The sequence below is a fragment of the Phyllobates terribilis genome, unplaced genomic scaffold, assembly GCF_046119375.1.
Source record: "Phyllobates terribilis strain yellow unplaced genomic scaffold, ASM4611937v1 Scaffold_7__3_contigs__length_470593459, whole genome shotgun sequence".
NCBI lineage: Eukaryota > Metazoa > Chordata > Amphibia > Anura > Dendrobatidae > Phyllobates > Phyllobates terribilis.
In genome coordinates, this window is record NW_027362767.1 from 407,117,058 (window position 1) to 407,250,115 (window position 133,058).

The 133,058-nt window shown below is 45.7% G+C and overlaps 4 protein-coding genes and 1 long non-coding RNA gene across 9 annotated transcripts; 2 read left to right on the plus strand and 3 right to left on the minus strand.

The window, feature by feature from the left end:
• Positions 1-7,609: 7,609 nt before the first annotated feature.
• GMFG (glia maturation factor gamma) lies at positions 7,610-23,884 on the minus strand. Of its 4 annotated transcripts, none has more exons than XM_073641700.1 (8): positions 23,570-23,884; positions 14,374-14,466; positions 14,232-14,281; positions 13,904-13,953; positions 12,324-12,406; positions 10,186-10,353; positions 9,460-9,533; positions 7,610-7,753 (listed from the first exon to the last, which is right to left on the minus strand). In XM_073641700.1, exons 1-8 carry the CDS (start codon positions 23,640-23,642, stop codon positions 7,682-7,684), a joined length of 663 nt encoding a protein of 220 aa, XP_073497801.1. In that variant the 5' UTR covers positions 23,643-23,884; the 3' UTR covers positions 7,610-7,681. The 4 variants fall into 4 exon arrangements, with proteins under 4 accessions (XP_073497801.1, XP_073497803.1, XP_073497802.1 ...); XM_073641702.1 differs by lacking the exon at positions 23,570-23,884 and adding an exon at positions 23,024-23,562; XM_073641701.1 differs by lacking the exon at positions 23,570-23,884 and adding an exon at positions 23,024-23,562 and having other exon boundaries at positions 14,374-14,470.
• A 123-nt stretch (positions 23,885-24,007) lies between these two features.
• On the plus strand, positions 24,008-63,137 carry SAMD4B (sterile alpha motif domain containing 4B). Of its 2 annotated transcripts, none has more exons than XM_073641698.1 (13): positions 24,008-24,139; positions 44,780-45,107; positions 46,230-46,685; positions 46,766-47,005; positions 47,100-47,209; positions 47,674-47,760; positions 50,897-51,194; positions 51,271-51,356; positions 51,441-51,565; positions 57,961-58,159; positions 58,241-58,364; positions 60,282-60,365; positions 62,123-63,137. In XM_073641698.1, exons 2-13 carry the CDS (start codon positions 44,912-44,914, stop codon positions 62,149-62,151), a joined length of 2,034 nt encoding a protein of 677 aa, XP_073497799.1. In that variant the 5' UTR covers positions 24,008-24,139; positions 44,780-44,911; the 3' UTR covers positions 62,152-63,137. The 2 variants fall into 2 exon arrangements, with proteins under 2 accessions (XP_073497799.1, XP_073497800.1); XM_073641699.1 differs by having other exon boundaries at positions 51,441-51,541.
• Positions 63,138-65,846: 2,709 nt separating this feature from the next.
• Positions 65,847-71,244, minus strand: LOC141155069 (uncharacterized). Its single transcript, XR_012247510.1, has 2 exons — positions 71,030-71,244; positions 65,847-67,336 (listed from the first exon to the last, which is right to left on the minus strand). It is a non-coding gene; the product is annotated as an uncharacterized lncRNA (long non-coding RNA).
• A 9,206-nt stretch (positions 71,245-80,450) lies between these two features.
• PAF1 (PAF1 homolog, Paf1/RNA polymerase II complex component) lies at positions 80,451-86,610 on the minus strand. The gene is made up of 14 exons (XM_073641704.1): positions 86,479-86,610; positions 86,239-86,268; positions 85,018-85,110; positions 84,626-84,747; positions 84,483-84,549; positions 83,845-83,946; positions 83,405-83,510; positions 83,252-83,320; positions 83,056-83,159; positions 82,857-82,973; positions 82,622-82,750; positions 81,907-82,012; positions 81,663-81,747; positions 80,451-80,931 (listed from the first exon to the last, which is right to left on the minus strand). Exons 1-14 carry the CDS (start codon positions 86,523-86,525, stop codon positions 80,528-80,530), a joined length of 1,581 nt encoding a protein of 526 aa, XP_073497805.1. The 5' UTR covers positions 86,526-86,610; the 3' UTR covers positions 80,451-80,527.
• Positions 86,611-86,659: 49 nt separating this feature from the next.
• Positions 86,660-96,039, plus strand: MED29 (mediator complex subunit 29). The gene is made up of 4 exons (XM_073641705.1): positions 86,660-87,019; positions 88,663-88,721; positions 90,998-91,082; positions 95,341-96,039. Exons 1-4 carry the CDS (start codon positions 86,675-86,677, stop codon positions 95,569-95,571), a joined length of 720 nt encoding a protein of 239 aa, XP_073497806.1. The 5' UTR covers positions 86,660-86,674; the 3' UTR covers positions 95,572-96,039.
• The last annotated feature ends 37,019 nt before the right edge of the window (positions 96,040-133,058 follow it).

Below are 133,058 nucleotides of genomic sequence, written 5' to 3' on the forward strand. Positions count from 1 at the left end.
GTGGGGGGTTGAGGATGGTAAAGGTCTTGGGGTGTAACTTTAGTGAGTGCAGGGGTTGCACCTGGAGTTTAAGGGACCTAAAAGGTTCCTTTGACCCCTATGAGAAGACGAAAATTATCGAAGACCCATGATGGTTGGAGATTTTGCATTGGAACCCCCGAGCTTTTAAGTAGCCCACTGGACAGTTCCAGTTGCCAGATTTTCCAATAACCAGAGAAAATTCTTCATGGGCTGCAATCAGGTGTTTTGTTTCCCCTGCATTTTTAGAGAAATATGGGCAAGGATGACACTGAGAGGTGAAGATGTGAATCCATGAGCGCGGCTTTCTGCAGCAGTCGCCCAGCCCTGTATAATGGTGATCCAGCCCTGTACGGCAGCCGAAACATCTGACGCCCACTTGTTCTTCACAGATATTATGGAGATTTTTCTTTTCTTGGAGCGTCTTTGCTTTTCTTCAGATCTCTGTGTGTTTTACTGATTGCACGCAATTAGGCAACAAGAACACCAAACAAATTTTAATAAAAGTCCTCGCAGTCCTCGCCGCGCTCGACGGCTTCTTGCTTTTATTTCCATTGGGACTCGCACATAATTGTAGCACACATTTCACCGGATGCGGAGAGCTCATTTCTGGAATCTTTCCCTTCCGTCCCGTTAATAGCGGAGAATACCTATGGGATTATAGACGGAGCGGCGACGGTTTATTCCTGACAGAGGAGGAAGATATTTTCACCTTCCTCCAACAGAAATCACTAATTGTATCTGACGAGATATTCTGGATTATTGGTTGCTCATGTGGAAGTATATAAGACAAGGTCTGCCAGTGTCGTGGCCTCGGATTTCCTGGTTTCTGTTCGGATTATTGCACTTTCTGGATTATGGGATTACAAGAATTCGCTGTACCCTTATTTCTTTTTCATGTCACTTCCCCTATAGGCTATGTGCCCACGATGCAGAAATGCTGCATATTTTTTCCGCTTCTCCCTGGCTGGAAAAACGCATGCGGATTTTACATGCGTTTTTCCCACCAGGTAGAAGCGTTTGTCAAGCGTCTTTGCATGCATTTCTGCATGCGGGTTATCAAGCGCTTTTCCAAGCGATTTTAGCGTCACTTGGAAAAGTGCTAGACAACTTGGTCACCTTTTTAGATTAATATTTTTACATTTCTTTTAGCTGTGGTAATTATGCACACAGCATATATACAGTACAGACCAAAAGTTTGGACACATCTTCTCATTTAAAGATTTTTCTGTATTTTCATGACTATGAAAATTGTACATTCACACTGAAGGCATCAAAACTATGAATTAACACATGTGGAATTATATACTTAACAAAAAAAGTGTGAAACAACTGAAAATATGTCTTATATTCTAGGTTCTTCAAAGTAGCCACCTTTTGCTTTGATGACTGCTTTGCACAGAAATCCCACTTATTAAACCTGACAGGGCACACCTGTGAAGTGAAAACCATTTCCGGTGACTACCTCTAGAAGCTCATCAAGAGAATGCCAAGAGTGTGCAAAGCAGTCATCAAAGCAAAAGGTGGCTACTTTGAAGAACCTAGAATATAAGACATATTTCCAGTTGTTTCACACTTTTTTGTTAAGTATATAATTCCACATGTGTTAATTCATAGTTTTGATGCCTTCAGTGTGAATGTACAATTTTCATAGTCATGAAAATACAGAAAAATCTTTAAATGAGATGGTGTGTCCAAACTTTTGGTCTGTACTGTATATATATATATACGCTGCTGAAAAAAATAAAGGGAACACTTAAACAACAGAATATAACTCCAAGTAAATCAAACTTCTGTGAAATCAAACTGTCCACTTAGGAAGCAACACTGATTGACAATCAATTTCACATGCTGTTGTGCAAATGGAATAGACAATAGATGGAAATTATTGGCAATTATCAAGACACCCTCAATAAAGGAGTGGTTCTGCAGGTGGGGACCACAGACCACATCTCACTACCAATGCTTTCTGTTTTGGTCACTTTTGAATGTTGGTTGTGCTTTCACACTCGTGGTAGCATGAGACGGACTCTACAACCCACAGAAGTTGCTCAGGTAGTGCAGCTCATCCAGGATGGCACATCAATGCGAGCTGTGGCAAGAAAGTTTGCTGTGTCTGTCCGTGTAGTGTCCAGAGGCTGGAGGCGCTACCCGGAGACAGGCCAGTACACCAGGAGACGTGTAGGGGGCCATAGGAGGGCAACAACCCTGCAGCAGGACCGCTACCTCCACCTTTGTTCAAGGAGGAACAGGAGGAGCACTGCCAGAGCCCTGCAAAATGACCTCCAGCAGGCCACAAATGTGCATGTGTCTGCACAAACGGTTAGAAACCGACTCCATGAAGGTGGTATGAGGGCCCGACGTCCACAGATGGGGGTTGTGCTCACAGCCCAACACCGTGCAGGACGCTTGGCATTTGCCACAGAACACCAGGATTGGCAAAGTCACCACTGGGGCCCTGTGCTCTTCACAGATGAAAGCCGGTTCACACTGAGCACATGTGACAGACGTGACAGAGTCTGGAGACGCTGTGGAGAGCGATCTGCTGCCTGCAACATCCTTCAGCATGACCGGTTTGGCAGTGGGTCAGTAATGGTGTGGGGTGGCATTTCTTTGGAGGGCCACACAGTCCTCCATGTGCTCGCCAGAGGTAGCCTGACTGCCATTAGGTACCGAGATGAGATCCTCAGACCCCTTGTGAGACCATATGCTGGTGCGGTTGGCCCTGGGTTCCTCCTAATGCAGGACAATGCCAGACCTCATGTGGCTGGAGTGTGTCAGCAGTTCTTACAAGATGAAGGCATTGAAGCTATGGACTGGCCCGCCCGTTCCCCAGACCTGAATCCGATTGATCACATCTGGGACATCATGTCTCGCTCCATCCACCAACGTCACGTTGCACCACAGACTGTCCAGGAGTTGGCGGATGCTTTAGTCCAGGTCTGGGAGGAGATCCCACAGGAGACCATCCGCAACCTCATCAGGAGCATGCCCAGGCGTTGTAGGGAGGTCATACAGGCACGTGGAGGACACACACAATACTGAGCCTCATTTTGACTTGTTTTAAGGACATTACATCAAAGTTGGATCAGCCTGTAGTGTATTTTTCCACATTAATTTTGGGGGTGACTCCAAATCCAGGCCTCCATTGGTTCATAAATTTGATTTCCATTGATGATTTTTGTGTGATTTTGTTGTCAGCACATTCAACTTTGTACCGAACAAAGTATTCAATGAGAATATTTCATTCATTCAGATCTAGGATGTGTTATTTGAGTGTTCCCTTTATTTTTTTGAGCAGTGTATATATATATATATATATATATATATATATAGATAGACTGATAGTTGTGCTCAAAAGTTTACATACCCCGGCAGAATTTTTCCTTTCTTGGCCTTGTTTCAGAGAATATGAATGATAACAAAAAATAATTTTTCTCCACTCATGGTTATTGGTTGGGTGAAGCCATGTATTGTCAAACTACTGTGTTTTCTTTTTTTAAATCTTAATGACAACCAAAAACATCCAAATGACCCTGATCAAAAGTTCACATATCCTGGTGATTTTGGCCTGATAACATGCACAGAATTTGACACAAATGGGTTTGAATGGCTACTAAAGGTAACATCCTCACCTGTGACCTGTTTGCTTGTAATCAGTGTGTGTGCATAAAAGCTGAGTGAGTTTCTGGGATCCAGACAGACTCTTGCATCTTTCATCCAGCCACTGTTGTTTGTGGATTGTGAGTCATGGGGAAAGCAAAAGAATTGTCAACGGATCTACGGGAAAAGGTTGTTGAACTGTATAACACAGGAAAGGGATGCAAAAAGATATCCAAGGAATTGATAATGCCAGTCAGCAGCATTCAAACTATGATTAACAAATGGAAAATCAGGGGCTCTGTAAAAACCAAACCACAGTCAGGTAGACCAACAAAAATTTCGGCCACAGCAGCCAGGAAAATTGTTCGGGATGCAAATAAAAACCCACAAATAACATCAGCTGAAATTCAGGACTCTCTGAAAACTAGCGGTGTGGCAGTTTCAAGATGCACAATAAGGAGGCACTTGAAGAAAAATGGGCTGCATGGTTGAGTCTCCAGAAGAAAGCCATTACTGCGCAAATGCCACAAAGTATCTCGCCTACAATATGTCAAACAGCACAGAGACAAGCCTCAAAGCTTCTGGAACAAGGTAATTTGGAGTGATGAGACCAAAATTGAGCTTTTTGGCCACAACCATAAACGTTACATTTAGAGAGAGGTCAACAAGGCCTATGATGAAAGGAACACCATTCCTACAGTAAAGCACGGAGGTGGATCGCTGATATTTTGGGGATATGTGAGCTACAAAGGCACAGGAAACTTGGTAAAAGTTGAAGGAAAGATGAATGCAGGACGTTATCAGCAAATACTGGAGGCAAATTTGCACTCATCAGCCCAGAATCTGCGCACTGGATGTACTTGGATGTTCCAACATGACAACAATCCAAAACACAAGGCCAAGTCGACCTGTCATTGGCTACAGCAGAACAAAGTGAAGGTTCTGGAGTGGCCATCTCAGTCTCCTGACCTCAATATCACTGACCTCTCTGGGGAGATCTCAAGCGTGCAGTTCATGCTAGACAGCCCAGGAATTTACAGGAACTGGAGGCTTTTTTCCATGAAGAATGAGCAGCTTTACCATCTGAGAAAATAAAGAACCTCATCCACAGCTACCACAAAACACTTCAAGCTGTCATTGATGTTAGAGGGGTCAATACACGGTATTAAGAACTGGGGTATGTGAACTTTTGATCAGGGTCATTTGGATGTTTTAGGTTGTCATTAAGAGTTAAAAAAAAGAAAACACAGTAGTTTGACAATAAATGGCTTCACCCAACCAATAACCATGAGGGGAGAAAAAGTTTTTTTTGTCATCACTCATATTCTCTGAAACAAGGCCAAGAAAGGAAAAATTCTGCAGGGGTATGTAAACTTTTGAGCACAACTGTATATACTCTATGTATACACATATATATATATGTATGTACATATATATATATATACACACACATACTGTATATGTATATATAAATATATAGTTTTTTTTATTTAGAATTTATATTTATATTTCACTTTGTTTTCACTTCATTTTTTACTTTTATAAAAAGGGGTGGTAGGATTTCAAATTTTATATTTGTTCGTTTTGTTTTTATACACGTTTTTTACCTATTTAATAGTCCCCCCTTAGGAGACTTGAACCTATGATCGCTCGATCGCCAATTCAGTACACTGCAATACTGTGAAAATAACAATCGCCTATGAGGCCCTGTCTCAGGCTTTATAAGAATTCTAACATGGCAGACTCGGGGGTCTCCAGAGCCGGCTCCATATAGTGATAGTGTCAGCAAGGGGTTAAATTTTATTTGACTTTTAGTTATATCCTATATCAAGGGGGTATTTTTTTTAATCATTTTTTGGAGTAAGAAGAAAGTTCAAACTCATCAGGGGGAAACTTGTTATCCTGCGTACGCCAAAAAAAGTGGCGATTTTGGTTTTGTAAATGTGACGCATTCTAATGCAGAGTGCCAGGTTTACTATATTGTGTGCCCCTTGTAACTGCATGGTACGCCAGCTCAAAGAGGGACAACATTTATTAAGGGGGAGAGATAAGAGAGAAGAGGGAAAAGAGGAGAGGAAAGAGAGAAGAGAAGAGGGAGAAGAGGAGATGAAAGAGAGAAGAGAGGAGAGAGAAGAGGAGAGGAAAGAGAAGAGGAGAGGAGAGGAAAAGAGAGAAGAGGAGAGGAAAGAGAGAAGAGGAGAGGAAAGAGAGAAGAGAAGAGGAAGAAGAGGAGAGGAAAGAGAGGAGAGGGAGGAGAGGAAAGAGGGAAGAGAAGAGGGAGAAGAGGAGAAGAAAGAGAGGAGGGAGAAGAGGAGAGGAAAGAGGAGAGGAAAGAGAAGAGGAAAGAGAGAAGAGGAGAGGAAAGAGAGAAGAGGAGAGGAAAGAGAGAAGAGGAGAGGAAAGAGAGAAGAGGAGAGGAAAGAGAGAAGAGGAAGAAGAGGAGAGGAAAGAGAGAAGAGGGAGAAGAGGAGAGGAAAGAGAGAAGAAAAGAGGGAGAAGAGGGGAGGAAAGAGAGAAGAGAAGAGGAAGAGGAGAGGAAAGAGAGAAGAGGGAGAAGAGGAGAGGAAAGAGAGAAGAAAAGAGGGAGAAGAGGGGAGGAAAGAGAGAAGAAAATAGGGAGAAGAGGAGAGGAAAGAGAAGAAAAAAGGGAGAAGAGGGGAAAAAAGAGAGAAGAGAAGAGTGGAGGAAAGAGAGAAGAGGGAGAAGAGGAGAGGAGAGGAAAGAGAGAAGAGGAGAGGAAGAAGAGGAGAGGAAAGTGAGAAGAGGGAGAAGAGGAGAGGAAAGAGAGAAGAGGAGAAGAAAGAGAGAAGAGAGGAGGGAGAAGAGGAGAAGAAAGAGAAGAGGAGAGGAAAGAGAAGAGGAGAGGAAAGAGAGAAGAGGAGAGGAAAGAGAGAAGAGGAGAGGAAAGAGAGAAGAGGAGAAGAAAGAGAGGAGGAGAGGAAAGAGAGAAGAGAAGAGGAAGAAGAGGAGAGGAAAGAGAGAAGAGGAGAGGAAAGAGAGAAGAAAAGAGGGAGAAGAGGGGAGGAAAGAGAAAAGAAAAGAGGGAGAAGAGGAGAGGAAAGAGAAGAAAAGAGGGAGAAGAGGGGAAGAAAGAGAGAAGAGTGGAGGAAAGAGAGAAGAGGAGAGGAAAGAGAGAAGAGGGGAAGAAAGAGAGAAGAGAAGAGTGGAGGAAAGAGAGAAGAGGGAGAAGAGGAGAGGAAAGAGAGAAGAGGGGAAGAAAGAGAGAAGAGAAAAGGGAGAAGAGTGGAGGAAATAGAGAAGAGAAGAGGGAGTAGAGGAGGGGAAAGAGAGAAGAGAGGAAAGAGAAGCGGAGAGGAAAGAGAGAAGAAGGAGGAGGAGAGGAAAAAGAAGAGGGAGAAGAGGAGAGGAAAGAGAGAAGAGAAGAGGGAGAAGAGGAGAGGAAAGAGAAAAGAGGGAGGAGAGGAGACAAAAAGGGAAGAGAAGAGGGAGAAGACAAGAGGAAAGAGAGAAGAGAGGAAAGAGAGGGATGAGAGGTAGTAAAGAGAGAGTAGAGAAGGGAGGAAAGAGAGGGAAGAGAGAAAAATAAGAGGAAGAGAGAAAAGAAAGGGAGAGGAGAGATAGAGAGAAGAAAGATAGATTTGGTTTTAATAATACTTTAAAACTATTGTGTGAGGTAGCATGTGATAGTATGTGAACCCCTGCAGATGTCCCCACCCTGCAGCACACGAGGATGGTGGCTTTGACCCCCTGTGTCTCCACATAATAACATAATTCCAGATTGATTTATGGAGACTAGTACGCGCTAGACCTCTAGAATAGGAGGCAGTTGAGCCCGGAGACATCGGGCCGCCCATTGGATAAGAAGCCTGGCATCGGCCCAGCGCAGCCTCAGCACCGCGGACCCGGCCTCAGGGCTGGAGACAATCCAATATCTCCCTGTGTGATGAGCGGATTGATCTCTGGTGTCTAGAAGGTCTCCTGCTCCTTCTTTCCTCCTTACCGCAGAGAACAGGTCAATACTCGGCCATAGCAGAGAGCTTGTGTTTATTAGTCAAAACCATTTGTGATCCGACACTAGAAACGTCAATTCGGGTCAATCTCAGCGGAAAAAACTCAGACGTTCCTTCAGCCATTCTTCTGTGAGGTCACTGGTGGTCCTGATCTCAAACACCTGCACAAGGTCACAAGGAAAGACGTTCAGGGTTATCATTTATGGGACCTAAAGGGCATTTACAACAAAAAGTAATGATTCATTGCCATGTTTCATCTCACAATCTGCATTAACCCCTTCATGACATGGTGATTCATGTTTTCTCCTCCCCTTCTTCCAAGAGTCATAACTTTTTATTTTAAGAGTTGTACTTTTGTGTGACACCATTCACTCTACCACATAATGTACTGGAAAACGAGGACAAAACTCCACGTGGGGAGAAATTTAGGAAAAAAAAAAGTGCAAATCCACAATTGTTTTTTGGGTTTTCTATTTACCATGTTGACAATATAGTAACAGGGGATATTTTACACTCGTACTTTCAGAAAACCCATATGTACATTAACACGAATAGACTGACTCTGACTCTGTCTGAGCATCTAATGAGCATGTGTAAAGGTCATTGTATAGGAGGAGGAGGAGGTGAGCTGTGACATCACCTATTGTGAATGGTGGATACTGTGTTATCTACTGTATATAGAGGTGTTATCAGTCATTGTACACGAGGAGGCGGAGGTGAGCTGTGACATCACCTATTGTGAATGGTGGATCCTGTGCTATCTACGCCATATAGAGGTGTTATCAGTCATTGTACAGGAGGAGGAGGAGGTGAGCTGTGACATCACCTATTGTGAATGGTGGATCCTGTGTTATCTACTGTATATAGAGGTGTTATCAGTCATTGTACAGGAGGAGGAGGTGAGCTGTGACTTCACCTATTGTGAATGGTGGATCCTGTGTTATCTGCTGTATATAGAGGTGTTATCAGTCATTGTACAGGAGGAGGAGGAGGTGAGCTGTGACATCACCTATTGTGAATGGTGGATCCTGTGTTATCTACTGTATATAGAGGTGTTATCAGTCATTGCACAGGAGGGGGAGGAGGTGAGCTGTGACATCACCTATTGTTAATGGTGGATCCTGTGTTATCTACTGTATATAGAGGTGTCATCAGTCATTGTACAGGAGGGGGAGGAGGTGAGCTGTGACATCACCTATAGTGAATGGTGGATCCTGTGTTATCTACTGTATATAGAGGTGTTATCAGTCATTGTACAGGAGGAGGAGGTGAGCTGTGACATCACCTATTGTTAATGGTGGATCCTGTGTTATCTACTGTATATAGAGGTGTCATCAGTCATTGTACAGGAGGGGGAGGAGGTGAGCTGTGACATCACCTATTGTGAATCTGTAAAGAACAGGAAGCATGAGTATAAAATAGCCCTAGTGGCCACTGCGAAAACTGCAAGATTTGCAATTTTTTTTCATACAGATTATGATATGAAAAAAAAAATACAAAAATTCTAAAAAAAATATAGAATTAACAAAAAATACATTTGGCCGTGCCCTTCAGGTATTTTCTGACAAAATAATTTCAGATGTCAGTCCATGTAATATAATGCACAGTGAAAGAAAATGAGCCTTATTGTAACTATTCTTGATATATCCCACACTGTGGCCTTTGGTGGTCTTGAGTTAGCAGTGTTACTTGCAGGACTGAGGTCCTAGGTGTGAACACAACCATGGTAGCAACTCTATGTTTTCCGCTCCACGTTTAAGGGTTTCTCCCTTGTACCCAGTGTCCTCACTCCCACGTGTCGATAAATAGTCACCCCCTAGAGGGCGCTCTCACATCTCGGATCAGCCCTTTCCTCCTGCCCACGTACCTTGGTGAGCTCAGCAATCTGCACCAGTCTGTTCTTGCTTCCGGCATACATCATTTGCTGCTCCGGTTTACACCCTGTAAGTAATACACGTCTTGTTAAAGGGACATGTAAAGCAATGGGGCATAGACATAGGTATCATATACACTATAAAACGTCATGAGAGATGTTCCTCTGGATGAATATCTGTTGATATACCACTTATCATGCTGAAGTGGTTAAACTGTACCTGTCCTATCACATAAAACCTGTAGAAAAGCATAGACATGCTGCCCTCATTCTCCAAAAGAAGGTAAAAGTGTTTTTGTTGCACATACCAGACTAATATGTTCTGTGACAATTCTCATGTCTTGTAACCTGCTATAGTCTCGTCTTCGTTAACATTCTACTAGCACTATAGGTGCCGGAACTTTGCTTCCCTTCATCCACTGTGCTTGCCATTGTCCAATGGATTGCCGCCATGAAATGAGAACCCATCTCTCTGTTCTGCTTAAGCAGGAGCAGAGTGTCAAAGACCCTCCTCCCACTTCCTGTAAAGAGACAAAGACCTGCCCCCACTTCCTGTGGAGAGACAAAGACCTGCCCCTTACTTCCTGTGGAGTGACAAAAGACTTGCCCTCACATCCTATAGAAACAATGGCCCACCTCCACCTCCTGTAGAGACAATGACATGCCCCCACTTTCTGTATAGAGAAAGAACCACCCCACTTCTTGTAGAAAGGCAATTACCTGCCACCACTTCCTGTAGAGAGGCAATGACCCGCCACCACTTCCTGTAGAGAGGCAATGACCCGCCACCACTTCCTGTAGAGAGACAATGACCCGCCACCACTTCCTGTAGAGAGACAATGACCCGCCACCACTTCCTGTAGAGAGACAATGACCCGCCACCACTTCCTGTAGAGAGACAATGACCTGCCACCACTTCCTGTAGAAAGACAATTACCCACCCCCCACTTCTTTGCTCTACTTGAGCAGGAGCAGAGTCAAAGACTTGCCTCCCACTTCCTGTAGAGAGACAATGACCCGCTAGAGAGACAATAACCAGCCCCAACTTCCTTTAGAGTGACAATGACCCGCCCCGACTTCCTGTAGAAAAACAATGATCCGCCCCCACTTCCAGTAGAGAGACAATGACCCACCCAACTTACTGTAGAGAGAAAGACCCGCCACCACTTCCAATAGAGAGACAATGACCAGCCCCACTTCCTATTGAGAGAAAGACCCGCCACACTTCCTGTAGAGAGACAATGACCCTCCCTCACTCCCTGTAGAGAGACAATGACCCGCTCTCACTCCCTGTAGAGAGACAATGACCCTCCCTCACTCCCTGTAGAGAGACAATGACCCTCCCTCACTCCCTGTAGAGAGACAATGACCCGCTCTCACTTCCTGTAGAGAGACAATGACCCGCTCTCACTTCCTGTAGAGAAACAATGATCCACCCTCAGGCCCTGTAGAGAGACAATGACCCACCCTCACAGCCTGTAGAAAGACAATGACCCGCCCCACTTCCTGTAGAGAGAAAGACCCGCCCTGACTTCCTGTAGAAACAATGACCCGCCCCACTTCCTGTAGAGAGACAATGATCCGCCACCACTTCCTGTAGAGAAATAATGACCCACCCTTACGCCCTGTAGAGACAAAGACCCGCCCTCACGCCCTGTAGAGCCAATGACCCGCCCTCACTTCCTGTAGACAGACAATGACCCGCCCTCACTTCCTCTAGACAGACAATGACCCGCCCTCACTTCCTGTAGACAGACAATGACACGCCCTCACTTCCTGTAGACAGACAATGACACGCCCTCACTTCCTGTAGACAGACAATGACACGCCCTCACTTCCTGTAGACAGACAATGACCCGCCCCACTTCCTGTAGACAGACAATGACCCGCCTTCACTTCCTGTAGAGATAATGACCCGCCCTCACTTCATGTAGACAGACAATGACCCGCCCTCACTTCCTGTAGACAGACAATGACCCGCCCCCTCACTTCCTCTAGACAGACAATGACACGTCCTAATTTCCTGTAGACAGACAATGACCTGCCCTCACTTCCTGTAGACAAAGCTCCTCCCCTATTCTCACTAGAGACAAAATCCCTCCCCCACGTCCAGTAACTCCTCCTGATGTCTCTGCTGTTACACTGTGACTATAGGCCCTCAGCACATTACACGGGTTAAACATCATTTTTAAATAAAGAGATTTGCAGATAGACACACAGATAACGCTGAACATTCCCAGACCCTGCAGAGTCTCCGCAGCCACAGACACTGGCGCTGAGTTATTGCCGGCAAGCGCAGGATCAATCGTAAACGCTTCCATAAATTTGTCACACTTCCCACTTTAGAGAAAATCTAATGGCAGCTCCGGCAATATTTCTGCTCAGAGAATGTGCTTCAAGAATTTATACCCAATGGAGCCCATTTACTTAAGACCGGCATTTCATATGCCTTAAAGGGGTAGCGCGGATTCGTTCACCTCCGCATCTGGGTATAACTGGTAGGACGCCCGCGCAATCAGCAGGTATGTCAGCAGAGGGCAACAAGGTGCACAGGAAAAAAGCTTCTCCATTCCTGTGCGCCACACTGAGGCATGATGGGAGTCAAAAATAAAAACGTAAAAATAAAAAAAAAATCTGTTACAACAATCTAAAAAGTTTTCTCTGAAAGAAAACTCTCTGGCGGCCACTACAGGTGAAAGGTGGTACTGCATGGTGCTCACTGAAACGACCACGTGGTCATGTAATACTGTGGCCTCCACTACATGGTCGGCTCCCACCCACACCTGACTGCAAATTTAAAAAATAGGTGTCCACTTTTGTATTTCCTCCATTATATCAATATTTTAATGTTCACTTACCTACTGGGCTGGAGAATATCATACACAGCGGGTAAGAGATCCGCCCGTCATCGTGCGCGTACCTATAGCTGTACACCAGGAACGTGGCCGAAGGTCAAGGAAATCACATGCATTGTACAGAATAATTAGATAGAATTAATGGTGTATTCCCATCTCCAAGATCCTATCCCAATATGTAGTAGGTATAATAATAATAATATCAGCAAATACCTCCAATTAGAAATGTAGTACAGTTCTTCTGATTCTCTATGTCACCTTACCTCATGTACAGAGCATTGCAGTAGCTTAGGTATCCATGGTTACAAACACTCATATAGTGATAGTTAGCTGTTAGTGGTCGTATAGTGATAGTTGGCTGTATTGTTCAACATCTTTATCAATGATTTAGATGAAGGAATTGAGGGTAAACTGATTAAATTTGCTGATGACACAAAGCTAGGAGGGATAGCTAATACTAGAGAAGAGAGAGAGAGGATTCAAAAAGACCTAAATAAACTGGAGCAATGGGCAGCAACCAACAGAATGGTTTTTAACAGGGAAAAATGAAAAGTACTACATCTGGGCAATAAAAATGAAAAAAGCATATACAGAATGGGAGGAATAGAGCTAAGCAACAGTACATGTGAAAAAGACTTAGGTATACTAATAGATCATAGACTGAACATGAGTCAACAGTGTGATGCAGCAGCAAAAAAGGCAAATACAATTCTGGGATGTATTAACAGAAGCATACAGTCTAGATCACGTGAAGTCATTATCGGTCTTTACTCCTCTTTGGTCAGACCTCATCTGGAATACTGTGTACAGTTTTGGGCACCACATTTTAAAAAAGACATAGACAAACTGGAGCAAGTTCAGAGAAGAGCGACCAGAATGGTGACTGGTCTGCAAACCATGTCCTATGAGGAACGGTTGCAGGATTTGGGAATGTTTAGCTTGCAAAAAAGAAGACTGAGAGGAGACTTGATAGCTGTCTACAAATATGTCAAGGGCTGTCACATTGTAGAAGGATCATCTTTATTCTCATTTGCACAGGGAAAGACTAGAAGCAATGGGATGAAACTAAATGGGAGGAGACACAGATTAGATATTAGAAAAAACTTTTTGACAGTTAGGGTGATTAATGAGTGGAACAGGCTGCCACGAGAGGTGGTGAGTTCCCCTTCAATGGACGTCTTCAAACAGAGGCTGGACAGACATCTATCTGAGATGATCTAGTGAATCCTGCTTTGAGCAGGGGGTTGGACCAGATGACCCAGGAGGTCCCTTCCAACTCTACCATTCTATGATTCTATGATTCTATGTAACCATGGATACAAAAGCTACGGCAATGCCCTGCACATGGGGCAAGCAATATAGCGAATCAGGAGAACTATACTACATTTCTAATTGGAGGTATTTGCTAATATTATTATTATTACACCTACTACATATTGGGATAGGATCTTGGAGATGGGAATATCCCTTTAAATAGATAATAGACAGGTAGATAGATAGACTGTACAGAATTAGAGGAGAATGGACAGTAACTATCTATATTAAATTTTTTCCTTTGTAATGAAGATGATTTGTCCGGATATCGAGGCTGACGCTCCGGGAGCTCGTTCTGTAGATCATCGGGGGAAATGTCCTGAAACAGATAATTCTGAGTTTAGTAACTGGAATCAGCCTGAGGGTCGGGGCTGTACCTGGCTGCTCCTCCAGACCCTGCACAGACATGCACACTCCTCATCTGACCCCCATACACACAGAGGCTCTATATAGAGAGAGGGCATTAAGCCACTGCCATTCACCTCTGGCGGCAACTTTTTACCCAGGACACAGGCCACCAGGGCATGCTGGGAGTTGTAGCTGAGCCACATTTCGGAGACCTGTACTCCAGGTAAACACATTTTTGGGATGACTCACCTCGAATTCCTCCTCCAGGACCACCAGCTGCTTCTCTTTGTCGATCTTCACTAAGAAAGAGACAAGAATGATGAGCTCTGGTCTTCCGGTAACATACCACCCCGAGGAACGTCCCGCACGATCCTCACAGCCGATCACTCACTCAGGATGGCGGCATTATTGGTCTCCTTCCTGAAGCGGAACTTCCTCAGCTTCTCTCTGAGATCAGGGTCCACGTCACACACCACCAGCGAGTCTGACTGACGACAGAAGTTTTTATTTACTTTTTTCACGTCCCATTTGGACGTTCCTCAAAGCTATGTTCACACTTGTTTGATTTTACAAAGACTTCATTCAGGATTCCACACCGAAATCAGCATGAAATTCACATTTTTCTCTATAAAACTCCTTCACCGACATCAGAATGACAATCATGTGGATCATCGGCAGCGCAAACTACAGATCCGAGGCAGAAATGCGGGGGTCTCCATCTTCCATGTTGCTCAGTCACCCAGTCATACCCCAACCTTTTCTTTTTCTTTTATCAAGGTTCATAATGTACTTAAAGGTGACCTTTCACCACATCAAAAAATGACCAGGTTTTGCTCTTATTCTATTCCTGCTTCTCCCCTGAGTAATCCAGTTTTATTAAAATCCGCCATACGGTCCCAGAGTTATGAACCTTTATATTTAGTGCTCATTTTTATGATTTTTACCAGGGGGGCGTGTCTCACAGCGTAATTATGCAAATAATACTAAAGACACGCCCCAGAGGAGCCTGTGAGCCACGCCCCTTGGTGAAGACCATAAAAATTAGCACTAAATATAAAGGCCCATATCTCTGGAACCGTATGGCGGATTTTAATAAAACAAAAAACTAAATAATCAGGGGAGCAAAGAGGATAAAATAAGAGAAAAAACTGATCACTTTTGAGCTGGTGTACAGTGTCCATTTTAGGACATGATCAGATATCAAAATCAAACATCAGAATGATGTCAGTTTGAGGCTAAATACCCTGTCTGAGAACTGATTCTGACGAGTGATTTTCACGAGTGATTTTGACGAGTGATTCTGACGAGTGACTCTGACGAGTGACTTTTACAGCTGTAATAATAATAAAAAAAAAAAAAAAGTAACTGTTCGCTGATGGGAGTTGAACCCAAAATTCTGTGTGTCAAAACCAGTGCACTAACCACTGAGCTATAAACTCAGTTGTAAAGATCTAGGAGTTCTATTTGGTTATATGATTTTCATTGCAAACTTGTCTAAAACTTATTGGGACTTATGCACAGACTGCAAGCAAGCCAAATTCAAATGATGTGTGATTTTGACGTGTGAGTCTGATGTGTGACTTTCTTCAAACATCAGAATCACAATGACTTTTAGTCACTCTGAGTATTTTCATGGTTGATCTCATAACACAAGAAAAGCAGCCCATTAGTATCACTTGACTGGATAGCGTAATGGTAAGGCATCAGCCTCTGAAACTACAATGTTAAGAGTTCAAATCCTGGTAGAAATAAGAATTATTATTATTTTTTAATCTTTTTTTAATTATTCCTATTTAGCACACAAACTACAGGGGTGTTTTACTTTTAATATCTGACACTCTGATTGTCATCCTGATGTGTTAAGAGTTTCAGACATGCTGTCTATTTGCATGGTAAATTACACAGCCAAAGTAAATTGGTAAGTTTACTACATATCTATTTCCAAGTGACTTTATATTTGCATAATTTCTTAAAGGGGTCTAATGATAAAATGTCTTTATTGTAAATTTGTATTTCCATCCACCCAAGTACTGGCTGCAAACTCCCAATTTACTTTGGCTGTGTAATTTACCATGCAAATAGACAGCGTGTCTGAAACTCTTAACACATCAGGATGACAATCAGAGTGTCAGATATTAAAAGTAAAACACCCCTGTAGTTTGTGTGCTTAATAGCCATAATAAAAAAAAAAATCTTATTCCTATCCTGATTTGAACTCTAATACTGCAGTTTCAGAGGCTGATGTTTTACCATTGTGCTATCCAGGCAAGAGATACTAACTGACAGCTTTTCTTGTGTTATGAGATCAACCATGAAAATACTCAGGGTAACTAAAAGTCACTGTGATTCTGATGTTTGAAGAAAGTCACACATCAGAATCAAACATCATTTGAATTTGGCTTGCTTGCAGTCTGTGCATAAGTCCCAATGAGTAATGGACAAGTTTATACTGAAAATCATATAACCAAATAGAACTCCTAGCTTTAACTGAGTTGCTCAGTTAGTTAGTGCACTGTCTTTGGGACACAGAATTTTGGGTTTAAGTCCCATCAGCGAACAGTTACTTTTATTTTATTTTTTTTATTATTATTACAGTTGTAAAAGTCACCTGTCAAAGTCACTTGTCAGAATCACTCGTCAGAATCACTCATCAGAATCAGTTCTCAGACAGGGTATTTAGCCTCAAACTGACATCATTCTGATGTTTGATTTTGATATCTGATCATGTCCTAAAATGGACACTGAACTGGTGACAGCAGCCATTTATGGTAGCACAGTGCCATACATTCTGTAGTGGCCATTACTGGGAACTACAGCTTAGCTCCCACTCACTTCAATAGGAATTGAGCTGCAGTACCTGAGATCCACCACTACACAGTGAACGGAGCTGTTCACATCCAGAGCAGATTTTAGCTGATCGGTGGGAGCGCGGTCTTGGGAAAAAACCCTGTAATTAAACTGAGCAATCTCGGAATAAGATGTCACCTATGTGAATAGTATAAGCTGTGATGTACCAGACCATGTGGCCCCGCTTAGTGTTAGTCTTCATTTGTGTGAGCCATTGAATGCTCACTGTCTCTTTAATTAACTCCAAATATCTGTAAACCGAGGCTGTGAAACTAGCAACAGAATGGATAAGCCGGAGGGAGGCGAAGTGCGAACACGTTCATCTGAGCTTAACACTTCACCACCAGGATCAGCAGCGACACGAGATGCAACATATATACCTGTGTATATATATTCATGAACTTGCAGTCACATAGATGGACTGAAAGCTTTTAGCAGATCGGACGGCCCCTTTAAGGTTAGGTATCCACTATTCTCACTTTCCTGTAGGTAAGGTTTAATATATAATGATCCTTTAAATTCTTGACCAGTCCCCCCTCTGCTGTCACCGATGTCCCAGAGGCTGCATTTTGCCATCCTGAGCTGAACTCATCATTGTTTTCCATCCATAGGCCCCTGAGATCCCAAATATTCAGCCTCTATGGTACTAGGAATTTGGCTCATATGAAATATCAATATGCATGAAATTATTATTCACTGGTATATATTATAATGTGAGCAGAGAACCTGAGCTGCCAAAAAATAAAACCAACGGGATCATTAGATAGCTGACAGATCTGCCAACAAAGCTCTAATATGGGCATCCACAGCTGAAATTGCAATGCAGGAAGCCAGCTGCTGTTATAGTATACCTCCTCTAGGTGGCAGTATTGCACCATCCTGATAGTCATGGGGTGCACAGACGGAAATGAGTGAGGACGACCCATAACATTTCACGCATTCTCAGGATTATGAGTATGCACATTTTCGAGATGCCACGGTACCTATAATGCACTACTGAGACGCTCGCTAAAACTATATATAATAATGCCAGCGCAGAGCTCAGTGACATGTCCAATACGCAGTATCATCCAGAGCTGTATATCATGCTGCATTACCATATTCCAATCTGTGGTGTTCGATTTTCTCAGGATGCTTTTTAAAGTAAGCCCTAAGACGTCCTCACCATCTTAAGTGCAGTAATTTTGTCTCCATATTCCATACTCCAATGACTGACTGAAATATGAGTGGGCGAAGCGATAGTATACTGTAAATACACGGGTTTATAACTTGAGTAACAAGACCAGGAAACCAGGCTGAAGCCCCATGAGATATCATGTTTGGCACCCATTTGGTTTTAAAATGACATTTAGATGAAACACAAAATGAATCATGTGCCAAGATGTATTGAAATTGACAGAAAGACTGTCAAGGTGGAGGAAGAGCAGCTGAAGACTTTGCCAGCAGGCTACATTGAGTGTTGCAGTTGTCAGCCTACTGTTGTGTGTACAAATGGACTATTTCTGCTGAACTGAAGCCATGAAGTTAATTGCTTCATGTAAGATGGTCTAATTAATCATGGTTGCTAATAGCACTGTTACATGTGTTGTATAGGTCAGTGCTCGTTAAATATCTTATGTTAGTACCAAAGAGATATGGGCACCATACTTATTGCCGGGAACACGTAGGAGTCCAGGAGGCGTCACATACTTCCCTTCAGACTGATCGCTCTTCTTTGAATTTAGTAGAAACCTTAACAAAGGAGTCTACAACACCACCTCAAATCCTCATGAGGTTATCTCTACTCCCATGGTGAATCCCTCAAGTGGAAACAATACATATAAGGGCCACTTTGGGGCAGTTCAAGATTTTCATGTCTTTTGTGGGGATTGCTCGGCAGGTGGTGAGCTCCTTTTAAATAATGATGTAATGGTCATTGGTGGTACGGTCGTTTCCCACACGGGTAGAGGACATACACAAATGAAAGTTCAACAACTTTAACCACAGGGAAGCAACAAATCTGATAGTTATATAGTAGTTCATGAGGTAATTAGCTTGAAGGTTACACAATAGTACATGTCACAAGGTGCTTGATGGTGAAACCGTCTTAGCAGAAGTAGTCACGACAATTGTATATCTTTATATAGCCTGCTTGCAATGTCTTCAGCTGCTCCTCCTCCACGTTGACACAGTCTTTGTATCACTCTCAATGCATATTTTCACACACTCAGTGCTGGTCATAGCCCTGCTCTTGCTCACCTGTTGGCAGCAGTGTCCTGCAGTAACACTTATCTGGCAGCTTAAACTCTTTTGCTTTCTACATTCAGAGTCGTCGACAATCAGTCTCTCTCTCTTTCCAACAGTGGTACTCTCATGCAAATGAACTGGACCCCTTCACTTGGTACAAAATTGCTGACTGCAGCTCAGGCTGGAATGTTGTACATGCTCCTTAGTGACCCTTACTAAACGCTCGGACGAGTACAGCTCACACCCACTTGCTAGCTAGCTAAAGTGAAGGCTTTCTTGTGACTGGCTCCACTGCTGTATATCTATCCGTTAAGGACAGGTGTGAAAGCACTTATGACTGACTAGCACACTGCCTTTTCCATGTTGTCAGTACGATTTTCTTAAAGGGTATGGGTCATAACAATCGCTCCTAATGCGTGACACCTGAGACTTTGCCACCACTACTCAGTGGCATCCAACAAGTGCTCTTTAATCTTTACAATAAATATGTCTACTATCGGCACCTTCTACTGGTGGCTTCATATTACCGGAATAGTATCATTTATCTACACTGTGCTGCATTTACAATGATATATTTAGCTGGAGGCAACAAATGACTTTGCAGCTGATCAGATGGAGAGTGTAGCACAAGTTTTACTCTCTGACTTGTCACCATCAGACTGTCAGTGCAGCAGATTACAAAAGCCTGATGTATGCAATCCACGACCACAGCTCCGATATTGCATCATCTGTGTTCTCTGGGTGCAATATTCCACCTGCAACATATAAATTGCCAACTGAGCAATCTTTTTGTTCTTTTGCTCATAAAGTCTCTTTAGTTAGGATTGGATCATGTCAATGATTGAAGCAGGGATTGGAGAAATAGGTGTAATGGTGGTCCCTGGTCTGTAATTAGAGGTGGGGAAAAACTTGTCTGTAAACTCATTTTCCTGCTTTTTGTGACTCTGTAGCCACCACTAGGGGGAGTCCATTGAATACATGTAAATACAACTCCCATTGAGTTCCAATACTAGCTGTACAGAACTATATGCAGTGCGCTCCCTCTAGTGGTGGCTGTATAAATCCATATACAGTGAGCTCCCTCTAGTGGTGGCTGTATAAATCCATATACAGCGAACTTCCTCTAGTGGTGGCTGCATAAATATGTATGCAGTGAGTGCCCCCTAGTGGTGGGTGTATAAATCCATATGTAGTGAGCTCCCCCTAGTGGTGGCTGCATAAATCCATATGTAGTGAGCTCGCCCTAGTGGTGGCTGTATAAATCCATATGTAGTGAGCTCCCCCTAGTGGTGGTTGTATAAATCCATATGTAGTGAGCTCCCCCTAGTGGGGGTTGCATAAATCCATATGTAGTGAGCTCCCCCTAGAGGGGGCTGTATAAATCCATATGTAGTGAGCTCCCCCTAGCGGTAGCTGTATAAATCCATATGTATTGAGCGTCTCTAGTGGTAGCTGTATAAATCCATATACAGTGAGCTCCCCCTAGTGGTGGCTGTATAAATCCATATACAGTGAGCTCCCCCTAGTGGTGGCTGTATAAATCCATATGTAGTGAGCTCCCCCTAGTGGGGGTTGCATAAATCCATATGTAGTGAGCTCCCCCTAGTGGTGGCTGTATAAATCCATATGTAGTGAGCTCCCCCTAGTGGTGGCTGTATAAATCCATATGTATTGAGCGCCTCTAGTGGTAGCTGTATAAATCCATATACAGTGAGCTCCCCCTAGTGGTGGGTGTATAAATCTGTATGCATGAGCTCCCCCTAGTGGTGGCTGTATAACTCCATATACAGTGAGCGCCCCCTAGTGGTGGCTACAGGTAGACATATTCTAGCTTACTGTGTTCAGACTAAAAAACTGACTCCTTCATGCAGTACAGATGTAATATGAAAATAATCAGCCAAAGTCAAGTGTGCTGATTAACTATTGTTTCCATGGACGGCTCTGACTAAGGTAGGGATCGCTCATCACACCACTCAGTGTTATACATATAAGGTAGGGATCGCTCATCACACCACTCAGTGTTATACATATAAGGTAGGGATCGTTCATCACACCGCTCAGTGTTATACATATAAGGTAGGGATCATTCATCACACCGCTCAGTGTTCTCAGTGTTATACAGATAAGGTAGAGATCGCTCATCACACCGCTCAGTGTTATACATATAAGGTAGGGATCGTTCATCACACCGCTCAGTGTTATACATATAAGGTAGGGATCGCTCATCACACCACTCAGTGTTATACATATAAGGTAGGGATCGCTCATCACACCACTAAGTGTTATACATATAAGGTAGGGATCGTTCATCACACCGCTCAGTGTTATACATATAAGGTAGGGATCATTCATCACACCGCTCAGTGTTCTCAGTGTTATACAGATAAGGTAGAGATCGCTCATCACACCGCTCAGTGTTATACATATAAGGTAGGGATCGTTCATCACACCGCTCAGTGTTATACATATAAGGTAGGGATCGCTCATCACACCGCTCAGTGTTATACATATAAGGTAGGGATCATTCATCACACCGCTCAGTGTTCTCAGTGTTATACATATAAGGTAGAGATTGCTCATCACACCGCTCAGTGTTATACATATAAGGTAGAGATCGTTCATCACACCGCTCAGTGTTATACATATAAGGTAGGGATCGTTCATCACACCGCTCAGTGTTATACATATAAGGTAGGGATCGTTCATCACACCGCTCAGTGTTATACATATAAGGTAGGGATCGCTCATCACACCGCTCAGTGTTATACATATAAGGTAGGGATCGCTCATCACACCGCTCAGTGTTATACATATAAGGTAGGGATCGCTCATCACACCGCTCAGTGTTATACATATAAGGTAGGGATCGCTCATCACACCGCTCAATGTTATACATATAAGGTAGGGATCGCTCATCACACCGCTCAGTGATATACATATAAGGTAGGGATCATTCATCACACCGCTGTGTTATACATATAAGGTAGGGATCACTCATCCCAACGCTCAGTGTTATACATATAAGGTAGGGATCATTCATCCCACCGCTCAGTGTTATACATATAAGGTAGGGATCGATCATCACACCGCTCAGTGTTATACATATAAGGTAGGGATCGCTCATCACACCGCTCAGTCTTATACATATAAGGTAGGGATTGCTCATCACACCGCTCAGTGTTATACATATAAGGTAGGGATCGCTCATCACACCGCTCAGTGTTATACATATAAGGTAGGGATTGCTCATCACACCGCTCAGTGTTATACATATAAGGTAGGGATCGCTCATCACACCGCTCAGTCTTATACATATAAGGTAGGGATTGCTCATCACACCGCTCAGTGTTATACATATAAGGTAGGGATCATTCATCACACCGCTCAGTGTTATACATATAAGGTAGGGATCGCTCATCACACACCGCTCAGTGTTATACATATAAGGTAGGGATCGCTCATCACACCGCTCAGTGTTATACATATAAGGTAGGGATCGCTCATCACACCGCTCAGTGTTATACATATAAGGTAGGGATCGCTCATCACACCGCTCAGTGTTATACATATAAGGTAGGGATCGCTCATCACACCGCTCAGTGTTATATATATAAGGTAGGGATCGCTCATCACACCGCTCAGTGTTATATATATAAGGTAGGGATCGCTCATCAGATTTTGTAAAGCGGCTTATTACCTGCAATGAATTAAGACAAAATCCTTGATCTTACAGAAGATATCAGACAATTGCTCAAATAACAATTCCCCCTTATGGTATTTTTTGGAAGACACTGCCCCCAATCATCAGTATGACTGTTCTGCCATAACTAGGGGGCAGCAGGGAGCAGGGGAGGTCAGTGACCCCGACTCCTATACCACTGATTAGGGAATCACCAGGAAGCAGTTTTCCAGCATATTGTGCAGACCGAGGCTGTTGCCTGCAGACGAGGTGCGGAGCTGCTGCTTACCATCCTGCGCCCGGGGCGTCTCCTCTGTCACCAGGTTCCTGTCTTCTGATTCTGTACCCCTGACCTGGATGACAGCAGGATGTGGGGGGCAGGAGGAGGAGGGTGGGGGGTTGCGCAGCGCTGTCCTCACCACATCCTGTGATCACACTCAGCACCACTTCTGACATTTTGCCGAGGCAGAAAAAAAAATGCAAACTTCACTTTTCACAATTGGCAGATAAATAACTTGTCTGCCTCTGTTCACACCCAAAGCTGAATGCAGAATCCAAGAGCAGAGCATTGTGGGGGCTGTCACCCCACTGACAACAGGGAGGGGATAAATGATGTCTGTTACCAATGGCAACAGTGGAATCTACAGCAGGGAAGTTACACCGGTCAATATGAAAAACGTATGGCAATTTTCCTTTTCACCACTAGATGGCAGCAGAGTGCACTTTTTTTTCAGAATTCTCACTTTCCAGCCTGCTGTGAATAATTTCTTTAAAAAAAATTAAATAAAAATTAAAAAAAATGGTGTCGTAGCTAGAAACTAAAAAGCTGCAGTACCAGACGCGGCCGACAGGAAAGCGTGCAGAGTGCAGGGGAGACTTCGCCCTTGTACAGAGCGGTGAGCCGGCATCGTCCTGGCGCTGAGGGGTTAACTGCAAAACTTTTCCCCACTATTTTTAACCTCTTAGAGGACTTGAACCCGCAGTCATGATATCGCCTGTGATACACAGCAATACCCCGGCTGTGATGGCGGCTCAACAGCGCCCCGCGGTGGCCCCTCCGCCCCCCGCATCCTCCACGCTTGGCCGCCCCAGTCCTCACACTCCGCACAACTCTCCGCAGTCACTTTTAGGCCACGCCCCCTGCATTGTTCTACTTCCGTCACTCAAAAATGCGTCCGACCAATAGAATCGAGGCGTCGATGTGGGAGGCGTGTCTAAAGGGCGGGGCCTCTGATCTTACGCTTCATCATTTTGGTCCGTAAACCAATCAGTGTTCGAGGGCGGGTTCCGTGCTGCAGTGCGTGCGTGGTGACATCAGTGGTCACGCAGAACGTAACGTGCGACGTGCTGGCGGCGGTGGTTGCCTGTGTGGCTCCCCGGGGGAGTGCAGAGGCCTGACCGGGCGGTGAGTGACGGGTGTGGGGTCTGTGGGAGGCTGGTGGTCGGGCGGGAAGACGGAGGACCTGGTTACCCAGCGGAGGGGGCGCGGTGAGGTAGAAGAGGACGGAGTACTAGTCGTTCCCCCAGTCCCCAACTCATCTCCATAGCAACGGGCAGGGGGCAGCAGTGAGGGGGGTGAATGTGGGAACTTGGTGCGGGGCAGTGTGTGCGGGGGGCAGAGGGCTCTGCTGCCTGGTCCTCCCCGCCTGGTGATGGCAGCTGTGCAGGAGCCTGGACGGAGACCTCCCTGTGTACAGAATACACTGTGCAGAATATACAGAGTATACAGGGAGTGTACAGAATACACTGCAGGATATACAGAGTATATAGAGTATACAGGGAGTGTACAGAATACACTGTGCAGGATATACAGAGTATATAGAGTATACAGGGAGTGTACAGAATACACTGTGCAGGATATACATAGTATATAGAGTATACAGGGAGTGTACAGAATACACTGTGCAGAATATACAGAGTATATAGAGTATACAGGGAGTGTACAGAATACACTGCAGGATATACAGAGTATATAGAGTATACAGGGAGTGTACAGAATACACTGTGCAGGATATACAGAGTATATAGAGTATACAGGGAGTGTACAGAATACACTGTGCAGGATATACAGAGTATATAGAGTATACAGGGAGTGTACAGAATACACTGTGTGCAGGATATACAGAGTATATAGAGTATACAGGGAGTGTACAGAATACACTGTGCAGAATATACAGAGTATATAGAGTATACAGGGAGTGTACAGAATACACTGTGTGCAGGATATACAGAGTATATAGAGTATACAGGGAGTGTACAGAATACACTATGTGCAGGATATACAGAGTATATAGAGTATACAGGGAGTGTACAGAATACACTGTGTGCAGGATATACAGAGTATATAGAGTATACAGGGAGTGTACAGAATACACTGTGTGCAGGATATACAGAGTATATAGAGTATACAGGGAGTGTACAGAATACACTGTGTGCAGGATATACAGAGTATATAGAGTATACAGGGAGTGTACAGAATACACTGTGTGCAGGATATACAGAGTATATAGAGTATACAGGGAGTGTACAGAATACACTGTGTGCAGGATATACAGAGTATATAGAGTATACAGGGAGTGTACAGAATACACTGTGTGCAGGATATACAGAGTATATAGAGTATACAGGGAGTGTACAGAATACACTGTGTGCAGGATATACAGAGTATATAGAGTATACAGGGAGTGTACAGAATACACTGTGTGCAGGATATACAGAGTATATAGAGTATACAGGGAGTGTACAGAATACACTGTGTGCAGGATATACAGAGTATATAGAGTATACAGGGAGTGTACAGAATACACTGTGTGCAGGATATACAGAGTATATAGAGTATACAGGGAGTGTACAGGATATACAGAGTATATAGAGTATACAGGGAGTGTACAGAATACACTGTGTGCAGGATATACAGAGTATATAGAGTATACAGGGAGTGTACAGAATACACTGTGTGCAGAGTATATAGAGTATACAGGGAGTGTACAGAATACACTGTGTGCAGAGTATATAGAGTATACAGGGAGTGTACAGAATACACTGTGTGCAGGATATACAGAGTATATAGAGTATACAGGGAGTGTACAGAATACACTGTGTGCAGGATATACAGAGTATATAGAGTATACAGGGAGTGTACAGAATACACTGTGTGCAGGATATACAGAGTATATAGAGTATACAGGGAGTGTACAGAATACACTGTGTGCAGGATATACAGAGTATACAGGGAGTGTACAGAATACACTGTGTGCAGAATATACAGAGTATATAGAGTATACAGGGAGTGTACAGAATACACTGTGCAGAATATACAGAGTATATAGAGTATACAGGGAGTGTACAGAATACACTGTGCAGGATATACAGAGTATATAGAGTATACAGGGAGTGTACAGAATACACTGTGCAGGATATACAGAGTATATAGAGTATACAGGGAGTGTACAGAATACACTGTGCAGGATATACAGAGTATATAGAGTATACAGGGAGTGTACAGAATACACTGTGCAGGATATACAGAGTATATAGAGTATACAGGGAGTGTACAGAATACACTGTGCAGGATATACAGTGTATATAGGGTATACAGGGAGTGTACAGAATACACTGCAGGATATACAGAGTATACAGGGAGTGTACAGAATACACTGCAGGATATACAGAGTATATAGAGTATACAGGGAGTGTACAGAATACACTGCAGGATATACAGAGTATATAGAGTGTACAGAATACACTGTGTGCAGGATATACAGAGTATATAGAGTATACAGGGAGTGTACAGAATACACTGTGCAGGATATACAGAGTATATAGAGTATACAGGGAGTGTACAGAATACACTGTGTGCAGGATATACAGAGTATATAGAGTATACAGGGAGTGTACAGAATACACTGTGTGCAGGATATACAGAGTATATAGAGTATACAGGGAGTGTACAGAATACATTGTGCAGGATATACAGAGTATATAGAGTATACAGGGAGTGTACAGAATACACTGTGCAGGATATACAGAGTATATAGAGTATACAGAATACACTGTGTGCAGGATATACAGAGTATATAGAGTATACAGGGAGTGTACAGAATACACTGTGCAGGATATACAGAGTATATAGAGTATACAGGGAGTGTACAGAATACACTGTGTGCAGGATATACAGAGTATATAGAGTATACAGGGAGTGTACAGAATACACTGTGCAGGATATACAGAGTATATAGAGTATACAGGGAGTGTACAGAATACACTGTGCAGGATATACAGAGTATACAGGGAGTGTACAGAATACACTGTGTGCAGGATATACAGAGTATATAGAGTATACAGGGAGTGTACAGAATACACTGTGCAGGATATACAGAGTATATAGAGTATACAGGGAGTGTACAGAATACACTGTGCAGGATATACAGAGTATATAGAGTATACAGGGAGTGTACAGAATACACTGTGCAGGATATACAGAGTATATAGAGTATACAGGGAGTGTACAGAATACACTGTGTGCAGGATATACAGAGTATATAGAGTATACAGGGAGTGTACAGAATACACTGTGTGCAGGATATACAGAGTATATAGAGTATACAGGGAGTGTACAGAATACACTGTGTGCAGGATATACAGAGTATATAGAGTATACAGGGAGTGTACAGAATACACTGTGTGCAGGATATACAGAGTATATAGAGTATACAGGGAGTGTACAGAATACACTGTGCAGGATATACAGAGTATACAGGGAGTGTACAGAATACAATGTGTGCAGAATATACAGAGTATATAGAGTATACAGGGAGTGTACAGAATACACTGTGCAGGATATACAGAGTATATAGAGTATACAGGGAGTGTACAGAATACACTGTGTGCAGGATATACAGAGTATATAGAGTATACAGGGAGTGTACAGAATACACTGTGTGCAGGATATACAGAGTATATAGAGTATACAGGGAGTGTACAGAATACACTGTGCAGGATATACAGAGTATATAGGGTATACAGGGAGTGTACAGAATACACTGTGCAGGATATACAGAGTATATAGAGTATACAGGGAGTGTACAGAATACACTGTGCAGGATATACAGAGTATATAGGGTATACAGGGAGTGTACAGAATACACTGCAGGATATACAGAGTATACAGGGAGTGTACAGAATACACTGCAGGATATACAGAGTATACAGGGAGTGTACAGAATACACTGTGCAGGATATACAGAGTATATAGAGTATACAGGGAGTGTACAGAATACACTGTGCAGGATATACAGAGTATATAGAGTATACAGGGAGTGTACAGAATACACTGTGCAGGATATACAGAGTATATAGAGTATACAGGGAGTGTACAGAATACACTGTGCAGGATATACAGAGTATATAGGGTATACAGGGAGTGTACAGAATACACTGCAGGATATACAGAGTATATAGAGTATACAGGGAGTGTACAGAATACACTGTGTGCAGGATATACAGAGTATATAGAGTATACAGGGAGTGTACAGAATACACTGTGCAGGATATACAGAGTATATAGAGTGTACAGAATACACTGTGTGCAGGATATACAGAGTATATAGAGTATACAGGGAGTGTACAGAATACACTGTGCAGGATATACAGAGTATATAGAGTATACAGGGAGTGTACAGAATACACTGTGCAGGATATACAGAGTATATAGAGTATACAGGGAGTGTACAGAATACACTGTGTGCAGGATATACAGAGTATATAGAGTATACAGAGAGTGTACAGAATACACTGTGTGCAGGATATACAGAGTATATAGAGTATACAGGGAGTGTACAGAATACACTGTGCAGGATATACAGAGTATATAGAGTATACAGGGAGTGTACAGAATACACTGTGCAGGATATACAGAGTATATAGAGTATACAGGGAGTGTACAGAATACACTGTGCAGGATATACAGAGTATATAGAGTATACAGGGAGTGTACAGAATACACTGTGCAGGATATACAGAGTATATAGGGTATACAGGGAGTGTACAGAATACACTGCAGGATATATAGAGTATACAGGGAGTGTACAGAATACACTGTGTGCAGGATATACAGAGTATATGGAGTATACAGGGAGTGTACAGAATACACTGCAGGATATAGAGAGTGTACAGAATACACTGTGCAGGATATACAGAGTATATAGAGTATACAGGGAGTGTACAGAATGCACTGTGCAGGATATGCAGAGTATATATAGTATACAGGGAGTGTACAGAATACACTGTGCAGGATATGCAGAGTATATAGAGTATACAGGGAGTGTACAGAATACACTGTGCAGGATATGCAGAGTATACAGGGAGTGTACAGAATACACTGTGTGTGCAGGATATACAGAGTATATAGAGTATACAGGGAGTGTACAGAATACACTGTGTGTGCAGGATATACAGAGTATATAGAGTATACAGGGAGTGTACAGAATACACTGCAGGATATACAGAGTATATAGGGTATACAGGGAGTGTACAGAATACACTGTGCAGGATATACAGAGTATATAGAGTATACAGGGAGTGTACAGAATACACTGTGCAGGATATACAGAGTATATAGAGTATACAGGGAGTGTACAGAATACACTGTGCAGGATATACAGAGTATATAGAGTGTACAGAATACACTGTGTGCAGGATATACAGAGTATATAGAGTATACAGGGAGTGTACAGAATACACTGTGCAGGATATACAGAGTATATAGAGTATACAGGGAGTGTACAGAATACACTGTGCAGGATATACAGAGTATATAGAGTATACAGGGAGTGTACAGAATACACTGTGCAGGATATACAGAGTATATAGAGTATACAGGGAGTGTACAGAATACACTGTGCAGGATATACAGAGTATATAGAGTGTACAGAATACACTGTGTGCAGGATATACAGAGTATATAGAGTATACAGGGAGTGTACAGAATACACTGTGCAGGATATACAGAGTGTATAGAGTATACAGGGAGTGTACAGAATACACTGTGCAGGATATACAGAGTATATAGAGTATACAGGGAGTGTACAGAATACACTGTGCAGGATATACAGAGTATATAGAGTATACAGGGAGTGTACAGAATACACTGTGCAGGATATACAGAGTATATAGAGTATACAGGGAGTGTACAGAATACACTGTGCAGGATATACAGAGTATATAGAGTATACAGGGAGTGTACAGAATACACTGTGCAGGATATGCAGAGTATATATAGTATACAGGGAGTGTACAGAATACACTGTGCAGGATATGCAGAGTATATAGAGTATACAGGGAGTGTACAGAATACACTGCAGTATATACAGAGTGTATAGAGTATACAGGGAGTGTGAGCAGTGTATACAGGGAGTGTACAGAATACACTGTGCAGGATATACAGAGTGTACAGAATACACTGTGCAGGATATACAGAGTATACAGGGAGTGTACAGAATACACTGTGTGCAGGATATACAGAGTGTACAGAATACACTGTGCAGGATATACAGAGTGTATAGAGTATACAGGGAGTGTACAGAATACACTGTGTAGGATATATAGAGTATACAGGGAGTGTACAGAATACACTGTGCAGGATATACAGAGTATATAGAGTATACAGGGAGTGTACAGAATACACTGTGCAGGATATACAGAGTATACAGGGAGTGTACAGAATACACTGTGCAGGATATACAGAGTATATAGAGTATACAGGGAGTGTACAGAATACACTGTGCAGGATATACAGAGTATATAGAGTATACAGGGAGTGTACAGAATACACTGTGTAGGATATACAGAGTATATAGAGTATACAGGGAGTGTACAGAATACACTGTGCAGGATATACAGAGTATATAGAGTATACAGGGAGTGTACAGAATACACTGTGCAGGATATACAGAGTATATAGAGTATACAGGGAGTGTACAGAATACACTGTGCAGGATATACAGAGTATATAGAGTATACAGGGAGTGTACAGAATACACTGTGTGCAGGATATACAGAGTATATAGAGTATACAGGGAGTGTACAGAATACACTGTGCAGGATATACAGAGTATATAGAGTATACAGGGAGTGTACAGAATACACTGTGCAGGATATACAGAGTATATAGAGTATACAGGGAGTGTACAGAATACACTGTGCAGGATATACAGAGTATATAGAGTATACAGGGAGTGTACAGAATACACTGTGCAGGATATACAGAGTATATAGGGTATACAGGGAGTGTACAGAATACACTGCAGGATATACAGAGTATATAGAGTATACAGGGAGTGTACAGAATACACTGTGTGCAGGATATATAGAGTATACAGGGAGTGTACAGAATACACTGTGCAGGATATACAGAGTATATAGAGTGTACAGAATACACTGTGTGCAGGATATACAGAGTATATAGAGTATACAGGGAGTGTACAGAATACACTGTGCAGGATATACAGAGTATATAGAGTATACAGGGAGTGTACAGAATACACTGTGCAGGATATACAGAGTATATAGAGTATACAGGGAGTGTACAGAATACACTGTGCAGGATATACAGAGTATATAGAGTATACAGGGAGTGTACAGAATACACTGTGTGCAGGATATACAGAGTATATAGAGTATACAGGGAGTGTACAGAATACACTGTGCAGGATATACAGAGTATATAGAGTATACAGGGAGTGTACAGAATACACTGTGCAGGATATACAGAGTATATAGAGTATACAGAATACACTGTGTGCAGGATATACAGAGTATATAGAGTATACAGGGAGTGTACAGAATACACTGTGCAGGATATACAGAGTGTATAGAGTATACAGGGAGTGTACAGAATACACTGTGCAGGATATACAGAGTATATAGAGTATACAGGGAGTGTACAGAATACACTGTGCAGGATATACAGAGTATATAGAGTATACAGGGAGTGTACAGAATACACTGTGCAGGATATACAGAGTATATAGAGTATACAGGGAGTGTACAGAATACACTGTGCAGGATATACAGAGTATATAGAGTATACAGGGAGTGTACAGAATACACTGTGCAGGATATGCAGAGTATATATAGTATACAGGGAGTGTACAGAATACACTGTGCAGGATATGCAGAGTATATAGAGTATACAGGGAGTGTACAGAATACACTGTGCAGGATATACAGAGTATATAGAGTATACAGGGAGTGTACAGAATACACTGTGCAGGATATACAGAGTATATAGGGTATACAGGGAGTGTACAGAATACACTGCAGGATATACAGAGTATATAGAGTATACAGGGAGTGTACAGAATACACTGTGCAGGATATACAGAGTATATAGAGTATACAGGGAGTGTACAGAATACACTGTGCAGGATATACAGAGTATATAGAGTATACAGGGAGTGTACAGAATACACTGTGTGCAGGATATACAGAGTATATAGAGTATACAGGGAGTGTACAGAATACACTGTGTGCAGGATATACAGAGTATATAGAGTATACAGGGAGTGTACAGAATACACTGTGTGCAGGATATACAGAGTATATAGAGTATACAGGGAGTGTACAGAATACACTGTGTGCAGGATATACAGAGTATATAGAGTATACAGGGAGTGTACAGGATATACAGAGTATATAGAGTATACAGGGAGTGTACAGAATACACTGTGTGCAGGATATACAGAGTATATAGAGTATACAGGGAGTGTACAGAATACACTGTGTGCAGAGTATATAGAGTATACAGGGAGTGTACAGAATACACTGTGTGCAGAGTATATAGAGTATACAGGGAGTGTACAGAATACACTGTGTGCAGGATATACAGAGTATATAGAGTATACAGGGAGTGTACAGAATACACTGTGTGCAGGATATACAGAGTATATAGAGTATACAGGGAGTGTACAGAATACACTGTGTGCAGGATATACAGAGTATATAGAGTATACAGGGAGTGTACAGAATACACTGTGTGCAGGATATACAGAGTATACAGGGAGTGTACAGAATACACTGTGTGCAGAATATACAGAGTATATAGAGTATACAGGGAGTGTACAGAATACACTGTGCAGAATATACAGAGTATATAGAGTATACAGGGAGTGTACAGAATACACTGTGCAGGATATACAGAGTATATAGAGTATACAGGGAGTGTACAGAATACACTGTGTGCAGGATATACAGAGTATATAGAGTATACAGGGAGTGTACAGAATACACTGTGCAGGATATACAGAGTATATAGAGTATACAGGGAGTGTACAGAATACACTGTGCAGGATATACAGAGTATATAGAGTATACAGGGAGTGTACAGAATACACTGTGCAGGATATACAGTGTATATAGGGTATACAGGGAGTGTACAGAATACACTGCAGGATATACAGAGTATACAGGGAGTGTACAGAATACACTGCAGGATATACAGAGTATATAGAGTATACAGGGAGTGTACAGAATACACTGCAGGATATACAGAGTATATAGAGTGTACAGAATACACTGTGTGCAGGATATACAGAGTATATAGAGTATACAGGGAGTGTACAGAATACACTGTGCAGGATATACAGAGTATATAGAGTATACAGGGAGTGTACAGAATACACTGTGTGCAGGATATACAGAGTATATAGAGTATACAGGGAGTGTACAGAATACACTGTGTGCAGGATATACAGAGTATATAGAGTATACAGGGAGTGTACAGAATACATTGTGCAGGATATACAGAGTATATAGAGTATACAGGGAGTGTACAGAATACACTGTGCAGGATATACAGAGTATATAGAGTATACAGAATACACTGTGTGCAGGATATACAGAGTATATAGAGTATACAGGGAGTGTACAGAATACACTGTGCAGGATATACAGAGTATATAGAGTATACAGGGAGTGTACAGAATACACTGTGTGCAGGATATACAGAGTATATAGAGTATACAGGGAGTGTACAGAATACACTGTGCAGGATATACAGAGTATATAGAGTATACAGGGAGTGTACAGAATACACTGTGCAGGATATACAGAGTATACAGGGAGTGTACAGAATACACTGTGTGCAGGATATACAGAGTATATAGAGTATACAGGGAGTGTACAGAATACACTGTGCAGGATATACAGAGTATATAGAGTATACAGGGAGTGTACAGAATACACTGTGCAGGATATACAGAGTATATAGAGTATACAGGGAGTGTACAGAATACACTGTGCAGGATATACAGAGTATATAGAGTATACAGGGAGTGTACAGAATACACTGTGTGCAGGATATACAGAGTATATAGAGTATACAGGGAGTGTACAGAATACACTGTGTGCAGGATATACAGAGTATATAGAGTATACAGGGAGTGTACAGAATACACTGTGTGCAGGATATACAGAGTATATAGAGTATACAGGGAGTGTACAGAATACACTGTGTGCAGGATATACAGAGTATATAGAGTATACAGGGAGTGTACAGAATACACTGTGCAGGATATACAGAGTATACAGGGAGTGTACAGAATACAATGTGTGCAGAATATACAGAGTATATAGAGTATACAGGGAGTGTACAGAATACACTGTGCAGGATATACAGAGTATATAGAGTATACAGGGAGTGTACAGAATACACTGTGTGCAGGATATACAGAGTATATAGAGTATACAGGGAGTGTACAGAATACACTGTGTGCAGGATATACAGAGTATATAGAGTATACAGGGAGTGTACAGAATACACTGTGCAGGATATACAGAGTATATAGGGTATACAGGGAGTGTACAGAATACACTGTGCAGGATATACAGAGTATATAGAGTATACAGGGAGTGTACAGAATACACTGTGCAGGATATACAGAGTATATAGGGTATACAGGGAGTGTACAGAATACACTGCAGGATATACAGAGTATACAGGGAGTGTACAGAATACACTGCAGGATATACAGAGTATACAGGGAGTGTACAGAATACACTGTGCAGGATATACAGAGTATATAGAGTATACAGGGAGTGTACAGAATACACTGTGCAGGATATACAGAGTATATAGAGTATACAGGGAGTGTACAGAATACACTGTGCAGGATATACAGAGTATATAGAGTATACAGGGAGTGTACAGAATACACTGTGCAGGATATACAGAGTATATAGGGTATACAGGGAGTGTACAGAATACACTGCAGGATATACAGAGTATATAGAGTATACAGGGAGTGTACAGAATACACTGTGTGCAGGATATACAGAGTATATAGAGTATACAGGGAGTGTACAGAATACACTGTGCAGGATATACAGAGTATATAGAGTGTACAGAATACACTGTGTGCAGGATATACAGAGTATATAGAGTATACAGGGAGTGTACAGAATACACTGTGCAGGATATACAGAGTATATAGAGTATACAGGGAGTGTACAGAATACACTGTGCAGGATATACAGAGTATATAGAGTATACAGGGAGTGTACAGAATACACTGTGTGCAGGATATACAGAGTATATAGAGTATACAGAGAGTGTACAGAATACACTGTGTGCAGGATATACAGAGTATATAGAGTATACAGGGAGTGTACAGAATACACTGTGCAGGATATACAGAGTATATAGAGTATACAGGGAGTGTACAGAATACACTGTGCAGGATATACAGAGTATATAGAGTATACAGGGAGTGTACAGAATACACTGTGCAGGATATACAGAGTATATAGAGTATACAGGGAGTGTACAGAATACACTGTGCAGGATATACAGAGTATATAGGGTATACAGGGAGTGTACAGAATACACTGCAGGATATATAGAGTATACAGGGAGTGTACAGAATACACTGTGTGCAGGATATACAGAGTATATGGAGTATACAGGGAGTGTACAGAATACACTGCAGGATATAGAGAGTGTACAGAATACACTGTGCAGGATATACAGAGTATATAGAGTATACAGGGAGTGTACAGAATGCACTGTGCAGGATATGCAGAGTATATATAGTATACAGGGAGTGTACAGAATACACTGTGCAGGATATGCAGAGTATATAGAGTATACAGGGAGTGTACAGAATACACTGTGCAGGATATGCAGAGTATACAGGGAGTGTACAGAATACACTGTGTGTGCAGGATATACAGAGTATATAGAGTATACAGGGAGTGTACAGAATACACTGTGTGTGCAGGATATACAGAGTATATAGAGTATACAGGGAGTGTACAGAATACACTGCAGGATATACAGAGTATATAGGGTATACAGGGAGTGTACAGAATACACTGTGCAGGATATACAGAGTATATAGAGTATACAGGGAGTGTACAGAATACACTGTGCAGGATATACAGAGTATATAGAGTGTACAGAATACACTGTGTGCAGGATATACAGAGTATATAGAGTATACAGGGAGTGTACAGAATACACTGTGCAGGATATACAGAGTATATAGAGTATACAGGGAGTGTACAGAATACACTGTGCAGGATATACAGAGTATATAGAGTATACAGGGAGTGTACAGAATACACTGTGCAGGATATACAGAGTATATAGAGTATACAGGGAGTGTACAGAATACACTGTGCAGGATATACAGAGTATATAGAGTGTACAGAATACACTGTGTGCAGGATATACAGAGTATATAGAGTATACAGGGAGTGTACAGAATACACTGTGCAGGATATACAGAGTGTATAGAGTATACAGGGAGTGTACAGAATACACTGTGCAGGATATACAGAGTATATAGAGTATACAGGGAGTGTACAGAATACACTGTGCAGGATATACAGAGTATATAGAGTATACAGGGAGTGTACAGAATACACTGTGCAGGATATACAGAGTATATAGAGTATACAGGGAGTGTACAGAATACACTGTGCAGGATATACAGAGTATATAGAGTATACAGGGAGTGTACAGAATACACTGTGCAGGATATGCAGAGTATATATAGTATACAGGGAGTGTACAGAATACACTGTGCAGGATATGCAGAGTATATAGAGTATACAGGGAGTGTACAGAATACACTGCAGTATATACAGAGTGTATAGAGTATACAGGGAGTGTGAGCAGTGTATACAGGGAGTGTACAGAATACACTGTGCAGGATATACAGAGTGTACAGAATACACTGTGCAGGATATACAGAGTATACAGGGAGTGTACAGAATACACTGTGTGCAGGATATACAGAGTGTACAGAATACACTGTGCAGGATATACAGAGTGTATAGAGTATACAGGGAGTGTACAGAATACACTGTGTAGGATATATAGAGTATACAGGGAGTGTACAGAATACACTGTGCAGGATATACAGAGTATATAGAGTATACAGGGAGTGTACAGAATACACTGTGCAGGATATACAGAGTATACAGGGAGTGTACAGAATACACTGTGCAGGATATACAGAGTATATAGAGTATACAGGGAGTGTACAGAATACACTGTGCAGGATATACAGAGTATATAGAGTATACAGGGAGTGTACAGAATACACTGTGTAGGATATACAGAGTATATAGAGTATACAGGGAGTGTACAGAATACACTGTGCAGGATATACAGAGTATATAGAGTATACAGGGAGTGTACAGAATACACTGTGCAGGATATACAGAGTATATAGAGTATACAGGGAGTGTACAGAATACACTGTGCAGGATATACAGAGTATATAGAGTATACAGGGAGTGTACAGAATACACTGTGTGCAGGATATACAGAGTATATAGAGTATACAGGGAGTGTACAGAATACACTGTGCAGGATATACAGAGTATATAGAGTATACAGGGAGTGTACAGAATACACTGTGCAGGATATACAGAGTATATAGAGTATACAGGGAGTGTACAGAATACACTGTGCAGGATATACAGAGTATATAGAGTATACAGGGAGTGTACAGAATACACTGTGCAGGATATACAGAGTATATAGGGTATACAGGGAGTGTACAGAATACACTGCAGGATATACAGAGTATATAGAGTATACAGGGAGTGTACAGAATACACTGTGTGCAGGATATATAGAGTATACAGGGAGTGTACAGAATACACTGTGCAGGATATACAGAGTATATAGAGTGTACAGAATACACTGTGTGCAGGATATACAGAGTATATAGAGTATACAGGGAGTGTACAGAATACACTGTGCAGGATATACAGAGTATATAGAGTATACAGGGAGTGTACAGAATACACTGTGCAGGATATACAGAGTATATAGAGTATACAGGGAGTGTACAGAATACACTGTGCAGGATATACAGAGTATATAGAGTATACAGGGAGTGTACAGAATACACTGTGTGCAGGATATACAGAGTATATAGAGTATACAGGGAGTGTACAGAATACACTGTGCAGGATATACAGAGTATATAGAGTATACAGGGAGTGTACAGAATACACTGTGCAGGATATACAGAGTATATAGAGTATACAGAATACACTGTGTGCAGGATATACAGAGTATATAGAGTATACAGGGAGTGTACAGAATACACTGTGCAGGATATACAGAGTGTATAGAGTATACAGGGAGTGTACAGAATACACTGTGCAGGATATACAGAGTATATAGAGTATACAGGGAGTGTACAGAATACACTGTGCAGGATATACAGAGTATATAGAGTATACAGGGAGTGTACAGAATACACTGTGCAGGATATACAGAGTATATAGAGTATACAGGGAGTGTACAGAATACACTGTGCAGGATATACAGAGTATATAGAGTATACAGGGAGTGTACAGAATACACTGTGCAGGATATGCAGAGTATATATAGTATACAGGGAGTGTACAGAATACACTGTGCAGGATATGCAGAGTATATAGAGTATACAGGGAGTGTACAGAATACACTGTGCAGGATATACAGAGTATATAGAGTATACAGGGAGTGTACAGAATACACTGTGCAGGATATACAGAGTATATAGGGTATACAGGGAGTGTACAGAATACACTGCAGGATATACAGAGTATATAGAGTATACAGGGAGTGTACAGAATACACTGTGCAGGATATACAGAGTATATAGAGTATACAGGGAGTGTACAGAATACACTGTGCAGGATATACAGAGTATATAGAGTATACAGGGAGTGTACAGAATACACTGTGTGCAGGATATACAGAGTATATAGAGTATACAGGGAGTGTACAGAATACACTGTGTGCAGGATATTTAGAGTATACAGGGAGTGTACAGAATACACTGTGCAGGATATACAGAGTATATATAGTATACAGGGAGTGTACAGAATACACTGTGCAGGATATACAGAGTATACAGGGAGTGTACAGAATACACTGCAGGATATACAGAGTATATAGAGTATACAGGGAGTGTACAGAATACACTGTGCAGGATATACAGAGTATATAGAGTATACAGGGAGTGTACAGAATACACTGTGCAGGATATACAGAGTATATAGAGTATACAGGGAGTGTACAGAATACACTGTGCAGGATATACAGAGTATATAGAGTATACAGGGAGTGTACAGAATACACTGTGTGCAGGATATACAGAGTATATAGAGTATACAGGGAGTGTACAGAATACACTGTGTGCAGGATATACAGAGTATATAGAGTATACAGGGAGTGTACAGAATACACTGTGTGCAGGATATACAGAGTATATAGAGTATACAGGGAGTGTACAGAATACACTGTGTGCAGGATATACAGAGTATATAGAGTATACAGGGAGTGTACAGAATACACTGTGTGCAGGATATACAGAGTATACAGGGAGTGTACAGAATACACTGTGTGCAGAATATACAGAGTATATAGAGTATACAGGGAGTGTACAGAATACACTGTGCAGGATATACAGAGTATATAGAGTATACAGGGAGTGTACAGAATACACTGTGTGCAGGATATACAGAGTATATAGAGTATACAGGGAGTGTACAGAATACACTGTGTGCAGGATATACAGAGTATATAGAGTATACAGGGAGTGTACAGAATACACTGTGTGCAGGATATACAGAGTATATAGGGTATACAGGGAGTGTACAGAATACACTGTGCAGGATATACAGAGTATATAGAGTATACAGGGAGTGTACAGAATACACTGTGCAGGATATACAGAGTATATAGAGTATACAGGGAGTGTACAGAATACACTGTGCAGGATATACAGAGTATATAGGGTATACAGGGAGTGTACAGAATACACTGTGCAGGATATACAGAGTATACAGGGAGTGTACAGAATACACTGCAGGATATACAGAGTATACAGGGAGTGTACAGAATACACTGTGCAGGATATACAGAGTATATAGAGTATACAGGGAGTGTACAGAATACACTGTGCAGGATATACAGAGTATATAGAGTATACAGGGAGTGTACAGAATACACTGTGCAGGATATACAGAGTATATAGGGTATACAGGGAGTGTACAGAATACACTGTGCAGGATATACAGAGTATATAGAGTATACAGGGAGTGTACAGAATACACTGTGTGCAGGATATACAGAGTATATAGAGTATACAGGGAGTGTACAGAATACACTGTGCAGGATATACAGAGTATATAGAGTATACAGGGAGTGTACAGAATACACTGTGCAGGATATACAGAGTATATAGAGTATACAGGGAGTGTACAGAATACACTGTGCAGGATATACAGAGTATATAGAGTATACAGGGAGTGTACAGAATACACTGTGCAGGATATACAGAGTATATAGAGTATACAGGGAGTGTACAGAATACACTGTGCAGGATATACAGAGTATATAGGGTATACAGGGAGTGTACAGAATACACTGCAGGATATACAGAGTATATAGAGTATACAGGGAGTGTACAGAATACACTGTGTGCAGGATATACAGAGTATATGGAGTATACAGGGAGTGTACAGAATACACTGCAGGATATAGAGAGTGTACAGAATACACTGTGCAGGATATACAGAGTATATAGAGTATACAGGGAGTGTACAGAATACACTGTGCAGGATATGCAGAGTATATATAGTATACAGGGAGTGTACAGAATACACTGTGCAGGATATGCAGAGTATATAGAGTATACAGGGAGTGTACAGAATACACTGTGCAGGATATACAGAGTATATAGAGTATACAGGGAGTGTACAGAATACACTGTGCAGGATATACAGAGTATATAGAGTATACAGGGAGTGTACAGAATACACTGTGCAGGATATGCAGAGTATATATAGTATACAGGGAGTGTACAGAATACACTGTGCAGGATATGCAGAGTATATAGAGTATACAGGGAGTGTACAGAATACACTGTGCAGGATATTCAGAGTATACAGGGAGTGTACAGAATACACTGTGTGTGCAGGATATACAGAGTATATAGAGTATACAGGGAGTGTACAGAATACACTGTGTGTGCAGGATATACAGAGTATATAGAGTATACAGGGAGTGTACAGAATACACTGTGTGTGCAGGATATACAGAGTATATAGAGTATACAGGGAGTGTACAGAATACACTGCAGGATATACAGAGTATATAAGGTATACAGGGAGTGTACAGAATACACTGTGCAGGATATACAGAGTATATAGAGTATACAGGGAGTGTACAGAATACACTGTGCAGGATATACAGAGTATATAGAGTATACAGGGAGTGTACAGAATACACTGTGCAGGATATACAGAGTATATAGAGTATACAGGGAGTGTACAGAATACACTGTGCAGGATATACAGAGTGTATAGAGTATACAGGGAGTGTACAGAATACACTGTGCAGGATATACAGAGTATATAGAGTGTACAGAATACACTGTGTGCAGGATATACAGAGTATATAGAGTATACAGGGAGTGTACAGAATACACTGTGCAGGATATACAGAGTATATAGAGTATACAGGGAGTGTACAGAATACACTGTGCAGGATATGCAGAGTATATATAGTATACAGGGAGTGTACAGAATACACTGCAGTATATACAGAGTGTATAGAGTATACAGGGAGTGTGAGCAGTGTATACAGGGAGTGTACAGAATACACTGTGCAGGATATACAGAGTGTACAGAATACACTGTGCAGGATATACAGAGTATACAGGGAGTGTACAGAATACACTGTGTGCAGGATATACAGAGTGTACAGAATACACTGCAGGATATACAGAGTGTATAGAGTATACAGGGAGTGTACAGAATACACTGTGTAGGATATACAGAGTATATAGAGTATACAGGGAGTGTACAGAATACACTGTGCAGGATATACAGAGTATATAGAGTATACAGGGAGTGTACAGAATACACTGTGCAGGATATACAGAGTATACAGGGAGTGTACAGAATACACTGTGCAGGATATACAGAGTATATAGAGTATACAGGGAGTGTACAGAATACACTGTGCAGGATATACAGAGTATATAGAGTATACAGGGAGTGTACAGAATACACTGTGTAGGATATACAGAGTATATAGAGTATACAGGGAGTGTACAGAATACACTGTGCAGGATATACAGAGTATATAGAGTATACAGGGAGTGTACAGAATACACTGTGCAGGATATACAGAGTGTATAGAGTATACAGGGAGTGTACAGAATACACTGTAGGATATACAGAGTATATAGAGTATACAGGGAGTGTACAGAATACACTGTGCAGGATATACATAGTATATAGAGTATACAGGGAGTGTACAGAATACACTGTGCAGGATATACAGAGTATATAGAGTATACAGGGAGTGTACAGAATACACTGTGTGCAGGATATACAGAGTATATAGAGTATACAGGGAGTGTACAGAATACACTGTGCAGGATATACAGAGTGTATAGAGTATACAGGGAGTGTACAGAATACACTGTGTAGGATATATAGAGTATACAGGGAGTGTACAGAATACACTGTGCAGGATATACAGAGTATATAGAGTATACAGGGAGTGTACAGAATACACTGTGCAGGATATACAGAGTATATAGAGTATACAGGGAGTGTACAGAATACACTGCAGGATATACAGAGTATATAGAGTATACAGGGAGTGTACAGAATACACTGTGCAGGATATACAGAGTATATAGAGTATACAGGGAGTGTACAGAATACACTGTGCAGGATATACAGAGTATATAGAGTATACAGGGAGTGTACAGAATACACTGTGCAGGATATACAGAGTATATAGAGTATACAGGGAGTGTACAGAATACACTGTGCAGGATATACAGAGTATACAGGGGATATACACAAGGAGTGTACAGTATATAATAGTATACAGGGAGTGTGAGCAGTATATACAGAGTATACAGGCAGGTTATACAGGGGATATACACAAGGAGTGTACAGCATATAGAGTATACAGGGAATGTACAGAATACACTGTATGCAGTATATACAGAGTATATAGGGTATACATGCAGGGGATATATACAAGGAGTGTACAGTATATATTTAGTATACAGGGTGTGTACTGTATATACAAGGAGTATACAGCAAGTGTGCGGGGGGTGTACGGGGTACACTGGGTAGATGACTGTCTTCTCTGTGTCTGTGCATTTGCCTCGTTCCTTTGTTTCCTCGGTTCTGTCCATTCCAGTGTAAATCTCTTATTTATTGGGGCGGTCAGTAATGTTCTCAGGGGTCTGACGTCTCAGTTGCCTCTGATCTTCTTCCACTTGTCTGTTAATGTTCTTGCTTTGAGTGAGATGAATGTTGAGCTAATTCCACTCCTGAGTATGTTGTTGTCTTTACTGTAACATGCCCCCTGTGTGATGTCACTGCCGTACCGTACCTACGTTCTATGTGCGTGTTTCTACTCAGTCTGTGGACGGCCATAGCGGGCTGTGGAGTCGGTGTCCATTTTGGTGAAGTCTGAATCAGTCAATATAAAATGGACCGACTCCTAAAATATAGAATAAATTGGGTGCAGTAGTTCAATGCAGTTTGTGGGGAATATTTTTTCATAAGAATTTGGGAAAGTTATGAAATGTCCTATAAATGTCTGTCCTATTCCTGATCTAAGGGTCTAGACTTTTATCGGAGATTATTCTGTGCTACAGTAAATTTATCACTTAAACATGAGCTGTGTATGAGGGAGTTGGAGTCAGAGTCATGGAAATTGAGGAGTCAGAGGTTTGGCTTACCGACTCCACAGCCCTGCGGCCATAGACCCGGCCATTCTGCACTGGATGATATTTGTCTGTGGTTACCACATCGGAGCCCTCTCCGGGTCTCTGTTCCTCCTGGGCTGTAATATATATAGTATAGTATATGCATACAGTCTGTGCCCCGCTGCCGGGGCTGTTGTAACTGTTTTGTGGGTGCTCGCTCAGAGATTGGAAGAGCTACATGACTCCAGGATCCTCTGTGCTGGGATCGCCAATCTTTGGTTTTCTAGCCATTGCAAAACTACAACTCCTAGCATGCACGATATCCGAGTTGTGAAGTCCGATGCTGCAGTCTATGGTTCCCTACTTAGCTGAACCCACTAATGTTTGTGATGGGGTCTCGACTCTGATCCCCAACAGCTGAGGTTGGGGTGGGGGAGAAGGGTCGGACAGATGGATTCCCCCTATATTTTATCTCCGAGAGGATAAGCTGTATCCGGAGGTGTATAACATCGGCTTATTGGGAATGCATGCGTTTATATGAGAAGGGAGTTGTTTGTAGCGTATGGTCACATTATGGTGCTGGTCACTTGCATTGCATGCGGTGACCGCAAAGGGGACACAGGACTACACCGCAGACTAGGGTCTAACGTGGGGGTCTGACGGATGGCGTCTGGCCGGATAGGGTATAATTTGTGGATCTGCTTTATTACGAGCCCCATATTCATGAGTGTAAGTACTAAGCAGATAGTGGATGATGGCGTAACCTTTGCCTTCTTTATTTCATGTGTTCCCAGGTTACACATCCCACAGAGACCCCGTTATCCCCCATGTGCTATCCTGTGAGCGGGCCCCCCGTGTACGGAGGACTTTACGCCATGTCATAGGAGCGCCCGCACCCCTCAGTCGTTGACCTTCTCACCTGCACAATGAAGTTCCGAGACCAGGTGAGCACGCTATCCGAGTGGTTCAAGGGCTGGAACGAGTGCGAGCAGACGGTGGCCCTACTGTCCCTCCTGAAGAGGATTACCAGGACCCAGGCCCGCTTCCTACAGCTATGCCTGGAGCACTCGCTATCAGACTGCTCCGAGATGCACATCCTCGAGACGGAGGCCAACAGCGCTGGTGAGTGAAGCGAACCTGCTGACTGGCACCACAAAGAAGATTTATTATATGTATATCTATCTTGTGTGTCTCTGCATATTCTCCGGCCACTGCCCAGGGTTTAGCTTTTGCAGTTTCATAAAATAATTGTTGTAATGCGCCTTTAGGATTTTCTTTTTAATCTGCTTACTGTAAGTAAAACTGAGCCGGGTCGTAATGGAGTGAGGTCGGCCATATACATTAGATGGCGGTCCACATATCATTTTGCAGACTGACAACTCGGCTTGTGATTTATCTAAGGGAGAACAATTCAATTGACAGTCCGATCTACATCTTTCCCGACCGTCAGTTGTCCAGCGCCCCCATACACAATGGGCGGTCAGCCAAGTCCATTGATATCGGTGGGTTCAGCCGACATTAGTCTGATTTTACAGGGGCTTTACATGCACCTCTTTCGTGATTTTGGCACATCGTTCTGCTGGGGTCGGTGCTGACGTACATCTATTGTAATTGACATCATATTTGTGGTATAAGATATGATGAATTTGTCGGACACGTTTGGCCATTCCTGGTCCCTCTCCAGCAAAAAAAAATGTCAAGTTACAAAAAAATGTGCGCAACATTTCATGCAATTTTACTGCAGAATCGCCCCCTAGCTTACAAGCAATAATGTAAGTATTTAGCCATTTATCGGAGCAAGTCTGTGATATAAATCCAGGGATTTAAAGAAACTCTCATAATGTAGTAAAATAAGTAATCCTCCCCTTACTGATCCCCTGCCAATCCCTTTTATGTGCCACCACCGTTCTAAGTTCTGAAACACAGGTGACCGCTGCAGCCGAACACTGAGTGATAGTCGTTTTTCTTTTTATTTCTTTTTTAACGGGGCCTCCCTCTTTAAAATAAAAAAAATAATACGTATTCACATACAGATCCCCTGAGGCTTCTCTGCAGCTCTGCTCGGGTTGTCTGTCAGCCCCCTCACTCCTTTGTCCACTTTAGCCCCATACTGACTGCTGCGATGACTCACCAGTGAATGGCTGCAGCGGTCCTACTGCCAATAGAGGAAGCAAGTGAGGTCAGATGTGAGCCATGATCAGTAATAGTGATGATTATTTGGTCTGATTTTTTCCTCCTCTGCAGCGCTCATCAGTCAGTGGCACCAGGAGTCTAAGGAGAAGGTGATCTCGCTGCTCCTGTCCCACCTGCCTCTGCTGCAGCCCCGCAACTCCGAAGCCAAGTGTGAGTACATGAAGCTGCTGCAGAAGGTGCTGGCGTACACCACCGAGAGCAACCTGTACATCGAGGAGAGCCGGCAGCTCCTGTCCTATGCACTGATCCACCCCGCCACCACGCTGGACGACCGCAACTCGCTGGCACTGTGGCTCAACCACCTGGAAGAGCGAATGTCGACAGGTTACAGCTGGCATGGCACGCACATGCGACAGGGATCTGATGAGTGGCCGGCCCCAGGGGATCCCAGCATGGGAGAGTCTGGGCATAGCTGGCATGAAAAGCCAATGCGAGAAAATGGACTCATGCCCTTCCCTTCTTCCAGTTCAGTGCCCTCTGCCATCCAGAATGTGGGTGGCAGCTCAGGTAGGAGTGAAGCACCGAGGAGCCGCCGTGACTGCAGACTCTTGGGGGTATGGCTGACATGTGCCCTTGTGTTTTTGCAGTGCTCTCCTGCCAAATACACCCAAGTCCCTTAAAGCGCTCCATGTCTCTGATCCCCACCTCCCAGCAATCGTCTAACGAGTGGGGAGGCAGCGAGGAGGCTGCCGGGCGTCCCGTCTTCCTCACCCCCGACCATGCCCCCCTCTCCCCGCAGAGCAGCGTGGCTTCTTCAGGAAGCGAGCAGACAGAGGAGCTGGGCTCTGGACGCAACACATTTCAAGAGGATGGGAGCGGGATGAAAGGTACGGGACGCAAGAAATGGCACCGGGCTTGGGTCTAACCAACCGTATACGATTGATCATGGATGCAATTTTTTTTCCTTTTTGCCGTTTTCAGATGTTCCCTCCTGGCTGAAAAGTTTACGTCTTCATAAATACGCATCCCTGTTCTCTCAGATGAGCTACGAGGAGATGATGATGCTAACGGAGCAGCACCTGGAATCACAGGTAAGCAGACGCACGTCCTTCCTTCATGATCGGCAGGTTACACATCGAGGAAATCGTATTTCTGCGTCAGACCTTCCTGCTCATTTGTATTTCTGGCAGCAAATTCTTCGCAGCAGTGGCTTGTTTTCCTGCAACGCTGAGTTCCTGGGTGCAAATCCAACATCTGCATGGGTGGACTCTGTACTTTCTTTCCTTCATGCATTCCTAAGGGTTAATTGATTTCTTAATTAATTAGATCTAGTGCATTTGTGTCTCTCCAGCAAAAATGCAAAACTTCACTGTGCTCCATCCTGGCAAACGCCGGACGTATGGGCGCAGATCGGCCCGCTGCTCGAATATTCTGAACTACCGAACCAGTCACGGCAGCAGTAATAACGGCCCCGGGGAAATCTTTATGATTTTTTGTGATGTCCAGGATAAGTCTCGGCTCTTAGCACTCATGTTTCTCCTTCTTTTTCTATCAGAATGTTACTAAAGGAGCCCGGCATAAAATCGCTCTGAGCATCCAGAAGTTACGCGAAAGACAGAGCGTCCTCCGCTCGCTAGAGAAGGTAAAGGACATTTTCTACAAGTTATATACATTTATTCAGATTTTTAGGTGGTTTCGTTAACAAATCTTAAGTGTTTTAGCATCTTTTATCACAGATTTTTTTATTTTTTTTTTGGTAAAACATGAGCTGAAGTTTATTCATGGCTGCAACAGAGAGTAAGCAGACATGGCCGATAGTGGAGGCTGCACTAAAAAGCAACCTCACCACTCATTTAACCCCTTATGATGCACAGTTATGTCATATTTCTGCTTCCTGACTTGTGGGCTCGGCTTGTGAGCCCCATTCTTTTCCCGGCAGATGATGGCAGTGATAATCAGTCATCATCTGCCGGAGCTCCGCGGCTGTTAGCCTGTGAAATACCACTGTCAATCTCTGACAGCGGCGGTTACAGTGCACCAGTAGGGGGACGTGTCACATAATCGCATGGGTTACCATGACTAATGATGGGCAAACCCGTCACTGTTCAGGTTCTGCTAATGTAGCCAAACACTGAACAGTTTTTTTAAAAGTTCGGTTACCAGAACAGTTCCCGAACACGGACCCCATTCATTTGGATGGGGGACTAGAATTTACCTATTTTCCCGTGCTGTCATTTGCGTGACAGCGCAGTAGACACAGGCCCTGATCGGCGGTAATTGCATTACTGCAGTCCGAGCGCTGTGACCTCATGCTGACAGGTGTCAACATGCTGGGACAGTGACCCGGCGGTAAAAAGCTTACCGCGGGTCATAGGCGCCGGCTGATGGTACTACTACCACCATCAGCCGGCGCCTCCTGCCATAGGAAACAGCGAGCACAGGCACCGCTGGATGGGAGCTGTAGTCTCCCATCCGCCGACGCCTGTGCTGTGCCGAATGTAAAAAAAAGTTAAAATTAATTAAAAAAATATTTAAATAAAAATAAAACACATTATACTCACCTACACCTTGTCCCGGATGTTCGCCGCCCCTGCAAAAAAAAAAAAAAAAACACCATATACTCGCCTTACACCTAATCCCCGAAGCCCACAATCACCTGTAATAAAGTTAAAATAATAATCCAACTTCATTCTTACCTTTTCTGACACAGTCCAAATAATGAGGTTTCCACGAAGATCCCATGAACAGAGCGGCCACACTGTATGTGACCGCTCTGTTCATTTGCCAGCAATACACTGACTCTTTGTATTCCCGGCAGATGAGGTCTGCGCATGCGCGGTGAGTATTATTCCACACTTGCAATGAGTTTCAGTTGAACTCATTGCATGCGTGGGAAAATACTCACTGCACATGCGTTGACCTGATTTGCCGGCTATACACGGAGTCAGTGTATTGCCGGCAAATGAACAGAGCATTGTGCTCGCTGTTTCCTATGGCAGGAGGCGCCGGCTGATGGTGGTGGTAGTAGTACCATCAGCTGGCGCCTATGACCTGCAATAAGCTATTTACCGCCAGGTCACTGTCACAGCTGTGGCATCATGCTGATACCTGTCAGCATGATGTCACAGCGCTCTGATTGCGGTAATGCAATTACCACCGGTCAGAGCCTGTATTTCCGTGGCCAGTGACAGCGCGGGAAACACCCGAACAGTAACATGGACTTCCAGAGCAAGTCCGTGGTCGAGGTCCGTGACCGAACAGTAGGTGTTCAGTACGGACGCCGAACTTTACTATTCAGGTTCGCCTAACACTAACCATGACGAGCGGGGTCTGCTGAGGCCTCCCCCCTTTCCTCATCATTACGGTACCCCGGCGAAAGCCAACCCTTCGCTGGCGTTTACAGGAGACCGTGATTTTCGCTATGCACAGCAGCAGTGTGGCATCGCTGTATATAGCACAAGCGATTGGATGATCGCAATTAAAGAAATAAGACATGTGAATTTTTTTCATTTATTTTTAATGGGGGGAAATGGGGTGTTTAATTTTTTTGAAACAAAACTTTCACTTTTATTGTACTTGTCCCCTAAATGGATTATCATGTACAGTACAAAGTGAAAAAAAGTTTTTAAAACTTCAAATCGCCGACCGTACCCCCCCCGCCCCCATTAAAAAATAAAGAAATAAAAAATACACACACTTGGTATTGCTACGTCCATAAGTCTGATATATAAAACTGTAAAATATCCCAATCCGTAATGAGAAAAAAAAAAAATCGAAATGCCAGAATTATTTTTCTTGGACTCTGCAACATTGCAAAAAACTGCAATAAGAGGCGTTCAAAACATCTTATGTACCCGAAAATGGTATCAATAAAAACATCCATTAAGTGCACAAAAAAAACCAAGCCCATACATAGCCCCATCCACCAGAAAGTGAAAGCGTTATGGATCTTGGAAAATATTGACACAGACAAAAAAAAAAAAAGGTTTTGTTTTTGTTTTTTTCATACAAATTTCCATTTTTTTTCAACATGTAAAAAAAAAAAAAACCTGATCCTTCGGTATCTGCGTAATCATACTGACCTTGAGAATCAAATCGCCCGGTCATTTTTACAGTATAGTGAACATTAAATAAGAAAAAAGCAATTGTTGAATTTTACTTTTTTTTCACAATTTTGTCACACTTTAGATTTTTTTTTTCCCCTGCTTTCTAGTACCCCACATGATAAAATTAATGGTATCATTCAAAAGTAGAACTCGTCCCACAAAATACAAGCCCTCGTATGGCTTTTTCTACGGAAGAATAAAAAAAGTTATGGCTCTTGGAATAAGGGGAGGAAAAAAAAAACAATCACCTTGTTGGTAAAGGGGACACACACACACACACACACACACACACACACACACACACACACACACACACACACAACCAACCCCCCCCCCCCCAACCATAGATATCATGCATTGGTATATAGGACGGGATTCAAGGAAGTCAACACTTATGTACATAATATGGCGCCACCTGGTGTGCAGAGTGTACAGCTGCGTGCACGTTAATGTCCAGTTGATGGACACACGTGCTCGGTCACTGTGGAGATACCAATAGGAGCGGTTTTCTTCGCTGTTTACTTGAGCAGGGCAGTATAATTTCTTTTGTAGGGAGTAGTAGAAAGGGAATATATTTTTAGCAGCCAGAGGGGGGAGGTAACTGATTCTGTTCAGAGCCCGCTCCCAGCAGCACTGTTCCCCATTGAGTGCACTAAGCTTTGTTTTTTACAGGACATTTTAGAAGGAGGAAACGTCCGCAACGCTCTACAAGAGCTCCAGCAGGTCATTATTACACCTATCAAGTACTACCACCCCAATCAGACAGAATCGGCAAGCAGCGAGCAGGCGTCCCAACATCGGCCAAATCCAGACTCTGCCAGCAAAGGCTCGGACGAGAACGAGCCGCCCGCAGGGCTGACAGCCGACGGCTTCCAGCAGCAGAGTGCCCCGACTGGCGACCTGGAGATCTCTGTGCCGCCTATAGCAGATGGCGACATCCCTGGACAGCTTACACGAGTGCTGGGTAAAGGTGAGTGCTGACGTCGGGACATGGCCCTTCACCCGGACCCGTCCGTCTATGAGCTGACACTTCTCTCTCTGCACAGTCTGCACACAGTTGTTGGTGTCTCGGCCGGATGAGGAGAATATAACCTGTTACCTGCAACTTCTGGAGAAGTGCCTGACACACGAGGCAAGTGCCAGCGACCCGGCGTCTATAATGGGTGATATGTGGCCGACCATCAGCTCCATTTACTGACGTCGCTTCTTCCCACAGGCATTTACCGAGACGCAGAAAAAAAGAATCCTCTCCTGGAAACAGCAGGTCCTGAAGCTGCTCCGGACATTTCCCCGCAAGGCATTGCTGGAAATGCAGGGGTACAGACAACAGAAGGGGTGCAGGTGGGCTGTATATGGGAGCTGTAGGGTGCAGGAGAGGAGCTGGAGTGGTAGAGGATGCTGCGTGCGATGTGCTGCAGAGCGGTAATATATGGGCACATGTTCCTGTATCACAGCTGTAGAGTATTCCTGCCTTGGACTTGTACGCAGTATCCACATCGTATGCTGCAAGTGTCTGATTGGTCCCAAAGGTGGAGACAGGAGGCCCCCCAGTGAGTCAGTCGTGGCTTCCAGGTGGAAGGAGATCGTCTTCTCTCGTGTTTCCCCCTGGATCACTAGATGCCTGCTCTCTCCATAGCTGAGGGTCCCTACATCCGTCAAACATTTTTGGCATGTGCCGTGAATATGCTATAAATGTCCAAAATGGGTATACCTTGTTAAGTCGCAGGGAAGCAGCGTTGGTATGACTTTGTCATACCTTTCACCAGTTCCTTATGCTATGTTCACACGTTGCATTTTTGCAGCTTTTTTTTTTTTTTATGCAAATTTTAAGCTGCGTTTTACAGCACCAGCACAGGCTGAGATTTCAGAAATCTCATGCACACGCCTTGGGTTTTTTCCTGAGTGATTTGGAAAACTGCGTTTTTGCAAACTACAGCATGTCACTTCTTGCAGCGTATTTTCACCCATAGAAAGCAATGGATAAGTGCAAAACCACAGGTATCAAATTTCGCTGCTTTTTTGGTGCAAAAACTTGAAGTGAAATCATGGGGGTTTTCTCTAATCCCCTCCACGACAGCACCAACAGGAGGTTGCCTCCCCATCCTAATTAGGGACAGGAAACAAGAGGTTAAATAGCCCTCCCCTTCCCTCTAACCTCAGTGTTTTTCCTGTCCCTAAGGGATGAAGAGGTTTCTTTCTGGTGGGGCTCTGGCCGGCAATCAGCTTCCCCAAAAATCAGTACCTTTTCAGCCGGGCAGCCGTGGATCGATCGCCCAGTGCCTTCTTTCCATGTCCGCTGCTCCTGCCTCCCGGTGGGAGCGCCCCATCCTCCAGCGCTCTTGCAATGCTGGATGGTGAGAAGATATTGGCTGGGGGACTCCCGTAGCTCCCCAGCCATTTGCGATGTGTCCCCCCCCCCCCCCTCTCCCTGCGCGCAACGCTCTCCTCCGTTGTATAGCCGACCGCATGGAGAGTGCATAGGAAGTGACGCGCGCCGGTCCATTCAATGGGCGCGTCGTCACTTCCGGTTGCGTTCCAGAGTGGAACACCATTTTGGCGGGAAATTTGAGGACAGCGCTGGATCTCGGTTCCTGTATTAAAGGACCCTGATGGAAGACACCATAAGGTAGGACTGAAGTCTGCCCCTAAAGCTGCATCTGCAGAGCCCAGCGCAAACCCTGGCCCAGTGAGTATGCCTGGTAAGGGTAATTCCGTCTCGGTGCAGGATCCGTGCTTATGTCTTCCCCTTATTATTTTAGGGTGACAAGGGTCCTGCACCGAAATCAAAAGAAAAACCCGCAAGTTGCAGATGTGCCATTTGCAAAAAGAAACTCCCACCCACCCACCCACAAAAACGCCCTATGTCAGCCGTGTATGGAGAAGATTGTCTGTGAGGAACAGCCATTACTAATGGATGAAGTCAGGGGAATGGTGCGCCAGGAGATCCAGTCGTCCTTAGCCACCTTCTCACAATCTTTTTCGGGGGGTCCCTCAGTATCAAAAAAGAGGTAGTACGCCCCCAGAAATTTCCTCAGACTCTGAGGCAGAAAATTCAGCCCAGGAGGAATGGTTAGAAGAAGGCGAGGGCACTCCAGACATCAGTACTGATCAGGAGGATCGGAAATTCTTCTTCTCTGTTGACATGGAAGAACTTTTACTTTCCGTCAGAAACGCAATGGGTGTGGAAGAAGAAAAAACGCCACGTACGGTCCAAGACGAGATGTTTGGGGGATTGAGATCAAGGAAGAGAATGGTGTTCCCCATTCATGACAACCTCCAGAATTTTAATTTTGGTTGAATGGGAATTTCCAGAAAGAAGACTGAGCATCCCATCTGACCTAAAGGATCCCTTTCCCTTAGATGAAAACCTCTCTAAATGCTGGACAGAGATTCCTAAAGTCGACATTCAGGTGGCCAGGGTAGTGAAAAAGACTACCCTACCCTTTGAAGACTCCTCTCAGCTTAAGGATCCACTTGATCGTAAGATGGACAGTTTACTGAGAAAGTCTTGGGAGACATCAGCTGCTGCCCTAAGAACAAACGTTGCCTCCACCTGTGTCACAAGAATCCTGTTCCACTGGTTACATCAGTTAGAAGATTATATCCAGAGCGGTACTTCCAGAGAAGATCTTCTGGCCTCTCTACCCCTCTTACAGAAGGCAGCGGGATTCCTGGCGGACGCCTCCACTGAATCTGTCCTGATTGCAGCAAGAACTTCGGTTCTCTCCAATTCCACAAGAAGGGCTCTATGATGGTTAAAGATGTGGAGTGGTGACATCCTTTCTAAATCCAAGTAATGCTCCATACCTTTCAAAGGGGAGTATGTCTTTGGTCCAACGCTGGACAATTTATTGGAAAAAGTGTCCGATAAAAAGAAATCTCTTCCAGAACCAAAAACACCCAAAAAAGATGCCATTTCGTCCCCCTCAAACACATAATCCCTCATACAGAGGAAAGGGTAAATCGGGTCGCTGGAGCTATGCCAAAGGGGGTAGAGGTAAAAACATTTTTCAGTCCCAACGTTCTGACAGGCAATGACGCCAGACAAGTGGGAGGCAGAATCTCAGGATTCTTCAGGCTATGGGGGAAGATAACATCAAACCGCAAGATCCTAGACTGGGCCAGGTCAGGAATAAAAATAAAATTTTCCTCCTTTCCTCCTCAGAGACTGGAAATAACATCTCTCCCGTCAGCAAAACTCCAGAAAGTTCTAACATCAGAGCTTCAGGAAATGCTATATTCAGCAGTAATTACTCCCGTGCCAGAAGCAGAGCAGGGCAAGGGACATTACTCAAGATTATTCCTGGCAAAAAAAAAAAAAACAATCGGTACCCACCGGGTTATTATCAACCTAAAGCTGCTGAATCAATATATTCTTTATCAAAGATTCAAAATGGAGTCTGTAAAATCCACGGTTCCTCTGATCGGAAAAAACTTTGTCATGACTACCATAGACCTAAAAGACGCATATTACCATGTGCCCATCCACCCAGATTACCAGCGTTATCTGAGATTTGCTGTCTCTCTGAATTGGACAGTATGCTAGTTTCAGTTCAGGGTCCTTCCCTTCGGCATCTCCTCAGCTCCCCGGACCTTTACAAAAATCATGGCGGAAGTAGTTGCATTTATCAGGGAAGAAAATATCTGCATCGTCCCTTATCTGGACGATTTCCTCATCACGGCTCCTTCTTCCGTTCTCAGAGACCAACTTCAATCAGTCCTACAGATCCTGGGATCCTTGGGCTGGATCGTAAATTGAGAGAAGTCAGACCTTTACCCCATCAACTCAAAAGGTCTTCTTAGGAATTCTCTTGGATTCTCAAAACCAGAGGTCCTTACTGCCAGCGTCCAGACGGTTAAATGTGAGATCAAGGATCCAGATACTAAAGAGCCAAAAGACTGTATCCATAAGGTTTGCCATGTTGGTCCTGGGGTCGATGACGGCATGTATCCAGGGGGTGCCCTGGGCCCAGGCTCATACAAGAATCTGTCACAACTTTATCCTTTCTCGCTGGGACAAATCTCCAGAGATGCTCAACTCAAAAATATCTCTTCCCCGGCATGTGAAGGTATCTCTCAACTGGAGGCTCAACCCAGGAAATTTGACCTAAGGGATTGCTTGGATTCAGCACCTGATCTCTTATCTAACAACGGACGCCAGCTAAAGAGGTTGGGGAGCAGTCATATCCCAGAAGACCTTCCAGGGCATCTGGCCCAAAGAGATGGATGGCCAATCCTCGAATTTCAAAGAACTAAAAGCAGTAGAGGCCCTGAAGGCAGCAGGTCCTATTCTCCAGGGAACACATGTCTTGATTTATTCAGACAACATGACAACAGTGGCCCATCTTCGTCATCAGGGCAGTACAAGGTTCAAAAGCCTTCGAGAAGTCTCAGCAAGAATTTTTCTCTGGGCAGAGCATCATCTCCTGTCTCTATCAGCCCTTTATCTAAAAGGCGCCGACAATATTCAGGCAAACTTCCTAAGCAGGACGCAAATAAATCCGGGAGAATGGAGCCTCAGTTCAAGGATGTTTCAGCTGATAACCAGGAAATGGGGACTACCAGACTTAGACCTGTTTACAAAACGACAGAATACAAAGGTGAATCGATATTTCTCCATAGACCCCAGGGAGAATCATACAAAGGTAGATGCATTTTCTCACCCATGGAGCTTCAGGTTGGCCTACGCATTCCCACCAATTCCATTACGGCCGAGGACCTTGCAAAAAATCAGAGTGGACAAGGTCAAAACCATTCTGATGGCCCCTCTATGGCCAAAGAGAAGTTGGTTTGGGGCTCTGAACCTTCTAAACCCAGAAGGCCCTCTTATCCTGCCTCCGGATCACAATCTACTCCATCAGGTCCGATATTTCATCAGGCTCACCACAGCTTATGCCTGGCTTCTGAGGCCTTAATCCTGAAAGCAAAAGGGCTCTCGGATGTTGTAATAGACACCCTGCAGGAAACCGGTCACTAATGCCACCTATTTAAAAATACGGAAGACCTTCTCTACGCAGTATGGTTCTACTCCTATTGAGCCCTTTCATCCTGATATTGCCAGAATACTGTTTTTTTACAGGACGGTCTATCTAAAGGTCTAAAACCCAGCACCTAGAAAGTCCAGATTTCTGCTCTAAGTTCATTCTTTGACCAAAACCTGGCTGACCACCGGTGGATAAAGAGGTTTATAACAGCAGCCTCTAGAATATGCCTGAGAAGGCCTATCGTGGTTCCTACCTAGGACCTAAATTATAGTTCTAAAAGGTCTAACTATCCCTCCCTTTGAACCTATGACCCAAACTCAGATGGACAAATTATCTTGGAAGGCTGCTCTATTAGCCATCACAGCGGCAAGAAGAGTTGGCGAGATCCAGGCCCTTTCCATCAGGGAACCTTATCTGAGAATCATGGATGACAGAATCTTTCGTCTATACCCTTCTTTCCTTCCAAAGGTATCATCCCATTTTCACATGTCCCAGGAGATAATTCTCCCATCGTTTTGTCAAAATCCCAGAGACAACAGAGAATCAGAATTCCACTCTCTAGATGTCAGAAGAATCATCCTTTACGATCTACAACAGACGGAGCCTTGGAGGAAGGATCAGAATCTTTTTGTCTAATACTAGGGACCAAACAAAGGGAAGAAAGCCTCCAAGAGTTCTCCAGCTAACTGGATTAAAAAAGCAATCACAGAGGCTTGTAAAAGTCAAGACCTGCCTCCTCCTGTGTCGCTAAAAGCTCATTCCCCCAGAGCCATGTCTGCCTCATGGGCTGAAAGGGCCAGCGCTTCCATCGAGCAGATCTTCAAAGCTGCCACCTGGTCCTCGGTCCATACCTTTACCAAGCATTACAGATTAGATTTGATGTCTGTAAAAGATTTAGCCTTTGGCCGAAAAGTTCTGCAGGCTATAGTCCCTCCCTAACGATTTTCTTTGGTATTGCTTCTGTTGGTGCTGTGGTGGAGGGGATTAGAGAAAATAGAATTAGACTTACCGGTAATTCGGTTTCTAAGACCCTCCACGACAGCACGGGTAATTTGCCCCCCTATAAAAACTCTGTTCATTTAAATTCCTTGGTGTTAATAAATATTTCAAGCATTCATAGTGTGTGGTCCTTGGAAAAACACTGAGGTTAGAGGGAAGGGGAGGGCTATTTAACCTCTTGTTTCCTGTCCCTAATTAGGATGGGGAGACAACCTCCTGTTGGTGCTGTCGTGGAGGGTCTTAGACTTACCGGTAATTCGGTTTCTAATTCTATTTTTTTATGCACTAAACTTTATCAGCATGCACAAGAGACAAATGTATCTGACAAAAACACAGCAAAATCTGCTTTTTTGTAAGTAGCTTCTTTACTGCCAAGAGAGCAGGATTTGCCTGCGGGGAAAAAACGCAGCAAAAAAACAACGTGTGAACATATCCTTAGACTATTTTAGAGTCTCCAATGTGCCGTGTGCTGTTTAAAAGCATTGTGCATTGCTAGACATGTAGAGTAACGCTTGAACACTAGGTGGCAGCACAGATTAGTGGAGGGGAGTAGGCCGCATTGACACCACGTTAACTCTCCCATATTTATATGGCAAAAACCTATACTCTGGGGCCTTATATCAGGATAACCTGCGTCCAGTGTCCCTGTGGCAAACCTCCGCTCACCCCTGCAGGACAGAATAGGACCCCGTGCTGTGCGGCACCACAGTAATCCATATGCATTCTCTAATTGTTCCATTCTTGTCTTTACAGCTGGGCTTTTGCTTCAAACTCCCTCCCCATAGCTGGTTCTGTGGGGCCATCCTTGGCACGAAGAGGGCAGCGCCCGTTTCCGATGCCGCCAAGGGCTGTACCACCTTCCCGCATTGGCGTGATGAGTCCCGGGTCAATTGGCGGTGTCTCTCCACGACATTCGCTTACCAGCCAGACCACTGCGAGCCAGGGACGACAGGTGAGGGGCAGCGATCAGTAGGCATCATGGAGAGTGGGGTCTTTCTGTAAGGCAGTACATGCATCTACTGTGTTCTTGTAGAATCTGTGGTTCGCCAATCCCGGAGGAAGTAACAGTATGCCGTGCCAGAGTCACAGCTCCGTGCAGCGCACGCACTCGCTGCCCGTGCACACGTCTCCTCAGAGCATCCTCAAGTTTCCCCCAGGTAAGTTATTGAAACGGATGAATCCCTTTTCTTAAAAAAAAAAAAAAAAAAATTCCGGGGAAAACAAAATAAAAGTGCCATGCTTCCTTCCTGGCCCGGCGCTGTAACTCTGATGTCGGGCCTCCCGGCACTCACAGCCCCGACTTCGGAGGAATGGAAATACACAGAGGGCCAAAATTAAAAACTTGGACAAAGTCACCAGCCAACCTTGATATTTATTAAAAAAAATGTGTACAATTGAGGAAGTGTTTCCTTATCAAATGTAATGATGAAACTTCTCATAAGGAGACAGACTTTGTTTGTCCCTCAAACAAGGTACATTTTAATTAATAGATATTAGAATAGAAAATGCCGTATAATGGGCCCCACATAGTCCTCCATAGAGAATAATGGGCCCAACATAGTCCTCCATAGAGAATAATGGGCCCACATAGTCCTCCATACAGTATAATGAGCCCCGCATAGTCCTCCATACAGTATAATGAGCCCCGCATAGTCCTCCATACAGTATAATGGGCCCCGCATAGCCCTCCATGCAGTATAATGGGCCCCGCATAGCCCTCCATGCAGTACAATGGGCCCCGCATAGCCCTCCATGCAGTACAATGGGCCCCGCATAGCCCTCCATGCAGTACAATGGGCCCCGCATAGCCCTCCATGCAGTACAATGGGCCCCGCATAGCCCTCCATGCAGTACAATGGGCCCCGCATAGCCCTCCATGCAGTACAATGGGCCCCGCATAGCCCTCCATGCAGTACAATGGGCCCCGCATAGCCCTCCATGCAGTACAATGGGCCCCGCATAGCCCTCCATGCAGTACAATGGGCCCCGCATAGCCCTCCATGCAGTACAATGGGCCCCGCATAGCCCTCCATGCAGTACAATGGGCCCCGCATAGCCCTCCATGCAGTACAATGGGCCCCGCATAGCCCTCCATGCAGTACAATGGGCCCCGCATAGCCCTCCATGCAGTACAATGGGCCCCGCATAGCCCTCCATGCAGTACAATGGGCCCCGCATAGCCCTCCATGCAGTACAATGGGCCCCGCATAGCCCTCCATGCAGTACAATGGGCCCCGCATAGCCCTCCATGCAGTACAATGGGCCCCGCATAGCCCTCCATGCAGTACAATGGGCCCCGCATAGCCCTCCATGCAGTACAATGGGCCCCGCATAGCCCTCCATGCAGTACAATGGGCCCCGCATAGCCCTCCATGCAGTACAATGGGCCCCGCATAGCCCTCCATGCAGTACAATGGGCCCCGCATAGCCCTCCATGCAGTACAATGGGCCCCGCATAGCCCTCCATGCAGTACAATGGGCCCCGCATAGCCCTCCATGCAGTATAATGGGCCCCGCATAGCCCAGACTTTGCGGGCCAAATATAATCGCTCTGAGGGCCAGATGTGGCCCGTGGGCCAGAGTTTGACATGTGTGGTCTAGATCTAGATCATTCACCATTGATAGATTGTAAAGGTGGCCGGTAACCGAGGCAACGAGCCGTAAACTATAGTGTTAAACATCCCTTCTATCTTGAGGATTGTTAGTAAGTAAATTGCCGAGTTTCTTGATCTTACAAGCACTTTGCAATTTTAATAATTAACCATGTTGAGAAAACAAATCCCTTTAAGAAGGTCTGGCCCAGTAGTGGACAACCCTTTTATTGGCCGCCTTTTTACAAAGGTGAAAAGGGCTTTAATATCTGATCAGGTCAGCGGATATACTGGTAATGTGATGAATGTGTGATTGGGACCCCAGTTCTCATAATCCACGAGGGTCTCAGGTGTGAGGGGGTGGGGGTTCCCAGCAAGCGCTACCTGCGGATAGGTGATGATGATCCATGTTGGGATAATAAGTAGAAAATGAATAGACATGAAGCCGTGTATCCTGTAGTGATAACTCTCGTCTGTCCTCAGATTGCCAGGTTCCTGGGGCGGATCTGGAGATTAATCCCCGACTGGAGTCTTTGTGCCTGAGTATGACGGAGCACGCGCTGGAGGGTAAGGCCACCTCCGGGATGTGATATTACTGTGGCGGGTCCATCTACCCCCAGCTTTATATATATATATATATATATATATATATATATATATATATATATATATATATATATATATATATATATATATATATATATATATCAGCTCTTCCATAGTGTAGAGTTTCTCCAACCCCTGACTGTCCAGCCAAACTACAGCGGCGGATGTAGTATTAACCCCTTCAAAACGTGACGTACATGTACATCACATGTTGCAGTCCGCTCCACCCTGCTAGTGCCAGCTGTGTAATACGGCCGGCATCCGCCTCCTAACAGCAGCAACTGCAGCTGGCTCTGATTGCTGCTGTTTAACCCCTTTAATGCTGCTGACATTCTCTGACCGCGGCATTTACGTGGCACATTCCTGATGCTATCCCCCTGGCCAGCCATTATCTTGCTACTCCCGTATAGAAGACCATCCTTTTCACCACTGTGGTATGGCAGTCGATAGAACAAACAATCCTTGAAGGAACTTAAAAAAAATAAAGTATAAAGGAAAATATAAAAGTTTGACTCCCTCCTCACCTTTATTCTAGTTAAAAAAAAATAATAATAATACTACTATTTGGTATTTTCATATCCGTGAAAGTTTGATCCATGAAAATATAAAATTAACCCCAAAAAGTTTTGAAGAAGTTTGATCACTAAAATGAAATAAAAACCTATATAAGTTTGCTATGGCAGTAACTCCACTCATTTGGAGAATCTGGTTACCGGGTAGTAGTATTTTTTTTTTTTCCCCATAATGAACACACAAAAAAAAAAAACTGAATTGTGGGGTCGTATTTCACCCCACTTGGATTTTTTTATATTCTTAATTTTCCACCACTTTTCCATCATTCAAAATTATAACGCATCCCGCAAAAAAAAACCTTGTATGGCTATGTGAGCGGAGAAACAATAAAATTATGGCTCCGGGTAGAAGGCAAGGAAAAAATGTAATGAGAGGATTGAACCGGTTGGAGAGCAGTGGTGGGAATGTGGCAGGGACCCCTGTGATGGTCGAGGAGGAGCACGGGAATGTGGCAGGGACCCTTGTGATGGCCGGGGGGCGGATGGGGGAGCATGGGAATGTGGCAGGGACCCCTGTGATGGTCGAGGGGGAGCACGGGAATGTGGCAGGGACCCTTGTGATGGCCGGAGGGCGGATGGGGGAGCATGGGAATGTGGCAGGGACCCCTGTGATGGTCGAGGGGGAGCACGGGAATGTGGCAGGGACCCTTGTGATGGCCGGGGGGCGGATGGGGGAGCATGGGAATGTGGCAGGGACCCCTGTGATGGTCGAGGGGGAGCACGGGAATGTGGCAGGGACCCCTGTGATGGCCGGAGGGCGGATGGGGGAGCACTGGAATGTGGCAGGAACCCCTGATGGTCGAGGGGGAGCGCGGGAATGTGGCAGGGACCCCTATGATGGCCGGGGGGCGGATGGGGGAGCATGGGAATGTGGCAGGGACCCCTGTGATGGTCGAGGGGGAGCACGGGAATGTGGCAGGGACCCCTGTGATGGCCGGAGGGCGGATGGGGGAGCACGGGAATGTGGCAGGGACCCCTGTGATGGCCGGAGGGCGGATGGGGGAGCACGGGAATGTGGCAGGGACCCCTGTGATGGCCGGGGGGTGCACATGTGTTTCCTTTTGGGGCGTAGTGGGCGCTCTCGGATGTGTCGGCGATGTGTTGAGCTTTCTAACCCGTTTTCTCCCTGCTTTTCTTTTCCGGCAGAGGGCACAGACAAGACATCGACAATCTGACATGACGTCAGTCCGACCCTTCTCCAGGAGGAGCTGCAGATCCTTTACCTTCCCCATGTCCTCGGCCAGGGAAGCGAGCGATCTTTTCCCCCGATCCTGCCCGAGGCCATCACTACATCATCCACCCACTGCGTTCTAATAATCGTTTCAGCTATCATAACTTTTTTTTTAACTTTTTGGTTTAATATCCAAGTCCACGCGGCACGGCAAAGCGTTCATGTTGAGGAAGGAGCTTTTTTTTCTGTCTATACCCGATTACCATGACGTGGGGGGTGGGAGAGGGTGGGGGGCTTAACAAAGAATCTTTTCTGGGGTGCACACTTACACCCGCCATTCACTTGGAAGGGTCACGGTGGCAAGGAAGCCCGAATGTGGTGAGCAGGAAGGAGCATCACTCCGCCAAGACGGGCAAAGGGGTTTGCCGATGAGTTGTGGAGCCAGGAGCTCCAGGGAAGGAGCCTCTGCCGGGCGAGCACACTAAGCTATGGAGCCCGAACGGGCGTTCCCACTACAAGGACTGGCGCCTATCGGAGGCTGCTGTGTGCAATCACAGGAGGGGGGACTGTTACAGATGGGGGTACAGCTGGCAGCACGGTATGGCGTGGTGCTGCCACCTTGTAACCACACAACCTTCTGTTACCTTCTGGGGTCCGCAGCCCGCACCTATATACCCGTAATCCCTCGCAAGCGACCATCTTCATCCGCTCCCCATCGCCTCCCTCCTCTCGTAGCGGTGGACTCGTAAGCTGCCCCCCTGTGCCACACGCGGAGCGTGGAGGTCAAGAGCCGGGCATCGCCCGTGGCCACCTTCTCCAAAGTATTTTCCGAATAGCGCTAACTATTTATTTCTAACATAGAAAAACACGGCTCCTTTTCTGATAGAAACAAAATTGTTATTTTAGATACATTTTATTATGGATAACTTTTGTTATGACTATGGCTGGTAACCATGAGTACAAATTATTAAAAGAAAATCTAAAAAAATATATAGGGCGGCGCCTGCTGCTGCGTCTGTGTCCCGCTCACTACCATTGTGGGTTTTTTTTTTTGGTTTTTCTCTAGTAAAATTATTAAAAAGAAAAAACTTTCAGAAGTCACCACTAGAGGGAGCATTGTGGTTTAACCCCTTCCAGTCAGAGCTATTTTGTTTTTTGTTCCTCCCAAGAGCAAAACCTTTTTTTTTTTTTTAATTCATTTATTTAGTTTGCTGTCAACATGGCCGTAAGATGGGGTTTTGGGTTTTTTTGCTGGACGAGTTTTCCTTTTTTTTAATGAAACCATTCACTTTACCATACAATGTACTGGAAAAATTGGGATACTTTTTTAGAAAAAAATGGGGAAAAAACTGGAGTGCAATGGTAAAAACAAAAATTCAAATCCGCCATTATTTTTTGGGATATTTTTTTTTTATGGCTTTTTTTTTTTTTTTTTTTTTTTTTTGGTGCAATAAAAATGACCTGGCAACTTGATCTCCAGATCAGTATTTTATATCCATACCAAACGTGTGTTTTTTTTTGGAGGTGGGGACAGGGGTTCTTTTTAAATGTGTTTTTTTTTTTTTGTTTTTTTTTCTACATTTTCAGAGACGCAGCTTTTTTTATCTTTTATTTTTCTTCTCGTGGGTCTGTGTGAGCGCTTGTCACCAGCCGGCCGAGCTGTAGTTTTTAGGGTATATATGATGTTTTGATCACTTTGTATTGACTTTTGTCACCGCACCTCCCGCAAAAAAAAAAAAAAAAGTGGAAATTCTGACTTTTTAAACTTTTTTTTTTTTTTTTGCCATATAACTTGTAAGTTTTATATTTTTGTAGATTGGTATTTTACAGACACAGATCTGTTTTTGTATTTTCTTTTGTGACTTGAGAAGAGGGGGGTTGTTCAAACACTGATATTTTCTTTATATAGGTTTAAAGACTTATTTTTTTTATTTTACATATATTTTTAAAGCAGGTGGGGCATTAGCCTTAGTCTATAAAGCATTTGAGCCTCCTGTCAGGCATTAGATACAGGTCTGAGCGTGGCCACAGTGTGGATGGATTGTGTGGCGTCCGTCCACCATACCCATTGTGTAGGTCAGTGCAGTCCTATGGCTGACCCTATATGCCATTTGTCTCTGCTGATAAATCTCTCTGTGCCCTGAGATCCCATAGCAGTGTCTCATTCATCCTTGCAAAAATCTCTGCACGAGCTGCTGTTGCACCCCCCGATGGAAGGGGTCTCTCAGGTTTCTGTAACATGTGAACGTACTCCAATAGGTTGTGTGAAATAATGGAGCAAATTTGCAATTCACGGATCTGGGAGACCCCATAACATTACGGGGGGCAAGTGCTGAGGGCAGAAAAGTCACCACCGCTCTACTGCCCCCATAACTGCAGAGTCCAGACCCCCCCCGGTATAACATCCGCACAAACACTGTTCCCCCACCAGGAGCTTCGTGGCTAAGCAGCTGCATGCAGCCGTACATCACCAAGCACAATGCCGAGCGTCGGATGGAGTGGTGTAAAGCTGCCACCACTGGACTCAGGAGGAGACGTGTTCTGTGCAGTGATGGATCGCACTTCTCTCTGCGTCAGATGGATGAAAATTCCAAAATCTTGTAGAAAACCTTCCCAGAATAGTGGGAGCCATTATATCTGCAGAGTGGGGAAACTCCATATTAATGTCGATGGATGTAGAAAGGGAGGTCAGAAAAGCCCCTGGAGAGGGCACAATACTTAGTGTGTGAGTATGGTGGAATAACTCACTGATTAGTTCAGATTACCCCTATTCTATTAAACTGACCTATGACCTAGCCGATGGCTTGATTTGTTACTGTACAGACTTTTCTGTGCCCATACCTTAATCCAAAACCCCCCGTTTTTGTAAAAATAAAAAAAAAAGAAACCACCACCCAACAATAAGCCGATGAATGTTCATCTGTGCTGCAGCATTCCCGCAGGCCAAATGAGGTATTACACCATTGACATCTACAGACTGTCCAGGGTATTTTGGGTCCTCCAATGTTAGACGATTGTTGTTGCTGCCTTCCAGTTCTTAGTATAGGGATTCATGTGATGCGGAAACTTTTTAGCCCCGCTGCAGCTTCCCATCCGTATGTGATTTGTAGCCGGATCAGCCTGTGGGGTTTTTGTTCTGTTTATCCAGGTGTCCATGTACCCGAGGAGAACAGGCTGTGATCATGTGGAAGGATGTTACATAACGAGTGCAACACACGGGCGGCGAGCCAGCGCAGTGACATCATGTACCGGCCCTGCTCAGACACGCGTGTGCCGGGGAGCACACAGGTGATTGTTCAGGGAGCCGCCGGGCCCTCCCCTGTTATATAAGACCAGGAACATCAGCCTAATAACCAGGGCTGTCAGTGCTCACGTTGCTTTCATAACCGGCGGAACAACATTTCTCAGTAACACAAACCTTTATTAGTGTGTGTTGTGTCACCCGTGTTTACTAGAGCTCAGCGCGGTGACACCGCCGGGGTCTGACGACCTGCTCATCCTTCATCACATATTTCACATACATTACTTTTTTTCTTTTTTTGTATTCCTTTTTATGCATAAACAAAAACTTTTTATTTTTAACCATTTCTATAGTTTGTGCTTGCTGTCAGTGAACAGAAACTGCTCATCCCCAGGGGAGACTCAGGAGAGAATGAATACACTGCACCAAAACCCGCTACCCCGAACCAGTTCATGGGGTTTGTTTTTTTTTCAACCAGGAATGTTTCCATTCACTGACAGCTAGCAGAGTATAAAAAAAACTTTTAAGATTCAGTTACATAAAAGTGGAACATCCCTTGAACACAAAGAGGCCGAGCGCCTGTAAAGAGTCACATAGAACAAGATACGGACAGTATCGTACAATTAAGGCTGTAGGGGGGAGGGGCAGATCTTCAAAGCACTGGGACTGGTGGGGAAATGGCAATGGTCTCCAGGATCTGATACCTTATGGTTGTCAAAGTATGCTGAGAGTTGTAGTGTAACAGCTGGAATGCAGAACCCTGGTTTTGGTTGGATCCAAACATCCGAGTCTTACGGTCCAAAATCGGCAGTTTCAGACTGCTGTATAAATCACAGAGATTGGACTGGCCGGCGGCTCTACCTACCCGAGTGTGACACCTTGATGTATTTCTATACTGCTGTCACGCTCTGGTGGGGAGAGCCCCCGGGCAGAGTCAGACCACCAAATAAATTGGAGATTGGACTGGCCGGCGGCTCTACCTACCCAAACGTAATCGCTTCATGTATTTCTATGCAGCTCTCATAATCGGGTGGGTAAAGCCGCCGGCCAGTCCGTTATTTGCGTTTCGATATTGCTCCGATTTCTTCTGCCGTCTGACTCTGTCCTTATATGAAGCTATTGAGTTCGGCTCAGGAGAACCCCAGCCGGTCAATAAATTGTTGTCCATGCTCAGATGGTAGAATTCGGCCATGTTGATCCGGCCTCGGGAGAGCACCCAGTATAGATGGAGATCTGACCGTGATGTTTTGCATTGACGCCACTAAGGTTCTTACACCTCGTATAATCCCCATTCATTGCCTAGATCGATGTCACCAGCGTTCTTCTTCGGTGGCTGGAAATGTCTCGGTGTAGTGGTACTCCCACAGGTAATCCTTCATAGCCCTCGGTATGGGGAGTCGTCCGATTCGCTCGTGCGGAATCAGAGCGTTGATGGACGCCCGGCAGAGGTCTTGGAGGCTTATGGGGTTAGTGCGATTTAAAGGCATGGACAAGAGCGGCTCGAAAAATGTGCAGGATCTGGGGTCGTCATAATGCTCCAGTAGGTGGCGGATAGAGGGAGAATGAAAACTGCCCCAGTGGAAGCTGAAATGTTGACCCCTGTACTGGACACGGGCGTGACGTGTACGTCCTCGACGGCGGAAGCTGACTGCAAATGCGCAACCGTCCTGGGACGAGTTACGGAGGAGAAATGTCCCGTCGGGGCGGCCCAGTAACAAAGTATCTGCCTGGTTCTTGTTCAGAGCGCCCCAGTAGTAGGGAAGACTAGTGGCGGCCATGAGATCGGGGATGGTGGGGCACCTAAAATGGATCTCGATGCAGGTGTAGAAGCCGGCGTCTTCTCCGTCCCTCTCTCCATCTTGGATGGCGGCTGGAGGAGACATTTTGGCACGACGCTCTGTTACCAGTCAAGGTTATTTCCCAGCCAAATCTTCATCCTAAGTACGACCTGCGAGCAAGCAGATTGTACATTAGATACATTACCAGGACCCGTAAGTGTCCCCGGGGGTCTGCACCCCACCGATCAGACAACGGTCACACGCCCTAGTGATACGCCATAACGGTATAAGATAGGTGTATCCCCGTCATGGACCGAGCTGTCGCACCAGACAAGTTGGACAAATGTAGAAATCCTCTTTAAGGTGGATCTGTCACTAGATTTCACAAAGCGCAACGCAAAATAAAGGGAACACTGAAATAACCCATCCTAGATCTGAATGAATGAAATATTCTCATTGAATACTTTATTCTGTACAAAGTTGAATGTGCTGACAACAAAATCACAAAAATCATCAATGGAAATCACATTTATTAACCAATGGAGGCCTGGATTTGGAGTCACCCCCAAAATTAAAGTGGAAAAACACACTACAGGCTGATCCAACTTTGATGTAATGTCCTTAAAACAAGTCAAAATGAGGCTCGGTATTGTGTGTGGCCTCCACGTGCCTGTATGACCTCCCTACAACGCCTGGGCATGTCAATCAGTCTAGATGGGTGAGGATTCAGCAACAGCAGGGAGGAGGGACACTGAGGAGCTGTCAATCAGGAGAGCTGGTCAGAAATTCAGTCTACACCTTCAAAAAGGTTTATACAGTTCTTCTGACATGGATATTCAAAGTGAGTACTCCAGCCTCATCAGGTCTAAGAGATCCATTTAATATTGTACACAGTCTGTATTGTGAAACCAGGTGAAAGATCCATAGTGAAATATAAAACTCACTATAAACGGTATATATATATCCATCTCATTTTGTTTTGTGGCAATTTTTACTATTTTCTTTTTACTACTTGTTTGAGTTAGAGACTTATTTTTCAGTCGGTATGCTCCAGGTACAGCATTTTTTCTCCCATTTTCCCCATGGTCTTCTCTATTGTAAAATGCCACAAAAAGTGCACTTTACAAAGGTAACAGGTGAATTATTTTTTTTTTTACAAGTGGTTAAATACGCAGATGAAGAAGTGTGTTTTATTAATGGCGCACACTTTGGCACATCTGGGGCAATTCTACCCAAATGTTACACATGCTATGAGCAGGCGTACATTATAGTGCTGTCATTTGTGCCAATTTGTGCATTTTAATAAATCCGTTTGACCAATGGCGCCCCCCCCCCGGCCCCTGTATTAACCCGGCCAACTTTTAAAAAATGACTAAAAGTGAAAAAATAAAAAGTTGCTAATTTTCAGTGAAAAATTGACATTTGCAATTTAGGATGAAAATAAAGGAATTGTCCAACCAATAAAAAATATATTAAGAAAAGAGCTCAGACTGGTATAAAATAAGAAGTAATACTTGTGTATCCCCCACAACTCCAGTTCCGACACTTACCCCTTCATATCAAGAAGAATTGGATAACTAGGTCTCGCCTTATTTTGCCCCTTAGTCATGATGCCATTTGGGGGTCCACATGGCAGCGAGACGGGGGTGCTTGCACAATAGGACTAATGCCAGTTCCTTTTACCGTAATGGCACCACTAACGAACCACGGCTACTCTTTCGGGGATTCAGCAGGTCTCCCAGGAGGTCAGGTACCACAGATGAGCCATTCTTGCAAAATTTGTCATCATCCAATAGATTTGATTTGGAACAACCTCTCACCTGTCCTGCCGCCACAGTTCCCTTCCCGGTCCTCCACTCGCTTTGGATCTGTATCCTCTTCACTCTTTGGTTTGGTCCTCGGTCCAGATCTTCTGGTGCAGAATTGGCTTCACGTGGTCACATCAATGTCACGAGGCCTAAGACCAAGGACCAAGCCAAAGAGACGAGTACCGGGGCGAGGAGCTGTAGTGGCAGGACAGGGGAGGGACGCGCCTAGGACAGTTGGGTAGAATTATTTTTATTTTACAATCCCTTTCCAGGAATTTTTGCAAATCCAATCTTGAAAATTTTGGATTCTGGCAAATCTGAATTTTTCAGGAAATTCGTAATGAATTTAATTTCGACTCACTCATAAATATTAGGCCCATAGAGTATGATGCCCCCTAAATCCCCACATACACATACAGTATGATTCCCCCACAGACCCTCTACACATACAGTATGATGCCCCCACAGACCACCCCACAAACAGTATGATGCCTCCACAGACCCCCTCTATATACAGTATGATGCCTCCACAGACCCCCTCTATATACAGTATGATGCCTCCACAGACTCCCTATTCATACAGTATGATGCCCCCACAGACCCCCTACACATACAGTATGATGCCCCCACAGACCACCCCACACACAGTATGATGCCTCCACAGGCCCCCTCTATATACAGTATGATGCCTCCACAGACCCCCTACACATACAGTATGATGCCTCCACAGGCCCCCTCTATATACAGTATGATGCCTCCACAGGCCCCCTCTATATACAGTATGATGCCTCCACAGGCCCCCGACACATACAGTATGATGCCCCCACAGACCACCCCACACACAGTATGATGCCTCCACAGACCCCCTCTATATACAGTATGATGCCTCCACAGACCCCCTACACATACAGTATGATGCCTCCACAGACCACCCCACACACAGTATGATGCCTCCACAGGCCCCCTCTATATACAGTATGATGCCTCCACAGACCCCCTACACATACAGTATGATGCCCCCACAGACCACCCCACACACAGTATGATGCCTCCACAGACCCCCTCTATATACAGTATGATGCCTCCACAGACCCCCTACACATACAGTATGATGCCCCCACAGACCCCCTACACATACAGTATGATGCCCCCACAGACCCCCCCACACACAGTATGATGCCTCCACAGACCCCCTCTATATACAGTATGATGCCTCCACAGACCCCCTACACATACAGTATGATGTCCCCACAGACCCCCTACACACAGTATGATGTCCCCACAGACCCCCTCTATATACAGTATGATGCCTCCACAGACTCCCTACTCATACAGTATGATGCCCCCACAGACCACCCCACATACAGTATGATGCCCCCACAGACCACCCCACACACAGTATGATGCCCCCACAGACCACCCCACACACAATATGATGCCTCCACAGACCCCCTCTATATACAGTATAATGCGTCCAGACTCCCTATTCATACAATATGATGCCTCCACAGATCACCCCTCACACAGTATAATGCCTTCTCAGACCCCCACACACAGTTTGATACCCTCACAGACCCCACACACACTATGATGTCTACATAGACCACACCACACACAGTATGATGCCCCCACACACACAGTATGATGTCCCCACAGAGTACACACACCACTTGCCTGTGTGTCCTGCTTTCTGCAGAGCTCTTCTCTGTTGCCAATCACATGACCTGAAGGTCCTTCCAAGGCCTACAATCTCTACTCAGACTGAATGGCAGAGGATGGATCTGATGGTTTCCTGCTCCACCGTTATGTTCAATTGTATCTTCCCCAAATTTGGGGCAGTCCTGCTGGATCCGGGACAGTCCTGCTGGATCCGGGACAGTTGGGGTGGATGCATTTGCATCACTTGTACCTTCCGGGCCCCATACCCAAGTAACAATCCCCACTCTGTGCACTGACAAACTCAACTCTGCAACATCTGTATATGACCCCCACACCTATACATGATCATCATCCCCACGCCTGTGAGATCTGCGGAGGTGAATCGGAAGAACTTACCATCAGCCATGGAGCGGAGGACACATTTGAGCTGCTGACAATCCTGCTCAGTAATGAACCAGCTCTGCGCTCGGCGTCTCGTGGTGTCGTAATTATTATTATTATGACTAAACTGTGTGTGTAGTGATAAAAATAATACAGAGGGCGTGAGCGAGCGGCAACGTGTTCCTGGAATCAGGAACACCTGGAAGGAGGGGAGCACCTTCTGGAGACACGTGGACTATGCACTGAAGTTCCCATCATCCTGCACAGTCTATTTTCTTAGGCGGAGTTCAGATTGACATCTGCAAAAAAAAAAAAAAGGACAATATTTTTCATGGCAAGTATCCTCCAGACTGAAATGTGCCTGGGACTATTTACTGTGGCGGCCGGACCCACCGATGAGGAGTTTTTCCAGAAGAAACCACTTCAGGAAATGCTCCTTTCTTGGGGAGTTTTTTCAAAGAGTTTTTCTTTTCCTGAAGAACTTTGGAAGAGTTTTTCTTTTCCTGAAGAACTTTGGAAGAGTTTTTCTTTTCCTGAAGAACTTTGGAAGAGTTTTTCTTTTCCTGAAGAAGTTTGGAAGAGTTTTTCTTTTCCTGAAGAACTTTGGAAGAGTTTTTCTTTTCCTGAAGAACTTTGGAAGAGTTTTTCTTATCCTGAAGAACTTTGGAAGAGTTTTTTTTCCCCCCTGAAACATTCTTTGCAGGATTTTTATTAGACAGCGCTTACTTTGGTGCAGATTCCATAAGGAACCGCTTCCAAGAAGTGAAATGCACTTATTTTTATTCCACCAGGCATTTTTCAAAACCTTTTCAGGCAAAAGAAAACCTTTGGTGGGTGTGAACACACCCTTGGGCTATGTGCACACCCGTCAAAGGCTTTTGCTGAGTTTTTGAAGATACATGAATTCTTGGAGAGTTTCTGCTACGAAAACTCCGCAAGAAGACTCATCGTAAACAATCCTTTAGTGTATGTGCACACTGAGTCTTTTTGATGAGTTTTTACAGTGGTAACTGAGCTGGAGAAATCCAACATTTTTGAGAAGTTTTGAATTTTTGAGGAGGAGTTGGAGAATTTTTGCTCAGTTTCTGCTCCAAAAAAAATAAAATAAATGTGAACCAAGTTTTTTAGGATGTTTTTTTTTTTTTTTGTAATGGATTCTCTCCAAGAAATTCAAAAATTCTTGTAAAACTTTTTTAATTCACTGCTTTGGGAAATCCACTTTGCTGTTCATATCAGGAGGTTTTTCTAGCTTTTTTTTTTTCCTGAAAAGGTTTTGAAAAACGGTGGAAAAATAAAACCTAAATGTTACTGTCCAAACAAAAGGCTACAAAGAACCATTCAAGGGAAAAAAAAAACTCTTCCAAAACTTTTCAGGAAAAGAAAACTTCTTCCAAAAAAAGGAGAGTTTTCAGAAGTGGTTTCTGCTTGTAAAACTCATGGGTTTTTGAACTCCTCACAAAGCGCTGTGTGCACATGGCCCAGTAGGGGTGAGCAGATTTTGCTCCTGGCTTTCCACCCTGGGTCTGCGGATCTCGGAGGCACCGTGGAGGATGTGGTTACCATCAGATGACCGGGTTATGTCACAAACCTGTTCCGTGACAAAAACCTCAGGAATTATTTTAATGTAATAATTGTCTTTGATCTTCTTCCTTTTATGATGCTGCCGGCGCGGCTCATCGCTCACATCTCCGCCCTTCTCATGGTGGCTGATTCACACACAGGAATCTTTACAAGACGATCATAACCAATGTAAAATGTGTCTGTCTGTCCATAAAAATGTTATATGTCATCGCCCGGTCTCCTGGAGACAACTCGGGCATCTCCGGAAAGGATACGGTGAAAACCGCGTGCAGAGAATGGCTGACAATACATACTCCTGTTATAAACATGGCCGCTTTCTTCTACAAACAGCGCCACCCCTGTCCTTGGGTTGTGTCTGGTACTGCAACATATGAGTTAACAGCATTGAGCTGCAATACCAGACACAGACTATTGACAGGAGGGGCGCTGTTTCTGTAACTCTTCCTGAGCACACTGCAGCAGGCTGTGATTGGCTGACCTGCTCACATGACATATCAAATAGAGTGACATCACTATAAAGCCCCATGATTGGCTGGTCAGATCACATGACATGAACCATGGTGACGTCACCACAGCAAGCTGTGATTGGCTGACCTGTTCACATGACATGAACCATGGTGATGTCACCACAGCAGGCTGTGATTGGCTGACCTGTTCACATGACATGAACCATGGTGATGTCACCACAGCAGGCTGTGATTGGCTGACCTGTTCACATGACATGAACCATGGTGATGTCACCACAGCAGGCTGTGATTGGTTGGTCTGCTCACATGACATGAATCATGGTGATGTCACCACGGCAGGCTGTGATTGGCTGACCTGCTCACATGACATATCAAATAGAGTCAATAAAGCTAAGAAAAAATATCTGCGCTCTGAAATGTTAAAAACAAAAACATTTAGAAAATTGGAACTGCATTACCGCCACAGAAAATACATTAATACTATAATATGAAAATAAGAAATATAGAAAAATAGAACTGCAATATTGCTACAAAAAATGAAGGTTCTGAGCACATAAACTGACCAATTCATAAGAGCCCAACAACCAACGAGAAGGCGACCTTATTGTTGGGAACCTAACCTAATATGACACCTTCTGGGCAGGTATGATCCAGCTCCCGACCTGAGCACTCCTACACCCATCAGCCAGAGGCCGTTTTAATTAACTGGATCCTACCTGCCCTACAAATTGTACAAGAGGGGAGGAGGTGAGCTGTGACACCACCTTTCGTGAATGGTGGATCCTGCGTTATCTACTGTATATAGAGGTGTTATCAGTCATTGTACAGGAGGGGGAGGAGGTGAGCTGTGACATCACCTATTGTGAATGGTGGATCCTGTGTTATCTACTGTATATAGAGGTGTTATCAGTCATTGTACAGGAGGGGGAGAAGGTGAGCTGTGACATCACTTATTGTGAATGTTGGATCCTGTGTTATCTACTGTATATAGAGGTGTTATCAGTCATTGTACAGGAGGAGGAGATGAGCTGTGACATCACCTATAGTGAATGGTAGATCCTGTATTATCTACTGTATATAGAGGTGTTATCAGTCATTGTAAAGGAGGAGGAGGTGAGCTGTGACATCACCTATTGCGTATGGTGGATCCTGTATTATCTACTGTATATAGAGGTGTTATCAGTCATTGTACAAGGTGGAGGAGGAAGTGAGCTGTACCACCACATATACTGAATGGTGGATCCTGTGTTATCTACTGTATATAGAGGTGTTATCAGTCATAGTACAGGAGGAGGAGGTGAGCTGTGACATCACCTATTGTGAATGATGGATCCTGTGTTATCTAATGTATATAGAGGTGTTATCAGTCATTGTGCAGGAGGAGGAGGAGGTGAGCTGTGACATCACCTATAGTGAATGGTAGATCCTGTATTATCTACTGTATATAGAGGTGTTATCAGTCATTGTAAAGGAGGACGAGGTGAGCTGTGATATCACCTATTGTGTATGGTGGATCCTGTATTATCTACTGTATATAGAGGTGTTATCAGTCACTGTACAAGGTGGAGGAGGTGAGCTGTGACATCACCTATTGTGAATGGTGGATCCTGTGTTATCTACTGTATATAGATGTGTTAGCAGTTATTGTACAGGAGGAGGAGGTGAGCTGTGACATCACCTATTGTGAATGGTAGATCCTGTTATCTACTGTATATAGAGGTGTTATCAGTCATTGTACAGGAGGAGGAGGAGAGCTGTGACATCACCTATTGTGAATGGTGGATCCTGTGTTATCTGCTGTATATAGAGGAGTTATCAGTCATTGTACAGGAGGAGGAGGAGGTGAGCTGTGACATCACTTATTGTGAATGCTGGATCCTCTGCTATCTACTGTATATAGAAATGTTATCAGTCATTGTACAGGAGGAGGAGGTGAGCTGTGACATCACTTATTGTGAATGGTGGATCCTGTGTAATCTACTGTATATAGAGGTGTTATCAGTCATTGTACAGGAGGAGGAGGTGAGCTGTGACATCACCTATTGTGAATGGTGGATCCTGTGTTATCTACTGTATATAGAGGTGTTATCAGTCATTGTACAGGAGGAGGAGGTGAGCTGTGACATCACCTATTGTGAATGGTGGATCCTGTGTTATCTACTGTATATAGAGGTGTTATCAGTCATTGTGCAGGAGGAGGAGGTGAGCTGTGACATCACCTATTGTGAATGGTGGATCCTGTGCTATCTACTGTATATAGATGTGTTATCAGTCATTGTACAGGAGGAGGAGGTGAGCTGTGACATCACCTATTGTGAATGGTGGATCTTGTGTTCTCTACTCTATATAGAGGTGTTATCAGTCTTTGTATTCCTGCCTCTGCATATAAACTGCTGAAAACGCGTCCTGAAAGGACAGGAATTATGTATCTCAAAAATCCCCAGTGGCCAGTGTGAAAATTACAAGATTAGCAATTTTTTTTTCCATAAAGATCATGATATCAAAAATAAAAAAAATTGCAAAACTTCTTTGAAAATCCATGTCACACAAAAACCAGATATAAACAATAAGCAATTTTCTGATAGCTTCCCTGTAACAAATCTTGTTCATTAAGTTCCACCTACGATGCCACAATTCTGACCTAAAAGAAGGAAAAGCCATGCAAGCAACCGGCCAACCCAGTGCTCTTACAGTAAAGAACCCCCATGTAATGATGATGAAGCATTCCTTCCTCTAGTTATAGTGATGGCCACAATTATACACAAGAGGCGGCCTGTGCTTATATCTGCTTTAATGCATTCCATGATTTTATGTGCCTTGGCAGCAGCTTCCTGACATTAGTTGCTATAGTTAAAGGGATTGTCCAGGACTTAGTCATGAAGAAAAAAAAAATGATCAAGTGAGAAAAAAATAAGTACACCCTCATTGAATTTTATAGTTTTATGTATCAGAACACAATTTAAAAAAATAATAAAATCTGGTCTTTAGAAAAATGTAAAATGTGGCAAATACAATATCAGATGACGCATCACACCGTGTCACGACTTAACAAAAACTAGGTCAAACTGTAGAAGCCGTGTGTGAAAAATTAAGTACACCCCATGACCCAATAGGATGTAGAGCTGCCTTTAGTGGCAATGACTTGGGAGTAATCATTTATGTGACTTTATTCTGTCTCTCGCATCGTTCTGGAGCAATTTTGGCTTTGCCATTGGAACAAAGGGCATTATAGCCAAACCATTCCGCTTTGTCCTCATCTGCCTAAAGGACACTACTCTCAGAGTCTTGGGGTTTGTTCAGATGCAACTTTGCAGACTTTAGCCGTTCTGCCATGTTCTTTTTATAAAAAAAAAATTGCGGCTTTTTACGGACAACTCTTCTAAACAAGTCACACTCGCTCTGTCTTTTTCTAATTGTACTATTATGAACTTGAACATGATAAACAAGGCCTTCAGAGTCTGAGCTGTAGCTCTTGAGTTTTTTTTTCAATTTCTCAGAGCATTACTTGGCAACTGCAACTCCTGGGAAGATTGTCAACTTCCTTGAAATGTTTTCCACTTGAAAATAATCTTTCCTCTGTAGAATAATGGACTCCAGATTGCTTGGAAACGGCTTTATAATCCTTCCCAGATCGATGGGAAGCAACAATTGCTTCTCTAAGATCATTGCTGAGGTCTTTCCTATTTTGCATTGTGACTCATTGCTCCAGAGCAGCAAACTGCCCAAGCTTCTGTTTTTATTATTATTTATTTATATAGCGCCATTGATTCCATGGTAGGAAGGGGTTACATACAAAATACAGATATCACTTACAGTAAATGAACTAAGGCTATGTGCCCACGTAGCAGATTTGATGCAGAGCGTTTTTGCCTCTCTCTGGCAGAAAAAAACGCATGCAGATTTACATGCATTTTTTCTGCCAGATAGAAGCGTTTTTTCAGCGTTTTTACATGCATTTTCGCATGCGTTTTTTCAAGCAGTTTTCCAAGCGATTTTGAGCATCACTTGGAAAAGTGCTTGACAAGTTGATCACACAATATAAATCCATGCAACCGGCATGGATTTATATTGTGTGACCAACTTAGATGCTTTAAATGCAGCATCTATAGTAAAAAAAAAAAGAATTAAAACGTTAAAAATAAAAAAAAACCTGTATATTCACCTCTCCGGCGGCCCCCGGTCTGCTCTCCGGTCTCCTCCAGTCTGCTCCCGGCCGCGTCTTCTCTCTTCGGCGTCCCAAAGTGTACTGTCAGGACCTGCGGTGACGTCATTTAGTCAACTGATGGTCATGCGACCATCACCTGACCACCAACGTCAGCGGTTGCGTGACCATCAGGTGACTAAATGACGTCACCGCAGGTCCTGACAGTACACGGCGGGACGCCAAGGAGAGAGGACGTGGCCTGGAGCAGACCGGGGGCTGCCGGTGAGGTGAATATACAGGTTTTGTTTATTTTTAACTTTTTTATTTGTTTTTTTCACCGCGTGGTAGCCGGGACGAAGAGGAGTTGTAGTCTCGTCTTCATCCCAGGTACCACACGCATCGCGATTACGCTGCAGCGTAATCGCGGTAGAAATGGTCATGCTGCGTTTTGCAGAGCAATGCAAATTTGGCGCGCAAATTAGCACATCCGAATTCACATTGCTTTGCATGGCAGACTGTTTTACAAGCGTTTTCGCGGCCGCAAAAATGCTACGTGGGCATATAGCCTAACTGTGATAGACTGGTACAGGGAGAAGAGGACCCTGCCCTTACAGGCTTACATTCTACAGGATGATGGGGAAGGAGACAGTAGGTTGAGGGGTTGCAGTAGCTCTGGTGTTGTTGAGGTGGCAGCAAGCAAGGTCATGGCAGGCTGTAAGCTTGTTTGAAGAGATGGGTTTTCAGGTTCCGTCTGAAGGATCCGGATGTGGTGGATAATCGGACGTGTTGAGGCACAGAATTCCAGAGGATGGGGGATACTGCGGAGAAATCTTGGGAGGCGATTGGGTGAGGAACGAATAAGTGTGGAGGAGAGAAGGAAGTCTTGGGAGGACCGGAGATTACGTAAGGGAATGTATCAGGAGATTAGTTCAGAGATGTATGGAGGAGAGAGGTTATGGATGGCTTTGTAGGTCAGTGTTAGTAGTTTGAACTGGATACGCCGGGCAATTGGGAGCCAGTGAAGGGATTTGCAAAGGGGCTTAGCAGAGAAGTAGCGAGGCGAGAGATGAACAAGTCGTGCAGCAGAGTTGAGGATGGACTGGAGAGGTGCAAGAGTGTTAGCAGGGAGGCCACAAAGGAGGATGTTGCTGTAGTCGAGGCGGGAGAAGATGAGGTTATGCATAAGCAGTTTAGTAGATTGAGGGTTGAGGAAAGGACGGATTCTGGAGATATTTTGGAGCTGGAGGTGACAGGAGGTGGCGAGAGCTTGGATGTGTGGTTTGAAGGACAGGGCAGAGTCAAGCGTTACTCCGAGGCAGCGGATTGTCGGTACAGGGGAAAGCGTGGTGTCATTTATTGTGATAGAAAGATCAGGTGGGGAAGGTATGCGAGATGGGGGAAAGATGATGAGTTCAGTTTTGTCCACATTGAGCTTGAGGAAGCGAGAGGAGAAGAAGGAGGATATGGCTGATAGACGCTGGGATTCTGGACAGCAGAGAGGTGACGTCTGGGCCAGAGAGGTAGATCTGGGTGTCATCAGTATACAGATGGTACTGGAAGCCATGGTACTTTATGAGCTGTCCAAGGCCAAGGGTATAGATTGAGAAGAGAAAGGGTCCTAGGACAGAGCCTTGAGGGACTCCAACAGAGAGGGGGCAGGGTGAGGAGGTAGTGTGGGAGTGGGAGACATTAAATGTCCGGTTACAAAAGGTATAAGGAGAACCAAGATAGGGCAAGGTCTTTGACGCCAAAGGAAGAGAGGATCTGCAGTAGGAGGCAGTGGTGTATCGAAAGCAGAGGACAGGTCAAGCAGAAGGAGTATAGAGAATTGTCTGTTAGTTTTGGCTGTAAGTCATTGGTGATTTTGGTAAGGGCAGTTTCGGTGGAATGCTGGGGGCGCAAGCCAGATTGTCAGTTGTCGAAGAGAGAGTTAGATGAGAGGTGGGAGGAAAGTTCAGCGTGAACGTGTTGCTCAAGGAGTTTGGAGGCAAATGGGAGCAGCGATATGGGGCGGTAGCTGGACAAGGCGGTTGGGTCGAGGGATGGCTTTTTGAGGATGCGTGTGATTGTGGCATGTTTGAAGGCAGCGGGGAAAGTACCAGAAGATACTGATAGGTTGAAGAGATGGGTTAGGGATGGGATGAGTGTGGGGGTGAGGTGGGGTCGAGTGAACAAGTGGTGAGGTATAATTTGGAGAGGAGACGAGTAAGGTCTCTTTCTGTGATGTTGGGAAGGGAGGTTATGGGGGAAGGGCAATGGTCTGGAAAACAAAGGGGTTGTGGTGGTCGGACAGTGAAGACTTGCCGTGTTTGGTCAATCTTGTTTTTGGAGTGTGTGGCAAACTCCTCAGCAGAGATGACGGAGGTCGGCGGGGGCAGTGGAGGGCGGAGGAGAGGGTTAAAAGTGTTGAATAGCTGTTTGGGGTTGTAGGATATAGAAGTTTTTTAGAAGTTTTCTCATTTGCTTATGTACAATTAATCAAAGGCTTCTGATTAATAGTATCTGGCTGATACTTAATTCTTACAGAAGCAGTATGGCACCCCTGTTGTGGCAGGATGTACACAAGGTACAGAGAAAAAACTACATAACTCCATACACTTCAGTAAGAAACAAGCTGCAGTACCCAAGAACAGCCACTAAACAGTGTGTGGAGCTGTGGTGTGATCTCCGGCTGGTTCCTGTATATTATGTAATGTCCCAGGAGTAAGATGTGCAGCGTGCGCAGCTGCGCCAGTAGTCTGCAGCCTCTCCTGTGCACATGAGAATTATCTATATAACTACGGCTTCTGATAGACGCGACCTGGCCACACCTTTGTAATAGCGGGGCGAGGACATGTACTTATTAGAGCGGCTGCCTGCAGACAGTAAATTCTGTAATGAAGAGGGAAGATAGAAGCAGAATCGTTCTCTTGCATGGAAAAAGCTCTATGGGAGTAAATAGATTGCTCCGGTTTCAGAGAAAAAAAAATCTGTGCCTTACCCACCCTCCCTGGGTCCAGTGCAAGAGTCTCCGCCATAGCTCTCTGTATCGGATACAGACTTTACTTAAACAGCACTGCAGCCAATAACTGAGCGCAGCAGCTCGTGCCGTCAACTGATTGCAAGGATGTAGATGTTGAAGACAATAACAGCAGCGGAAAATGGTTTTCTGAAACCAGAAAACCCCTTATATGTATCTTCTACACTGGTTTGAGGGGTGTGCGGACCCTACAAGTTCTTCCCCGGCAGAAATGATCTTCATAACTCATGGAAAATATGTTTATTCAACTTAACGTATAATACAAACAAATATGTACAAAACAGGAGATTCCCGGTGACGACTCAGTCACTATCACTGCCGTCACTAGATGCAGAGCCCGGCTCGCTGCCGCTCTGCTCCTCATTGTCCTGCTGGGACCGGTCGCTCCCGAAGGGACTGCTGCTGGCGCTGCGGCTCCGGCTCCTTCTGGGCTTTACTTCTTCCTCCTCCTCCTCACTGCCGCTCTCCTCTGCCTCCCCGCCACTCTCATTCTGGGCATCATCATCGTCATCATCATCATCATCACTGTCGTCATCATCGCTTCCAAAGATCTCCTCCTTGTCTCGAGCGGCTCTGTCCTCCTCGCTGCTCTCCTTATCCTCATCTTTCTCCTCCTGGACTTCTTCTCGCTCGCTTTCGCTGCCGGAAGCCTCACCGGCGCTTCCCTCCTTCTCACTCTCGCTGCCCTTGTCTCCGTCTTCTGCATCTGTGGAAAGATGAGGAACAATCAAGTCAAAACATCATCCCACAGCAGATCAGGACCTACTGACATATCGCCCTCTTGTGGCCGCAGGACGTCATTGTAAAAGTCAGGCCGACCAAAGTCGTACCGACATATCGCCCTCTTGTGGCCGCAGGACGTCATTGTAAAAGTCAGGCCGACCAAAGTCGTACCGACATATCGCCCTCTTGTGGCCACAGGACGTCATTGTAAGAAGCAGTCTGCGCTTTCAGATATTTTGTGTCATCTAAATGGTTAGAGATAGTGATGGGGTGACAGAAGGGCCCACCCTTACCCCTTCCCCCACAACGTGGCTCGACACGTCGGCCACCTTTGCATTCCTATGAAGCCCTCGAAATGCAATGTAACATTGTAGTATTGCAGTGTACTGCACAAACAATTGCAAAAAAAAGAGTACAAAACCACATTTTTAAAAACAAAAAAAAGCTAAGTTATGGCTTAGATGATGGAAAGGAAAAAATCTAAAGCGGAAGAGAGAAAAATGGAAATAGGTGACAGGTCTGCAGGAGACTGGGGATCACCTTGTAGCAGGAAAAGCAAAAAACTCCACCGGGTGGTTGTTGCAGGCATGAGCGGCGGGTAGTCCGTTTGGCGCCTGCTTGCTCCCTGCCCGTTTGCTCGCCACATAGTTATTACATCTCCATGTCCTGGTAAGTCAGTCCCAATGTAATATTGGTGATTGTGCTGTCACTTACCTGATCCCTGAATCTCGTGATCCACCTCAATCTCCTCCTCTTCCTCCTCGGGCTCGTGGTTCTCCAGCTGAGCTCTGCGGGCTTCCTACAAAGTCCAGGGGAGACCATCACTAATTATGTTACCAGAACTGTTCTGCAAACCATTTGGCAAAACTACAACTCCCAAGCATGCCCTGAGAACATCAATACATGCTGGGAGTTGTAGTGCCACAGGTTACGGATCATTTTAGCCCCCCGATCGTACCTGAGCCTCCAGCTCCTTCTCATTCATGTCTCTGTGTTTCACCACCAGCACGGCGTTGGTTCCGGACTGCACACCGGCCTTCACCCTCCTCTTGCTGAGACGCACTCTGCAAAAATGGAAAAAACCTCAGGGTGAGATCACATTGTGACCACAGTTTGAACACGGCCATCACCCTCACATCTGAAAACACAGCAGTGACCTAAAGGGGCCTTCCCTCATATGTGGATCCCCCCACATCTCCCGAGCCATTGCTGTAGGATTAGTGGGGTCCAACCTGTGGATCCCCCCACATCTCCCGAGCCATCGCTGTAGGATTAGTGGGGTCCAACCTGTGGATCCCCCCCACATCTCCAGAGCCATCGCTGTAGGATTAGTGGGGTCCAACCTGTTGATCCCCCCCCACATCTCCCGAGCCATCGCTGTAGGATTAGTGGGGCCCAACCTGTGGATCCCCCCACATCTCCCGAGCCATCGCTGTAGGATTAGTGGGGCCCAACCTGTGGATCCCCCCACATCTCCCGAGCCATCGCTGTAGGATTAGTGGGGTCCAACCTGTGGATCCCCCCACATCTCCCGAGCCATCGCTGTAGGATTAGTGGGGTTCAACCCTTGGATTCCTCACATCCCCCTTATACTCAGGATCGGAGGGAGTTCCAGATGTCGTCCCCTCCGGCAGAGCTTTTCCCACCTTTAACCATAACTGCCCCCTCCCAACCTGGTCTCCAGCTCATTGTAGTAAACGCCGTCGCCTTCACGGAAGATGAAGAAGTAATTCTCCTCGTATCCCTTGCTGGCCTTGTTTTTGACATTCCAGTTGTACTCCCTGGCGATCTTGTAATCGTATCTGTAGACATAATGGTTGTCTGGTTATTGGGAGAACAAACTGCAAAAATAAAGAAGTAAAGACAATCACACCCAATATGGATGGGGAGCAGAAGCTTTGCACTTACATATCCTCCGCCATGTAGTCCAGACCTTCATCCTGGTCTCTCTTCCTCTTCCGCATGGTGTCATCACCTGGCAGAAAGTAGGCCACAAACTGGTTCCCTTCTTCATCCATCATCCCCCTGCGGATACAGAGACATGAATGAACCCCGTCTTCTTACCAACCACAGACGGTATCTGAGTTACATGGAGAGACATCTCCACCTGATCATGGCTTGTGACATCATGTCCAGCGCTGCTGAGCCCGTTGTCTCCTTAGGAGCAGGATCAGAGTCAAAGATGACCTGAGCGCAGGGATTGATCCACATCTGGGGACAGACGAGGAGGAGGATGAACAACATTCTGCATTAACTGCACATTTTAGGGGAGCTGTGCACAACTCAACCCAACATCTCCGTACCTTAAAGTCGGGGAAGACAGGCATGACCTCCACGGGGGTGACACGAGGCTTGCTGTAATGCTGACTAATCTGAGGGAGGGAAATAAAGCGTTAATGTGTTATAGGAGGGTGTTGGGGGAAGGCCCGGCCTTCTCTATTGTTCTTTGCACTTACAGGTTTCTGAGCATCTTCAAAGGTCTTCTCAATTGCAGAGATCTGGCTGTCCCGGTCCTTGTAGATGTCCTCCTCTGTAAACTGCTGCTTGACAGACACCCCGATTCTGAGCACAAAAGAAAGACGGACATTAATAGGGGATGGGGATGTGTTCAGATGCCGGGGGAGTCTGCAGCAGCAGATCCACACACAATCGTGCCGATCTGCCTTCAGACTTCCCTGCAAATGAGCAGCCGGCAGGGAAAATCACAACTGCCTGCAGTGACATTTCGTCAGGAGTAATGAAATCTGCTGACAGATTCGGGTTCAGGCCAAGCTTGCTGCAGTAGTTATGGTGCAGCACAAAACTGCCATAGTAAGTCCTGAGGGCTGTGGACGCACCGTCACACTGTGCAGGTCAGGTATGTAGACATGATACTCACGTAACACTCATCACTTACTTGACCTCAGGCTTCTCATTGGAGACGCCGTATCTGTTGAACTCTGTGGAGATATACTCAGTCTTCCTCATCCAGGGGACGACCTTTGCATGCTGCTGAGATCTGGGGGTATAGGAGGTGTTATCAGTCATTGTACAGGAGGAGGAGGTGAGCTGTGACATCACCTATGTGAAAATATCAAAGTAGTGCATCCTCGGGGTTTAGATCTTTCATACCCAACACTAAATTACTCTCTGGTAGCAAAATAAAATATTAACTAAATTGCATTAAAGGAAACCTGGCAGGTAATTGTTGCTGCCCATACAGCATGAATTTCGGCCAGGTTTAGTATTCTCTGAAAATATACTTTTTAAGATGCGGCTGGAGACGACACATGTCCGGCTGTTTCCCTGGCCGCCTCTACCCAGCGCTACTACAGGTGATTACCAGGTGTCTTACATGTGTGTGCATTGATAGAGACCTGTCAATCACCTGGAGCAGCACTGGGAAGATCTTCCAAGTATATTTTCTTTGTAAACCCGGAGCGTTTCAGAGTATAACCCCCCTGGCCGCAGCCGTGCAGCGATTCATGCATCCACAGTTCAGGCCACACGAGACCCCTGACCATCTCCCCTTATTCTGTGTGGCGCAGTCTGTACCTCTTGGAGCTGCTCGGAGCTTGAATTTCCTCCTCCAGAAGTTTCTCATCGGCGATATCCAGAAGTACTGCAATCACAAAGAGGAGAACGTATGAGGCCGCTGGAAGGAGCGACACAAGGAGCCGTCCCTGCCCTGCTCTTACCATTGGAGTCAATCCGGTAAGTGTCAGGGTTGATAAGGTCGATGGTGACCCCCAGGTCCGGCTCCGTCAGGAGGTCGTGTTTATGCTGCTTCTCCAACGAGGTGGCTTTATACTGTACAAACCTACAACGAGAAGGGGCCAGAGATGAGCGAACGCACACTATAATGTTCAAGAGAGGCAGAGACCAGCACGTGCAGAGGTTGATTTTCCAGGTCCCCATTAATTTCTATGGGGTTCTGGTTTAAGTTCAGGTAGATTTCTAGTTCCTGAACTGAACTTTGGACTAAAGTTCGGTTGAACCTGAACTACCACAGATCCGCTCATCCCTAGAAGTGGTGAAAGGAGAGGAGGCCACCCCCCCCCCAATGTGTGATTCTCCCTCCGTCACTTACCTGTTCTGGTCAAAGGGGTATGTGATGAACTTGGGATCGAAAGGAATATCCGGAAGACTGTTACAATACTTCACTCGGCAAACTACTCCTGACCTGAGGGAAGAAGGGTGGACAGTAAGGAAATGTATCATCCATGCGCAGATAATGACGCATGCAGAATTCTGCTGGGATCCAACAATGTGAAGGGGATTAAATGGCAGTCACACACAGTTAACCCCTTTGCCAAGTAGGATGTACAGTACGTACACCTCCCACATTTGCTCCGACCACCGCTGTTTAACCATTAAGATACCACAGCACTTAAACAGTTCTGTTTCCCAAGATTGTGACAAAATTGCAGGGTGTGAATAGGTTTCTATAACAGCTATGGAGCTACCGAAGTCGCCGGCATCTTTGTACTCCCATGAAGTACAGCCTGTCACTGGGCTTTATAGGAAATTGGCATTTTTTTTTTGCTTTATACTGCAGTATATAATACAAGCCATCAACCTCAGGGGAGGGCTGAAAAATAAATAAATGTCAATTAAAAAAAGTTTTTTTGGGTTTGTTTGTTTTTTTAAAAAGATACATTTGAATCTCCCTCCTTTCTTCAATGTAAAAAACAAAAAACATTTGTTATTGTCACAGAGTAAGTCTCAAAAGGTTAAATTCTGTAAAAGCCCAAAAAAAAAAAAAACACAACCCTGAAATGCTGCAGTGAAAAGTGATCAAAACATTGTACGTACCCCAAAAACTGCAGCCAGCCGTGCAAAAAAAATGAGCAGATGACAGAAAAAAAGAGAGAAGTTATGGGGTCGGAAAATGGAGGCATTAAAAAAACAAAAATAAAGAAGGTTTTTTTGTTTTGTTTTTTTTACAAAGTTCAGAAAGTTTTTTTTTTAATCCAGTAAAAATAATAATAATAATAATAAATAAAAAAACAGTTTGGAGTTGAGTTTGGTGTTGCCGTCACCGGGTGATTTTTACTTCTCAATGGCCTTTGCTATAATAAAGCCTAATGTAATGGCGGAATTGCATTTTTTCACCGTTTTCCGGTAAGGTGAACGGCGTCAATCAGATCTGCAACTTTTACCGTAAAAAAAACACAAGTCCTCGTGTGTCCGTGGGGACAAAATAATAAAAGTTCTGGCTCCTGGAAGAAGCTGAGAAAATAACGGAGGCGCCATGATGACCCTACGGCGATACCGGCGCTCTGACGCTCACACGTCCCGGATTACTCACCGCTCCGGCACCGTGCGATGGGAGTTGGACCTGCGGACAGAAAACGACAATATAAGACCAGGGGAAAGAGGTGCAAAAAGTTATCTGTGTGAACTACAACTCCCAGCATGCCCTGGGAGGAAACAACACCAGAAAGCGATGAGAGTAAGCCGCCCTGAGCCAGAAACCAACATGGAGGGGAGGAAGCCGGCTCCAGAGGGAGGCCTGAGCCTCCACACAGACCACAGGCACAGTACTCACCGGTGACCGTCCTCCCGCTGGGCCTGCGTCTGTATAGTGGGCGCCATGATGCGGAGCCACCGACTGACCACAGCTCCCGGATTTGGGGTCCTCACTAGCTCCGCCCTTTGCTAGTTTTTTTTTTTTTTTTTTTTTTTTTTTAAACTTTCAGGCAAAAGTCAAAGACAGCCCCTAAAGGTCCCCAAAGCACAGGAGCATGACGGGATATGTAGTTTTTGTGTGGATGTGCGTCATGTATTGTAAGAAGGAAGCGGAAAGGCGGGACTATGCAAATAAAGTTGTGACGTGCGCTTCGTGGTTGAGTGACAGTCAGGATGGCGAATCAGCTGCCGGGATTGTGAGTGTACGGAACTGTGCTGCAGTAATGGCGGCGTCCATGAATCAGGCTTTAGGACCCCAGACTCTGGGGGCGGCCGGGGGACCCCAACTTGGACCCATGGGAAGTCAGCAACAGCAACTGGGACTCGCCCAGCAACAACAGGATTTCGACCCAGTGCAGAGATACAGGATGCTTATTCCTCAGCTGAAAGAAAGCCTGCAGGTACTGGCCAACTACGGGAGCCAATCAGATCATTGCTTTAATGTCCTTACCTGGTAGGAGCTGCAATCTGATTGGTTGCTATAGAACACAAGGCATAAGGTATCTTCCATGGCAACCAATCCGATTACAGTTCTTTTTTTCCTTCCCTGGCTTGGAAATGAAAGCAGTGATGTGATTGGCTGCTATGGGGAGCAGTTTCTCTATTCCATTTTATATGCTACAGTGCAAGCGGATGAATGTGTGCTGCCAAGTGATGGCGCTGCCCCTCAGTATGGACGTTCTAGAGTGGGAACAGCCATTTGTAACTGCTCTGGTTATAACACTAGACTTGTTGGCCATAACAACCAATCACAGTTCAGCTTTTATTTCCTAACCTGTGGAAAAATGAAAGCTTCGCCGTGATTGGTAGCTTTTATTTAACACAGTCAAACGGTCCTTGTTGCCCTTAGTAACCGGCCAAGTTCTGTCTCCAGTGCAGCACTGGACCTGGCACTGGTTGTTGGGGCGGCCTATCACTAACGTGTGATGTGTGCCTGGCGCCTGTCCATTCCCTAGTGACCGTGGAAACATGGCGCAGGAAGTAACAAGAAAACCAAAATAGGTTCATCTGTTTTTTTTTCTTCTTTCTCTTTGTGGACAAGTTACATAATAATAATAATAATAATAATTAATAATTAATACATCTATATAATTTGCAAAACATAATATGAAAAATGAGTCACCTGGAAAAAAAAATATATATTTTTTTTCCATAAAATGTATTTTATATTACATACATAAAGCAGAGAAAGTTACACAGACTAGATATCTGCACGGCCGTAGCAACCCGGGGAATGAATTCACCAGATTACTGGGTATGGAAACGGCCTCGTGTGTCAGCTGCGCGGGGGGGTCCCGGCCTCGTGTGTCAGCTGCGCGGGGGGGTCCCGGCCTCGTGTGTCAGCTGCAGGGGGTGATCGGCCTCGTGTGTCAGCTGCAGGGGGTGATCGGCCTCGTGTGTCAGCTGCGCGGGGGGGTCCCCGGCCTCGTGTGTCAGCTGCGCGGGTGGGTCCCCGGCCTCGTGTGTCAGCTGCGCGGGGGGGTCCCGGCCTCGTGTGTCAGCTGCAGGGGGTGATCGACCTCATGTGTGAGCTGCGGAGGGGGGTCCCCGGCCTCGTGTGTCAGCTGCGTGGGGGGGGTCCCCGGCCTCGTGTGTCAGCTGCGTGGGGGGGTCCCCGGCCTCGTGTGTCAGCTGCGCGGGGGGGTCCCCGGCCTCGTGTGTCAGCTGCGCGGGGGGGTCCCCGGCCTCGTGTGTCAGCTGCGTGGGGGGGTCCCCGGCCTCGTGTGTCAGCTGCAGGGGGTGATCGGCCTCGTGTGTCAGCTGCGGGGGGGGGTCCCCGGCCTCGTGTGTCAGCTGCGGGGGGGGGGGGTCCCCGGCCTCGTGTGTCAGCTGCGGGGGGGGGTCCCTGGCCTCGTGTGTCAGCTGCGGGGGGGGTCCCGGCCTCGTGTGTAAGCTGCGGGGGGGAGGGGGAGACCCCGGCCTCGTGTGTCAGCTGCGGGGGGTCCTCGTGCAGGTCCCATGGGTTGGATCTTTGCTGATAAACAACACGAGCCGCAGGAACGTGTCCACCTTTATGGTCTTTAATATTCTTATTACTTTTCAGAACCTCATGAAGATCGCAGCCCTGAACCTGGCCCAGAACACCAACATAGATAACGGGCAGTAAGTATTGTGTGCAGTTATCAGTGGTGGCCCATAGAGGGCGCTCCTGGCCATATCGCGGGCCCCACTGTAATTTACAGGCTGTTCTAAGGTTTGGTAGTTCTCCTGTGTCCTGTGGATGGAGAATAACGTCCTGAGCTCTGGGACCCCCTGACTCAGAGCCGTGGGGTCCTGTGCACGTCTCCTGTAGGTGACGCAGCCTGTGATCGTTTCATATCTTACTGTATTGCGGTATATAGTGACATTCACATTCTCCCGTGTAGCCGCAGCTCAGTCACAAGCGAGGCTTTATGGGAGGACCACAATGGCAGCAATACGGCAGGCCTTTAGCAGATCCCCAGCTGCCATAACACATCTATGGCACCATGCTGCAGGTGGGGGCAGTGGGAGATGGAGCACGGTCGCATCAGAGACCGGGCCTCTGTCAGTGATTGACAGCAGCATTGCTGTTAGCTGCAGGTGTCGGCTGAGTAATCTAGCTGTCATCTGCTGCAAGCAGGGAGCGCCTGCACCATACAGCTGCACCCAACATACACCATACATGTATGACAGATCTTGGGAAAGGGTTAAAAGCCCTCATACAGCTACAACCGGAAATAATGAAGTACAGAGATGGGGGAGGGGTGAATATAGGTGATAAAGGGTTAAAACCCTGTGCATCACCTTTAGCGTGTTGATTATAATCTCCTCCACTAGGTGGTGCTGCAGGCTAAAGAAGTCAATGGTATCGTGACCTCGTTTGATTTGTACACAGTCTGGGTGCAGTGATCATGTGATCGGCACCAGGAAAGAGCCGGGTTGGTTTTGCTTGTTAAAGGGCCAGAAGAGTTCTGCTTAACACCTATTGAAGGACACATCCATCATGGAGCAGGTCGGGGTGATTGGAGTGGGCTCGTCTCCCATAGGTCAGATGCCGCTGGCTGTGCTACACAGCCACCATCTGCCTCCAACAGCAGAGACTGCAGCTAAGCTCCGATCACTGCTGATAGCGGGTTCAGGTCCCCGAAGGATTTTGCTGAAATTGTTGCAGTCAGTCCAGATACTACACACTGCTCAAAAGAATAACGGGAACACTGAAATAACCCATCCTAGATCTGAATGAATGAAATATTCTCATTGAATACTTTGTTCTGTACAAAGCTGAATGTGCTGACAACAAAATCACACAAAAATCATCAATGGAAATTTATTAACCAATGGAGGCCTGGATTTGGAGTCACCCCCAAAATTAAAGTGGAAAAACACACTACAGGCTGATCCAACTTCGATGTAATGTATATATATATATATATGTGTGTGTCTATGTGCAGTATCTATCTTTACTGCAACACAGAATCTTAAAATCAAGACTCGCTCAACTTGCAGGTAGAATTTCTCACAGCCAATGGCATCTAAGAGTCGTGCCGCTGCACCCTTCTCCCTCTCCTGGCACTGCGTACGCTCAGTTACATGAGAGTCGTGCCGTTGCACACTTCTCCCTCTCCTGGCACTACGTACGCTCAGTTACATGAGAGTCGTGCCGCTGCGCACTTCTCCCTCTCCTGGCACTACGTACGCTCAGTTACATGAGAGTCGTGCCGCTGCACACTTCTCCTTCATCCCCCCCCAGTGGTGACGGCAGGCCTTCTCCTTCATCCCCCCCCCAGTGGTGACGGCAGGCCTTCTCCTTCATCTCCCCCCCCAGTGGTGACGGCAGGCCTTCTCCTTCATCTCCCCCCCCAGTGGTGACGGCAGGCCTTCTCCTTCATCCCCCCCCCCAGTGGTGACGGCAGGCCTTCTCCTTCATCCCCCCCCCCAGTGGTGACGGCAGGCCTTCTCCTTCATCCCCCCCCCCCAGTGGTGACGGCAGGCCTTCTCCTTCATCCCCCCCAGTGGTGACGGCAGGCCTTCTCCTTCATCCCCCCCAGTGGTGACGGCAGGCCTTCTCCTTCATCCCCCCCAGTGGTGACGGCAGTCCTTTCTTCTCATCCTGCAGTGGTCACCGCAAGGTAGAAGCCCCCAGCGCTCTTATTATGTAATGTAATGGGCTACTGGATGCTTCCTCTGCCCAGCGAGAGCCATCTGTGCCCACTCTTGCCGGGGAAGATGGCGCTCAGACGCAGTTAGGAGGCCGGGTACACTCGGGTCAGGGTGGAAGCACCTGACCACCAAATGCACAAAAACATCAGGGAAACCAGAGCTGATTTTCTAATCACCGCCTGCTAAGCCATAGTGAGCGTTCTGCCAGCCCAGACTGCGCTGCTCACTACCACCCCCATCTTCTGTCTCTCCTACAGGAAAATTGGTGATGGCGGCGTTCAGAGGTTCGATAAGAGTCTGGAGGAATTCTACGCCCTGTGCGACCAGCTGGAGCTGTGTTTGGTAAGTGCCGTGCCCGCGCTGTGTCGTGTTTGCAATCTTTAGGCTTTAATGCCTTGTTCTTGTGCAATTAGTGGCCAGCGACGGCGAGTTGTCAGCCCACTACAGACACGGTGGCTGCGTCTTCATTGCCCCTTGCTGACTTGCTTGACAAGTTGTCTGACTAATTTTACTTATTACCAAAAAGACATAAAGTCCTCTGCTTTTTGGAAGAGGAAATGGATTCTGAGCTCGCACTCGTCTTCTCTATTTCTCTTACTGAATATGTTATGATAAAGTTTCTTATTGTTTTTATGTTAAATGTATTTTTTTTTTAAATGAAAGGTGTTTTTATAATTTTAAAAATTTTTTATCACTATTTATTAAAAATTAAAAATATCTTGCAATTTTTACACTGACTGCTAAGCCTAATACCAGACTTACACTTGTTATTTTGCACAAATGACTTTTCAGCAGTCTCATTATCATCACAGGATTGCAATAACAACTCTATATAGAGTAGATAACACAGGATCCACCATTCACAATAGGTGATGTCACAGCTCACCTCCTCCTCCTCCTGTACAATGACTGACAACACCTCTATATACAGTAGATAACACAGGATCCACCATTCACAATAGATGATATCACAGCTCACTTCCTCCTCCTCCTGGACAATGACTGATAACACCTCTATATACAGTAGATAACACAGGATCCACCATTCACAATAGGTGATGTCACAGCTCACCTCCTCCTCCTGTACAATGACTGATAACACCTCTATATACAGTGGTGGCCAAAAGTATTGGCACCCCTGCAATTCTGTCAGATAATACTCAGTTTCTTCCTGAAAATGATTGCAATTACAAATTCTTTGGTATTGTTCTCTTCATTTAATTTGTCTTCAATGAAAAAACACAAAAAGAATTGTCCTAAAGCCAAATTGGATATAATTCCACACCAAACCTAAAAAAGGGGGTGGACAAAAGTATTGGCACTGTTTGAAAAATCATGTGATGCTTCTCTAATTCGTGTAATTAACAGCACCTGTAACTTACCTGTGGCCCCTAACAGGTGTTGGCAATAACTAAATCACACTTGCAGCCAGTTAACATCGATTAAAGTTGACTCAACCTCTGTCCTGTGTCCTTGTGTGTACCACATTGAGCATGGAGAAAAGAAAGAAGACCAAAGAACTGTCTGAGGACTTGAGAACCCAAATTGTGAGGAAGCATGAGCAATCTCAAGGCTACAAGTCCATCTCCAAAGACCTGAATGTTCCTGTGTCTTCCTTGCACAGTGTCATCAAGAAGTTTAAAGCCCATGGCACTGTGGCTAACCTCCCTAGATGTGGACGGAAAATAAAAATTGATGAGAGATTTCAACGCAAGATTGTGCGGATGGTGGATAAAGAACCTCGACTAACATCCAAACAAGTTCAAGCTGCCCTGCAGTCCGAGGGTACAACAGTGTCAACCCGTACTATCCGTCGGCGTCTGAATGAAAAGGGACTGTATGGTAGGATACCCAGGAAGACCCCACTTCTTACCCCGAGACATAAAAAAGCCAGGCTGGAGTTTGCCAAAACTTACCTGAGAAAGCCTAAAACGTTTTGGAAGAATGTTCTCTGGTCAGATGAGACAAAAGTAGAGCTTTTTGGCAAAAAGCATCAACATAGAGTGTACAGGAAAAAAAAAGAGGCATTCAAAGAAAAGAACACGGTCCCTACAGTCAAACATGGCGGAGGTTCCCTGATGTTTTGGGGTTGCTTTGCTGCCTCTGGCACTGGACTGCTTGACCGTGTGCATGGCATTATGAAGTCTGAAGACTACCAACAAATTTTGCAGCATAATGTAGGGCCCAGTGTGAGAAAGCTGGGTCTCCCTCAGAGGTCATGGGTCTTCCAGCAGGACAATGACCCAAAACACACTTCCAAAAGCACTATAAAATGGTTTGAGAGAAAGCACTGGAGACTTCTAAGGTGGCCAGCAATGAGTCCAGACCTGAATCCCATAGAACACCTGTGGAGAGATATCAAAATGGCAGTTTGGAGAAGGCACCCTTCAAATATCAGGGACCTGGAGCAGTTTGCCAAAGAAGAATGGTCTACAATTCCAGCAGAGCATTGTAAGAAACTCATTGATGGTTACCAGAAGCGGTTGTTCGCAGTTATTTTGGCTAAAGGTTGTGCAACCAAGTATTAGGCTGAGGGTGCCAATACTTTTGTCCGGCCCATTTTTGGAGTTTTGTGTGAAATGATCAATGATTTGATTTTTGCTTCATTTTCTTGTGTTTTTTCCTTGCAAGCAAATTAAATGAAGAGAATAATACCAAAGAATTTGTGATTGCAATCATTTTCAGGAACAAACTGAGTATTATCTGACAGAATTGCAGGGGTGCCAATGCTTTTGGCCACCACTGTACAGTAGATAACAGGAGATCCACCATTCACAATAGCTGATATCACAGCTCGCCTCCTCCTCCTGTACAATGACTGATAACACCTCTATATACAGTAGATAACACAGGATCCACCATTCACAATAGCTGATATCACAGCTCGCCTCCTCCTCCTGTACAATGACTGATAACATCTCTATATACAGTAGATAATACAGGATCCACCATTCACAATAGATGATGTCACAGCTCACCTCCCCCTCCTCCTGTACAATGACTGACAACATCTCTATCTACAGTAGATAACAGGAGATCCACCATTCACAATAGATATCACAGCTCACCTCCTCCCTCTCCCTTCAGAATGGCCTTTGCCAAGTTTAGAGCATGCTCAGTTGATGTTTCTAGACAAGTAGGAGTTTAATATTAGTCCAAGTTGCCAGTAGGAAAATTGCAAGATTGTTTTTATTTTTTTTAATAGTGATGTGAGAAAAAAAAAATTACGGAAAATAAAAAATAGACATTTAACATAAATAAAACAGTTTAAAAAAAAACAAGTCCTTTTCTGATGACCAAAAGGAATCGTCGGGGTTCAGCAGATACTGGTGTGGGGATGTCCCGTATACACAGTGATCTCTGCAGCCAATGACTGGCCTCAGTGGTCATGCGGAGGCAGGTGGCTAGAAATCGCTGACTTAAGTGATTGGCTGCAGCAGTCAGGCGTGTATACAGGACATCACCGCTGCAGCTCTGTGAGCAGAGGGGGAGACAGCACTGATCGGCAGAGACTTCTGTAGAAAAGTATTGATGATTTTGGATTTTTTTTTTTTAACCATTAACTGACCCATGTTATGGAAATGGACAATCCCTTTAAGGTCCTCTGGTTTCTTTGGAAACCTGAATAAGTTTCTAATAAACTGTTGTCCCAGTAGCTGCTTCCTGTCGGTGAATGGACGTTCATTGCTTCCACCCTAATGTGCTCCTCCTTATTATATTAGTGTAAATGAGATTACAGGGGTACTCCCATCTCGGTAAGTGACTGCATTTTAAGATGTGCCCTCACTCTATGATGGATTGAGGTCTGACGTCTGGGACCACCGCAGCTCTGAAGAGGCGGCATCCACTTCCGTTTTCCACGCGCGTTAGGTCTCCTCCCGGCTAATCCGGCCACACTCGCATGAATAGAACGGGCGGCTGTGAACGCCACTTTAAGGGGGACTCGGCACTACTGCCTTTTCATTCTCAGTGATGGTCCCTTTTAGTGATATGTCATGAGTTACTAAATGGCGGAATACCCCTTTAAGACTGTAGTAAAAAAAAGTGAAGTGTTAGGAACTTGCCGATTTTTTTTAATCTCGATACTTAAAGATGTTGTCCAGGATTAGAAAAACTTTGCTGCCTCCCTAGAAGCAGCGTCTCCCCCTGACCATGGGTTGGTTCTGCTATTGCAACGCAGTCACATTGAAGTAAATGGAGCTGAGCTGCAATACCAGCACAACCTGTGGTCTGAGGAGGCAGCCATGTTTTTCTAATCCTTTACAATCCCCTTTAAAAGGTTGATAGTCGGAGTCTTCTCGGCTTTCTGGAGCGAGTTTTCTCGCTGCGTATTTCTGAGGAATCTCAGGAATGTAAATGGATGAAACAGGAGCCATGCTTGTCCCGTCACAGCTGGAGTTAATATTATACGCTGGGGAAGGGAGGTGTCGCTGCGGCGGCGGTGGTGGTGGAGGAGTCACAGAGTGGGCCGCTTGCTCCGGAAGTCGGGGGCGTGAGAAGGATCGGCAGATTAGGATTACAGGAATTTGGGATGTGGTCCTGCTGAGTGCTGACCTCTCTCTCTTTTTTTTTTTTTTTTTTTTTTTTTTTTTTTTTTCAGCGCCTCGCCTATGAGTGCCTTTCTCAGAGCTATGACAGTGCCAAGCACTCGCCGACCCTGGTGCCCACGGCCACCAAACCAGACGCCGTGCAGACCGAGAGCCTGCCCTACACCCAGTATCTGGGCATGATCAAGTCTCAGATCTCTTGTGCCAAGGACATACATAACGCCCTGCTGGAGTGCTCCAAAAAGATCATGGGCAAGACGCCAACCACACAGGGCGTCTTGTGACCCATCTCCACACCATTGCATCATTATTGTTGCGATTGGAGACAAGACTCTGCTTTTTGGGGATTTTTTTTCTATCGGTGTTACCAATAACTCCAGGGGATGCCCTGCTTCTCAAAAGAACCCACCACCATAAGTTTAGACTCCCTCCTTGTGTCAGGTGGAAATCTACAGCATGGATCAAAATCTTTCTAATACACTTTAACGTATTTAATTTTTTTATTTTTAAGATCTCTGCTTTCTGTCGATGCAGGCAATCCTGATCTGTGCTCTCATTCCCTGACGGCAAGTGACGACAAGCTTAAAAAAAAAACAGCGGTCAGGAATGAAAACGCAAAGGGCATCAATTCATCATTTCCGGAGGGGTTTGTAAGTCTCTTTTCTTTGATGTTGCGCCAAATTCCTCAAAACGGCGCACGTAGGTCATAACTTCTGAGCAAAATGAAATAAAAGTTTCTTAGTTTTGTCCTATTACCATTTTTTTAAGTGAAATTTGCGCTACAGTTTCAGGTGTTTGTAAAAGGGGGTGGACTGGGGTACGTTCATGCCAAAAAAAAAAAGGTTGTGACTTTTGAAAACTCTGCAATTGATAAATCGTCCAAAAACATCTGGAATCTCCAAATCTCTCCTTCTAACGTAAAAATAAAAATCACACATATAAAATAAAAAAAAATGTCAAAAACGAGACCAAAAAAGGCGCAAATACAATGAATACAACAACTCTATAACAGCGGTATTTTCTTGTTAGGTCCAAACTTAAAGGGAGTCTTCCCAACTTGTAAACTGATGGGGTACCGCTAGGATAAGACGTCTGGGAATGAAGGTCGCCACCGCACTGATTGAGCGCAGTGTTAATGCGCTGAGAAGTCACCGTTTCAGTGCATTGACACGCCCCCAGTGCACTTCCAGCCTCATTTGCATATGACTTCTATTCTAGATTTCTCATGACTGGTGCATTGGATTTTTATAAAAAAGATGTCATGTTTATAGGTGGGCAAGCACCTATACAGCCGTACCACTACTGCCATATGTAAAAATGCACACTTTAAAAACAGCCGATACCTTCAGGGTGATGTCTACTGATGCTGCGTACAATAAACTGATGACTTATTCGGCTGGTGGTGGTCAACGCATCCTGTGAATTAGCAGTGGACTACCTGAGCCCCATCATTAGGGCCCGGCTAGTGGGTCGGCCACGTGGGCAGATCATATTTGCGGGCCCGTAGACTGAGGTCTTTCTCTACAGATCTGCACGTGATTGAGCCGATCGTGTAATATGCAAAGCGATTATTCAAACCACTATCTTCAGCTTTCTTTTCATATTAAAAATACCTGTCGCCCCGACCCGTATACTGCCGAGTGACCTTTTACCTTTTATTTTACTGCTTCAGTAAAATTCCTGGCATTAATACACTCAGTAGAGGCATGGTTGTCTGATATTCTAGGTTATTCGCTCATATACATTGACATGTAAAAGTTTGGGCACCCCTGGTCAAAATTACTGTTGTGAACAGTTAAGCAAGTTGAAGATGAAATCATCTCTAAAAGGTCTAAAGTTACAGATGACACATTTCATTTTGTATTTTAGGCAAAAAAAAATATTTTTTTTTGCCGCTGGCTGAAGCCGGAGATGCTGCGGGGTCCCGGACATGCTGCGGGGTCATGCTGTATCCCAAGTTCTGCGCTGGAGGTGTCCGGTGGTGCAGGGGCTCCGCCGGCATCTTGTGGCTGCCAGAGCCTCGCACCTTCCATACTGTCCTATGCGATGGACTCCGGGAAAATGACCGCAGGAGGCAGCGCATGCTCAGATTGAAATCTCTGCGCCGAGATCTCATCTCCCGAGATCTCAATCTGAACATGCGCCGCCTCTGACAGCCATTTTCCTGGAGTCCATCGCACTGCACAGTATGGAAGGTGCGGGGCTCTGGCTGCCACAAGATGCCGGCGGAGCCCCCTCACCACCGGACACCTCCAGCACAAAGCTTGGGAGACAGCATGGGGCCCGCAGCCACCTCCGAACACTCCGTCCTGACCCCGCAACATCTCCGGCACACCGTCCGCATCTCCGGGACCCGCTCCACTGCAGTTGGTAAGGTGATTTCGCTTTCTAAGACGCAGCCCTATTTTCCCCCCAAATCTGGGGCAGGAAAAAAGTGCGTCTTCTAAAGCGAAAAATACAGTATTTTCATTTTTTAAATTGAAAAAAATTACAGAAAGTTTGGGCACCCTTGGAGATGTGTGCTCAGATAACTTTGACTAAGGTTTCAGGCCTTAATTAGCCTGTTAGGGTTATGGCTTGTTCACTATCATCATTAGGAAAGGCCAGGTGATGCAAATTTCCCAGCTTTATAAAAACCAGCCTCCTCTAACCTTGTGCCAAAAAATAGCAGCTATGGGTTCTTCTAAGCAGCTGCTGAGCACTCTGAAAATGGTGGAGGCCCACAAAGCAGGAGAAGGCTATAAGAAGATAGCAAAGCGGTTTCAAGTTGCCCTTTCCTGAGTTAGAAATGTAATTAGGAAATGGCAGTTACCAGAAACAGTGAAGGTCAAGATAAGGTCTGGAAGACCAAGCAGAATTTCAGTGAGAGCTGCTCGTAGGATTGCTAGAGAGGCAAATCAGAACCCCCCACTTGACTGCAAAAGACCATTTGAAAGATTTAGCAGACTGTGGAGTTGTGGTACATTGTTCTACTGTTCAGAGACACCTGCACAAATATGGCCTTCATGGAAGAATCATCAAAAGAAAACCTCTCCTGCGTCCTCAACATCAGCGTCAGAAGTATCAAAAGAACATCTAAGCAAGCCTGATGCATTTTGGAAACAAGTCTTGTGGACCAATGAGGTTAAAATAGAACTCGTCAGTCACAATGATCAAAGGTATGTGTGGAGAAAAAAGGGCACAGAATTGCAGGAATAGAACATCTCGCCAACCATTAAGCATGGGGGAGGATCAATCATGCTTTGGGGTTGTGTTACAGCCAATGGCACAGGGAAAATTTCAAGGGTAGAGGGAAGGATGAATTCAATGAAATATCAACAAATTCTTGATGCAAACATAACACCATCTGTAAAAAAGCTGAAATTGAAAAGAGGATGATTCTACAGATGGATAATGATCCTACACACACGTAAAAATCCACAGTAGACTACCTGAAAAGGCGCAATCTGAAGGTTTTACAATGGCCCTCACAGTCCCCTGATCTGAACATCAATGAAAATCTGTGGCTAGACCTCAAAATAGCAGTGCATGCAAGACAACCCAGGAATCTCACAGAACTGGAAGAATTTTCCAAGGAAGAACAAATGAAAATCCCTCAAACAAGAATTGAAAGACTCTTGTGTGGCTAAAAAAAACGTTTACAAGCTGTGATACTTTCAAAAGGGGGCGCTACTAGGTACTAACCATGCAGGGTGCCCAAACTTTTGCAAAAAGGTAATGTGACATCTGTAACTTTAGGCCTTTTAGAGATCATTTCATCTTCAGCTTGCTGAACTGTTCACAATAACAGTAATTTTGACCAGGGGCGCTCAAACTTGTACATGCCAGTACAATTAAAATGTTATTTCTGGTTTTTATTCTTTCATTACATTTTTTTATTGTTTTGTTCTTTTCCTTTAAGAATAGGCCCATGGTGGTCTTAATAATTTAAAAAAAATGGATACTTGCCCATCGGACCCCTGCTCTTCTTCCACACTGCTACCCATGACCGCTACTGTTTTTCTTTCTTCCACTCTTCAGGTGGTAGACGTCACATGACCCTGGTTGGCAGCAGCGGGAACATTGTCTATTGCCGGAAGTGGGTTAAATGGTCAGTGGTGTGGCAGAGCGGGTGTGTTCATCCCTACTCACCAGTTTCATCAGGATCATTTATATAATGTGTATGGAGGATCAGACATGTTAAATGTCAACATGCCCAATCCAGAGGGGTCAGACTGTAGCTTTTTTTTTTTCCCCCATTGAAAAATGTGTTTTCACACACGAGTGTTCATATATAGGGGTGGTCAGGAGGAATAGCTGCCAGGGTACTAGGGTGTATGGGCATCAGAGACACAGTAGGGAGCTGGTTCAAAAATGGAGGTCCCAAATTGGGTCCTCTTTCTGACATCCTACACCCCCATATTGACAGGAGTTGTTTCTTGCCAACTCTACAGGAGTTGTTTCTTGCCAACTCTACAGGAGTTGTTTCTTGCCAACTCTCCCTATTATAAGGGGAGACCTCTCGGACTGCTGTAAGAGTCAGTAAATTTTATGGCACCACCGAACTTGCCTGGAACCTAAAGGAAACTGATTCGGGGGGAGAGTTCCTTCAGGGAGGGTAGTGGGTTGGGCATGCCGTCCTTCAACGGTATGACTGAAAATTGACAGCTGTATACAAAGTGCACCGCAAATGGTATCCGGAGCGTGAATGGAGAATCGTTTTTTCACTGAATTAACTCCACAACAGACTTCTGATATATTTTTCTCAAGAACCAGGAAGATTTGGATGAGCCACGTCTAGATCCTCAGTTTATTTAGAAGTGATTCATATTTTTTTTCCCATATTTTCTTCATTCGAAGAAAAGATCGTCTTCTTTAACACAAAAAATAAAAATATTTCTTAAGTTTTATTTTGTCTGTGAGTTAATACTTGTGAAAAAGGAAGGAACCGAAAAAGAGAACTGAGACCTCTTAAAAGAGAAATTATACAAAATATGAAAAATCCCCAGAATTATGATGCAAACGGCAAAAAAAAAAAATAAAATTTCCATTTCTAATGTTATTGTATGGGCTTAGTCCATGTTTAAAATTGTGTAAGATTTTGGCGAAGATTGGGGGCGCTGTCGCATTAGTTTCTATAGAAAGGACAATTCACAAGTGGTGGTGAAAAGTGGTATTGCATCTTAAAAATTTTGCTCCAATTTCTGCAGTTGTTTAGTCTAAGGGTGCGCCTTATGGTGCATATTTTCTGCTTCCAATTTTGATGCAATTCAAACAAATTTTGTGAATTTGATGCGTATTTCATCATCCGATACCTATGCGATGGAAATCCATTACTACAGGGTATGACTACACAGAGGTTGGTTGTAGTCTGTTACCCTGGAGACATATTGATCTGAAAAAGAGCTGTAGATAAAAGATTGTAAGAAAATTATTCCCAAAAATGTTTATTTTTTTTTTTTGTACCATCCCTACTTGTTAAAAATATTGCTAAGCAATAAACTGACTACAATGTGCCCCCAACCCCTGCTGGGACCTCCAGTGATCAGCTGTAATATACAAGGAAACCTGGCAGCAAGTGTTCAATTTCCCTGCAGCGCCACCACAGGTGGCATGAAGTATTGCACAGTGTTCATTCATATCAATTGGTTTTCTGTGTAATACAAGGGGCGTCCTCCAGAGCGAGAGGCGCTGTTTGGAACAAGATTTTATGTATAATTTTAGGTATTTTTATCGCTGATTAGATTGTGGTCTGGGTCCTGAAACCCCTCCGATTGCTCAAAAGATCAAGGAGAAAGGCGCCGCTTGGGAGACATTGGCGCATTTAGCGGAGTATGGATTAAATAGAAAACCTCAGAAGCTGTGCACTGCTCAGTGTTTTGGGGGTCTTATTTTCCAGACTATCACCCGTCTGCAGGCAATTAAAGTGCCTAAAAATATATATACTGTAAAAGAGTTTGTCAGCAAGTTTTTGCTATGAAATCTGAGAGTAGCATGATGTAGGGACAGAGACCCTGATTCCAGTGATGTGTCACGTACTAGGCTGTGTGTTGCTGTTTCAATAAAATCAGTGTTTTATCAGCAGGAGATTTATCCCTACAGGACTAGCTGGCTGGTACCTCCTAGTTAATTGCACAGTGTAACCCCGCCTCCACCACTGATTGGCTACTTTCTGTGGACACTGTGCATAGCCTGCCAATCAGTGGTGTGGGCGAGGTTCTACAGGGCTCAGCATTCAGAGAACTGCTAGATCTGCAGTGGAGAAAACTTGCATCAAAATAACAGCAAACAGACCAGCAAGTGACACATCACTGGAATCAGGGTCTCAGCCCCTACATCATGCTGGCCTCGGATTACACATAAAAACCTGCTGATGGATTCCCCTTTTAAAAGTTTATTCTTTTTAAAGAATAATAAAAAAATATATACATTTTTGACCAGATTATCCAAAATAAAATGAATAAATACCCACAAAAATTGTATTAAAATCAGCCCTACATGTGAAAAAGTACTGCAAATAAAAAGATGATGGCCATTAATCAACAGTGGCAACTCCTTGAGTCACAATCAAGGATGTTGGTGAAATATTCAGTCCGGACTGTTCAAGATGAAACCTACTATATCTTCAGGGAGTTTGAGGAATAACGTGACCACAGAAAATGTGAAAAATAGAACATCTAAAAACCAGATCTGGTTATTTGCTGTTCTCTACTAAGGAAGACCCCTGTAAGCAGCTACTTCCGCGGCGGCGGTGACATCTTGTACTTGTGTCCCCCAGTCTCTCGGATACTTCCCTTGCCCCCGGAGTGCGGCCGGGGATTGCTGATTAGCAGTGGAGACGATGGACGGCCCGCCGCTCTAATCTTCTCATGGAACGCGGCCCGGGGATTTTCCACATTTTACAGATTGTCTCTTGTACACTTCTCTGTTCCAGCTGTTGTGATTCAGTCTTGGGACACTCAGTTCCTAGTACAAAACCGCGGTGTTGGGGAAGGAAGAGACGAGTTGCTAAATATTATGTTCCTAAAAGATCTCTGCCCCGAGGGTCAACGTGTTACAAGACGTAAAAAACACGGGGCTGCTGCCTTCTGTGCTTAGATCTTGGTGTGTATCCAAGTTTATACAGTACTGGTCCATACGTCTTCACTCTCTTAAAGGGGTTTCATGACTTTGGAGATATAGACTTTAATTGACTAAAAAAAGCAGTGCCATATGGCAGTTCTGTGCCAGGTGCTATCACTTTTGAGCATGGCGTGAGGAACATGTTGTCACAAAGCTGTCTCTGCTTGCAGTACCGGAGAGCCGCAAGCTTCGTCAGAAGCGCACCAGCAACAGAGGAGCAGTGCGCTCCTGAAGATCAATAATGAGCGAAACCTCTCAAGTTTTGTGATTTTCCTTTTTTTTTTTTTGGTTTGCTATTATGGACTTGCAGAATTTTAGCTTACCGAACTGAATGGCCCCTCCACAGTACTGGATGAGCCCCCGGTGGGCTCCTGTTCGTGCTATGTCCTCTCAAAAAAGGTTTTTAGTCATATGCCATGCCTTTTTTTTTTTTTTCCTTATTAGGACACATTTTCACTAATAAAAGTTATGACCCTTTCATTACATTCATTTCAAAACACTGTAAATAAATATAGACCCCCAGATTGAACTTCCGTAAAAAAGGGGGGACTCACCTTTAAAAGAGCACAAACACTCTTATTTCAAAAATACTCCATATCAGAGCACCTTTTCCTAATTTTATAAAGACCCCAGACTAGCCTGCCCTTTTTACACATACTCGCCTGTCCTCTTTCCTGTCCATATCCTTACTCCTGGGCGCAGCTATCGGCAAAGTCCTGACTGGGCCAAAAAAAGAAAAAAGATGTGGCTCCCTGGAGATTTTCTTTTCTTTTAAGCGAGCCTCCCTGACAGTTTGGGAAAGTTGGAAAGTACTTTACAACGATTGCAACTAAATAAAAAAAATGGCTGACTACAGGTCTGTATAGGTTGGTGAGGGCCCTCTGCATCATGTCTTCTGATGGCCCTGGGAACTGCAGTCCAACACTGAACATACTCTTAGGTTGGGTTCACCCAGGGCCGACGCCAGCACCCGGGCAAGTTCCGGGGCCCTGCACCATCAGAGGGGCCCACTCACCGTCGGGGCCCTGGCCACTCCCCCAGAATCTGTGCAGGACCTCTCTCTAGCGCTGCTTGATTGCCGGCACTTCTCCAGACATGGCCGCGCGCAGTGCGCTGTGTCTGCTAGTAATGACACGGCAGGGGTGACACTGCGCCTTTAATTGTGCTTGTGTGTCGCCCCTGTCGCATCATTAATAGCAGGCACAGGCGCACAGCGTGCGGCTATGTCTGGGGAAGTGCCGGCATCAGAAGACATGATGCAGGGCCATGTCTGCTGGACGGGACACAGGTTGGGTGTGTGTCTGTGTCTGCGTACTGTATATGTGTGCATGTCTGCGTATGTGAAGGGTGAGGGGACAGCCTGGGCCCTGTCTTGTATACCTATATTTCTATGCGGTATCTGTGCATCTTGAATGGTGGTGTGTGTTAAAGGGGCCACTAAGACTCTTTCGCCCGGGGCCCACAAAAACCTGGAGTCGGCCCTGGATTCACCCATTGTAATACTGTGCTGCACAACCATTTTACAGCTGTCAAACTTTATGAAGTCAGCCATGGATGTCCACTGTTATGCACCTGTCCTGGATCCGTGCTCTGCTTTCCTCACCCCGGTCCACTAGACTATGCTGTGCTCCACGTTGGACTTTGCAGATGGCCTGGCGTGATCCCATGTGAGCATCTACCTGGGCCTATATAAGGCTCATCAAGACACACGCCTGTGTGTTGGTATTAAGACTTCAATGTTGCTAGACTCTGGCTTGCTCCATACACCTCAATCTGCTCAGCTGCTTGCCTGTGGTCTCCTGCCTACCTGCTTTTTCCTGCATCCTGCCTGTCCTGGATGTCTTCCGCCTGCCTGCGGTTTCCGGCATCCTGCCTACTTGCTTGTAGTCTCCTGGATGTCTCCTGCCTGCATGCAGTTTCCGGCATCCCTCCTACCTGCCTTTGGTCTCCTGAACGTCACCCGCCTGCCTACGGATTACTAAATTCCGCCTACCTACCTGCAGTCTCCTGGACATCTCCCGCCTGCCAGCGGTTTCCGGCATTTCGCCTACCTGCCTGCGGTCTCCTGTCCCTTGTCTATTTATGTCCTGCGTGCCCTACCTATCTGCTTAACTAACGCTCATGGCCCGTGTGCCCACCCGACCCTTGGGCTTGGAGGATCCACCTCACCTGGTGAGCCTAAAATCCACAGAAGTGAAAGATTGGTTGTAGTTTACCATAGAGGCATTTTAAGAACTTTTGCTAAAACTGTTGCATGCAAGAAAACACCAGCCATAAATGTTCCTAGTGGAGCTCACAGGGAGGACATGGCTAGTGCGGACGACCCAGGCTACCTTTCTATACTGTCGGAGCCTGTCATACAATAATATTTCCGTATATCCCGCTCTTACTCTTCTAACCACTTGATGTAATTTTTTTTTTAGAACCAAGTTTTTCATATTTATGTTGTTCACCTGGGGGCGCAAAGCTGTCACTGAGCTGGGTCTCTGCGACAGCCATCTAAAGCGCATATCCACAAAACACAAAGTATTTTAGAGTAAGTGAGAAAAAGTTTCTTGTGAAGTGACAGGCTAGGAGTAGGCAAATTATTCTTCTCTGAATCAGAAAATCAGAAGAGCATGGCACTCCTAAAATGAAACAGATTATGAGCGTCCCTAAGGTGTACATGGTCGTTTCAGGTGACTGGTCAGAATAAGGCTATGTTCACACTAGGCATATTTCAGCTTTTTTAATGAAAATTTTCAGTTGTGTTTTACGGTAAAGTACCAGCAAAGTCTATGAGATTTCAGAAATCTCATTCACACACCTTGGTTTTTGTCTCGTCAATATTTTGTGCCTTGCGTATTTTTTTGCACAATAGAGCATGTTACTTCTTTCAGTATTTTTTTTCTGCGTTTTTTTCTGCATTTTTCACCCATTGAAAGTAATGGGTGGTGAAAAAATGCCTAGTGTGAACATAGCTATTAGGTTTTGCTGCGTTTATAGTGCAAAAAAGAAAGTGCAGCAGTAAGTGAAACACATTTATTTTTGTGATTTTACCATCTTGTCTTTGTCACCTGAGATGGCAGTTTGGATAAGGGCAGTTTAATTATGTTAGTGATGTGTAAAAGTGTAAACATTGGCTGAGCTAGGTGTGAGATTGAACAGTACCTTTTGGCCCACAGAAGTGTGAAATTGAACAATCTCTGAGCAACTAAATTTCAGACCATAGTGTAAAAAAAAAGTGTCCTACAAACTCAATGCACTGCCAGTGTCTTAGGAAAACTATTCCTGAACAATTCACCTCCCCCACTGTTACATTTGTAATTATGGTTAATATGGATTCACATATGTCTTGCATTGGTGACCTGTATTCATGCTTCTGTGGTGGAAGCAAAGCTGAACTTTGGGATCTTGAAAAACGCACCAAAACCTGAGATGGCAGTTTAGATTAGGAGTTTAATTAAATTAGTGATGTGCACAATGTAAACATTGGCTGAGCTAGGTGTGAGATTGAACAATACATGTGGCCCACAGAGGTGTGAAATTGAACAATCTCTGAGCAACTCAATGGCAGACCCAATAGTGTGAAAATAAATAGTGTCTTACAAACTCAATGCACTTCCAGTGTCTTAGGTAAACTATTCCTGAACAATTTACCTTCCCCACTGTTACATTTGTAATTCTGGTTAATATGGTTTCACATATGTCTTGCATTGGTGACCTGTGTTCATGCTTCTGTGGGAACTTTGGGATCCTGAAAAATGCACCAAAACCTGCGTTTTTGACGCAGCTTCATTACTGCCAAGAGATACGGTTTAGCTGCAGAAAAAAAAACGCTGAAAAAAATGCCTAGTGTGAACATAGCCTAAGCTGTTCTGTGTGTCCATGATATATAACACTATATATTGCCATTTTATGACTTGTACTCTGCATTTTAATGAGTTTTCTCTGCTCCATTTTCTTTTCTCTTTTTGCTGTCTCTGAGATGGTGGGAGATTGGCTGTTTATGATGTCTCTCATACGCATCACATGCGGAAATGAGGGATTCCTGTCTCTTTGTATTATATTGAGTCCAGTGGATGTTTCTCATGCACCAAAGACCCCTCTGTGCAGGCTCGGACTGACCCCCCACAAGGTTCAAATCAGCTTAAAAAATCCAAGGAAATCCAAGGCACCAGAAAACTTCTCATAAGGATAAAATATATCTCTTATTTTGTCTTAAATCCCTTTCTGACGTGAGACGTATCCATACATCCCTGTGGCCTGGTACTTATTGACCAGGGCCGTATGGATACGGCTGTGCGCGCGATCGCCACCGGGTGTCAGCTGATTCTGACAGCTGACACCCGGCACTTTAACCCGCTAAATGCTGCGATCACAGCATTTAGCATGCAGTCAGAGGGAAGAAAGCCCCCCCTGCCTTTAGATAGGAGACCCCGTAATGACGTCATTGCCATGGTGACCCAACGACATCCGGGTCACCAGAGCTAGGAAAGTTGCTAGATCATGCGCAGTGCTCAGGAGAAATTGCACAACAAATTTTGGGGTTCATTTTTTTCCTGTTACCCCTGCAAAAAAACTAATTGGTCTAAAGTAAAATTAGTGTGAAAAAAAGTTAAATGTTCATTGTTTTCTTCCACGTTCCAAAAATTCCTGTGAAGCACCTGAAGGGTTAATAAAGTTCTTGAATGTGGTTTTGAGCACCTTGAGGGGTGCAGTTTTTAGAATGGTGTCACTTTTGGGTATTTTCTGTCATATAGACCCCTCAAAGTCACTTCAAATTTGATGTGGTCCCTTAAAAAAAATGGTTTTGTAAATTTTGTTGGAAAAATTAGAAATTGCTGGTCAACTTTTAACCCTTATAACATCCTAACAAAAGAAAATGTTGGTTCCAAAATTGTGCTGATGTAAAGTAGACATGTGGGAAATGTTATTTATTGCCTATTTTGTGTGACATATCGCTCTGATTTAAGGGCACGAAAATTCAAAGTTTGAAAATTGCGAAATTTTCAAAATTTTCGCCAAAGTTCCGATATTTTTTTCACAAAAAATCACCAGTCATATAAAATAAATTTTACCACTATCATGCAGTACAATATGTGATGAAAAATCACTGGGATCTGTTGAAGCGTTCCAGAGTTATTGCATCATAAAGTGACACTGGTTATAATTGTAAAAATTGGCCTGGTCATTAACATGCAAACCACCTTCGTGGGTAAAGGGGTTAAAAGCATATGGCAGCAGTTACAAATGAGGTAGATGAATCAAGCAAAAGTTATGGCTGACTTTTTGTAACTTGTAATTTATAGTGTCATAAGCAGCATCATTGAGGACACTACTGTAGACAGTAGTACTGATGAGTGTGGCTTTGGATCCAGCACTATGGTGGGATAAAAAAAACTAAAAAACAGAAGCATTGGGGATATTATACAGCAGTACTGAGCAGTGTAGCAGTGAATCCTGAACTGGGGTGTGATAAAATACTAGAAAAATACTGCAGTGTTAATCAGGTTAGCTGTGAATCCAGCATTGGGTTGGAATAAAACACTTACTAGAAAGCAGCAGCATTATACAGCAGTACTGGGCAGTGTAATTGGGAATTCAGAACTGGAGTGGGTTAAAAAAATAACTCAAAAGCAGTAACATGGAGGGCATTATACAGCAGTACTGAGTAGTATTGCTGTGAATTCAGCATTAGAAAATACTGGAGAGCAGTAGCATGGAGGACAACATACAGCAGCACTGAGCAATGCAGATGTGGATCCAGTATTGGGGAGCGAGAAATACTAGAAAGCAGCAGCATGGAGGACATTATACATTAATACTGAGCTGTGAATTCAGCACTGGAGTGGGTTAAAAATGACTAAAAAGAAGTAACATGGAGGGCATTATACAGCAGTGCTAAGTATAATAGCTGTGAATTCAGCTCTAGAGTGGGATAAAGCACTAAAAAAACTAGCATGGAAGACAATATACAGCAGTACTGAGCAGTGTAGCAATGAATCCTGCACTGAGGGTGAAATAAAACACTAGAAAGCATGGAAGACAATATACAGCAGTACTGAGCAGTGTAGCTGTGAATCCAGCACTGGGGTTAGAGAAATACTTGCCTGAAAGCAGCAGCATGGAGGACAATATACACCAGTACTGAGGAGTGCAGCTGTGAATCAAGGACTGGGGTGAGAGAAATACTTACTAGAAAGCAGCAGCATGAAGGACAATATACAGCAGTACTGAGGAGTGCAGCTGTGAATCCAGCGCTGGAGAGAGAGAAATACAAGAAAGCAGCTGCATGGAGGACATTTATTATATAGCAGTACTGAGGGGTGTAGCTGTGAATTCAGCACTGTGCTGGGTAAAAAAATGTAATTACTAAAAAGCAGCAACAGTAGCATGGAGGACATTATACAGCAGTACTGATTAATGGAGCTATGAACTGAGCTCTATGGAGAGCTAGATTTCTAGTAAAATAGGTTGAATAAAGACCTAGGTCCAACAAGTTCAACCTTCCTTTCCCAATTGTACTCCCTACACTAACTTACTGGGACTTGGCCTCACAAATGTATTATTATTACTATTTTTATCATTGCTGCACTATTACAATTAAAAATGTACCAATTTTATATTTTTTTAATTAGTTTTATATTTTGTATTACTCTTGTGATTATAATAATGGTATTACTAAAATCCCTATGCCTAAATCTGTTGATCCCGAAGAAGGCAAAAACCCAGGACACCTTCAGCCACTTTGTGTCACGGGGAAAAATTCCTTCTTGACCCCAAGAAAAGGCGATCAGTCCTAGAACCCTGGATCAAACCTAATTATACTAGTTATGTAATTACTATTACCGTACTGATGTACTACTGTAGGTGTAACATTTTGTTTAATTTAACCATAACCCACTATGTTATGTGTATCAAGGAAATCATCCACCCCCTTTTTTGAAAGCTGTTATAGTGTCGGCCATTACTACCTCTTGTGGCAGGGAATTCCACAGTCTGACTGCTCTGACTGTAAAGAACCCTTTCCTGTTTAGCTGGTGGAATCGCCTTTCTTCCACCCATAATGAGGGCCCCCTGGTACTTAGTATCGTCTTTGGAAGGAATAAGTCATGTGCCAGTCCTTTGTACTGACCACACATATATTTATGTAGCATCGGCGTCTCTGCTCCCTGCCAGGCAGAGACGCCGTCCCCCTTACCGCCACGATCCGGGTCCGGCATCTTCCGCCCTCCCTGCTGCTGGTGCACGCAGCTTCCCGGGCACTGTGCTTAGGGCGAGCGCGCTCCCTCCTTCTTAAAGAGGCCGCGCGCGCCGTCCTAAAAGTCCCCAGCCAATGGCCGGAGGACTTTCCCTATTTAAAGCACCTCCTCCAGTATGGAGGTGCCCGTGCAAGGTTGTTGCTCTGTGTTCTTACTGTTGCGTCAGCCCTCAGGTTCCTCTGCAAGTCAGTCCTGTCAACCAGCCTGTTATTCAGTCCAGCCCGCTAGTCTGACTACAATCCAGCCCGACAGTCTGTCTACAGTCCAGTCCGCCAGTCTGTCGATGGGCTCTGCCCACCTGCTTACCTGGAAGCACCAGCCAGTTACCTGCCGTGCCCGCCAGCCTGCTTACCTGGAAGTACCTGTCTGTTACCTGCCGTGCCCACCAACCTGCTTACCTGGAAGCACCTGCCAGTTTCCCGTTGTGCCCGCCAGCCTGCCTACCCGGAGCACCCGTCTGGCTATCAGCTGAATCAGCCTGCTTATCCTCTGTACCGGTCTGTTCCTGCCATCTGACCCGTGGGAGTCACCTGCTCTCATACAAGGTCGGTCCCAGAGAGGCACCTGGTCCCCCTGCTCGGTCCCAACTGGTTCACGGAGTCGACTGAGCCGCCATGTGACCTTGGTCAGGCCAAGTGGGCACTTAGTCACGCCCCTCTGGTCCCTCCTTGCACCGCAGCACAGAGATTCCACCACCCGGACCTGCAACAGTTTGCATGGGCCAGCGAACCCGGTGGCCCCCAGGCTCCTTCGCTCTCTGACCTGTACCAGGAGGTCTCACGTCAGAGATCCCAACAGGAGACTATCCTGACCTATCTGAGGAATGTCAATTCCTGCCTGGACACGCTGTCCACCCCGTCTGCGTCCGTCTCTAGCCGAGCGGCACCCGCTCCGGCGGCACCTCAACCTACTGGCGCTATGGCACCCAGCTCTGGACCCCGGCTCTCTGCGCCTCTACGTTTTGGTGGTGACCCCGTCTTATGTCGGGGCTTCCTAAATCAGTGCACGCTGCACTTTGAACTCCTGGCACATCAGTTCCCCTCCGACCGGGCCAAGGTGGCGTTCATCATGTCTCACCTCTCCGGGGAGGCATTGGCATGGCTAAACCCTCTGTGGGAGAGAGGGGATCCCCTTGTTTCCGATCTTCCGGCTTTCCTCACTGCCTTCCGGAAGGTCTTCGATGAGCCTGGACGAAAATCTTCTACTGCCTCATCACTTCTCCGTCTCCGCCAAGGGAGTCTCACCGTGGGCCAGTATGCCATAAATTTTTGAACCCTCGCATCTGGGCTTGCCTGGAACAACGAGGCCCTTGTGTACACCTTCTGGGAGGGTCTTTCCGGACGGATCAAGGATGAGCTAGCCGGTCGTGACATCCCTACCACACTGGACGACCTGGTGTCATTAGCTACCCGGATTGACATCCGTTTTCAGGAATGTGCCAAGGAGACTATCCGGGAGAGAAGATTTCCACGTCTCGCTCCAGTATTCCAAAAGCCTGCCTCTCAACCAGCAATTCCCTGGGCATGTTCGCCTGAGCCAATGCTAATTGACCAAACCAAGATGGTCAAGTCTCGCCAGGAGACTCGCCGAGCCGAGGGGAGTTGCTTCTACTGTGGCAGTAAAAAGCATCTGATCCAATCCTGCCCGGTGAGGCCGGGAAACTCCAGTGTCTAGGACTGCTCGGAGAGGTCGTCCTAGGCAAGAATAAATCCTCTCCGTCCTTGACCCTATCTGTTTCCATTTCCAGTGGTGAGACCGACTTCTTCGAGACTGCCCAATTGGATTCCGGAGCCGCTGGGAATCTCATTTCACAGGCTGTAGTGGAGCGGTATCAGATTCCTACCGTATGTCTGGCTGAACCACTTACGTGGATGGGAGACTTCGTCCGGAGACCATCTTGCTCTTCACAGAGCCTTTAACCCTTCAGGTGGGAATGCTGCACTCGGAGAGGTTCTCCTTTCATGTGCTGTCCGGTCTCTCTCACTCCCTCTTGCTCGGTCTACCCTGGTTACAGAGGCATGAACTCGTCCTGAATTGGCGATCTGGTGAGGTCCTCCGTTAGGGGCAGAATTGCCATGAGTCCTGTCTGGTTCCGGTTCATCCAGCTCGACCCCCGTCTACTCCGGCTAATCTACGTGGTCTGCCGGCACTCTTCTGGTCCTATGCGGACGTCTTCGACAAGAAGGAAGCTGAGACTCTACCACCTCATAGGCCGTATGATTGCCCAATCGACCTGTTACCTGGTGCTTCTCCTCCCCGCGGGCGTATCTACCCCTTGTCACTGGCTGAGACCCGGGCCATGTCAGAGTACATAAAAGAGAATCTTGCTAGGGGATTCATCCAGAAATCTACTTCCCCGGCTGGAGCAGGATTCTTCTTCTTTAAGAAGAAAGACTGCTCACTACGTCCCTGTATCGATTACAGGGGTCTTAACCAGATTACCATCAAGAATAAGTACCCCCTGCCTCTCATCTCGGAGCAGTTCGACCGCCTTAAAGGCGCGAAGATCTTCGCCATGCTCGATCTTCGTGGGGCGTACAATTTGGTCCGGATCCGTCAGGGAGACGAGTGGAAGACGGCATTCAACACCCGGGACGGTCACTATGAATATCGCGTGATGCCCTTTTGTCTCTGTAATGCCCCAGCCGTCTTCCAGGAGCTGGTTAACGACATCTTCCGTGATCTCCTGTATTCTTGCGCGGTGGTGTACCTGGACGATATCTTGGTCTTCTCTCCGGACCTGCCCACACACCGGAGGGATGTTCATCAGGTTCTGCTAAGGCTCCGGCAGAATCGCCTATACGCAAAATTTAAGAAATCCCTCTTCGAGCCGAATTCCCTTCCGTTCCTGGGATATATTATCTCCAAGACTGGTCTACGGATGGACCCCGTGAAGGTTTCTGCCGTTTTAAAGTGGCCCCGACCAGAACGGTTGAAGGCGATTCAGCGATTCCTGGGCTTCGCAAATTATTACCCCCTCTTCATCCCTCATTTCTCCTCCCGGACCGCTCCCATCTCCGCGCTCACCCCTAAGGGAGCAAATCCCAGGGAATGGACTTCCGAAGCGGAGGAGACCTTCGTCTCCCTAAAACTAGCTTTCTCCTCTGCCCCTGTGCTGCACCATCCGGATTGCAACAAGCAGTACTTCCTGGAGGTTGATGCTTCCTCCTCCGGAGCGGTGCTCACTCAGAAATCTCCGTCCGGGAGAATGGTAACCTGTGGCTTCTTTTCCAGCTCTTCTCCTCGTCCGAGCGCAACTACTCCATAGGAGATCGTGAGCGGCTAGCCATCAAATTGGCGCTGGAGGAGTGGCGCTACCTGCTGGAGGTGGCTCTGCACCTGGTGGTCATCTACACTGACCACAAAAACCTGACCTATTTACAAAACGCCCAAAGACTCGATCCGCGTCAGGCCCGGTGGTCTCTGTTCTTTGCCCGATTCTGCTTTACTCTACACTACCGCCCTGCGGACAAGAACATTAAAGCCGACTCTCTATCCCGCTCATTCCTGTCTTCCGACCAAGTGGAGGAGCCTCTGCATATCATCGACCCCCTCCAGAGTAATGACTGTGGCTCCGTTTGACCTGTCTCGTCTTCCACCCAGTAAGACCTTTTGTAGCAGTTCCGGATCGTAAGAAGGTTCTTTGGCACCCCGGGAGTCCGGTTGCCACAGTGGCATTGCCTCCCTCACAAGGGGGTGATGCCATGCCTGGAAGCAAGGAGGGGTCCCCTAATCAGGTTTTGCTAGCATGCAACACTTTCCTGGCTCCAGACCAGCAAGGGGAACTCCTCCCCTTAGCAACTGGAATCTGGAGGCGGGGTTAGTTAGTGTTAGGAGAACAGACTGGAGTTGAAGTAAGGACGTCGACGAGGAAGGACCTAGGGAATGGAGCTGCACTGCAGTTCACCCCAGAGGAAAGCGCAGAAGAACCGGACACTGGAGTCCCAGCAGCAGAAACCGGAGGGCAGGAGACTGCAGGTCTCCTGGCCCCATCAGACGCCCGGAGGCTCAGCAGCACGATAGGGCCCAGAGCCTCCACGTGGGAGCGACACTCCAGGAAGGCCCGAGCTGCCTGCCATACGGGTGAGCACAAAGACTTTTTACTCAGGGACGAGGGCCGCAGCATAGCTATACGCAGCAGGGCCAAAGAGGTAGCGCAAAGGGAAGGCCTACAACTCCATCTGGCGAGGTGGATTCCCAACTTGCTTCCAGGCCGCCCGGACCTCTACTACCAGCTAGTACCCGTGCACCGGTCTGCCTAACCACCGCAAGTAAAGATAAGAGGAAACCGCCATTAAGTTGTAGCCTGATTATTATCTGCGCCATCCTCTGCACTACACCATAACAGCAACGTCTACACTGCCCTGGAGCTAAACTCTACCTGTGGAGAGCTAAACCAACTCTGCTGCATTAACACCAGCTCCAGAGGACCTGCATCGCAGCGGCGGCTCCCTTTAGCCGCATACCACAGGTGGCGTCACGAACTGTATATAAGAACTATAAATCCCCCTGTAAATATCTCCTTTAATTGACTGCCCTGGGTCACGGACCGGGTCACCGCCACTGTGACATCTCCCCTAGCAACGACCGGCCCAGCACCGAGTACCCCACGGCCCAGGGGGCGCGTCAAACTTGGCGTCACGAACAGGATTCACGAAGCCCGGATTAACCGGGTCCTGTGTGCCATAGACTGTACTGAACTGTGTTATCACGTCATTTGCCGTCAGCCGAGGAGACGCTGGAGGCCCCGATCTGGAACCGCCGGGTAAGAGATCTTTCCGCCTGCAGAGCAGCATACTGGTACGTCAGCAGACGCCCAGGACCTGGCTGAGGTTCATTAGGGGGGAGAAGGATGCCCAACCGAGGAGAGGAATTCACCACTGTAATGCCGTTATCGATGCCATATATACCAGGGGCTGCGTGGTTGCCCCAGTACTCAGGGGAGTCGCACACCCTAAACGACTTTGAGGAGAGACTGCGCAGTTTGTTTAAAGTGTACCCCTGTCTGAGGAGCAAAAAGTCAGCATCCTCATAGGCCAGCTAATCGGTGCAGCCCAGAGAGAGGTGAAATCCTGGCCAGGCAGGGACAAAGGCACTGTCAAGGAGATACTGGCCCAGTTGAAGGATACCTTTGACACCTGCACCGCAGCAGAAATTAAAATGAAGTTCTACGGGTGCAAACAAAGGGTGCAGGACAGTGTACGGGACTATGCTCTAAACCTGCAGGAGGCACTGCGGGCCATTAAACAGGTGGATCCTGACAGTGTGCGAGACAAGGACAGATTACTAAGTGAGCAGTTTATTGAGGGGCTCCTGGCTAACGCTCACAGGACACAGCTGTGCATTATGGCTCTGCAAAACCCTGATCTGGACTTTGTGCAATTTAAAGACCAAGCCATTCGGGTGCTGCGAGAACCAACCCCAGGCGGCACTGCATCCCGCCGGCGTGCAGCTATCACATACCACCAGGAGGTGGCGTCCTTTCCCCCAGCACCTGTGGAGGCTGACGCACAGACTCTAGACAATGACCCGTCTGCAGACCTACGCCTTCAGCTCCAGGAGCTGACCAAAAGTGTGGCTGCGTTAACCAAAACCATGCAGGCCATGCAAGTGTCTCCAAAGGAAAAGATCCAGCTGGCTTCCAGTCCAGATGATGTCCCGTGGTGACGACAGAGAAGAATTCCACCTACCAGAGGTAGGAACAGCGATCGCTACGGCCAGGACGGACAACCCATCTGCCGCCGCTGTCAAAAGGTGGGGCACTTTGCAAGATTCTGCGATTTAAAATGAGTAACCCCTGGGGCAGAGGGCCAACCCCCAGGAGTAAGACGACCAAGCCCACAAAGCTGGCGAGACAAGTACGTGGGAGGACGACCGGTCCTACCTGTCGTGCTTGATGGCATCCCGATGAACGCACTGCTGGACACTGGGTCCCAGGTGACCACGATGCCATATATCCTTTATAAACAATACTGGACTGATTCAGACATTACCCACAGTCCAGATGAACATCTTAGTATCTATGCCAGCAATGGTCAGCCCTTGCCTCAGGTGGGGTATAAAGAGGTGACCATAAAAGTTGGCCGAGTAGAACTGCCATCACAAGGATTGATTATTGTTTATATTGATCGCCGAGAAAGTCATCCTATGATAACTATAGGCACCAATGTGATAGAGAATTGTCTTGGGGAAATTATTCTTTTGTTGCAGCAGGTCGCAGAGACTGCCAGTTCCAGTCAGCAGCGAGTTCTGCAGAAGGAGATCAGAACCCTGATGAAAAGACAACAGGTAGAGCTGTCTGGTGGAGAAGGTGGCAGTGTCAGGATGAGTGATCCATTCCCCATTGTAATGCCCCCTAGGAGTGAAATGTTAATATGGTGTTGGGCAGCAATCGGTCTCAGGGGTCAAGATTATCAGGCCCTGGTAGAACCCGTGTACTCTGATAGTAGACCCACCATCTTGACAGCCAGGGGGTTAGTCAATGTCCGCAAGGGGAGAGTACCGATACGCATCCTGAATTGTGGGGAGAAAGAGGTCCATTTACCCCGGTATGCTACCCTTGCTAAGCTGTTCACTGTCAGTAACAACGCAATAAAGTCAGTGGAACCCTTGCCTCCGTCCAAACCGGCGGAGGATAATGGCTCCAAGGGGCAGATGGAGGATTGGTGTCAGAAGCTACAAGTGGGCACTGACTCCACCCCTTTGCACCAAAAGCATGGAGTATACCGGGTGGTCCAAGAATATGAGCGAGTCTTCAGCAAACATCCACTAGACTTTGGGCAGGTAAAAGGGGTCCAACATCATATCCCCACGGGAGATCATCCGCCAATTAAAAAGAGGTACCGGCCTGTACCCCCAGCTCACTATCAATGTGCCAAAGGAATGTTACGGGAGATGCAATGCAAAAAAAGGAAGCATGGACTACACCTCCAAAAATCATACATTTGATTTAATGCCTCTTCGGCAAAAATATATATAACTGAACATGAGGTTCTTAGTTTAACATTCTAATCAGACTGTATGAAGCCCACTGCCACGTCACGGCAAACCTCGTAGTGGGTCCTAACATTTCCTACCTGAACGGGAGCGGAGCCATGCGCCAACCACCGCCACAGCAACAATGCACCAGCAGGGCGGGCGGCCTGGTACCTCAACGCACCCATGCTCCAAGACCGAGTCCCCATGACTCCAGGCTGTAATGACCGGTGGTCCAAGAGAGATCCAGTGAGTCACAAACTGAGACAGAGACAGAAATAAACAACACTTTCTTTGCTAAAACAGGGATTAGACTAAAATTCAGTATTGCATGAATCAGTCTCAGGTTCTACCTGGGACACTGTCCCTACTAAATACACACAGTCAGCAAAAACTGAAATCAATGTGCCAATCTCAAGGTTTCCAACTTATGTGAATTATTCTAAAGATCTGGAACAATTTTACCTAAACACAGTGTCAGTCTAGTGAGGGCGGTCTATAGGGACCCCCTGAGATGGCACACCGAGTACAATCCTACCACTATTAACAATAACAATGCATGAAACTATACCAATTGCTCTTATACCCCTATTATAAGGATACCCGGGTATCTTAAAAAAAAAAGGGAGCATGGACCGCACCTCCATAAATCATACATTTGATCTAATGCCTCTTCGGCAAAAATATATATAACTGAACATGAGGTTCTTAGTTTAACATTCTGATCAGACTGTATGAAGCCCACTGCCACGTCACGGCAAACCTCGTAGTGGGTCCTAACATTTCCTACCTGAACGGGAGCGGAGCCATGCGCCAACCACCCCCATAGCTACAATGCACCAGCAGGGCGGGCGGCCTGGTGCCTCACAGCACCCATGCTGCAAGACCGAGTCCCCATGACTCCTGGCCACGTCGCCCCACAAGCACAAAACCACAGCAACAATGGCCGACACACTGCACCAACACCACAAGAAAGGAGCATTGTGACTCCCCTTCCTCAAGCTCTCAAGTGAGAGCAAAAATAGGCTAGACCCTCTTTGCAGTCTCCTGCTAATTAAAATCACCTGTGCCGAATGGGAGGAGTGCTGGTCCAAGAAAGAAAAAAGAATATGCAATGCAAAAAAAGGGAGCATGTGCAGTATTTCACACAGTGCAGAAATACTGTGATTTTTAAATTCTGCAGGATCCGCACCAGACTACACAATAACAATCTTCTCCCCCTTATTTGATGCGTTGTTGGTGCAGATGTGAAGCCGCGTTTTTAATGTGTTTTTCAGAGTAAAGAAAAGCTTTGTTTCTGCACTTAAAAAAGGTAACTGCAATTTTTACCTGCATTTTTTTAGGCTCCACATAGAAGCATCTAGAAAAAAAAACCATCAAAACAGCACAGTTCAGCAGTGTCCTTGGGCGCACCAAGGGAGCCTTTTTTGTTAAAGTAGTTTTTATTAAGGATTTTTTACATAAATGGGGTAAAGAAAAAGGGGGAGACATATTATAAATACACAGTAATATAGAAAAAGGGGGAGACATTATAAATACACAGTAATGGAAAAAGGGGAGACATATTATAAATACACTGTAATATAGAAAAAGGGGGAGACATTATAAATACATAGTAATATGGAAAAAGGGGAGGCATATTATAAATACACTGTAATATAGAAAAAGGGGGAGACATTATAAATACACAGTAATGGAAAAAGGGGGGAGACATATTATAAATACACAGTTATATAGAAAAAGGGGGAGACATATAAATACACAGCAATATAAAAAAGGGGGGAGAAATATTATAAATACACAGCAATATAGAAAAAGGGGGAGACATATTATAAATACACAGTAATATAGAAAAAGGAGGAGACATATTATACAGGGTGGTCCAAAAGTAGGTGGCCAGAAAATAATAACATTTATTTTGATTTATATATAAAATTATATTTACTAACACAAGCATAACATTGACAATTAAATTTTATTCTGAACAATAATACAAAAGCCCTTAAATTTTATCAACGCAGGTGCTCAAACTGTTTTCCATTACAATTTGCACAGCTTTGAAGTCGCCTCTTACGCTTCGACAAACTTTTTTGCACAAGTCTCTTTGGGTATTAATTTCTTGAAATGCATCTCTTATGTAATTTTTCAAATCACTGACACTTTTTGGTTTTCGACTATAAAGTTTGTCCTTGAGTACTCCCCAAAAGAAAAAATCCATTGGGGTCAAGTCTGGTGAACGTGCCAGCCAATCAAGTGGGCCTCTTCGGCCAATCCATTTATTAGGAAATGTTTCATCAAGATACTCGCGGACTACTCTTGAATAATGTGGAGGGGTCCCATCTTGTTGGAAATAAAGGTCATTTGAATTAGGCTGTTGATGTAACTGGGGAACAACTTGATTCATTAGAATTTTGAGATACTTCTCTCCTGTGACTGTTCCGTCAAAAAATATTGGTCCTAAAACACCAAAACTTGAAATACCACCCCAAACATTGACACCAGGCTCTAATGTTAAATGCATGTTCTCATTATACCAGTAAATACAATTATGTCTGTTAATATGGCCGGATAATTTGAAAGAAGCTTCATCACTCCACATAGTGTTATCTAAAATTACTGGATTTTCTTCAATTTCGTTAAGCATAATCTCACTAATTTGCAGCCGCCTGTCTGGATCATCCTCCAATAAACCATGCATTAGACGTGGACGATAAGCTTTCCACCCAATAGATTTCAGGATTCGCATGATAGAAGCTTGTGAAATTCCCAATTCCAAAGAGGCTCTTCTGGGGACTTTTTTGGACTCTGAACAAATGTTTCAGCAACAAGTTGTTTATTATCTTCTGTACAGACCGTTTTGGGTCGACCAGTTTTTGGAGCATTAAGGATTGAGCCAGTGGCATTGAATTTGTCACGAATGCGGTAAATGGTTTGTCTCTTTGGGACTTGAGTACCAAATTTTTCAACCCAATTTGCTCTAACAGTTTCAGCATTTTGAGATTTCCAATACTCTGTTAAAATCCATTTTCTTTGATCTGTATTTAAATTATTTGCCATTATGTGTTATCTGAATTATCTGAAAAGAAAACAGATTTGGGGGAGATCTATCTGTGAAAACTAGATCTGTGAAACTGGCTCAGTTGCCCTTAGCAACCAATCAGATTCCACCTTTCATTTTCCAAAGAGTCTGTGAGGAATGAAAAGTGGAATCTGATTGGTTGCTAAGGGCTACTGAGCCAGTTTCACTTTACACCATGTTTGATAAATCTCCCCATACATAACCTTATTACACTTCTGTCCACCGACTTTTGGACAACCCTGTATATACACAGCAATATAGAAAAAGGAGGGATAAATATTATAAATACACAGTAATATAGAAAAAGAGGGGAGACATATAAATACACAGTAGTATAGAAAAAGGCTGGCGACATATTATAAATGCAAAGTAATATAGAAAAAGGGGGGAGACATATAAATACACAGTAATATAGAAAAAGGGGGGAGACATATAAATACACAGTAATATAGAAAAAGGGGGGAGACATATAAATACACAGTAATATAGAAAAAGGAGGGAGACATATAAATACACAGTAATATAGAAAAAGAGGGAGACATATAAATACACAGTAATATAGAAAAAGGGGAGAGACATATTATAAATACACAGTAATATAGAAAAAGGGGGAGACATATTATAAATACACAGTAATATAGAAAAAGGGAGGAGACATGTTATAAATACACAGTAATGTAGAGAAAGGGAGGAGACATGTTATAAATACACAGTAATGTAGAAAAAGGGGAAACATGTTATAAATACACAGTAATATAAAAAAAGGGGGAGGCATATTATAAATACATAGTAATATAGAAAAAGGGAGGAGACATATTATAAATACACAGTAATATAGAAAAAGGGGGAGACATAATATAAATACACAGTAATATAGAAAAAGGGGAGGCATATTATAAATGCATACTAATATAGAAAAAGGGAGGAGACATATAAATACACAGTAATATAGAAAAAGGGGGAGATGTATTATAAATACACAGTAATATAGAAAAAGGAGGGGGACATGTAAATACACAGTAATATAGAAAAAGGGGAGACATTATAAATACACAGTAATATAGAAAAAGGGGGATACATATAAATACACAGTAATATAGAAAAAGGGGGGAGACATGTTATAAATACACAGTAATGTAGAAAAAGGGGGAGACATGTTATAAATACACAGTAATATAGAAGCAAAAGAGAACAAAATAAAAGCAAAATTTAAAGGGATGAAATATATAGGCAAAATAAAGGGTGGAAAGGATTACGGTTTATTAAGGAAAATGGGAAGAAAGGAAAAAGAAAGAAAGGGATAGAAGGAAAATGAAAAAGATTGCTATGTACAGGATAGGCAAGGGAAAGGGGTTATGATACACATATAAGATACCTTATATATAAAACATTTATGAGGTAGGTGGAGAAGAAAAGGAACAGGAAAGAAAAAGGAAATGAAGAACACCTGTAAAAACAGGACAGGAATATAGAGAAATACTAACTTTTAAGTAATGTAAAATACTGTTTCTTGAATTCTAATAGCAGGCGCAGTTCTCATGAAATCACATCCACTCTGCTTGGACAATTAAACACAGCAGAATTTTTGTGCAAAAAAAGTAGCAGGAAATATGCAGCATTTACGCTACATGTGAACAAGGTCTAAATTTCGAAGCAAAGTGGATGTGATTCCATGAAATCTCCGCTCTCTGTGGTCTGAAGACGCTGCTGAACTCTGCGGTTTTGGTTCATTTTTTGAGATGAACATAGAAATGTGAATTCGATTCCTCGGGAGAACCAATCACAGGAGGGAGAGGAAGTGAATATATGTAACATACCTGGTGGCGTTCTTGCATAGTGCTCCATCCCCCACTATGCAAGATCGCAAATTTGATCACCAGTCCAGTCTGCTAGCCTGGCTTCCCTCCATGCTGTCTGCTTGCCTCTGTTCTGGCTGCTTAAGGGCGGCGCCCGATCTCTTCCTGCTTCTTGTAGCTGCTGTGAGCACACCCCTAATGCGTCCTCAGCCTATTGCTGTCCGTCACTGGATATTTAAACCAGCTTCACCTGAAAGCTGGTGCCTGAGCAACGTGTTCTTTCAGTGTGCTCTTTCACTCTGAATGTGCCAGGTCCTTTTCTGTGTTTTCTTGCCTGCCTGTCTGCCTTCCTGGAGGCTATATTTCCAGGCCTGTCTGAACACGCTCCTAGCCTGTTCTTCCTGCCCTCTGGGGGCCGCATACCCAGACTCGCTCCTGTATCTCGCTGCAGTAACAGTTCCTGTCTGAACTGTCTCCTAACCTGCTTCCTGTTTCTCTCTTTGTCCGTACCTTCCCTTTCTCCTGCATTGTCTGAACCAGCACTTGGCTTTACCTTGGCTCGTTCCTGTATTTGTTGCAGTAACAGTTCCTGTCTGAACTGTCTCCTAACCTGTCTCCTGTTTTTCTCTCTGTCCGTACCTTCCCTTTTTCTGCAGAGTCTGAACCTGCATCTAACTCCTACTCGTCACTGTACTTCCGTTTGTGAGTTTAGAGTCCACTCGCTACTTCATTGCAAGTATCTTGTGTTTATCTGGTTCTGCCTTTCCCTTCCAGTCTGTTACGTGTGAACAGAGCCCTGTCCCCTCTGCCCTGCCTTGCTCGCCGCTCCGGCGGTTTCTGCCCGCTCTGCCTTGCTCACCGCTCCGGCGGTTCTTGCCTGCTCTGCCTTGCTCACCGCTCCGGCGGTTCTTGCCTGCTCTGCCTTGCTCACCGCTCCGGCGGTTCTTGCCTGCTCTGCCTTGCTCACCGCTCCCACGGTTTCTGCCTGCTCTGCCTTTGCTCACCACTCCCATGGTTTCTGCCCGCTCTGCCTTGTTCACCGCTCCGGCAGTTTCTGCCCGCTCTGCCTTGCTCACCGCTCCGGCGGTTCTTGCCTGCTCTGCCTTGCTCACCGCTCCGGCGGTTCTTGCCTGCTCTGCCTTGCTCACCGCTCCGGCGGTTCTTGCCTGCTCTGCCTTGCTCGCCGCTCCCACGGTTTCTGCCTGCTCTGCCTTTGCTCACCACTCCCATGGTTTCTGCCCGCTCTGCCTTGTTCACCGCTCCGGCGGTTTCTGCCCGCTCTGCCTTGCTCACCGCTCCGGCGGTTCTTGCCCGCTCTGCCTTGCTCACCGCTCCGGCGGTTCTTGCCCGCTCTGCCTTGCTCACCACTCCGGCGGTTCTTGCCTGCTCTGCCTTGCTCACCGCTCCGGCGGTTCTTGCCTGCTCTGCCTTGCTCACCGCTCCGGTGGTTCTTGCCTGCTCTGCCTTGCTCACCGCTCCGGCGGTTCTTGCCTGCTCTGCCTTGCTCACCGCTCCGGTGATTCTTGCCTGCTCTGTCTTGCTCACCGCTCCGGCGGTTCTTGCCTACTCTGCCTTGCTCACCGCTCCGGCGGTTCTTGCCTGCTCTGCCTTTGCTCACCACTCCCACGGTTTCTGCCTGCTCTGCCTTTGCTCACCGCTCCCACGGTTTCTGCCTGCTCTGCCTTTTCTCATCGCTCCGGCGGTTCTTGCCTGCTCTGCCTTGCTGACCGCTCCAGCGGTCTCGCTCTGCTCTGCCTTTGCTCACCGCTCCAGGTGGTCTCGCTCTGCTCTGCCTTTGCTCACCGCTCCAGGCGGTCTCGCTCTGCTCTGCCTTTGCTCACCTCTCCAGGCGGTCTTGCTCTGCTCTTGCTCACCGCTCCGGCGGTCTCGCCCTGTTCTGCTCTTGCTCACCGCTCCGGCGGCCTCGCTCTGCTCTGTTTGTCTACCGCATCTGCGGTTCTGTTCCTGTGTCCGAGTTTGTACTGGACCTTATTCCGTCTGTGCTCCAACCTGCTAGTGCCTCCCTGTCTGCACCCTAGCCGTGCTTGCCTGTACCCCCTGCCTGCATACCCGCCTGCCTGCATGCCAGTCGTGCCTGCCTATACCCACCAGTCAGGGTGCCAGCCGAACCTGCCTGTTCCTGTATTCCTCGGTGTGGGTCAACAGCCGTGTCCGGGGTCTGACCTGGAGTAGCACCTGGTCCCTCTGCTCGGTTCCTCCCTGGTGCACTGGCGTCGTATGCCGTCGTGCGACCTTGGTCGGATCGGGCAGATACTTAGTTACGCCCCTCCAGGCACTCTCCGGTTCATGGTCCACTGGGATCACTAAACACGCACACGCCAGTCAGTCTGGGCGTGTGCATAACAGTTTGCTCAGGCCATGGTTCCCGTTGAGCCCTACGGCCCTTCACTCTGAGACATTTTGAATCCGTGTCCAGCGAATACGTGCATTAAAAATAAATAAATAAATAAAAAATTTTCTCTAGCTATGGCCCAGGCGAATTACGCACCAGTCCAAATGGAGCTATGGGCACTCTATCCTGCGGATCCGCCACGGTACTATGGGGATCCAAAACTAAGCCGTGCGTTTGTGGAGCAATGCCTGCTGCAGTTCCAGTTCTATGCTCCCGATTTTCTTACCGACCGGATTAAAGTGGGATTTATTATGTCCTACCTGGCGGGTGATGCCTTGAAATGGATCACCCCCCCTATGGGAAGCACAGGATCCCATCGTCCTTGACCTGCAGGCCTTCCTGGTGGCCTTTCTAATGGTCTTCGATGACCCTACTCCTGGGGCCTCTGCTGAAGCTTCCCTTCCCAGTGTCCCGGAGCAGCCCCGATGGGTGATGTGTGTGGGTAGCTCACCAGTTCTCCTGCCCGAAGAGACTGCTGCCCACCCAAAAGCCGGACTGAAGATGGTCCCAAAGCAGGGACTCTCCATCTTTAGTGAATTTGGCGATACGTCCATCGAGGCGGAGGATGCTCCCAAGACTCTGCACCTCTCTGACCAGGCAGAGGACCTCCAGTTGCCTCCTGAATCCTCCGGATTACCACCTGATGGCAAATGGAGAGAGACTTTCCTACACCCGGTACCCTATACTTCGCCCGCTCCGTCCAGTGAGCTCGACAAAGGGTACTCCAAAGCAGTGGTTACCCCCGAGTCCCTACACCCCTCCAACCTGGCGGAGGCCCCCCTGTTGTCTACTGAATCCTCCGGGGTACTACCTGATGGCAAATGGAGAGAGACTTTCCTACACCCGGTACCCGATACTTCGCCCGCTCCGTCTAGTGAGCTTGACAACGGGTACCTCAAAGCTGTGGTTACCCCCGAGACTCTGCACTCCTCCAACCAGGCGGGGGACCTCCAGCTCCCTCCTGAACCCTTCGGGATGCTACCTGATAGCAAATGGACAAAGACTTTCTTACACTCTGTACCTGGTGCTTCGCCCACTTCATCCAATGAGCAGGACCAAGTGCTGTCCGAAGCTATGGTTACACCTGAGTCTGTGCACTCCTCCAACCAGCCGGAGGACTTCCAGTTGTCTCCTGAATTCACCGGGGTGCTATCTGATAATAAATGGAGAGAGACTTTTCTGTGTGCTGTTCCCGGTACTTCACCCATTTCTGACTCGCCCCCTGGGCCGTGGGGTACTCGAGACCGGGCCTTCTATACGATGCTGGGGGTAGTGGTGGCAATCCGATCCTGTGGCTCAGGGTGGTCAGACCAGTGGCAGTCTTCTATATGTTTTGCAATGTCTGACTACGCCACCCGTGGATTGCGGTCAGGGCTAACCACCGCTGCAGTGCAGACCGCTGGGGCAGATGTAAATGTGCAGCACTGAATAGTACAACTCCCCACGGGAGGAGTATGGCCCCAGGGCAGTATATAGATGGATGATGGAGGGGATGATTCCGACCGCAATAGCCAGGAAACGGAGGCCTCTTAAACAGTTCAGGGTCTTTATTAGAACAGGTGAGACGACCCAAAAACAGTCCCGGCTAGGAGGGGGCCTGGATGTCTGAGAACAAGTGGGAAGCTGGCCTTGGTCAGGGTGAGGGTGTAGGCCTACCGTGCTCTCTGCGCTCTTTCTGGATATTTCCCCTCCTCGTGGTGTAATAGCCCACGTTCCTGAGCTCGCCGTGTCTTCTCGCCCGTATGGCTTGCAACTTGGGTCCCTTTCTATTCCCGGCCTGGTACGGCTTTGCTGGTCCCTTCTGCTGTGGCGGAACCTCTGGGCTTCTTAGGCCAAGGAACATACAATCCCCTGCGGACTGGTTATTTGCTGTAGGACTTGAAATCCTCACAGCCTCAGACACCAAAGTCTGGTAGATTAGTTTCTCTATCTGCCAGGACAGGCTCGCTTCGCCTCTTGCCCCTGGCTCGTGGCTCTCCTACTGCCACACGGCCTCTTAGGCTGCAACACAACTGTCTGTCCCTGCTCTGGGACACCTCTTTCTTCAGAGACAGGTTGTCCAGTTCTCTCTAACCCTGCCCCCAGTTCCAGCTTTTATAGGGGCAGCCTGCTCCCCCTACTGGCCTGGGATAGGAGGTACTGCATGCTAATGGTCCCTGACCAGAGAACCTCCCCCTTGCTCTCAGACACAGCTTTATTATACATTTGTGGTATCCAGGCCAGGGTGACACATTCCCCCCTAGTAAAATTTAGTACTCCGGGACTAAACAAGAAACAAGAATACTTATGCATGACCATAAAAACATTATTAGGCAAGTGACGCACAGGTTGAGTTCTTAAGGTCACAGTGTGGTCTGTGACCGGGTGTCCATTTCACCAACAACAACGGGGAGCTCTAACCAGGTGGGGGTCTGCCGTAGCCCCAAGTCCTTGACAATCCTTGTTCACTCCGCTGGTTAAGCTCCAAACATATTTACAGGGAAGTCCTGTTACTCACAGTTCATAACCTGTTAGTCCATGTTTTAACTGAAAGGAACTGAGGAAACGCGTAGTTACTGGTCATGCAGTTATATCTTAAACAATTCAACATTTTACAGGTTAGTTACATTTGCTATTACACTCTACACTCTCCAGCGAGCGGGTGTTTGCCCCTTAGTGCTTCGGGTTGACCTACGTAACCCACTGTCTGGTGGTGGTCTAACCTGGTTTTTCTCACTAGCGCTCGGGGTGCAGTCACTGACTAGACTTACAGGCAGGGCAGGCAGCTGTCTGCGGGTTCTTTGGCTTACCGCAGGCATGGCAGGCTCACTGTCAGCAGAGGGTTGATTCTCCTGGGCTGCTGGTACAGGCTCTTCTGCCTCTGGAACTGCTTGTTCCTCTTCACTTTCCTGCTCTGGTGTAGGTTGTTGCTAAGTCGGTTGCAGGAAATGCAGGACGGGTACCACTATGGCATCGTTTATTCGAGTCCAGGATTGAGGGAACTCTCCGAGAACGGTGCTGATCATTTCTTCCTTGTCCTCTGCGGGTTCAAGGTCTCTTTGATCCTCTTCTGCATTCCGTAGTTGCTCGGGACACCTTTTTAGGTGGTCTCTGGAGACGGTACTAGTGGTTTCTCCTCTATCCTTGGTGATCACGCACACCTTCGGGTTGTCATGATCAGACTGCAGTACTGTGTAGGGTTCCCTTTCCCACTGGTCGTCCAGCTTGTGTAGCCTTCTCTTTCGCTTCAGGACCTGCTCACCAGGTTCTAGGGGACCTGCAGGGGCGTGTTGGTTGAAGAGTCTCTTGCCTTTCTCTCACCTGGGCCAGGCTCTTCTCCACACTCTCCTGTACCTTCTTGTACTGCAGTCGCCTTTCGGTATCCCAGTCCGCATCTGGGGAGGTGTCCTCGGGTATCAGGACTCCCATCTCCAGGTCTACGGGCAGCTTACCTGGTCTAGCTCGCATCACGTAAGCCGGGGTGCAGTTTGTAGCATTCACCGGCATATGGTTGTATAAGTCTATTACATCCGGCAGTTTTTCTGGCCACAGGCTGCGTTCCTCCAGGGGCAACGTCTTCAGGAGATCAATGACTATATTGTTCATTTTCTCACACATCCCGTTGGTTTGTGGGTGGTAAGGCGTTGTCCGAATCTTCTTACAGCCATAGAGGTTGCAGAACTCTTGGAATATTTCAGCCTCGAACGCTGGACCCTGGTCTGTCAGGACTTGTTCCGGATACCCGTGTGGGCGGCAGAAGTATTGCTGGAAGGCTCTGGCCGCCTTTTGAGCTGTCAAGTCTTTTACAGGGACTACCACTAGAAATCGGGAATAGTGGTCTACGATTGTCAGGGCATAAACGTATCCTGACCGGCTTGGAGCCAATTTGACGTGGTCCAGAGCTACCAGCTCAAGAGGCTGCTGGGTGACGATGGGCCTCAAGGGTGTCTTCTGGCTGGTGCGGTCCTTCCTCCTTAGATTACAAAGGCCACAGTCTCTGCACCACTTCTCTACAGCCCCTCTCATGCCGATCCAGAAGAACCAGCCTCTTATCAGGAACTCCAGTTTCTTCTAGCCGAAGTGCCCTGCTCTGTCATGGTAAGCCTCCAGGACCATAGCTGCATCTCGCCTTGGGACCACGACTTGCCAGGTCAGCTCGTGCGTCCGGTGGTTGACGAGTCTTCTGCACAGCTTACCTTCATAGAGGAACAGCCTGCTCTTCTCTTTCATAGCTGCTTGGCTTCCTCTGGAGCATCCGGATCTAGACGGGCGTCTTCTCGGGTCAACAGGTCTTTCACCATGCAGATTGCAGGGTCACTATCTTGGGTCTCGGCTCAGCTGTGGTGAGGTAGGGGATTGATCATGACGGTTGTTAAGTCTTCCTCCTTCACACGGTGGGAGTATTGAGTGGCTCCATACCGGTGAAAACGCAGGGAGTTCTACCTCATCCAGCTCTTCTGGGTCTTCGCCTCCGTCAGGTAAGTGAGGCATTCTCGATAGGGCGTCAGCGTTGGCATTGGTTCTGCCTGCCCGGTACTTGATCATGAAGTCATAATTCGAGAGTCGCGCCATCCACCGCTGCTCTAGGGCACCTAGTCTTGCATTGTCCAGGTGTGTCAACGGGTTGTTGTCCGTGTACACGGTGAACTTTGCGGAGGCCAGGTAATGCTTAAACCGTTCTGTGACGGCCCACACCACTGCCAAGAATTCTAGCTTGAAGGAGCTGTAATTCCCCGGGTTCCTTTCAGTGGGCCTCAGCTTCCGGCTGGTATACGCGATCACCCTTTCTCTGCCCTGTTGGTTTTGTGACAGTACGGCTCCCAGCCCCACATTACTGGCGTCTGTGTGGAGGATAAAAGGCTGGCCATAATCGGGGTAGGCCAGGATCTCATCCCCCGTGAGGGCCATCTTCAACTGGCGGAAGGACTCCTCTTCCGGCTTGTCCCACTTGAAGGGTGGCTTTTGACCTCTGGATTTGGATTGACCTATCAGGAGGTCCTGCATTCGAGCTGCCATCTTAGTGAACCCGGGGATGAACCTTCGATAGTAGCCTACCAACCCGAGGAACTGCCTCACTTCTTTGATGTTTGAGGGGCTTGGCCAGATCTTGATTACTGTGACCTTGTCTGGGTCGGGGGCTACTCCTTCTGCACTTACCACGTGTCCTAGGTACTGGACCTTCGGTTTCAACAGGTGACACTTTGATGGTTTCACCTTCAGGTCATAGCCTGCCAGGGCTTCGAACACCTCTGCCAGGTGTTTTAGATGGTCCTCGTAGGTCTTCGAATAGACAATCACGTCGTCCAGGTAAAGTAGGACCGTCTCGAAGTTTCGGTGCCCTAGACAGCATTCCATCAGCCTCTGTAAGGTCCCTGATGCGTTCCAGAGCCCGAAGGGCATGCCGTTAAATTCACTTAATCCCATCGGGGTGGTGAAGGCTGTCTTCTCCTTGTCAGCCTCTGCCACAGGAACCTGCCAGTACCCGCTAGTAAGGTCCAAAGTAGAAAAGAAGTTAGCTGATTTTAGTGCGGCTAAAGACTCCTCTATTCTAGGCAGCGGATATGCGTCTTTGTGGGTGATACGGTTGATTTGTCTATAGTCCACGCACATTCTCATGGTACCATCTTTCTTTTTTACCAGAACCAAGGGCTACAGCTATCTCTAATGACCCCAACTTCTTTCATTTCTCTTAGCATGCCCTTTGCGTTCTGATAATGTGCAGGGGGTACAGGTCTGTGCCTCTCCTTTATTGGTGGGTGGCTCCCTGTGGGGATGTGGTGTTCCACTCCCTTTACTCGGCCGAAGTCTAGCGGGTGCTTACTAAAAATTCTCTCGTACTCCTGAACCACCCGGTAGACTCCTTGTTTTTGGTGCACTGGAGTGGAGTCAGCACCCACATGGAGTTTCTGGCACCAGTCCTCCTTTTGTTTCTGGGAGCCATTACCCTCCGCCTGTGGAGATGGAGGCAAAGGCTCCACGGCCCTGATAGCTTTGTGTTCGGCAGCAAACAGTTTGGCAAGTGTAGCGTACCTGGGTAAGTGTACCTCCCTCTCCCCAATGTTGAGAATGCGAACGGGCACCCTCCCATGACGGACATCAACCACCCCCCGGGCTGTCAAAATGGTGGGCCTGCTGTCTGAGTACACGGGTTCTACCATGGCTTGGTAGTCTCTACCTCTCAACCCGATTGCAGTCCGACACCAGATCATCATTTCACTTTTGGGAGGCATGGAAATGGGGAATGGGTCACTCATTCTTACGCTACCGATCTCACCACCAGACAGTTCTACCTGCTGCCGTCTCATCAGGGCTTTTATCTCTTTGTTGAGGACTCTCTGTTGGCTGGAACTAGCATTCACCGCCACCTGTTGTAGAATTACAATTACCTCTGAAGACAATTTTCAATCATGTTAGTACCCACAGTTATTTTAGGGTGACTTTCACGACGATCAATGTCCACAATAATCACTCCCTGTGCCGGCAGTTCAACTTTACCAATCTTAATGGACATCTCTTTGAACCCCATCTGCGGCACGGGCAAGCCATTACTGGCGATGATGCTCAAGTCACTGTCTGGATACCGTGTTATATCAGCATTAGTCCAATACTGCTTAAAAAGTACATAAGGGATAGTAGTTACTTGCGACCCGGTATCCAGCAAGGCGCTCATGGGGATACAGTCCAGCACCACGGGTAAAACCGGGCGCCCCCCAACGTACTTATTACACCAATTGTAAGGGCCTGGTGATCTTATGCCTGGGGGTTGGCCCTCTGCCCCAGGTTGGACCCGTTTAAATTACAGTACCTGGAAACGTGTCCGGGCTGGTTGCATCGACGGCAAATGGGCTGTCCATCCTCCGCGTAGCGGTCTGTGGGCCTCCCTCGGAACGACGGGGTCCTCCTCTGTCAACACCACGGGACATCCTCCGGACTTGAAGCCAACTCGATGGGTCTTGACGGGTCCACTTGTAACGCCTGGACGGTCCTGGTCAACACCGCGACGCTCCTGGTCAGCTCCTGGACTTGGTGGTGCAGATCTTTCGATGGGGCTTGGTTCAGGGCCTGTGCATCGGCCCCCACAGAGTTCATAGAGGAGGGCGCCGCCTCCTGGTGGTAAGTGATAGCAGGGCACCGGGGGTTTATAGCGCCACTGGTTGCGGGTTCACGGAGCACCCTTATGGCCCTGTCCTTGAATTGGGCAAAGGTCAGATCAGGGTTCTGAAAGAACATGAGGCGCAGCTGGGTCCTGTGGGCGCTAGACAGCAGACCTTCTATGAACTGTTCTGTTAATAGCTTATCTGTATCCTGCACGCTGCCAGGGTCAGCTTGTTTGATGGCTCTCAAAGCTTCCTGCAAATTTAGGGCATAGTCTCTGATGCTGTCCTGTGCCCGCTGCTTACATCCGTAGAACCGCATTTTAATTTCAGCGGAGGTACGTGTATCAAAGGTACCCCGCAGCCGGGCCAGAATACCCTTCACAGTTCTTTTCTCCTCAGCGGGCCATGACTTTACCTTCCGCTGGGCTGCGCTAGTTAACTGCCCTGTCAGTATCCTGATCTTCTGTTCCTCTGTTAGGGGGTAAACTTGGAATAAACTGTACAGCCTTTCCTTAAAGTCAGTTAGTGCATGGGGCTCCCCTGAATACTTGGGCAGCCAGGCCGCTCCAGGGATGTAAGGCAGGGAGAATGGCATCACCGCTGCTGCAGATGTGCTGGTGGTAGTGGGCGCCTCCGTGTCCGACATCTTCCTCCCCCCTAGTTAAGCGTGGCCTACCTTCCGACTATCCTCTTCTGTAGGCCGTGGCTCCGCTGGTGCTGCTCCGGACGAGGACCTTGCGTCGCGTCCCGGTGACGTCAGCGTCGCTCTCTCTCCCTTCCAGGACCTTGCGCAGCGTCGGTGCGTAGGGCGGAGCTTCAGGTCTCGCGCGGTTTGGACGTCCACGCCCCTCTTCTTCCTGCGCGGCGTCCTGCAGATGGCGTCCGATGGCGGGAAAACGGCTGAAGATGGCGGGAAGCTGCTGAAGATGGCGGGAGACGGCTGAAAAAGGCGGGAAACGGCTCCGGATGGCGGGAAACCTCTTTTTAAGGTACGTGTACAGTCTTTTTCAGGCACGCAATACCCGTTTGTGGCGGGTTGGTCACAATCCTGCCCACTACGCCAAAGCTGACTCGCCCCCTGGGCCGTGGGTTACTCGAGACCGGGCCTTCTGTACGATGCTGGGGGTAGTGGTGGCAACCTGATCCCATGGCTCAGGGTAGTCAGACCAGTGGCAGTCTTCTATATGTTTTGCAATGTTCGACTACGCCACCCGTGGATTGCGGTCAGGGCTAACCGCCGCTGCAGTGCAGACCGCTGGGGCAGATGTAAATGTGCAGCACTGAATAGTACAACTCCCCACGGGAGGAGTATGGCCCCAGGGCAGTATATAGATGGATGATGGAGGGGATGATTCCGACCGCAATAGCCAGGAAACGGAGGCCTCTTAAACAGTTCAGGGTCTTTATTAGAACAGGTGAGACGACCCAAAAACAGTCCCAGCTAGGAGGGGGCCTGGATGTCTGAGAACAAGTGGGAAGCTGGCCCTGGTCAGGGTGAGGGTGTAGGCCTACCGTGCTCTCTGCGCTCTTTCTGGCTATTTCCCTCCTCGTGGTGTAATAGCCCACGTTCCTGAGCTCGCCGTGTCTTCTCGCCTGTATGGCTTGCAACTTGGGTCTCTTTCTACTCCCGGCCTGGTACGGCTTTGCTGGTCCCTTCTGCTGTGGCGGAACCTCCGGGCTTCTTAGGCCAAGGAACATGCAATCCCTAGCGGACTGATTATTTGCTGTAGGACTTGGAATCCTCACAGCCTAAGACACCAAAGTCTGGTAGATTCGTTTCTCTATCTGCCAGGACAGGCTCGCTTCGCCTCTTGCCCCTGGCTCGTGGCTCTCCTACTGCCACACGGCCTCTTAGGCTGCAACACAACTGTCTGTCCCTGCTCTGGGACACCTCTTTCTTCAGAGACAGGTTGTCCAGTTCTCTCTAACCCTGCCCCCAGTTCCAGCTTTTATAGGGGCAGCCTGCTCCCCCTACTGGCCTGGGACAGGAGGTACTGCATGCTAATGGTCCCTGACCAGAGAGCCTCCCCCTTGCTCTCAGACACAGCTTTATTATACATTTGTGGCATCCAGGCCAGGGTGACACA

What these genes read in the sequence shown, in the direction of transcription:
- GMFG (XM_073641700.1), bottom strand. Translation starts at nt 23,642, where the DNA reads ATGCCGGCTCACCGCTCTGTACAAGGGCGAAGTCTCCCCTGCACTCTG. An exon ending in CAATAATGCCGCCATCCTGA is followed by an intron (nt 14,282 to 14,373) that starts GTGAGTGATCGG and finishes TCTCTTTCTTAG; the next exon opens with TGAAGATCGACAAAGAGAAG. An exon ending in CTCCCGGAGCGTCAGCCTCG is followed by an intron (nt 12,407 to 13,903) that starts ATATCCGGACAA and finishes ACCTTCGGCCAC; the next exon opens with GTTCCTGGTGTACAGCTATA.
- SAMD4B (XM_073641698.1), top strand. Translation starts at nt 44,912, where the DNA reads ATGAAGTTCCGAGACCAGGTGAGCACGCTATCCGAGTGGTTCAAGGGC. An exon ending in GAATGTGGGTGGCAGCTCAG is followed by an intron (nt 46,686 to 46,765) that starts GTAGGAGTGAAG and finishes GTGTTTTTGCAG; the next exon opens with TGCTCTCCTGCCAAATACAC. An exon ending in CTGCGAGCCAGGGACGACAG is followed by an intron (nt 58,160 to 58,240) that starts GTGAGGGGCAGC and finishes GTGTTCTTGTAG; the next exon opens with AATCTGTGGTTCGCCAATCC.
- PAF1 (XM_073641704.1), bottom strand. Translation starts at nt 86,525, where the DNA reads ATGGCGCCCACTATACAGACGCAGGCCCAGCGGGAGGACGGTCACCG. An exon ending in CATCGCACGGTGCCGGAGCG is followed by an intron (nt 85,111 to 86,238) that starts GTGAGTAATCCG and finishes TTCTTCCCTCAG; the next exon opens with GTCAGGAGTAGTTTGCCGAG. An exon ending in GCTCCGAGCAGCTCCAAGAG is followed by an intron (nt 83,947 to 84,482) that starts GTACAGACTGCG and finishes CTATACCCCCAG; the next exon opens with ATCTCAGCAGCATGCAAAGG.
- MED29 (XM_073641705.1), top strand. Translation starts at nt 86,675, where the DNA reads ATGACGGGATATGTAGTTTTTGTGTGGATGTGCGTCATGTATTGTAAG. An exon ending in AGCTGAAAGAAAGCCTGCAG is followed by an intron (nt 87,020 to 88,662) that starts GTACTGGCCAAC and finishes ATTACTTTTCAG; the next exon opens with AACCTCATGAAGATCGCAGC. An exon ending in ACCAGCTGGAGCTGTGTTTG is followed by an intron (nt 91,083 to 95,340) that starts GTAAGTGCCGTG and finishes TTTTTTTTTCAG; the next exon opens with CGCCTCGCCTATGAGTGCCT.